The sequence below is a fragment of the Barbus barbus genome (genome assembly GCF_936440315.1).
Source record: "Barbus barbus genome assembly, chromosome: 27".
NCBI lineage: Eukaryota > Metazoa > Chordata > Actinopteri > Cypriniformes > Cyprinidae > Barbus > Barbus barbus.
In genome coordinates this window covers 5,086,435-5,230,000 of record NC_136755.1, presented here as the reverse complement: position 1 = coordinate 5,230,000, position 143,566 = coordinate 5,086,435, and the positions used below count along the sequence as shown (strand labels likewise).

At 37.2% G+C, this 143,566-nt stretch overlaps 3 protein-coding genes across 4 annotated transcripts; all 3 read left to right on the top strand.

Moving 5' to 3' along the window:
- Positions 1-25,832: 25,832 nt before the first annotated feature.
- Positions 25,833-88,980, top strand: LOC306847399 (zinc finger protein ZFPM2-like; the record flags this gene model as incomplete). Its single annotated transcript, XM_079381327.1, has 8 exons — positions 25,833-25,872; positions 43,166-43,315; positions 48,216-48,317; positions 60,763-60,887; positions 66,501-66,597; positions 84,354-84,548; positions 85,248-85,472; positions 86,663-88,980. 8 exons carry the CDS (start codon positions 25,833-25,835, stop codon positions 88,978-88,980), a joined length of 3,252 nt encoding a protein of 1,083 aa, XP_079237453.1.
- Positions 88,981-94,790: 5,810 nt separating this feature from the next.
- On the top strand, positions 94,791-103,226 carry LOC306847700 (serine/arginine-rich splicing factor 4-like). 2 transcript variants are annotated; one of them, XM_079381816.1, is made up of 7 exons: positions 94,798-94,971; positions 96,186-96,328; positions 96,554-96,616; positions 98,188-98,297; positions 101,119-101,327; positions 101,522-101,587; positions 102,094-103,225. In XM_079381816.1, the coding sequence occupies exons 1-7, from the start codon at positions 94,865-94,867 to the stop codon at positions 102,539-102,541; spliced, it is 1,146 nt and encodes a 381-aa protein (XP_079237942.1). In that variant the 5' UTR covers positions 94,798-94,864; the 3' UTR covers positions 102,542-103,225. The 2 variants fall into 2 exon arrangements, with proteins under 2 accessions (XP_079237943.1, XP_079237942.1); XM_079381817.1 differs by lacking the exon at positions 96,554-96,616 and having other exon boundaries at positions 94,791-94,971; positions 102,094-103,226.
- Positions 103,227-103,783: 557 nt separating this feature from the next.
- Positions 103,784-109,897, top strand: LOC306847158 (transmembrane protein 200A-like). Its single transcript, XM_079380961.1, has 2 exons — positions 103,784-104,055; positions 106,415-109,897. Exon 2 carries the CDS (start codon positions 106,451-106,453, stop codon positions 107,654-107,656), a length of 1,206 nt encoding a protein of 401 aa, XP_079237087.1. The 5' UTR covers positions 103,784-104,055; positions 106,415-106,450; the 3' UTR covers positions 107,657-109,897.
- Positions 109,898-143,566: the final 33,669 nt, after the last annotated feature.

The window sequence follows — 143,566 nt, the reverse complement described above, 5'->3', positions numbered from 1 at the left end:
TTGCATTCACACATAAAAGTTTTGCGTTCCCACTAGAAATGTTGCTTTCGCTCGCAAAAGCATATAGTTTAGCCTCTGACCTCATTTTACCCAAACCAATTTTGCTTCTCGCAAAGCCTCTCGTTGGAACGCAAATGTTTCGTAAATGAACACAAAGTCATTGAAATAAATTTTTCCTCCCGCCTCATTTTCTCCCCATCATGTTACTTTAGGGTTTCAGCAAATATAACAGAAGACGATATTTGAACATTTAAGTTGAATGTTGGTTATGCTACCAGACTCTAAAAAATAAGATCAGTATGTTTTAACAAAAAAGAGGGGAAAATAGTAGAAGCAATTATTTATTATTACACACTTTCCATCACTTTCGATAAAACACCTGCCAGAAGTTAAATAAAATGATCCATTATGTCCTGTTTCAGGAACATGTTACTCTTAAATTGGTATAAATATTGAGCGTATATCAAGTTTTTGCCATTCAGTGTCAAAATGTGCCTTCTTTTGTCCAGTCCTCTCTCTAAATTCGAGTCGTGTCTCTTTTGCTCACTAGATGGCAGCATTGTTGTGCTGTCCGTTCCTTCTCCATGGTGTGAAGAGCATCCCTTGACTGTTTGCTAACATCTCTTCATTATTGTCTAACATGTTCTACCAATATCCAACCAGTTTCTTTACTAAGAGCAAAGACACGTCTTATAAAGGCAATCTTAGAGACACCTTGACAGCTTTACAAAGGAGACATGATATTTTCACATATCACTTTCAAATCAACAAGGACCTTTTCAGTGTTACTCGCTAATGTTAGAAATGCTTTTCAAACACATCCAGAGCATTACAGCTGGTTTGTTCCAAAATGCCACCAAGATCTTCTTTGAAAGATATTTTACATATCACGAAATCTGTCAAGAATCAGAACTGGACCTGATCTAATCATCAGTAAACTGGTCTAAAACAGTAATTTCTTAGCCTATTTATATTATATAAATATATATATATATATCTTACAGCTCAATATTTAGGCATTTAATATATATAATATTTAGATAATAATACATATAAATTATTTATATGATTATCTGACATTAATATCAATTCATAAGACGAGAAAGAGAAGATTCACAGAAGGCTCCAGATGAAACCATTTTCAAAAAATAACATTAAATGTTCCCATACAGTTGCATCGTCCTAATCCCTGATTATTTTCTACCCATTTCTTTTTACAAAACGAGCATGTGTCACCCGAAAGTTGGATGTCAGAACTCTACATATCAGTGTCTTCCTGTGTTAAGATCAGTGGTGCTATCAGAGCGGTTCAGCACACTCTCAGAGCTGGTAAACCCTGGAGAGAAAAGCTTAAGACACAGCCCTCGATAAGAGACTGTTGACTCCATAAAATGTCACCCCAGTCATATCTCAGTGCTCAGATGAAGGGTCTTTAGAGGAAGGTTAAAAATAGTAACCCTGCCATACAATAAGAAGGTAAGCAGAAATAGAGAGGGAGGAAGGGAACAAACGACTTAGAAGAACAGAAAGATACATTAAACATCAGCAAGTGACCCTGAAGCTCAAGATACTTGCAGAGAATGATCAGTCTCACAAATTACAAGTCTTGACAGAGTAACACGCTGTTCTTCTCTACACATAAAGCTTGCAATAATACTTCATTTTTCACATTTTCTGAAGAAAATGTCCAGTCAAAATTACTTCCACAATGCTATGTTTTTTTCCCCAGCTAACAGGGAATGTCCTCACAACTTTCATTAAAAGTTGTATAAATATTAGGACAAAATGTAGTTAATGTTTATGGAATGCCTTATCATTTTACTTACATACTTGATATACGTTCTCAGAATGCTGAGAGAAAACGTTCTCAAAGCATCCTTATGATGTTATTTGTACTAGAATAACGTTATAATCAATACAAGAAAACATTTTAACATTCTTAACCCCGGTTTCACAGACAAGGCTTAAGGCTAGTCCTAGACTAAAATGCATGTTTGAGCTAAAAATATCTATGTTCTGTCTCAAGATGCACACATGTAATGTTTTCTTCTAAGGCATTTATATAAAAGCTGCTTATAAATGTCTTAAAGGGATAGTTCACCCAAAAATGAAAATTCGGTCATTAATTACTCACCCTCATGTTGTTTCAAACCCGTGAGACCTTCGTTCATCTTCGGAACACAAAGTAAGATATTTTTTATGAAATCTGAGAGCTCTCTGACCCTCCATAGATAGCAAGGGCCCTTACACGATCAAGGTCCAGAAACGTAGCAAGGAGATCAGTAAAATAATCCATGTGACATCAGGGGTTCAACCGTAATTTTACGAAGCTACGAGAATACTTTTTGTTTGCAAAAGAAAAAAAAAAAACCCTAGCGCCATTTTGGAGAATATCCGCTGGACGGAAACTGTGTACACTCTTCTGTGTTAGCCGCATACCGGATGCGCTTTTTTCGTTCAAATCAAAGTGTAAATATACGTAGAAGACGTATCCGTGCGGTGTGGCTGACACAGAAGAGCGTACGCAAAATGGCGCTATAGGGTGACGCGGAGGAGACGAACTGTTGATGAATAAAGTCGTTATTTTTGTTTTCTTGGCATACAAAAAAAGTGTTCTCGTATAGCTTCGGAAAATTACGATTGAACCCCTGATGTGACATGGATTATTTTACCGATCTCCTTGTTAAGTTTCTGGACCTTGATCGTGTAAGGATCTGAAGATGTTCTGAAGATGAACGGAGGTCTCACGGGTTTGAAATGACATGAGGGTGAGTAATTAATGACATAATTTTCATTTTTGGGTGAACTATCCCTTTAATTTAACTAAGGCCTAGTCCTGGCTTAAGCTAAGCCCCGTCTGTGAAACCGGGCCTTAGAATATTAAAACATAAACATTCAAATGACATTATATTTTGGGTGAAAATAAAGTTAGTAGAATGCTGCAAGAAACATTTGTGAAATAGCGTTATGATCTCGACAAGAAAACTGGACAACGCTTTAAAAATGTATGTTCCCACAATGTTTTTATAATGTAAATTGTTACCTGGGTGCATAGTTGCCAGGGCATTGCTATGTGGTTGTTAAGGTGTAGTGAGTGTTTTAACTTATTTTGCAACACGAAAGTAAGCTATTTTCTTAGAATGTGTGAGATTTCCGATTCATTAGCCGCAAAACACAGTTGTGCAGTAAACGGTAAAACTTTACTAAAATATTGACTAAAATAAAACTACTAAGACAGATTATGATAATAAATTAAACAAACAGGCTATAATAAAAAAATACTAGTTTGAAATATAAATAATCATAACGGATTGTTTTAGTACAGGTAAAACAACTTGAAGCAAATGACACCAGAAGTCTTGCACATTCACGCTACAACTGACCGCACCTGTTCGTACGTAAAAAAAATACTGTGGATGTTATTGGATTTTCCTGCCTGTTTTGTTGCCCAGCATACAAAACCGTATGTTTGACATCTTAGAAAAGCAATAAAACATCTCTTCTCATCAAGCTACTTGATTTGAGGTAGGCTATATGTTCGTAAACAGTGCAAGACCAAATGCTATGCTAAATGTTATGCTAACTGTGAGCAATAGCAGTTGCGATGCTTGCCTCAGCAAACAGTGCTAATTAAATTTGCCTCCATATCCTTAAATTAACTCCATTTGTGCAAAGTAATAGCTCAGTGTCAGCAGCTCGAATGGCCCAGTGTGCTGTGAGCAGTCGGTACACAGCTGCCATGCGTCAGTTTGCTGAAGCGATAAACATCGTCCTCTCTGATGAAAGCTTGTCAACCCGGAGAGCAGCATTACGGCTGATGACTGACAAGTGCAGAATCTCGTACGATGCCATTTGGGATTTGCTTTTCCAGATGTTTTCCAACTTCTCCTTTCTCATTTTCAGCAGGATTGCGGGCAAATAGTGTACAAAGTGAGCGGGGCACCGCATTGTGGTCTCATACTGGAGTGCCAATCTCGACTGACGCGTCTCTTTTGAAGTGTTCATCAATTTTTGACAACCATCTGCACAGATTACTGGTTTCTTTCCACACATGCACAATTAGAAGTTTGCTGTTGTTGCTCAGACTGGATCAGCCCATTGTAGATCGTGCAGAATAACTCCCAGATTTGTTTATAAAGCAAATACCATATGGATTAAAGTGAATGCATATGTGTGGCATATGGACGAACTAATTAACGATTACAAATAAGTTTCTTTAGAAAGTTGAATCATTTACGAGACGCTTCTTAATCTCTTAAAGTTTGTGTGTTTGCATTCACATCCGCTCCAAAGACTGTGCAACTGTATAGACAAATATTAAGAAAAATAAAAGTAGATTTTTTAAAAAAAATAATAAAATAAAAGATAAAAAAATATAAATGTGGCCTTTTAGTATAATTGTACAAACGTCCACCTTCAGCTTGTGGTTCATGCGCCTTTTTGCTGTGAAATCTTTACAGGGGTTTTTTTTTTTTTTTTTCTTTTATGAAATACATTTAAGAACTTTTATATTGTTAATAGTCCAAGATTAACACTTGAAGCAACCTAGGTTTATTTGATTATCCATCTATCATTTTTTAGAAAAATCATTATTAGGCTTTTGAGGAACATTTATTTGTTCATCTCTCAATCATCATTGTATTGCATTGCTTTATATGTTTTGCCCCCATAATAAAAAGCACAGAGCTTTAATATTAGAATTTAGTATTTAAATATCAAGACATATTATTGGGAGATCTAGATTGGCAACTGATAATTATGTGCATTTTATGTAAGTAGTCTGTTATACTGTTATAAACATCTCAATGATTTACATTACAAACTAATTTCATCTTACTTTTTGGCTGTATAAATACCAGCAACTTCACCAAATTCCTCTTTTGCTCAGTTTAAATTGAAGTGTTTTTCCTCCTCAGTTATGAGCACCATATTCTCACCATATCATAAAGGTTCAATAAACTGTTCAGTTTTAAAAAATCGGACTATTATTCCAAATGTCAGACTTTATAGGGTTAAAATTAATTAGGCAATTGTTGAGCTGAGCTACAAAAATAAATGTGGTTTGCACAGGGTTCATATTGATTGACGGCATTTAGACGTTTGATTGCAGAATTTAGCATCTTGGCAAATATAAGCATAGTTTGAAAAATTGTTGAGATCTGTTTCAAAACTTTAGAGGAGACACATATGAGATTACTGCGGTGTTTTTCTCAGAACCTGATTTTGACTTTATCTTATTGCTATTTAGAGGAAACCAATGAGACACAAAAAAGATCTTATGTTATAGTTCTCTATTTGGGAACCTGAAATAGCGAGCATAGTATGGTGCAAATGTGATATTTCAGAATAAATGCACACAAATAGTCTCACAGTGCTGTTCAGATACCCGGCTCACTTCTTTCTTTGTCGTGCCCGTCAATTAAAACATCAAGTGGCATGCACGCATGCTGCGCGATGATAATCTTCCACAAATAATGAGGACAGGCAACGAAACTACCGTACACAAATGGCTGGAAGTATCTAATCAATGTCTCACAGGGATGAGAATTGTGTTTTTTCTTCTTCTTTCCCTATTTTATTTTTCTCTCCCCTCCTCCGGTAAATACAAATTGCTTATGCATCAGAATAGTCATTATCTCAGCTGCCAAGGTGCGTCGAATCTCAGAAATACGTGAGTTTTCCTGCAGTCTCCAGATCACAGGGATAGGCTAAAGTAGCACGGCTATTACAGGCCCGGTGTCATTCTAATTATTCACTATCTGCAGATATGCAAGCACTATAATCTGTTTGGGTGAAATAGCCATTTCTGATCAGCGGTGCCGCGTCGAGCTGTTTAGGAATTCACTGCGTTTTTGATCTAATCACAACATCAAAATATTCATGACACACAATGATATCTCTCCGAGGCAGGCTGACAGCCATTAACGGGGAAACATGGGTAATTTATTAACACTTATCTAGACCTGAAAAGGCCTTTCACTCCACTCACCACAGAGAGAAGAGTAAAATAGTTTTATGTGATACCAAATGATTTATAATGGTCAGTCGTTATTTGCAAAAGGGATTTAATTAAAACGTGCCTCCCCAATTTTGTCCTGGAGGAAGCTTCCTGGAGAGGGAGAAATAGATGTAGGGTTTTGTTTGAATCACTTTTGCTATATTATAAGTATTGTAAATAACATTCCCCACTTTGGTTAAATCGTATGGCAAAAAAGGTGCAATAAGCGACCGAACAGTCATGCTTTGCAACAATGGATGTGCTTCGCTAACTGCAACTGCTACATTTTTCCACCTTCTCTCAGAGGCTAGGCTAAGATGGTCAGGGTTGCCAGGTCTTTGAAACAAAACCAGCCTAATTGCTAATCAAAACTTGCCCAATCATGTTTTTTCAGTAGTTTTCCCCCTCGTCCACGTTTCGGAGAGATCACTTTAACTCACAGACTTCAAAAACAACCTGCGGTAAAATTAGCCCAATTCTGCAGTAAAGCCACAGACTTGGCAACCCTAAGACGGTGGATCTCTTTGTCTTCTCGCAACCGTTCAATTAACCCAATCACCCACCATCAGAGCCAGCTGCGAGCTCTGATTGCAGGCGTGATAAACACAAACGAATCAATACGAGTGTTGTAAAGGTTAAATGATGTTATGTTGTCTGTTGTAACGCAGCTGTGTGCTGGAGCAATGAGCCACTGACTCGCTTTCGCCTCGGCAGACTTTTAATGCACAAATCACTCTGTAGTTGCATTCGACCCACCAGTAATTCATTCAAACCTTGCTTTATTTCATGTTTCTAATCCAAGAGCACACATTACGCTTGCTAATTAGTCTAAATTAGCCGATTCTCTGGCGCACATCTTTCCTCAGAGAAAGGTTGTTTAGTCGATCCCACAAAAACACAACTTTGGTGTTGAAGTGAACGTTTTCTGACTCAAATCCTGTAAAGGGCCCAGCAATCTTTTCTTACAGGCATACAGTCACTTTCAAAACAATTAAGCCAATGACATCACTGTAATTACTGTAACTAATTACCCTCTCTAAATGAACAGCTTAGCCCACAGAAAGCACGCGCACACACAACACAAAGTGCCCTCAGGGAAAAGAGCGTCCACTAAACTTCTCTTCTGCTCACCTCTCAAGACCACACAAAGGAAGCTCTTGTTTTTGGCTCACGTACACGTCGTTCTGAAGGTACATCATAAATATTTGCACTCAGTTCTTATCAGTGAATTTGCATTTGTCTCTTATCAGTCCTCTTGCCGGGCTTAACTTGATAAGGAGGAAGCCTGCCATTAATGAACCTTCGCTTAGTCTGATGTCATTCTTTAGCCAAGACTTCATCAGCATCAAGGAGTTTGCATGTTAAAGAGTTTCCCGTCTTATTGTTGGGGCTTTCTGAAGCAAGCACGACTATATTGGTCAAACTTGGAGTCAGTGATTTGAACAAAACCCTAATGTTAAGTTTTAAACTTTGGTGTCTAATTTGTCCTTAATATTTGTGATATGTACGTGAATGATATCTTGGATAATGTGGCTTGCTGAGAAAAGGAGCAAACGAAGATTTCGCACCAGATTCAAGTGGATCATTCGGATTCACCACGTTGACCAACAGAAAGCTGATTGGTTTGAAAGAATGCTTTTGTGCGTGCTTTGCTTTATACATGACAACAATATTGACAATAGACAATTGACCTTTTGTGCCAGGAAATTTGCTAGTGTGACTGCAACTTTATTGATGATAAAACTGGCAAAAATCCCATTGACTTAAAGTTTCATTTTTGGGTGACCCGTCCTTTTAAATGAAATTAATCATATTTTTAATAAAAGCAAAATAGCAAAGCAAACCCTAACTCTAAAGTTTTACTAGAATATTGTGTCATGGCTTACATGAGAAAAATTAATACCCAGGTAGTTTATTTTATTAATGTAAAGTATTATATAGTGGACTATTACAACACCAAAGCAGTTTATTGAGGCCACTGGGGGACTCCACAGACTGAGGTCTGCAACCTAACCTAGGAATATCCTTGCAACCACATAGAAACATAAAAAAACAAACAAAAAAACCCCACCCAAAATACCCTAGCAACACATATGGCCAGCAATGTAACTACTCCCCATAGATATGTTTGTAGATGCTTTATTAGCGGCTGTTTCTATGGGCTGCTATGTAAGTCGTCTGTGGTATTGGAACGGAAAAAGCCAGTCTGTGAATGCTCAAAAGCAAGCTGATTGATTGTCTGCATCCGTAGTTATACACAAGTGTGAATATCTATATCTGCAATAGACTTGCAACTAGCAACACAACATTAAAAAGTTACCATAGTATAAAAACTGAATTAATACAAAGTTCTGTCATGAAGCTCTACATTCAAATACTTGGCTAGTGCTTGCTGTACGCTTCAGAGACCCTCCGCCTTTCCCAGCTCCACCTGTATAGATTTGCTCTGGGGTATTTCATGTATAGGGTAATTTCATGTAAGTTATATGTGCAGCAGCAGTATTTCTTACATGTTCACAGCTGCATGTCTGTGGATGTATTGGCAGTAGCAAGTCCAAACACATTAACATTGCATATTACCATGCTAAACTCTCTTGAGAGATGTCATGACAGAAATACATATTAAAAACACAAACCAACAAATTCTCACCTGTGAAAGTTTTCCCATTTCTATGTGACTTTAAAGGGAATGAAATGAGACATGTAAGAGATGTTTTAACATGTAAGAGGTCATTGTTCTATAAAAACATTCTGTAAGTTTCAGAACTCAAAACTTTGTTGTTAGTCTAAAAACAGTTTATATTCAAGCCAGTCTGCCAAAATGACATCTTGTGGAATGTGCCACTCTATGATGTAATAGTGTGAACAAGCACCGCCTCCACAGAAGATCAACACCTGCTTCTACTGCCTGTTTAGCCCCGCACACCAATTCTGCATCACTGTCTGTTTAACCCCACCCATCGATTCACGCATGCAGTGTTTAGAGGTGCAGAGGCGAATGCAGATCTACGCAGAAACCAAACGATAAAGATTTCTCTGAAGAGAACATGAAGCTGTGCAGTGTCAAGTTGTGGAAAAAACAGTCTTTGCATTGCCTTCCTTCTGATCCCTATGTTAGGAAAGAGTGGTTGAACATCATTTTTAATGAAGATCCAGACCACGTCAGTAAAACTCGGTCCTTTGTTCACATAATTTTACCAGGGATTCATTTACAAACAAAGCATAATTCGATGCAGGGTTTTCAGAAGGTTTGAAGCTAAATCACGATGCTGTGTCGACTATATTGGATCCGACAGTAATGTCACAACACACAAGTGTGACTAACTGTTTTTATTAAGTGATTACAATTGCTTTATTATTACAGAAAGTTTGATATGAATAATTATGCGTTTTTAGCCTAAATCACAGCAGCGTTCCTCTGTAAAGGATGAAGACTGTCAATCATAGCAGTGTGCGTTTACTTCCGAGTCTAGAATCTACCACACCTATTCAAACAGAGTGTTCTGATGAGGGGGGTCAATACAGGACAGAAAATAGCCTATTACTTCTAAATAAAGATGTTTTTGATGTAAAAACTTGATAAAATTATAAGTGGACCTCAGAGACGGTACAAAAAATTATAAAGAAGGCAGTTCATGACCCGTTTAGTTTCAGCGGTTTTTACAACCAGGGGCTGTGCAGTGTTGTGACGTCTTGAAAAACGAATTGTTTTTTACTGAGTGACGACACGTTGATGTTTCAAGATGGTCGGACACGTCAGTGTGACTGGACTCTGGAGCAGTCAAATGTAGCATCTACATATCTATGACTACTCCCAACACTCAAGCATTATAGGAGCGGGTTTTGCACCGGCAAGAGCCACTCAAATCTGGTTTCTGGTTTTCAGAAGGTCAGTTATTTGGGACAGACTAATATATTTTGCCTATAAATCTATTTTATTTAGATTCTATGCTTTTATAAGGACCAAACAAACCAAAAACTACATTTTCAGTTCAATACCTCTGGTCTCAAAACAGGTTAAGATATGACTGTTGATTACCAATACCAGTTTATTAGAACATTATTTTCTCTTGACTCTCTGTTTGATAAAGCAACTTGACCCTACCAGCAAAAACAGTAACAAAAATTTGCAACAACATTTACAATAATGCACTAAAAATGGATGTCTGTGGAACAAGACATTCCTGAGGGTTGCAATGTTGCAAAGTAGAAAAACCGTGAAGCCAAAAATGTCTTGTTTGTGCTGTAAAGTTGTATAAATTGTCCATTTGAGGTGGGGATACTGTTCTCTCATATTATACAGGTGCATCTCAAAAAATTAGACTATCATGAAAAAGGTTTTAAAGTCCTACTAGAAAAGGAAATCAGCATCTCCATAAAGATTGTCAGCAGATGGAAGAATAAAGTGCTCCAAAATCTCCTGGTAGACGGCTGCATTGACTCTGGACTTGATAAAACACAATGGATCAACACCAGCAGATGTCACAGCACCCCAAATCATCTCTGACTGCGGAAACTTCACACTGGACTTCAAGCAGCTTGGATTCTGTGCCTCTCCACTCTTCCTCCAGACTCTGGGACCTTGATTTCCAAATGAAATGCAAAATTTATTTTTATCTGAAAAGAGGACTTTGGACCACTGAGCAACAGTTCAGTTATTTTTCTCTGTAGCCCAGGTAAGATGCTTCTAATGTTGTTTCTGGTTCAGAAGTGGCTTGGTAGCCCTTTTCCTGAAGACGTCTGAGCTCTTGATGCACTGACTCCAGCTTCAGTCCACTCCTTGTGAAGCTCTCCCAAGTGTTTGAATCAGCTTTGCTTGACAGTATTCTCAAGCTTGCAGTCATCCCGGTTGCTTGTGCACCTTTTCCTACCCAAATTCTTCCTTCCAGTCAACTTTGCATTTAATATGCTTTGATACAGCGCTCTTTGATATAGCCACCCCTTTCAGTAATGACCTTCTGTGACTTACCCTCTTTGTGGAGGGTGTCAATGATTGTCTTCTGGCTCAAAAAAATATTCTCGTAGCTTCGTAAAATTACATTTGAACCACTGATGACACATGGATCATTTTAACGATCTCCTTGCTACGTTTCTGAGCCTTGATCGTATAAGGATCCTTGTTGTCTATGGGAGGGTCAGAGAGCTCACGGAATATAATCAAAAATATCTTAATTTGTGTTCCGAAGATGAACGAAGGTCTTACAGGTTTGGAACGACATAAGGGTAAGTAATTAATGACAGAATTTTCATTTTTTGGTGAACTATCCCTTTAAGTCTTACGGATTTTAATATCTATTCCGATACAGTACCATCAGACTTCCATAGCAAGTGGATTACTGTAAACTGTTGATGTGAAATAGTCTGTGACAGATGCTGTCCACGAGCTGCAGATGGAGAAACTGATGTTCCAGTGGTGTTTGGGTTGTGAGCCACTGCAGATGAAGTGTTCTGCATGTTTTTCTGTGTCTCCTCATGTTTCTCTTTGCTGCTGATTTGAAAGAGCGGCCCCTCTTCACCTCGCACTGTGAGATTCCCCCATCTGCTTCCCCTCCATTTCATCAGCTCTCGGATCGACAGCAGCCCTTCCCTCTATCACAGTCACCTCACCGCATGCCACAGATTTGAAGATTAGCTACTCCCATATATTCCTTTTCAGCGTTTATCTCCTACAAGACACAGCCATACTGAAAAAGGGCAAAACCACAATGAGCCACACACTTTTCCATGCCTCGAGGCCTTTTAATTACAAAACCAATGAGCAAAGTGAGCTGGGGAGGGGTGAGTGTTAAAATTAAGGGGACACATTCAATATATTGTTTGTTCTTTCTTAAAAATGTCATGTCGCATTGCATTGCTGTCAATTTCAAACATTTTTTCAGATATATAACACACACACACACACACACACACACACACACACACACACACACACACAAAAGATTAAGTATTTATATAGTGACCCCAAAAATAAAAATATACAAATTAATAAATTCCATTGCCCTCCCAACTGAGCCTGGTTGCTCCCAAGGTTTTTTTTCCCTCCATTTCTGTCACCGATGGAGTTTAAAATCCTTTCTGCTGTTTCCTTTTGGCTTGCTTGGATGAAGACACTTAATATTTCTTAATATTATCAACGTGATTGCACAGACACTACTGGAAGAAACCTGAACTGAGCTGGATGATGACTTTAACTGAAAAATTGCTCTTTACAGCAGAATTGAAAGTAAAGTAAAGTAAAGTAAAGTCGTGACGTATTGTCAAGTATGGTGACCCATACTCGAAATTGGTGCTCTGCGTTTAACCCATCCAAGTGCACACACACAGCAGTGAGTAGTGAACAAATCCACACACACACACACACACACACCGTGAACACACACCCGGAGCAGTGGGCAGCCATGCTGCAGCGCCCGGGGAGCAATTGGGGGTTCGGTGCCTTGCTCAAGGGCACCTCAGTCGTGGTATTGAGGGTGGAGAGAGCGCTGGACATTCCCTCCCCCCACCTACAATTCCTGCCGGCCGGGGGCTCGAACTCGCAACCTTTCGATTACGAGTCCGACTCTCTAACCATTAGGCCACGACTACCTCACGAAACAAGGAATTTTGTTTACATTATTATTATTATTAAAGCTTAAGCCTAGTCCCAGCCTAAAATGCATATCTGGGCTGATTTAACTGAAAGAAACTTGCACTGACTTATCTTAAATATGTCGGTGCCGTTGTTTTCATGTTTATAAAAGTAATTTTTATAAAAGATACTTAAATATCCTAATTGAACTATGACATAATCCTGGTTTAACCCAAGCCCTGTCTGTGAAACCAGGCCTAGGGGTTTCCATCTTCCTGTGTATTCTACAGTATAAACCCTCATTTTGTACCACATGCAATGAAGACTCCAGTTATATCAGCTGATTTATATTACAATGAGCGGATGCGTCATGGGTGACGACATCACATGACCAGCCTAAATTTCAGTAAGTGCGTTAAACGTTTTGCAATAAATAATTCTTGGCTGACTGTTAATAATGAATTTCTACAATGCCAGAAATAACTTAAAAGCTTTGATAAATGAACTGCATTACATCAAAATATCAAACAAGTGGATCTATTTTAAAGAAAAACAGTACAAGGACACTTCTCAAGCATGCAAATAAGTTTGTTAGGTTTTAAATGATACAAAAACCTGTAAAGCCACATTTAAAATTGCATTAATTTCAATGCATAAGATACAAAATACCAAAGTACATGGCATTGAGACAAATTGCTGGAGCTTTTCTCAGAACTAACTTCATTACTGTTCTCAGCCAATTTAAGATGACTGGTCTCAGGTGTTTATGTCTGTAAAAACTGTAATATAACATTTATAAAACTCAAAGAGAGAGACGCTGTTATGATTGTTTCTCAACACACTTAAGTGCACATTTAAAAAGTGCAGTTTGTAATATACTGTAAAGTACATTTTAAATCATAGTTTTAATGATTTTTTTGTTTAAAGAAGTGCATATATTTTGATTTGTTGACTAACATACTAAAGCACATGTAAAGTACTTCATTATAGTGTTATGCAATATGACATTTATAGTTAAAATATTTGAAATGTAGTAAATTGTACAGCTTCATCATTACAAGTGTCACGAATCTGGTCCATGCTCTCCTGTTTTACCACCACCAGAGGTCACCCGTTCACCACATTGACTCTCACACTACACAGCACACTGGACTCCATTTCCCACTATGCATTGCACAGATCACAGCTGTCACCATTCACTCATCACACGCACCTGATGCTCATTTCACAATCACACACACTATTTAAACCATGGACTTCCTCAGCATCAGGGCCGAGTATTGTTTAGCATTTATCACTCCCCAAGCGATAGCTACTTTACAGAGCCATAGCCATAGTCTTGTCTTGCCTTGCCTTGTTTATCTTGCCGTGTCTGACCCTGCCTTTGTTTCCTGGATTTACCCCTTTGCCTTGCCGTTTGGACTCTGTTCGCTCCCCGTTTGGATTATTGCTCTCGTCTCTGGATTATCTCTCTGCCTTGCCCCTTTGGATACTGTTCGCTGATCGTTGACCCACGCTTGTTCCACGGATTGCTCTGTCTTGCCTCCACCATACCTGTTTGCCGATCTCTGACCCTGCCTGTCTTGACCATGTTGTTTAATAAAGCTTTGCAAATGGATCCGCATGTCTCACGTCTCGTCAGCCCCGTAACAACAAGAGTGTAATTACATATTGGGTTACATGACGTAAAATGTTCAGAAATTACATTAAAGTATGTTTTTGTATACTAAAAAGTTTAATCATATTTTAAAGACAAAATAAGTAATTATGAAATGACATATAAAGATGTACTTGAGTCCTACTTAAGTGCATCAAAAAACACTTTAAAGATCAACTTATTGCATTTAATTTGAATTTAAACTAAAAACATTTTAGTTTAATTGAGCAAAGAACATTACATTCAGTTTACACTTAAGAACATTATTTTAAAGTGTAATAATTACGTAATTAATCTTTTTAAAACAGTGCACTTTTTCACCAAGTGTAGTTCATCACATTAGCTATCAAAGTCAAGTCAATATTATTTGTATAGCGCTTTTAACAATGCAAATTGTGTCAAAGCAGCTTTACATCGGCTTGATATAAAGCTGGTTGGCTTTTGAACAGAATATCAATTTATTTATTTTAAAGTTATTTATGTGAAAAAAATGTGCTTGAACAATCTTTTACATAAATGCCTTTCGAGCTCATATTTTGTTGCAATGACCATTAAACAAGTGCCTAAAAAGCTGCTATTAGAATGAGTCTGATGATCAGAGTTGAAATTTCAGTAAAAACAAATGGGAAATAAAGATATTCATTGTATGATACAGACCATGAAGCAACACAATGATGGATGTTTCATAACTCTATAAGAGATCCTGGTATATGTAGATGACACTCGGAGCACTATTGTCTCCTCGCCGCTAACAGATGTCTTTATCTTTTGTTATGACACGACAATCTCTGACAGAAGCCTAATTACTGTTTAAGTTAATTACCAGCACTACACTGATGCTCTGCCTTTAGTTCAAAGCTCTCAGCAGCTAATTGACACGTCGCCTTCTGCATATTGGAACAGTAATGGTGGCGTGCCATTATCAAACCCCTAATGATCAGGTGCTGGGCGTTATATGAGCAAGCAGGGCATTTCTGCCAAGGTCTCTGGACTCTCCTCGCCCCCCGTGGCGACTCTTCTTGCCCCCATCACTGCTTTGATGCACTGGATGCTACAGCGGTGACAGCGCTAGGAGAGGATGTTCTCAGAGAGAGGAAGTGAGTGTGTGATGGATAGTAATTATGGAGTTGTTGATTTGATAATGCTGTCTGCTGTCCCACAGGGAGCTAATTAAACACTGGGAGCATTCATTAAGCAGCACCTGTCTCACTGGAAACGATAATGGGCCAAAGTTCATCTAAGCTGAAAATGTCAATGACAGAATGGAGGAAGTCAGGAAACAATGTAGGAGCTGTTGTGGTGAACGACTGGAAGCATCAGTGAGCTTTATATTTGATGAACAGCTTTATAGTCTAAACCCGCTGGGAAACCAGTTTTAATAAACATGCAAGTGCTTCATATTGTTTTCAGTTTTGTTAAACATTTCATTTTTAATTTTTTTAACATGAAATTAAAATTGGCAATATTTACTTTCTTAGTTTGGTTTATTATAATGATAACATCTAAATTAACTGTTTTTATTAAAGTTAAAATATTATTTACCATCACTGAATCAAAGTATTTTTATCCACAAAATGATTTTTATTTCTTTAATAAGGTGCAAATTGCTCTTTAAAGTAACCATTGCAGGTTAGCACGTTTTACAATGTACTTGATAATTATTTTCCTAATTTAAAAAGTTTGACACATATCTCATTTTATTAATGTATTATTTATTATAAACAGTGGAGCTGGTTTTTAATAATTTAAGAAGTAGATGTGCATTTCCAAAATCTATCATATTAATTATAACCTACAGGCCATGTGAGCAGAATTATTTAATCTTAAATTCACAATCTTTTGCTTTTATGTCATCCCTATTAAAATATTTTATATTTTAACAGCCTTAAGCTGTATATTTACAGTATTTTCAACCTTTGTACTTTATTGCATGAATATTGTTTATATATATTTAATTTACTTACAATTTACTTGCATTTAGATATAATAGATTTATAATAGATTTAGGCATTTTAATGATCATTCTTTGAACTATATTAGTTTGCCTACATGTAAAACTAATTATGTAAACATTAAAAGCGCTGTTAAAATGTCTAATTATATAGACTCTGAGTTTAAAGATGTGTAACACAATATTCCAGAGGCTGAATTTGCTCTGTGTGACTGTTTAAGATCATTAAGGTGTTGTTCTCTTAATGATTAATTACCTAATGTCAGCGTGCCTGTGCAAGGGCTAGCTGCACACAGAGACTCAGTCAGGTTGTTAGTATGTGTGATGATTAGCAGTCCAGCCCCATAGGGACGCATATTAATGAGGCCACATACAGTGTTAACAATTCATATCAATTCTTAAGGCAGGGCCTAAATTAATTAAGCTCTCATTTACAGGCACATAGAAACCCCTCTGGGTTTGACCTGAAGAGAGAGAGTGTTAATAACGCTTTTTGGAGTAGCATTTACACAATGAATTAATTTTCATTAACAGCTAGTGAAATATGACAGTTATCAAAAGGATGTTAAGGTGATGTCTCAATAATGACGAGACTGACGCTTCACTCCCTCTGTGGTCAGTCAGTAAAATTTCATTTAGTGGGAGTGTTTGAGTCGAAATATGACAGTACGTTGCATCGTGCTGGTTCTTTATACATACACACTCTAAAAATGCTGGGTTAAATACAACCCAGCGCTTGGTAAAATATGGACGAACCCAGTGATTGGGTTGTTTAGACCCAGCAGTTGGGTTACTGCCCAGAACTGTTGGTTGAAAACAACCCAGCATGTGTTCTGTCCAATATTTACCCAGCACTGGGTTGTATTTAACCCAGCATTTTTTAGAGTGCAAGAAATGCATGTATGCTATATACAACATTTGGACAACACAGAATAATGTTAAAGCTCAGAGGTTGAGATTTATTAGAGAAAGCATTTCATCTAATACATGATGTATATTAATGTTCTTCCTTACCTTATAGGAATCAGTTTTGAATTTAATTTAACAAGAATTAATCGAGTTATCTTCTGAAATTCTAAAGGAAATGTGAGATGACTGGAGTCTTTTTTTTTTTGTGGGGGCAGAAATCTGAGAGGCAAGAGACTACCAGAAGTCCTGATTTCAATTTAAACACATTGTCTAGGAGAAACAGATCATAAGGGTTAACGATATTGATCAAATGTGGTTCTTTCATAATTCAAAAGACTTGCTCTCTTTATCTACTTTGTCTGAGATGTTTCTCCTAAAATGAGAGATAAAAACAGTTCAATTGAAATTGAGAGTAAAGACATTTATAATGTTACAAAAGATTTCGATTTAAAATAAATTAACTTTCAATTAAAAGAATCCTGAAAAAAACGTATTTCCGCAAAAATATGATCAGCGGCACAACTGTTTTTAACATTGATAATAATAATAAATGTTTATTGAGCAGCAAATCAGCATATTATTATGATTACTGAAGGATCATGTGACACTGAAGACTGGAGTAATGATGCTGAAAATACAGCTTTGATCACAGGAATAAATTACATTAAAAAGAAAATTACAATAGAAAACGGTTATTTGAATTTGTAATAATATTTCACTTTATTACTGTTTTTACTGTATTTTAAGTTAAATAAATGCACCCTTGGTGGCAATAAGAGACTTCTTTCAAAAGCATTTAAAAAATCTTCTCAACCTCAAACTTTTAGTGCATATGCTATAAAATGCATCATTTGGTCTTGAATGGTCATTAAAAAAGAGAGAGGAATTTTTGAGTTTATATTGAAATCTTTTGATTGCAGACTTTTAGAGACTTTTTGTCAGGTGAAACTGAGATCTTCATCTGATCTCCTTTGAATCTCACTGTTGTCAAGGAGAAACAACTGAAAAAGAGATGTCATTTGTGATTGTTCATACCAAAAATAATATTAGCTTCAAAAATGATTCAGAGCATGCAGTGCATTTAGTATCCAAGATTGCAACAAACGACACTTTTTTTTCCTCATGATTCAGCGATGTGTGATAGGACCACAGTGTGTGAGTGTGTGTGTGTGTGTGTCCGTGTACATGTGTGACAGCCACCGATTTGGGGCCCCAAGGACTTGCTCCTTCCCATCAGCAGGCGTTTTCAGGGGGCATGCAGTAATTTCATGGCTCGTTGAGGGTGCGCAAAACCTGGGCCACTGTCACTGTTAACTTTCCTCTCGCCTGGAGCCTTTAAATGAAGTTATTAATCCAGCAAACACAAGCGGACCGGGCGCTCCTGTGCATGGGGAGGGATGAGATTCGCAGCCCCCGTCGACATGCGTGTCGCTATGAACCGTGTAATGACAATTTCATTTGTTTTTCAAGATAACTTTGACGTCACCTGTCAGGACCGGTCGCGCTTCCTCTTCCTCTCCGCGTCGCGTCCTCCATGTTTGCACTGCATTGGTTTCCCAACCTCCATGTTCTGCCGGCGCATCTGTTTCCTGTTTAATTGAATCAAGCCTTTAGAGTTTCCCTACACCCCCTGCACTGAGTAAATGTGGTAAGACCACAGAAGTAAACATCAGAGGTAGTAGGAAGCAGCTTTTGCCATTCACGGCTTATCACCAAAGACCCATATGTTCACATAATATGCCTTCAATTTGAAGGAAAGGATATTGTCTACCAAATATCCCTCACAGACAATGTTGGAGCAATAGAGACAAATACATCAAACTAAATGTGCTTGCCTTACTGTAAATATAATCTTCTACTTTGTTTTTTAGGGGGAGTTATAGCACACTTGCAGGAGTTGAGTTATTTTTGCCAGATTTGGCCGTTTTAGATGCATTTTTTCTCTTTATGGATTGCACACAGGTGGGCAAAAGGTTGGCGGGGATGATGTTTTGCCAATTTATTTTATCAAATGAACTAAAAATGAACTTCAAATATATCTCACGCCAGAGGCGAAAACATATGCAAAACCATTACGCAGGCTTCACCCTACCCCATTTCACACTATAATTCTATCAGATATCCTTTTAATGGTCTTCAGAAATGTGAAGGTGATGGAAGGTAGGTGCAAGGAGTTGAGGGCTTCAGACAAGCCAGATAAAGTAACTGGATGAATTATGTCTTAATAGTGCCTGCTCAAGTCAATCTTCTCAGAGAGATGGGAAAAAATGCATGGAGATGCATGCGGCAAAACCGTATGACAGAAGTCAGAACTGTACCTGCCTCTGTAGTTCCTCGAGAAAGATCTCAGATTTGTTTGTTGGATAGTTAAGAGCCATTTTAACCATTTAGGATGCGATGTTACATCCAAACCCTCATGAATGATTAACTTTGACCCTTATGTTCTCCTTATGTCTTTTTTTGTGTCAACATATATTGTAAATGCCCCAAACACCTCTATTTCTAGTCTTTTAAAATCTTAAAAATATACCATTTTGAATAAGTAATGCATCAAAGAGTTCAAGTTCAAGCACTTCAACTCTTGTAAACGAAGCTGAAAGGAAGTATAAATTCATACCTGCTTATAAATCCCTGAATATAATGAAGGTTAACAGATTTGGCTTGCTGTTGAAAATAGAGGGCTTCAGCTTGAGACTTAACTCGAGCGTTAAAATCTCCTTGGACTGCTTAATAATGAATTTGTTGTACATTTACATAAATAAAGGTGGCGCTGAACTGTCATGGCACTGAAATATGCTGCAGTTGCATTATATTTGGCAAGATTAGATGAACAAACTCATCCAGAGCCTTCATTTAGAACATAAAGCAAAATGGGAGAAGTGTTTTACTGAAATTTATTGAGAACAAGACATTCCAGAAGGGCCTTCTCTAGTGAAAATGAAGTATACTTAAAAAGAGAACTTATTACAGAAATAATATACTTTACAAATATACACGTAATTGTGAATGAATGTAATGTCTTTGGACACTTAATTGTGTGTTAATTGCAATTAAATGAAACTGATTATATTTTTCATTTTTATATTAAATTTTGAAGTGCTTTTTTGGTCCATGTAATACAAACTTAAACACATCGTTATGATTTATAATTTTATAATTACTTCTGAAATATGGTTAACATCAACTGTTGAATGGCAAGCATTTATGAGAAATTAGAATATTCTTAGTGTAATTTCTATTGAAACTTGTATGTTACGTGTTTAAATACACACTTCTTACAATGAAGTTGCCATTTAGTACATTTCAAATATATTAACGATAAATGTAATATTGAATAACAATTACACTTAAAATTAAAGCACAAAAATATAATTCAAACACAATGTTAATGTGCTTAAATTTAAAAAGTACAGTACATACTAGTAATTTAAAATGTACTTTTAATCTGACAATTTTTATTTTATTTTTTATTTTAGTCGGAATTAACAAAACTGTGATCTGTTCAACAGTCAGTCTTCAAAATAAAAGTTTAAGCATATTTAAGGGTTTTTAATTAAGCCACTGATGAGTGACCCATCCTACGTCATCCAGATCCCGAACGACAGTTCATCGTCGAGGTCGACGCTTCCAACACGGGTGTAGGGGCAGTCTTATCGCAACGTCATGGGCAGCCGGCTAAAATGTATCCATGTGCCTTCTCCCGCAAATTGTCAGATGCCGAACGCAATTAGGATGTGGGCAACCGTGAGCTGCTCGCCATGAAACTGGCCCTCGAGGAATGGCGACACTGGTTAGAGCGATCCACGCACCCCTTCATTGTTCTCACTGACCACAAAAATCTTGAGTATCTCCGTTCAGCCAAACGCCTAAACCCACGTCAGGCCAGGTGGGCGCTGTTCTTTACCAGATTTCAGTTCTCGGTGACTTATCGTCTGGGCTCCAAAAATACTAAAGCAGATGCTTTATCCCGCCAAACCGAGGAATCAACTCACACCACCTGAAAATATTATCCCTGAAAGTCTGCTCGTGGCTCCAGTACAGTGGGACATCATGACGGAGATCGAACAGATGAATGGTCAAGAACCACCTCCAGCCGAATGCCCTGCCAATCTCACTTATGTCCCCGAAACCCTCCGAAAACAACTCATCACCCAGGTACACACAGCACCCAGCTCAGGTCGCCCCAGTATCACAGCCACAACACAATTCCTTCGAAACCGCTTCTGGTGGCCCACTCTGTTAACTGACACCACCACGCACATCCGCAACTGCACCAGCTGCAACACCTCAAAAACGCCGACAGTTACCAGCCGGCCTTCTGACACCACTACCCACACCACAACGACCTTGGTCACACATCGCCCTCGACTTCATCACGGACCTACCCAATTCCCAAGGTAACACCACCATACTCACTATCATCGATCGCTTCTCCAAGGCCTGCCGTCTGATTCCTCTGCCCAAACTACCCACATCCTTTGAAACCAGCAAACTTTTCTGTAACCATGTATTCAGATTCTATGGCCTGCCCGATGATATCGTTTGAGATCGAGGACCATCCCCCCCCCCCCCCCCCCCCCCCCCAGTCTGGACAGCATTCTTCAAACATCTCAACGGCAATGTCAGCCTCACATCCGGTTATCACCCAGAATCCAATGGACAAACAGAACGCCTTAATCAAGAAGTCATACGGTTCCTGCGATCTTATTGTCAACAACGACAAGCTGAGTGGAGCAGATACATATTCTGGGCTGAATACACACAGAACTCCCTCACTAAACCCGCTACAGGTATGACCCCATTCAAGTGTATTCTGGGTTTCCAACCACCATTATTCCCCTGGTCAGGCGAGCCCACCGAGCTACCCTTAGTAACAGAATGGCTACAAAACAACGAAGCTGTCTGGGATCGGGCTCACACCCACCTTCTCCATGCCGTCAGGCGTCAGGAACAACAGGCCAACCGTCATCGTCGCCCCACTCCAGAATATGCCCCTGGTTAATGGGTCTGGCTGTCTACTAGGGATCTACGACTCAGACTTCCCTGCAAGAAACTCAGTCCCAGGTATGTTGGTCCATTCAAAATCATTAGACAAATTTCTCCCGTATCATTTCATTTAGAATTACCCCCTAAGTATCGTGTCTCTCCTACTTTTCATGTTTCACTACTCAAACCCGCTGGTGGTCCGAGTGGAGCGACGGAGGAAGGAACCGCACCCCAGACCCCCCCGCCTATCCTAATTGACGGCGAGGAGGCGTATCATGTTCACGAGTTGCTCGACTCCAGACGCCGGGGGGGGGGGGGGGGGGGTACACTGCAGTACCTGGTCGACTGGGAGGGATTCGTTCCTGGGTCAACGCAGTGGATATCCTTGACCCCACTCTCACTGAGGAGTTTCATCGGACGCATCCGGAGAGGCCGACCCCCCGACCTCGAGGAAGACCCCGGCGTCGTTTGCCTCCTCGCTTCAGGAGCCGCTCGCAGGGGGAGGGCTCTGTTATGGAAGAGGTTCCTGTACCGCCTCCCTCGCACCACCAGAGGGAGCCATCGCCCGAATATTAGCCATCTCATGAACTCCAATTCCCATCATGCCTCATACCTGGGACTGATTGCACTCCACACCTGCACCTCATTAACACACACACATATAAACCATTCACACACAGCACCACACTGCGAAGTCTTGATTTGCCCTGGCTGTCATTTCTGAGCGTTATTACCTGTGTTTGTTTTGTACCTCTCGACCCTTGGACTGTTTAATGTTACTGATTGTTCTCTGCCTGCCCCGACTTGGATTTTTTTACTGGACCCTTGATTATCGCTGCCTGCCTCGACCTTTTGCCTGCTTCTCGACTCTGTCTCTGCCTTGCCTCGATTGTTCAGTTTGCTGGTGTTTGACCCTGCCTGTTTGACCATTCTAAATAAAGCTGCAAATGGATCCAACCCAGTCTGGTCCTTCACAACAGAGCCACTGAAGAAGCTTTAGTTTTAGGAGTTAAGTGGCTGTGATGCACTTTCACCCGTTCTGAATCTTCTGTTTAACTGAGGTCATTCCGTCCTCTGTGTTTTATATAGACTGTCATTCCCCTGCCATAATTTTACAGCACAGTTATTTACATCGGCCTCTCGGTTGAGCAAGATACGGCATAATTGCATGTTAGTTTTTAATTATAAAAAAGTAAGGCGATGGGTTGTAAGGTAGCATCGCATTGTTCCCATCTTATCCGTGCTCTGTGATCGTGTGAGCCTGTCTCCTGTGCTAAGTGATGATAAGCCTGCTTTCTATGCTCGCTCATAATTAATCCATCTCTGGCGCGTCCCTGCCCTTATCGCGCTCGCTCTCGTGTCTCAATGGAACTCAATTCTCTGTTGATATCTCCTTAAAAAGAGAGGTGCAAATCCTTTAGTTTAGCCTTAGATTGAAGACATGTTTCCCATCGTGCTAAATCTCAGCATCTATAGCCTGAAAATGCATCAAATTACAAACAAGACTGGGACTGTTTTGGCCATTTGGTTTTTAAGAAATGTGTCTTCTGGCTATAGAGGAATTCAGTGTACTCGTGTATATATAACACTATACACTCTTAAAAATAAGGGTTCCTTATTGGCATTCCATGGCAGAACTTTTAACATCCATGGAACCTTTACATTACACAAAAGGTTCTTTTATAGTGGAAAAATGTTCCACTTTTTATTGAATGTCATCAGCTATGTACTTACATTTAAATTAATCATTTGATACAATGCACTTATTGTGTACATGTTTTTACATCGGATATTGTAATACCTGCATGTAATTACAACAGTGGTTCATTTCTGTAGTTACAGTACATCTGTTGTCTCTACCTTTACACCTTAACCCACCCTTAAACCTAACCATACCACCAAACCTGTCCCTAACCTTAAAAATATCCCACCTCAATAGCAGTAAAAGTGTTTTACAATAAACAGGAATATAAAAGTACATACACTCTCAGATAAAAAGGTACAAAAGCTTTTTGTACCTGTTGAAAAGGTACTAACACAGTGACAGATTTTGTACCTTTTTTTTCTGAGAAAATCGCAGTTAAAGACACTTAATATTGAAAAAAAAAAAATCCTTTTAAGAACTGTTGGCTGAAAGGTTCTTTGTGGAACCAAAAATGGTTATTCCATGGCACTGCTGTGAAAACTAACTATTGAAGCATTTTGGAGAGTGTAGGGCACAGGATATTTATGGTTAGTGAAAAAAGACTGACATGAAAAGCAGTGTGCATCTCATACAGAATAACAAATAAATTAACATTTTCCCTCCCCACAAGTTTTAGTCTTAAAATAACTGAGCATGTGAACAAACCAGATTCAAATAAAATAGGTTTCTTCATTTATGAATATGAATTCAGTGTCATGGCACATAATGATTTTATTAGCAGCAGCAGAAGCAGAATGGGTTCTCATCATGTTTTGGATCTGAATAAAGGTTAAAGCCAAAGCTGCATGTTGCAACTGAAGTGACACAGTGGTTGGCACATGATTACGACATGCTTACAGGTTTGAGTCCGGCTTCTATCATGTTCCTGTTCCAATTCCCTTTTTCTCCCTCTCTCCCTTTTCCTGCTGTTCTTTACTGTCCTGCCCGGTAAAAAGGCAAAGATGAAAAGTAAAGTAAGTAAGTTTAAAATAATGCTACTCTGCCAAACTGAACTGAAGTCACATTCATTGATATTGCTGAATTTTTTACCCTTTCTGAATCAGTATGCATTAAAATCAGGTCCAAGTAGTGATACATTTAGAATGGAATACTTGCACACTGCTTATTGCATACTAAAATAAACCTATTTTGGTCAAACATGATGTATAGTGGAACATTTCAGATTCAGATTCAGCAAGCCATCAGCTCAGAAATAAAACTGTTCATATTTGATGTAAAATCGTTTTATTTCTTTGTAATCTGATAAACAAAGACATGATCAAAAGTGATGGTTGCTGTTCATTCTCATACTAGAAAGGTACAATTGAGTAGATTTCAGCCTATTGTAGGTTATAGGGTTGCACAAATCCCAGTTTTCCTGTCCTGTACAAAATAGGCTTTGCAGGACCCCACAGAGAAGCCTATGGCAGCAGTCTTTGGTATTAAATCAAGTGTGGACTCAGACAAACCATGCAAATGCTGTATACACTGCAAAAAAAAAAAAAAAAAGTATGCATAGCATGAAGCATGCAATTTTGGCACACAGCCACAGTATTGAGACAGTTTAAATCCGTTTAATTTAAACTTTTACATTGTATTGTTCTGTATTTAATATGTCCAGCTACTATAAATAAACAATAAACACTGGTTGTAATTAAGAGGGCAAGACGCATTCGTTCACAAGCAAACAAACAAAAACAAAACTCCTACTAATCCGGGAAGTTATCTATTTCACCGTAGCTGGACATCCCGAGGGGACAGAGAAAACAGCTCGTGAATACTAGAGTGCAGTGAATGTGTGTGTGGACAGTGTGGAGTGTGTGAGCGCTGCTGCAGCTCTACTGCGCACCGCTGCGCTCAAACCTCCTGCAACAAAAGCTGAAGACGCGCTCATCTGCGCTGTCAGTGTGCGCCCGGATCACAGCACAACTTAACCCTCTACACGACCAGACCAGCAACCCCTGACTGGAATCAGACTGATACCCGAACATACTCGAGTCTTACAGACAGCGCGTTTATCTGGGTTTGGATGAGTCGCGGTATCATTTTTTAATCTCGAGTCAAGCGCGCGGAGCAGGAATGTCCCGGAGGAAACAGAGCAACCCCAAGCAATTCAAACGTGAGTTTGCCAACGCGGATTTTACTCATCCATTGTTTCAGGTGACAGGACAGGTTGTTTATAGTAGTTTCATAGTTTTTATATAGGTTCAGCTGAAGTTGATGTTTCATTTAAAGATTTTATATAGGTTACATCGAATGCTGACCAGTCAGATGTGCATCAGAAAAATCAAAGGCTCGGTTTTATAGTTTGATGCGTTTAACAAAATTGTGATTAATTGTTATTCTTCTTTTATTTTATATATATACAATAGAAATGACAGAATTGTTGAATGTTTGAAATGTTTGAATGACAGCATGCAATTTCTGAAGTAGAAGCATGTGATTTATGGTTTTTGCCACGTTTAATCCAGTGCTTTGAATAAGATAATAAATATAGACTTTTTTAAAGAACTAATTAACTACAATTATTATAATTTTTTTTAATCCAGAACTTTCCGAATTAATGCTAGAATTGTAAAATGCCTTATGACATAAAAATTATATTTAACCCGTAAAAATAGTAAAATTAGTCCACTACACTTTTTTTTTTTGAATAATGCAAACATTTCAAAACATCTGCAAGTATCTGTTCATGCATCTCAGAACTACAGAGAAGTGCTTTGGTCCACACTGTGCGAAATTTCAATTTTTATTGTGGCAGACTTGAAATGTAGCACAAGGACAGCTCTCCAAAACACCTTATTTATTTTCAGTCTTGGCATATTGTGCTGGAGTTTCTGCAAGTGATGAAACTGTTTGCTTAGCAGTCCGGGCATATCAGCTCTCATCATGTCTGTTTTCTGCTTTTCAAGGTCTGCATTATACAGAAGGCAGTTGTAGTGATATCTCAATCTGCAGACGTGTCCCACATATTTCTGGAGTGATTTGAAACACTAGCACACAGCAGAGAGTTCTTGAAATGACTGTAGGCTAGAGCACCTGTAAAGAGCGCAGCTTTACCAGCCACCTGCTTCATAGCAAAGGACAAAGAGGTTGTTATGGGTAGAGATGCTCCTCTCCCTTTTTTTTTTATGGTTACATTTTGTTCCCAATTGAACAGAGTTTGTCCTGTTATCTGAACCCTGGCGATTCACCCTGGATTTTAATATTTTGCCTATTCCATTCTCTGGTGTGCCCTCTGTGAGGCAGATAAAGCGGGAGCACTGAAAGAGCTCCATTAATTTGCCCCGATGACTGTGGAGATAAGGGCAGATAATGGGCTTGATAAGCTGGGGAAGATATACCATCAGAGACCCCATTATTACCATTAGAATTCCAGGCCGGCAGTCTGTTCCAGCCTGATAATCCCTCCCCCATCCTCTACTTCGCATGATAAGACAAGGAATAGTCAGTCCGCACTCTCTTTATTAGCCCGCCTGGATATTCCGATAATATGGTGATAAATTATGTATTTTCTCTTCTCCCACTATTTTAGCCCTATTGAGGGATCTGTCTCTCTCCTTATGGAGAGATAAAAGGGCATTTTGGGTCATCTTTTTTCCCTTCCCATACGTCCCTCCCCCCTCAGTTGGTGTTTAGGGGTTTATTGTAATAAGAGTTTGATGGTAAGGGAGATTGGATGGCCAAGGTGTCTTGGTGGGAGAGTAGACGTCAGTGCTATCAGCTCAGCATCTCCAGCACAGGCTGCTACCAGCTGTTCATCTCAACCTCTTATCACCTGCACAGCCAATCGCGGTGTAAATTTGGCCAAATTGTTGGTCGGTGCAAGGCGGGATTGCCAAGTAAATGACAGCAAGAATGGTGCGAGTTCCTATAGTTGTCTACCAGCTATTTTTGTCATATTTGTTATGTTGAGAACATGTTTACTGTCTATGGATTTTTAAAACAATGAATAATTGCTGCTGGTCGTTGCAAAGGTACTAAAGCTGTCACTGGGGCAAAAGGTACATTTAGGAATGTACCATTTAGGTACTCATAAGCACACTTTAGATACTAATATGAGCATAGTACTAATTTGCAGCCTTTCGGCATAATTAAGGTGCAAAGGTGGAACTTTTGAAAAGGTACTGCCCCGGTGACAGCTTTTGTTACTTTTTTCTGAGGAAAAAAGATACTAAAAGAGGCTGTCGATGTACTGAGGACTTTTTCAACAAACTACTTATTCACAGAATTTGAAATTATGGTGTGTGTGTGAGTGCGCGCAAATTTATGTATACACAATGTTACCCAGAACATATGCATATATTACACAACTCTCTCGAATACTTGATTTTGCATTCTATCTTTGAATGTCTTTGTCGAATGATTGCCAAACTGTAGATTTAATTAACAAAAGTGTCTTGTCTTTAATGTCACTCTGCAAAAAATAAATAAATATATATCATATTTAATATATATATATAATATACCCCCATAAAAACTTAAAAAATATATTATTGCATTGTAAAAAAAAATGCTTTTAAAATTTGTTTTTGAGCATGTTTTTAAGTTCATAAATATATATAGTAGTCAACATTTGAAGTGGATCAAAAAAGTTAAAACACACCTGATAAAGTGACACACCTATGGTTCTTCTGTGAACTAAAGGAGAACTGACTTCATACATCCACTATAAATCACTATAAACCACTACAAAGTCACTGTAAAAATTAAGAAGAGTAAATTTAGTTCACTTTAGCATCATTTGTGTGCAGATATTAATAGTTTGATATCTATTTCAATGATATTGGCATGTTTTTTAGTGCAGCTTAAGTGTTCAAATGCTGTTTATGACCACTGTATTTGCTTCTATATGTTATGCTTCTGTTTCAATATGGTGTAACTGCTAATGAAGTTTTGTCACTAGTTTCAGCTCTTGCAGCAGTGAACTGTCAAAGTATTTCTCTTGTACTCATTGTTCATAATTCTTCAATTATTTATTTGGAGGCTGTCATTCGTGGTTGTCGGCGCTAACTTTGTGCTGTCAGAATATGATAATTTATTTCATTATTATACCCTATCAAGGATGTCAGATTTGTTGCCTCTCCTTTATTCTTTTTTTAATCCGTTTTGATTAACTTCATCTGCCAACTGTCAGCGTGAGGCATCCCTCAGTCGTGAGCTATCTCTCACAGATCAGTGCAATATGAAGAGAGGGCTTATTGCGTGCCAACTTTCTCCCCAGCATCTGTTCAGCACTAATGAGCTATGAAGTGCTGTGGCTCACTCGCTGCAGGAGGAGGAGGGGAGATGGAGAGGACAGGAACGCCACGCGCCTGTCTCACGCTTCTCCAGGAACGCTGGGAGACATCCCAACTGTTTAGGAATGCAGCTAATGTTTGTCTTTGTTTGTTACACACAACAGTTCCACAACTCGGTCATTATAATGCCTGTATTCTAGTCTAAAGCAACAAGCCACGAGAGGCTGCGCATTACAGTAAAGGTAAGAGGTAACTGTGGTAAAATTATTGTAATGCACAATCTTGACTGGTTTATTGCTGTAAAAAATAGTGCAAATGCAGTATGATAAAACACAAATAAATTATCAATAAATATTTACATTTACTACAACAATAGCAAAATATGAACAAAATGATATTAAAACAGAATATGGCAACCTAGTGGATGACAACTTATAATTTGAAAGGTACACACACACACACACACACATATATATATATATATATATATATATATATATATATATATATATATATGGTGAACATTAGAGAATGGTAGCATCATTTTCATATATCTATATAATACAACCCGAATTCCGGAAATGTTGGGACATTTTTTAAAATTTGAATAAAATTAAAACCAAAAGAATTTCAAATCATATGAGCAAATATTTTACTCACAATAGAACATAGATAACAAATGTTTAAACTGAGAAATTTTACAATTTTATGCACAATATGAGCTCATTTTAAAATTGATGCCTGTTTACCATGGTATAGCATCTCCTCTTCTTTTCAAAGCAGTTTGAAGACGTCTGGGCATCGAGGTTATGAGTTTCTGGAGTTTTGGTGTTGGAATTTGGTCCCATTCTTGCCTGATATAGGTTTTCAGCTGCTGAAGAGTTTGTGGTCATCTTTGACGTATTTTTCGTTTAATGATGTTCTCTATAGGTGAAAGATCTGGACTGGAGGCAGGCCAATTCAGCACCCGGACTCTTCTACCACAAAGCCATGCTGTTGTAATAGCTGCAGTATGTGGTTTTGCATTGTCCTGCTGAAATACATAAGGCCTTCCCTGAAATAGACGTCATCTGGAGGGGAGCATATGTTGCTCTAAAACCTTTATATACCTTTCAGCATTCATAGTGCCTTCCAAAACATGCAAGCTGCCCATACCGTATGCACTTATGCACCCCCATACCATCAGAGATGCTGGCTTTTGAACTGAATGCTGATAACATGCTGGAAGGTCTCCTTCCTCTTTAGCCCAGAGTATATGGCGTCTGTGATTTCCAACAAGAATGTCAAATTTGGACTCAACTGACCATAAAACACTTTTCCACTTTGAAACAGTCCATTTTAAATGAGCTTTGGCCCCACAGGACATGACTGCGCTTCTGGACCATGTTCACATATGGCTTCCTTTTTGCATGATAGAGCTTTAGTTGGCATCTGCAGATGGCACGGCGGATTGTTTTTACCGACAGTGGTTTCTGGAAGTATTCCTGGGCCCATTTAGTAATGTCAATGACAGAATTATGCCGATGAGTGATGCAGTGTTGTCTGAGGGTCCGAAGACCACGGGCATCCAACAAAGGTCTTCGGCCTTGTCCCTTACGCACAGAGATTTCTCCAGTTTCTCTGAATCTTTTGATGATGTTATGCACTGTAGATGATGAGATTTGCAAAGCCTTTGCAATTTGACGTTGAGGGACATTGTTTTTAAAGTATTCCACAATCTTTTTACGCACTTTTTCACAAATTGGAGAGCCTCTGCCCATCTTTGCTTCAGAGTGACTCTCTAAGACATCCCTTTTATTGCTAATCATGTTACAGACCTGATGTCAATTAACTTATTTAGTTGCTAGATGTTCTCCCAGCTGAATCTTTTCAAAATATCTTGCTTTTTCAGCCATTTGTTGCCCCCGTGCCAACTTTTTTGAGACCTGTAGCATTCATCAAATTTGAAATGAGAACAATTAAGTGGATAAAAGTGTAACATTTCTTTGTTTAAACATTTGTTATGTTCTCTATGTTCTATTGTAAATCAAATATTGATTCATATTGATAATTGATAATTATATGAAAATTATGCTACCGTTCTCTAATGCTGACCATTTATTTGATCAGAAGTACAGTAAAAACAGTAATATTTTCAAATATTGTTGCAATTTAAAATAACAGTTTTCTATTGTAATATATTTTAAAATGTAATTTATTCCTGTGATCAAAGCTGAATTTTCAGGATCATTACTCCAGTCTTCAGTGTCACATGATCTTTCAGAAATCATTTTAATATGCTGATTTGCTGCTTAAGAAACATTTATTATTATTACCAATATTGCTGATTCATATTTATTTATTCGATGAGTAGAAAGTTCAAAAGAACAGCATTTATTAGAAATAGAATAATTTCTAAAGTCATACATATCTTTACAGTCAGTTTCGATGTTTTTTGATCAATGTAATGCATTGTTGCTGAATAAAAGTATAATTGTGCATATGTATTATATGTATAATTGAACACATATTGCCATCAGCAGTTAGTGAAACATCTGTATCAGTAAACCAACACAAAATACAACCAAACAAAAAAGCACTATAATACAAATGTACAAAAGACTGTCCTTAAAGTGCGTCTGCAGGCCGCCTCTGGGACCAGTAGCTTTAAAAGAGGCCGACAGAATCAATGGCAAAAACAAGATAAGCGAGATGTTTATTTGACGAGCCTTAATCATCGATGCCCCTGCTGTGCTAGATGTCCTATCAGTGAGGTCCAGCGGCTCGAAGGGAACACGCCACTTTTATTCTCCTCACCTTCATTGAGCCTTTGGAGTTCAATGATGTTAAATCGATAACTGTTGTCAGATGCACAAACTGGTGCTTGGTTTTCAATGGGAACAAAAAGACGGCTCAATTAGAGTGTTTGTGCTGAAGATTTGTTAAAGAGCTGTACCCTTTAAGGCATGTCTTTACACTTGGCATCCATCTTGGTAGCTCCCTTGGGTGTCTGTTTTCTATGTCTTCAGTAGGCAAGTACATCTGTTCACTTCAATGGAAAAAGACAGAAGTAGTCAAAACTGTAAATCAAGATTACATTTGAACAATTTCAAATCAGCAATGAAATCAAGGGTATCATATAGTGAATAAAACATTAAAACAATTTAATTTCTTTAGCTTTAGCTTATTTATCTTTATAATACTTATGTTTCTACATAAAGTGTTACTACACTCTAATTTATTGTCGTAAAAGTAGTGGTCGACTGATCTACCGGGCAAAAATATTGACTGATATTTGGGATTTTTAAATTATCAACATCAGCGAAAAAGTGTTTCACTAATCTGTTTCGGAATCTGTGGCTGTATCCGAAATCGCCCCCTATACCCTCAAATAGTGCACTATTTGAGGGGACAGCTATTTTAAGTGGTGTTCGAAACCATATTGGATGTTCTCGAGTGCACTCATTCAATCCCACAATGCACCGCAAAAATGAGTGTACAACCGATGCACACTCAACGGCAAGAGATAACCCAGAATGCACTGTGAGCGTCACACGCAGAATGAATTCCCGCGTCTCGCCAGAAGATGGCGCCTGCAGCTGAATCATCCATCCATTCATTTTAGAAGCACTCATCCACAGCGTAATACAACACATGTAAAAAAATTATTGCAAATTGACTATTAGGGTTTATACATAATTTCCTTGACAGAGTTCAAGATAAATCCTTCAATCTTACTACTGGAGCTGCCCGTATCAAATGATTATTAAACAGCAAGCAAACTATGCAAAAGCGGCAGTCCTTCCGGTGCACTCAGTGTCCGAATTCACTCACTCGTTTTCATTCACTCCTTCAAGTGAACTGTATGAGTGGACTAATGTAAGGAATAGTGAATGAGGGTATAGGGGGCGATTTCGGATACAGCCAATGTTGGAAGCGGACTTTTATTTTGACAGTGTACAGGATTTTTATATTGACATTACTGAGATCTCCCGAGGTCATAAATCTGCTGATATTTGGGATTGTTTTTAATCATTGAAAAATTTTGCAAAAAATTGGCAAAAAAAAAAATAATCAGTTTGGACGATGTATTGGAAGCAGATTTTTGACAGTGCATGCGACTTTTATTGTCACGTCAATGAGACTGATCTCCTGGGCCGTATATCTGCTAATATTTTGGATTTAAAAAAATATATTGACATCGGCAAAAAAAAAATTTAAATTAAATAAAAAATTTGGCCAATGTGTTGGAAGTGGACTTTTATTTTGACATCACTGATAACACCAGAGTATGATAATCAGAATTATCATAAATACGAGTATTCTAGTAAACAATTGGACATATACAGCCTCTCAAGTCTTATTTACAACTGGAAAACTCTGAGATCATTTTAATAAATGAGTTTCCAAGTTGGGCAGGCCTTAAACTTTAAACATGGCGGAGGAGAGAAACAGTAGTTCTGTAATTATTATTTTTTTTCACAAAAATTACATTGCTTTCTCTTGAGCTATATTTACGTATAGAAATAACCATTTGATGCATAATGCATGTATTGAACACATCAAAAATAGGATTTATTTGACAGAAATTTAGCGTTTACTTTTCTATGAATTCATTGCGGTTGTCATCTAAATAACTGTTTATTATACATTAAGTTATACATTTAAAAAATATTAATTAATTTGTTATGCATATGTTTGTTGCTATCTTTAAATTAAATAGTGTGATATCATATATATATTATGATATATATATATGGCCACCCATTGGGGAAGTCGTGGCCTAATGGTTAGAGAGTTGGACTCGTAATCCAAAGGTTGCGGGTTCGAGTCTCCGGCCGGCAGGGATTGTAGGTGGGGGGAGTGAATGTCCAGCGCTCTCTCCACCCTCAATACCACGACTGAGGTGCCCTTGAACCCCCAAATGCTCCCCGGGCGCCGCAGCATAAATGGCTGCCCACTGCTCCAGGTGTGTGTTCACGGTGTGTGTGTGTTCACTGCTGTGTGTGTGCACATTGGATGGGTTAAATGCAGAGCACGAATTCTGAGTATGGGTCACCATACTTGGCCGTATATCACTTCACTCACTTCACTCAATCCTCTCTAAGATATCTCTAGTGCTCCGTCTGCTCATGACTGTTAAGAGTTTATATGTTTCTTGGTTTGGACGTTTGTGGAGTTGTTCCTCACAGGAAGGTTCTGAGATTTTGATGATTTCATGTGCTGAAATATCACTAAAGAGACAGAAATATGTAAACAGAATGCAGTTGTTGGATGCAGTTTTTAATCAGTGTCTAATCTAAACAAAGACGCTAAACATGAGACATTGTCAAATCATCTGTTTTATAAAATGCTTAATAAATGAGTTATTTGAAAAGCCAGATACAGGCTGCTGGTGCCACAGTAAACGGTGTTTGTTGGGATTAGAGAGCTCGGCGGTCTAATTTTAACTTCAGCACCTCCACAGCAAATGTGATGGCACGCTTTTAAATGCGGAGCGGAAAATCGCTAATGGCACAAATCCGGGGCACTAATATGTGATAGCTGAAGTTTGTGTGAGCATCTTTTACGAACTGCGCTTAAAAGTTCATAATTCAAAGTGCTTTTGGGGTTGAGTCTGCAAAGCTGTTGATATCAAATGACAGCCTTTAAGTTCTTTAATTGCACAGCTCGCTCCCAGGATACTGGAATACTGTAAAGCTTAATTATTAGTTGTGCTTTCTGTTTATATCAGGGATTTGTTTGGAAAGGGTTTCTTTGCCAAGATTATGAGGATCACAGAACAGAAAAATAAAACAGGAGATCGCTTTAATATCTCACAGACAGTAATGAGATTAAATGAACTAACAGAGACAACCCCAGTGATCAATGAGGATTTCTGCTCAGATTTGTAAAGTCTGCAGTCAAAAGTCTCAATTTGATCTCAAATATTTCAGTTACTGATCTACATTCATTTTACAGCTCCATACTCTTACTTATTTGGGTATTTTTTATTACTTCTGAACAATTTTAGGATGGTCATCAGTAATGCTTAATTTATGATTTCAGAGATTTTGCATCACTGTAAAAAACAATGTTTCAAAAAGTTGTTTCAACTTAAAATAATTTGTTTTGTTTTTTTCAGACAAGGGTGTTGTAGGTCATTGTGTTCCCTCTTCAGTCACAGTTTCTCCGTCGAGATGTCAGCTCTCTTACGAGCCGTTGTTCCTACACTTATCCTTAAAAAGTTCTGGGATAACAGACTGCATGAGGTCTGAACATTATTCATATTTCCATGCTGTGTAAACATTCATCTAATCTCATTTAAAGATACAGCAGCACAAAGGCTGTTCGTGGGAAACACTGAGCATATGTGTGTGTGAAGATTATGGGAACATGGTGATCGCTGATGGGCTTCTGTATGCTAAACGAAAAAAGTTCCTGCTTTGAGACCTGTATAGAGAATATTACATACTTAGCTTTAGGTGCTAAAGAGTGAAAACATAGTAATTACACCAACACTACCCTTAATAAAACGTACATACGTTAAGATGTACACTTTGGTATATTTTTTAAAATATACACTTAATTGCTTGTTATTTACAACTAAATGAAAATGCATTATAGTTTACATTTATATTAAATGCAATTAGCTGAAATGAAGAGTGCTTTTAAACCCACAGAAGTAGGCTTATCTTTATATGTAATTTCATAAGTACTTTTGTTGTCTGTTGAATAGTTAAAGTGTACTTCTGAATGTACTGGCAAGCATTTATGCTAAATTAAAATATACTTTAATGTCATTTCTTTTTAAATGTGTATGCCATGCATTTAATTCTATTTGTAATTAATTACGCCTTTCTAATGATGAAGTTGCAGTTTAGCACACTTAGAGTATATATATTAACTTTAAATGAAATCTCAAAAACACTTGTTTAAATGATAATCAAGTGCTTTACATTTCCTTTAGTATGTTAGTCAACACATCAAAATAAGTGTACTTTTTTGAAGCACAACAAAATATTATTAAAACATAATGATTTAAAATGTACTTTAAAGAAAAACTTTTAATATAAAGTGCACTTTTTAAAAGTGTGTTAAGAAACGTTGTCATGAAAGTGAACTCTGTACGTGGCCTTTTATTTGATTAATATTAGATTACTTGCAAGTACATTTTCTATACTTTTTGCATTTGAAATACGCTACATTTAGTGTATCAATTGATACACTTATTATATGCAACAGTGCACTCTCAGAAAAAAGGTACGCAAGCTGTCACAGGGGCAGTCTCTTTTCAAAAGGTACACTTTTGTACATTATAGGAACCAATACATACACTCTCATGTACGATTATTGACCTTTAAGATACCAATATGGACACTTTAGATACAAAGTTGTACCATTTGAAAAGATACTGCTCACTGACTGCTTTTGTACCTTTATTTCTGAGAGCGTACAATGTATTGAACATGCTGTGCTTTTATCCCTCTCAGCCTAATGTTAATTACTCATGTCAAATTAAACATGGACTGGAGATGCAGTAGATATTCTCATATAGGCCCTGAGACACTTTAAAAGACATTCTTGGCCCACACCTTTCCTGAACCCTGTCTTTCCTTGTCCCTTTCTCCTGTTTTCTCCGATCTCTCTGGCCCATCTACCCCTGGGAAGAGCCCAGCAGAACGACTGGGATGTTATGCGGACATGTGATACATTGCCTGGCTGCCACAGCTGTTTGTTTGATGTTGTGCCAAGGTTTAGAAAGAAGGAATCCAAATCTGATATGCACAGAGAAACAGGAGGAAAAATGCTTCTGTTTGGGAATGTAGTCAAGCATGCATACTCTATATGATGCATCTTAGTTTTTGTGTTGTGTTGTCCTTATAGTAAAGCAAATTGTTTTTGCAAAATGAAATTAGGAAGGTGAGTGTAGGAGGGTAGATTCTGGATGTTATGCACATGTTTGTGATACACAGTATTTGCAATATGCATACAATGGATGTGTAATATTGACAAAAACAGCATAATTTATTTACACTGCACTTACAATTGCATACACAATTTTATGATATTAATGTTTTAAAAATATTGTGAATATTAAAACATAAAATTACTTTTTGAAATTAAATTAAGCTTTTACATTTGAAACTAAAACCACCAGTAGGTGCAGCACGTCATCTTTTTGAGTCAGTCATTGAATCATTTATTCAACCAATTCAGGAACAAAGCAAATGACTGTCTTTATGAATGGATCGTTGAAACATTGATTCATTCAAAAACACAGATTCATTCAGGAATGAAGCAAGTGACTGCTTTTATGAATGGATTATTGAATCATTGATTCATTCAAAAACACAGATTCATCTAGGAACGAGCATTCAGGAATGAAGCAAGTGACTGTTTTTATGAATGGATAATTTAATCATTGATTCATTGAAAAACACAGATTCATTTGGGAACAAGTCAAGTGACTGTCTTTAATAGATCATTGAATCATTGATTTGTTCAAAAACACAAATTCATTCAGGAATGAAGCAAGTGACTGCTTTTATGAATGGATTATTGAATCATTGATTCATTCAAAAACACAGATTCATTTAGGAATGAGGCAAGTGACTGTCTATGAATAGAAAATTGAATCATTGATTCGCTCAAAAAAAGAAGATTAATTCGGAACAAAGCATATATGGGGGGCATATTTGTTCCATATATTGATTTTTGGGCTTGTTCCAACTCCAATTTATTATACTATTTTCTTTATATAGATCGGTTTTACATTTGGCAATCCATAATAGTCCAAAAAAAAGTCTTCAAATTCACAAAAGTTGATATTATTCTTATTTCATTATTCATCAAACTGGAAATGGAAGGTCAAGTTGAGCACATTGCATTGTGGGATATAATATTCTCTGCCGTATTCTGTATACTACTGCATATTTGGTCAAATGAATTCAGCCATATTCTCTGCACAAAGAACATTTGCATCTTGTGGACTGTATGCATTTCAAATGTATTTGCATTTAAAAAATAATTGGTAGGATGCCCTTCCTGCTCATCAGTCTTTGGTCAGATGTAAAAACTCTACTGTAAAATAGCAGAATAGAAGGAGCAGGCTGGAATGGCAGGGAAAAGAAGGCTGATTTCCATGCGGCTCGGTGCTGTCAGATTGAATTAGCTCAGGTGTAATTAGAGCACTGGAAAGCGTCCTGCTTTGGCTGCGGTGTGCGACAGGGCAGCATGGCTCTACACTGAAGCCAGCTGATACCGAGCCGGGCCGCTATCACCATGCAAACACACGCCTCCAACATCGCAGGCAAGCGGCAAATCCAAGCATGAAATTAGCAGTCACTCAGATCATGCCCGCATACTTGCATATTTCACTTCGTGTGTTTTCTGCTTTGTGTGTGTTTTAGACGAAGTCTGAGTGTTTGAGCTGCTAGCTGGAGTTGAAGTGCAGTGTGTTCTACTGGAAGGAGGTTAGACACTGTTTGCAAACGACGTCTGTGCTTACTTAGTAACCTTTTTGTCAACATGGAAATCTGGAAAGTCAAGTCAACATGAAAATGGATCTTATTTATGGACTTCATATTTCTTCAAAGTCATTTTTTGTACAGTTTATCATGTTATTTAAAAAAAAAAAAAAAACGTAATCTTCCGCCAAATTGCCCTGCTTTTTTTTTTTGCTGACATTATCAAGCCCTACTATTTTTTCAAACCTATTTTAACCATGCAGTTAATTCTTAAAGGATAAAATTAAAAAAAGTTATGCTGAACATGATTATTTGTTGAATATCCTGTTTGAATTATTGAAAGGTAAAAATAATTAGTACGCACAATCTCTCAATTTAGAAATAGATTCTCACTGATTCTACAGAAATCAAACCAAGCGAGTATTTGAAGATCACCAGAACTGTATTATATTATATGTGTTATATCATAATATCTTTAAATTATTTTAATATCTTAATAATATCTTTAATATTAATATATAAATCTCTATACACACACAAAAAAAGTTTAGAAGCAATTTTCACACAGAAATTGATATTAAATTTCACAATTATAGAGAAAAGCAAGTAACATTGAATTAAATGAGAAATTTTGAAGAATGAAAACTGAGATAGTATTTTCTTGTAAAGCATTTCATTAATCTTTTAAAAATTATAGTGTAGATGTTATGAGCTTTGCAGATTTATTTACAATTACAATTATAGTACTTTACTCTTAGTATTGACAGTTAGTTGATGTGATCAATTCATAAAAAGTTACTGTAATTTATAAGCAAGGTCACTGTAACTACCCATGATGCAATGCACATTACAGTAAAGTTACTGGTCATTTTACAGTTCAGTAAGGGTGAACAGTGTATTTAGTATCTAGCGTTTATCCTAGAGCTCTGTTAAAGATTTGCCAAGATACTAAAGTCAGCAATCAAAAGATTTCCATATGAACTCAAACATTTCATTTCTCCAAGTTGTTCCAAGATTAAATAATCTGAGCTGCCATCTAAAATCATTAGGAATGAAATATGTTTATACCAAAGTTTGTACTCAAGTGAGAGCTCCATCAATTCTGCTGAGCTGTGGAGAAGTAACATTGTCTGGACATTTTTGTTTTTGCTACGAGATCAAATGTGGTAAAACTCTGACCTTGCTCACACTGTATCTGTGTCTCCATTCTTTTCATGCACACAGTCACTGCTGCCCTCCTACAAAGGGGCCATTCATAAAGCTAAAGAAAAGAAAGAGTTTACTCACCCAGATCACACCATCACGGCACTAACACACACACACACACACACACGTTACTACAGTGGTGTGACAAAGTGTTGGCCCCCTTCCTGATTTTTTTTTTTTGCATGTTTGTCACACTTTAATGTTTCAGATCATCAAACTAATTTAAATATTAATCAAAGATAACACAAGTAAACACAACATGCAGTTTTTGAATGAAGTTTTTTATTATGAAGAGAAAACTAAATCCAAACCCACAAAGCCCTGTGTGAAAAAGTGCTTGCCCCCTAAACCTAATAACTGGTTGGGCCACCCTTAGCAGCAACAACTGCAATCAAGCGTTTGTGATAACTTGCAATGAGTCTGTTACAGCGCTGTGGAGGAATGGCCCACTCATCTTGGCAGAATTGTTGTAATTCAGACACATTGGAGGGTTTGAGCACGAACCGCCTTTTTAAGGTCATGCCACAGCATCTCAATAGGATTCAGGTCAGGACTTTGACTAGGCCACTCCAAAGTCTTCATTTTGTTTTTCTTCAGCCATTCAGAGGTGGATTTGCTGGTGTGTTTTGGATCATTGTCCTGCTGCAGAACCCAAGTTCGCTTCAGCTTGAGGTCACGAACAGATGGCCGGACATTGTCCTTCAGGATTTTTTGGTAGACAGCTGAATTCATGGTTGCATTTTATCACAGCAAGTCTTCCAGGTCCTGAAGCAGCAAAACAGCCCCAGACCATCACACTACCACCACCATATTTTACTGTTGGTATGATGTTCTTTTTCTGAAATGCTGTTACTTTTACGCCAGATATAATGGGACACACACCTTCCAAAATGTTAAACTTTTCTCTCGTCAGTCCACAGAGTATTTTCCCAGAAGGCTTGGGGATCATCAAGATGTTTTCTCAGCAGCGGTTTTCGTCTTGGAACTCTGCCATGCAGGCCATTTTTGCCCAGTCTCTTTCTTATGGTGGAGTCATGGACACTGACCTTAACTGAGGCAAGTGAGGCCTGCAGTTCTTTAGATGCTGTTGTGGGGTCTTTTGTGACCTCTTGGATGAGTCGTCGCTGTGCTCTTGGGGTAATTTTGGTCGGCCGGCCACTCCTGGGAAGGTTCACCACTGTTCCATGTTTTCTCCATTTGTGGATAATGGCTCTCACTGTGGTTTGCTGGAGTCCCAAAGCTTTAGAAATAGCTTTATAACCTTTTCTAGACTGATAGATCTCAATTACTTTCTCATTTGTTCCTGAATTTCTTTTGGATCTCAACATGATGTGTAGCTTTTGAGGATATTTTGGTCTATTCAGTTTGTCAGGCAGGTCCTATTTAAGTGATTTCTTGATTGCGAACAGGTGTGGCAGTAATCAGGCCTGGGTGTGGCTAGAGAAACTGAACTCAGGTGTGATAAACCACTGATATGTTTTCGCCGGGGGGGGGGGGGGGGGGGGGCAAACACTTTTTCACAAAGGGCCATGTGGGTTTGGATTTTGTTTTCCCTTAATAACAAAAACCCTTAATTTAAAAACTGCATGTTGTGTTTACTTGTGTTATCTTTGATTAATATTTAAATGTGTTTGATGATCTGAAACATTAAAGTGTGACAAACATGCAATAAAATAAAAAATCAGGAAGGGGGCCAACACTTTTTCACACCACTGTATATGTGACCCTGGACCACAAAACCAGTCTTAAGTGTCATTTTTTTTTTTATCTTTACTTAATATCCTAATGATTTTTGGCATAAAAGAAAAATCGATCATTTTGACCCATACAATGTATTTTTGGCTATTGCTACAAATATACCCCAGCGACTTAAGACTGGTGACGTTTGTGGTCCAGAGACACATATTATACCTCACCCAAATGAAAACTTTTAGCTATTTTTAGCATAAGAAAAAATTATTATATCATATCATAAATTTTATTCATTAATTGATTTTCTTACTGAGAACATCTCCTTAGAGTTTTGTCAGATTTAGTTCACTTTTGGAGACAGTTCTGCACATAGACTCTCACTGAATGTGCATCCATCCATACAGATTTCAGCCCTGTAAACATAAAAAGTGGAAGCCAGAATATTTTTAATATCAAAGGTGAGGCACGTCTGTTTAATTTCATTCAGGTGGGTGCTATTACTCCATGCCTCCTGATTGAAGAAAAAACATTAATATGCAAATATCAAAGTACATGTACAGCTGGAAGGGAAAATAACTCTCTTGATAGAATGTAGCCAATGTCTTTTTTTTTGACAGAGGAAAGAAATTAATCAAACAGAGAAAAATTAACTTTGTGAGTGCAAGGGTGTACCACCCAAAGGCATGGCAAGCAAATGAAAAATCAACATTGTACCCACTGATAAGGCAAATTAATAAGAAAGTGTGCTATGTCTACCTTCAATGCTGCTGCTTGCATGAACAAGTTATCTCGGAGCAGACGTAACCTTAGGCTTTGGATCTGTTCCTGTGTTGGCTTGCTCGAACACTTTGCAGTTGCATTCATTTATAGTTATGGAAGGTACAGAAACATTACAAAACAGATATACTATCGTAGTTTGCGCTGTGCATGGTGGTATAGGACTTTTTCGGTGGTGTTTGCATCTTGCAGTGTTTGATGGACAAGATGTTACATGGCTTGTTGAAGAGAATGTGCTTTTACTTTTCTAAACATCAAATTTACTTCTATTTGTGTCAGTAAGCATCCACCCAATACACCCTTGCACGTTTTCTAACATTTACATCTTTCAAAAATGCCTCATGCCTCGTGCACTTGTAGTGTACTTCAAATCTTGTGTGCATATTTTTAAAACTCTACTTGCAGATAATATAATATTAATGCATTAAAAAGCCACTTAAGCGCACTTTCATAATGATTTTAAGACACTTTAATATCAAAGTTTTACTTTAAAGTACATTTGAAATCAATGTTTTTAATGAAGGACACTTATTTTGATGTGTTGACTAACATACTAAAGCACATGTAAAGTACATGATTATGTAATTTTAACTGTAGTGTGTTATTCATTATCACACTTAAAGTTAATATATTTTAAATGTACTTAATTGAAATGTGCAAATGTGTAATTACAAACATATTTAAATACATGAGATAAAAGTTTCAATATAAATAACATTAAAGTATATTTTAGTTACCATAAATGCTTGCCAGTACATTCGTAGTGACTTTAACCACATTTCAAAGACAATAGAATTAATTATGAAATAATTAACATACGTAAAGATGTATTTAAGTCCTACTTAAGTGGGTCAGAAAGCACTCAACTTTTTGCATTAATTAATGCATTTTATGTAATTAAGTGTTCAAAACCAATACATTTAGTACACATTTAAGTATATTATTTCCATACAGTACTATTTTAAAAAGTGTATTAAAGTGTCAAGACAAGAGCGAAGACAAAGGTGAATTCACTTTCGTATCTTCTGAAGTGCTAATGCTGTGCCCTTGTTTCTCCGTTATTTGACAGGGGTGTTTGACAATGGGCTTGAGACAGACTCTGAGGAAACAGAGAAGAAAGAGATCTTGAAAGAAGAAGACGGGTCTGTGGAGGATGACCCACTTTATTACTCTGACGCAGAGAACGTTGTCTCTAAAGATGGAGATCACTCGAGGAACGGTGAGCTCAAAGATAACCTGAGAAACATGTGTCTGGTTGAAAATCAATTTGAAATCATGGTAACTTTAGATTAGGAAACGCATTTTCACTTTACTATTAACTCAGAGCTTTTCCTCAATTAACTCCTAATTTGCTGCTTTTTGTAAGGTAGTTGTTGTAGTAGTTATGTTTAGATATGGTGTCGGGTTAAGAGATCTAGATTAATATGTGCTTTAAAAGTAATACTAAACAGGCGATATGCTAGTAATATGCATGTTAATAAACATCTAGTTAATAGTGAATTGGGTTCCCTAATCTAAAGTGATACCGAAATCACAATACATATAAAATTCATCATTTGTAATCACATGTATGGGCTTGTTTTAGTACACAAACAAACACTTCTGTACTGTAATCCTATAGAGGGATGTATATTTTCTATTGTATTTAAATGTTAGAAGTATCAGACCTTTTCTAGAACTTACAATCTTTCCCCACCTTCCCACCGCAGCCCCTTTAGCTCAAAGCAGTGTTTGGTTTTGTGCTGAAATTGAATTTGAATATGAAAGAAAAGATTGATGAAATATGGCATTTTGAAGGAAGACCTACTGTATATGTTACTAACAGGGTTATTGGTCATAGTAAATAACAACAGAGTTGCTGGTATTTGCTGCAGGCCTCCACCATCAAACTCAGGCTAATAGCATCAGCTCTTTGAACTGGAATTCAATTACAGGCGTTTCTGCCGGCCACACCTCACCGTCACAACGGCATAATTCAGAGCCCCCCAGGCCATTTGAAATTCACTCTGCATCCTAACGTTATGCTTTTCTATTTGTAAATGATGAATCTTCTCTTTGAAATGCCTCGGTTTCCCCAATGTCCAAAAGTTTACGACGGCAAAAGTAAAGTGCATAAACTACCTGCTTTGCCTGCGAGCGTGCAGTCTTCAAAAGAACAATCACTTGCGCTTTTTTGTTCCAAATTGGTGGAACGATGTGTGCCGGTTTGCTTTTGTTCTTCTTGAATAGCAAGAGGGGCAATTCTTTTTCATTTCCTCACATGTTTTGACCTATTACGTTTTGAAGGGCAGTGGCAAAAAACATTTTTGAATATTTGAATATTTATTGTTTTTCTTGATTTTTTTTTCCTCCCTCACTTCATCACATAATTGCTTTTTGAATCTCTGAACCGTATAATGGAAATGTCAAGAATAAAAGTATAGATCATGACACTTATACCTGATGAAAATGAGTTATGATTTACCGTTTATGATTTTTTTCAGCGGGGTCATTTCGAGCCGCTCTCAGTACTGTAGGATTGCTTATTAATCACTCAGCCATGAATAAATAAATATGTAAGAACGTCAGTTTTCCAGCTGAGGTTTATTATATATATATGATAAGTTATATAATAGAATAGTTAATCTGCAAACCGTATAATGAAAATGTCAAAAATAACAGAATAGATAATGGCACCTAGATGAGTTATAATTTCATATTTATAATTACATTAGTAGTGGCAGTAAAGCTGATTAATTACTCTAGAACAAATTGATGGATCTGTAAAAATGTCATGTTTCCAGATAGGGTGCTTTGAGAAAATACCAGTACCTGCTCGCTGACAGCGCTGAGTAGAAATTGATTACATGTAATCTGGATTACATAATCAGTTTCCAAAAATGATGTACTTGTAATTAGATTACATTACATTTTAAAATACTTGTAATCAGACTACAGTTACTTTTTTATTGATTACATGATTTCATATTATCCATACAATATCATTTAATTATTTAATATATTAATTATTAATACAGTAGTGCTCATAAGTTTACACACCCCTTGCAGAATGTGCAAAATGTTAATAATTGAAACGAAATAAGAGGGATCATGAAAATCGCATGTAATTTTTTTATTTAGTACTGTCCCACACAAAGCATTAAGAGCTGGGGGGTGTAAACATTTTCAATTGGATGGTCAGGGTAAATTGTACTTATTTTGTCTTCGGGGAAACGTAAGTATTTACATAGCTTTTCTTCTTATTGGCAGAACAAAGAAGATCGGACCTTTATAAGTGTTCCCAAAAGGACAAATAATAATCGCTGCTGCTATTAAAGCAATATACTCAAAAGCAATATATACAATATATATTCAGGTTGTATTTTATGAAATTAAATTAAGCTTGCTGTGTTATTGGAATCTATGTTATTGTTGTAATCTCTTGATGTCTAATTTTCCTGATCACTATTGTTTAGTTTCACATGCTTGGTGGGATTCTTTAGAATTTAGGATCGTTTAATCTATGCCTTAAGCGCATAAAATAAAATTGATATATGTACTTTGGGTATGCAAAATACTTGGTGTTTGATTTTGAATGAAAGCTAGTTGCGTGTGGATGAAAGTTGACTTTTCTCATCGTAATGTATGATTAAAACACTTATAGGAATCTGCTAGGATATGTTCTTCATTTTATGAAAGAACTCAGCAAAGGATTTACGCACAGTAAACTGAGCCGTGCGGGGCGAGGCGGGGCGGGGCGAGGCCCTTCCGAAACACTTGTGATTGCTTGCTGCTTGCTCGCGCGCTGTTTGAAACTTCGGCTCCTCATCTGATCGCGCTGTTAAGCTCTCTCAGCCATATACCATCTGACAAGGATCCACACATGCCTTCAAAGTTCTGACCAAAGAAACTTTAACACCTGAAGCCAAAAGAACTCTAAACAGACTTCCTAAGAGCGTCATCACGTCACAGAGAAATCAACCAATTGCAAGAGGGCATCCCAGTGACATCACGCAACGACGACTTCAGCAGCCAATCCGCACCCGGGGTTCCCTTAACCAGGAAAGGAACGAAACAACTAAGAGCAAGTAATCAAATAATTCTGCTGGAAACTGGTTTCATTCATCTTTAAGAGTAAAGATAGTAAGGTTCCTTGCTTGTGACTCCTTTAGGTTGAAGTTAGAGCATTCTTGAAAACGAGCATTAGAACCTTAAACTCTCTTCAAATCAAAACAATTCATTGCTTGCAGCGTGTATGTGTGTTTGTGTGTTTGTACGTATTCTGTTTTGTGTTATTTTAGCGTAGTAGTGTTGTAGAGTAGCAAATAAACTTTGATTTATTAAGAAATCTTGTGTCTGGTGCTATGGGATTTTCAAGTCTTAAACTATTTGCCAAAGATCGCGTTACCTATGCTAAAATTACCTATGCTAAAAATGACCTAATCAATTCGGTATTACTGTGGCCACGGGAATAATCTGAATTGTTAAAACATACTGGTTTTAATGCTTGCTGGACAAGTCGTAATGAGGTATCGTTAATAAGATATAAGTTGGACTTTTTGATTAATATCCATTAATCATACCAATGTGAAATCGATACGACTCGATTTCCAGAAACTAAAATTAAATTAATAGTTCTAAAATTACTACATGTATGAGTCCCTCAGTTGTCCTCAGTGTGAAAAGATGGATCTCAAAATCATACAGTCACTTTTGGAAAGGGTTCAAATATGCAGAAAATATTGGAAAACCAAAGAATGTGCCGGAGCTGGAGGATTTTTCTGAAGAGCAGCAGGCAGTTGAACTGCTCAGGACAAACAAGGGACTCATGAACAACTATCACAAAATATAAAAACAGTCGTGTTTCATCCAGGAAATGACACATAGTATTAAGATTAGAGGGCATGTCAGCTTTTGAATGGGGTCATTTTTTTTTATAAATTCTGTTATTGTTTTGTCTTGTGGAGTATATGAAAACATCTGTTATGTGAAATAGCTTACTCAGGACAGTACTAAAATAAATAAATAAAATAACATGCAATTTTCATGATCCCTCCTATTTTGTTTCAATTATTAACATTTTGCACATTCTGCAAGGGGTGTGTAAACTTATGAGCAGGATTTTCTTTCTCTTTGTATTTTTATATCAGTATGGTACAAGATTATACTTTTTAAATCAATGTGATAAACAAGTTAGGTCCAAAGTAATCTAAAAGTAATCCAAAAGTAGTTTGATTATATTACCTAAAATGTGTACTAACTACAATTTTTGTCATGCAATTTGGAATCAGTAATGGATTACAATTTATAATTAGTCCACTCGTCGATTTCTCAAAATTATACAGTAATCCATATTTTTCAATATATTGCTCTTTTCTACTCATATTTTATCTGAATACATGTAACCCTCTGGTTTGAACACGGACCAGCTTTTAAGTGGTATTTTGGCTGTCTTGTCCCTTCAAGAAGGTTTAATGCTTGGCTCTGTCCCTGTTTTTATTCGGCTCGAGTTTTAAGATCATACGGTTTTATCCATTCTAGTCGCTAGAAATAAATTTCCTGTCTGCAGAGGACATGGGTTGATTCCCTGTCTGTCTGTGTGTGTGTGTGTGTGTGTGTGTGTGGGTGTGGGTGTGTGTGTGTGTGTGTGTGTGTGTGTGAAGTTGTGTGAGGATCTGAGGTAAATAGGCCTGTTCTTGGAGTTAACTTCTCTTGCCTGTGACGGTGTTAAATAGTACTTTGTCCATGGTGTCAGAGCCAAAGGCAGAAAATCCTTAATCACAGCTTAATTAAGGAATCATCTTGTAGCTTAATTTCCTTCCCAACACTGTAATTAAACATTTCCAATAAGTTTCGTCACAGGGCTTAACACAGGCAGCGGGTCTGTGATCAAGGTGGGTCCAGGGACTTGCTCTCTGTCTCTTTTCCATTCTCTCCAAAGAAACGAGCATAAAATCCCACAGCAGACACTTGAAAGAATTCAAAATGAGAAACCGCACATTGGAATAACAAGGAATAAGGGTTTAAAATGAAAGAAAATGAACAGATGCTGCCGCTGTAACTGGTGCCGTTCCATTTACTGACTGCTACAGTTTAGCCTTTGTACCGCAAAACCCTTAAGCTTTGATGTCTTTATACAGGTGAAATGGGTGGAAGTTTAAAGGTGGAGCAACAAGACAGTGACGGACAAGAAGAGAGAGTCCAACCAAGCCCATTGACAGCAGAGGAATGGGACGGCCCAAGTAAGACAGCTGTCCAATCATGTCTCAACTGTCTTAGCATATCTTAGATTGGTAACACTTTATTTCGATAGTCCACTTCAGACATTATACTAACTATTAGGGTGTATTCACACTTGTCTTGTTTGGTTCGATTGAACTGAACTCAAGTTCGTTTCCCCCCTTGGTGCGGATCTTTTGGGCAGGTGTGAATACAGCAATCGCACTCGGGTGCTGACCAAACAACCGTACCGAGACCCAGCTGAAGAGGTGGTCTTGGTCCGCTTCCAAATTAACTCTGGCACGGTTGAATGGATGAATGACATTAAGCACACATGTGGTTTTGTTTACAGTTTCTGGTTCACTTGCAAAAAGGGGAGTGTGAAAGCGAACCGCAACAAAAAAAAAGAAAAAAAAAGAAAATCAACATTGTATTTGGAAAATAGCAAGTGAACTAGAGGACTTTCCTGGTGTGAATACACCCTAAGTAACTTTACAACTACATTTCAACTATTTCATGAAATACTTTACAACTACATTTCAGCATCACAATATTGCGTTAGTCCATAAAAAGCAACTAATTGCATTATTTAGTTACTTTTTATGGAAAGCAATGCATTACGTTACTTTTGCGTTACTTTTTGTCACCTGGGCTGGGCTTGCTTATTTGTTTTTTTATTACAAAAGTTATATTTTTGGCAACTGTACGTTTCACTTTTACACTAAAAGAGAAATTAATACTTTTCAGGCTGAAGGAAGTGCCTCTGCATTTATTCCCAATTTCTCACATCATGGGGACAGAAAAGATGTTAGTGAATGAATGGGAAAACAAAGTACTTGCATTACTAAGTCAGATATTTCATTGTACATTTAAAAGTAATATGTTTGTTTACTGGTTACTTAATTAATGCGTTAATAATGTGTTACCCCCAACACAGCTGCCTAATATGCACCTAACACTTTTTTTTATTATTTTGATGCTCCAAAACAACTTTGCAAGTAGCCTACATGTCAACTTATTCTACTAACCCTAACCTAACAGTCTACTAATACTCTAACGATATGTAGTTGATATGTAGTTGCAAAGTTACATATAGTATTATGTCGAAAATGGACTATCTAATAAAGTTGTAATACAATGCAACATAGATAAATCCACAAAAAACACAGCTTTTATAAGCCACAACTGCACAGCGTAAGACAGAGTAAAGTGAGCCTGAAAGGTGCAGCTGGATGATATACTGTAATAAGCCTTGTCCTCTTTAAAAGCATGAAATCTGATAACATAATAATGGCATTTTGGGAGGCGCTTTATCTTGCGTTTCACACTAGATTTACACAATACAGTCACTAGTGCCAAACTGAGCTGACTTGTCTCCTATCTTTATATCTGATCACTGGTCTTTGTAATCAGTTCTTGATGGTGAGATATCACAGCACACTGATATTCACGCTCTTTGTTGCACTCTCTATCTCTGGATTTCTCTTTCTCTCCCTCCAGTCGTCTGAATAAACATGATTAGTTCGGTTACGGACTCATTCGAACAATAATGAGGCACAGTGTTTTGTTATCTGATCAGGAAACAGTGTTTTTGTCTTCTCTGAACGGGTTGAGTCTCAATATGCCAAGCCAATAGACACAGACTATCTGGAATTGGTGTTTTTGTGTGTGCGTCATATCTGGGATCTGACACCTATTTTGTGGATGGTTCATCTCATATGCCTCTAAAACAATCTGTGCATACCAAGGCTGCAAAAAATACAGTAAAAACAGTGAAATATTATTACAGTTTAAAGGGGTCATCGGATGCAAAATTCACTTTGTAAGCTGTTTGAACATAAATGTGTGTTGGAAGTGTGTGTACACATCCATCCTATAATGATAAAAATCCACCCAGTGTTTTTTTTTTTAAATCCCTATTTCAAAATCCCGTTTCTCAAATCATGCGGTTCTGAGATTCCTGTTAGAATGACATAGTTCTGTATAGACCCCTCCCACGATAGTTGATTGACAAGACCGTCTTACCTTGCAAATCGCCTCTCCTAATAATGTGCTAGTTAGCCAGTTTCGCGGCTGAATTTTAGTATGCTCCATAGATAAATATACCTCGATGCCTCATTTCTCACTGTTTCTATGGGCCGTGATACGTAAGCCCTCCGCCATTTTTATAACGGTCTGCGAATCTTTGAGCGCATTGACTACAGCAAGTTACACGCTTGTATATCTTTGAATATTCATTGATTATTATGGTGAATGCGAGATGGCTGACGCGTCAACACATGTGGAGCGGTCGAATAGGGAATCTACACATATCTATGGTCTGCTCGTCACTCCACGGAAGAGAGGGGCGGAGTCAGCAGAGTTCACTAGAATTTAAAGCAACATGAACTAGATCAGCGTGCTGAAAACAGAGCTGATTTTGACAGGTAAAGAAGGTGTTTTTACACTTCCATTGAGAAATTTTAACCAAAGTATGTTATAGATTTTTCATTAAGACCCTAAAGAATCATATCAACTTGTGGAAAATGGGCATCCGATGACTACTTTAAAATACCAGTTTTCTATTGTAATATATTTAAAAATGTAATTTATTCCTGTGATCAAAGCTGTATTTTCAGCATCATTACGCCAGTGTCACGTGATCCTTCAGAAATCATTCTAGTATGCTGATTTGCTGCTCAAGAAATATGATTATTATTATCAATGTTGAAAACAGTTGTGCTGCTTCATATTTAAGTGGAAACTATAATACAGTTGTTTGATGAATAGAAAGTTCAAAAGAACAACATTTATTTGAAATAGAAATCTTTTTTCTACTGATGCATTCTTGAATAAAAGTATTAGTTTCTTTTAAAAAAATCTTACTAACTCAAACATTTGTTGTTTTGTGAGAAATTATGTGTAACCATATTTGTTAATAACAGCGCTATCATCACTGTAAAAATGTAAAACATAAAGTAGCGATGCAGTTTTTGTTTAATCATTGAAAAGAGGTGGCAGATATGCTAGTTATTTGAATGCATTTCACTTTTAAATTCATAGATGAGAGAGTCTTGCTTGCTACAGTAGCACAATAATCTTATTTGCATATTCATTTACCCCAGTGCCTCTTAATAGGAAACCATTACTGTAGTAGTGTGTTTTCAAGGCACATCACACTCAATCTGTACTGCAAGCAAGTGTCGTGACACAACAAAACAAAGGGTGCTTGCACATTAGAGAAAACTGTGTGTAACCCTGGTTAAATAATTGTTCATATTGTTTATAAGTTTAACTAGTAAATAGCACTGTGGTCCTGCGAGACATTTCGTTCCACTATATGTCCACACATGTAGCAGAATGACAATAAAGCTCAATTTAACTTGACTAAGATTGCTTGACTAGAATATTATGCCCATCCATATGTCGTAAAGTCTTAGTAAATAAATAAATATATGTATATCTGAAATTAGTTTAAGAAATGAGTAACAACCATTTTTAGCTCCGTCCCTCTTGCTTACGGATAGCGTCGCGGAGTTAGAAGACAGACGCAGAGCGACAGAGAGACATGGGCTGTATCCGAAATCGCCCCCTATACCCTCATTCACTATTCCCTACATTAGTCCACTCATACAGTTCACTTGAAGGAGTGAATGAAAACGAGTGGGTGAATTCGGACACTGAGTGCACCGGAAGTGCGGGGAAGTCGTGGCCTAATGGTTAGAGAGTTGGACTCGTAATCCAAAGGTTGCGGGTTCGAGTCTCGGGCCGGCAGGAATTGTAGGTGGGGGGAGTGAATGTCCAGCGCTCTCTCCACCCTCAATACCACGACTGAGGTGCCCTTGAGCAAGGCACCGAACCCCCAACTGCTCCCCGGGCGCTGCAGTATAAATGGCTGTCCACTGCTTCCGGGTGTGTGTGTGTGTGTGTGTGTGTGTTCACTGCTGTGTGTGTGCACTTTGGATGGGTTAAATGCAGAGCACGAATTCTGAGTATGGGTCACCATACTTGGCAGTATGTCACTTCACTTTAAAGTACTGCCGCTTTTGCATAGTTTGCTTGCTGTTTAATAATCATTTGATACAGGCAGCTCCAGTAGTAAGATTGAAGGATTTATCTTGAATTCTGTCACGGAAATTATGTATAAACCCTAATAGTCAATTTACAATTAATTTTGTAATTAAAATGCGTAGTATTACGCCGTGGATGAGCGCTTCTAAAATGAATGGATGGATGAGACGCGGGAATTCATTCGGCGTGCGACTCTCACAGTGCATTCTGGGGATTCTTTAGCCATTAAGTGTACATCGGTTGTTTATTTTTGCACTCGTTTTTGCAGTGCATTGTGGGATTGAATGAGTGCACTCGAGAACACCCACTAGGGTTTCGAACACCACTTAAAATGGCTGTCCCCTCAAAATAGTGCCCTATTTCATGGTATAGGGGGCGATTTCAGATACAGCCATGTTCTTGTGTGAGAGTGTTAAAATAAAATATATGACCCATAAACTGTTCAAAATTGAATGAATCAGATTGTCGCTTCAAGATCTTGGATCATCGTGTATTAATCGGGCAATCCAAAATTTATGTGTTGACTCAGTGAGTTTACCACTCATATAACTATGCTTAAAAATGAATGACAAAACATTGGATTATTAGTATATTATTTGTTGTATGTGTAAGAGACAAAATGATGCAATATTGTGATGTTGTATGGGATGGTTTGTTTATTACACGGTGGTTAGGCCGGACCACATGGTGTATTGCATGTTCGCAGTTGCTGACGCTATTTTGTTTGTACGTGCCTGTAAAAAAGGGAAAGAGAGACAAAAGGACTTGGATGGACAGGTAATTGAACATAATATCACTTGTTATGGCAATGATATACATGCATGTGCTTTATTAGTTCCCTGGGTTGTACATCTTTTAGTAAATCATTTATTGTTACATTATATTGAAACTGTCTGTTTAATTGATGGCGAGCCACCCGCCTTGATGCGGAAAGTATAACGGACCTGGAGTAAAGGACACTTCTTCTCACTTTATTATTTCTCTTCAGACAAGTAAGAGAGTTCGTTCACAGGGACTGATTCTTTGACTTTATGGGACTGAAACATTTCAGGAACACAACTAAATGAGTTAAGACTGATCCATTTTCTTATTGAAAAGGATTTTTGAACTTGAAAACTGAATTCAGTGTGGGTAACGTACATCTATTTAATTTTAGAAAGTTCACTTGATTTCAGTGATTGTGATTGTTATTACTACTAAATGAAGGAAGATTTAGAGGGTGATTTTGAAATGTGGGTTGTCTTGTTGATTTTAGTGAGAGTGACGTAGTTTCATCATGTCACACCACACTCTTTTTCTTTTATGTTTCGTGACCCTCATAACCTGCCGGACCCGTCAATGGTCCTTGTTCCTGGATCTCATCATTTACGAATTAAAGCATTGCCTGAAACGACTTCCAACATCTCAAATTGAATTAGCATCTGCAGTTATAAGTTCCCTATGAATATTGCAGCGGAAACTGCAATGATTGTCAAAAAAAAAAAAGAGTGAGAGATGAACACGAGGAGCCCGATTCTGTCCGAGGCCCCTCAGAAGAAGGCAGGATGGAGTGAGGGATTTTAATGAAAGTGTAGTGGATTAGAGAAATCCCTGGAACAATATGAAATCATTACAGCCGCAGTCGACATCAAAGTCCCACTGATTGAGCCCCCTAAAGCCTTTTCACACAGGGAACGGGAACGCAGCGGAGAACATGTAAACCAGAGCCGAGAGCGGCTGACCACTGCGCTTACATCCGACTGAGAGAGAGACGGATTCCAGACTTCTGACATTTAGACAGAGCATCATGGGAAATAAACCGAATCAAACTGAGGGAATTCATTATCTCACTGGTCTCCTTGCTTTCAGATTGGTTCGGCAGAGATTCTCAAGCCTGAGTTCAGTACAAAACAAGTAGCTTTTGGTGTCCCTCAAACAAGCATAAATCACAGTAATGCACTTACAATGAAGACGTTTCACCCGATAAACATTCAAATACACACTGTTTGAAGTACAGCCACAGACGTCAACATTATACATGTTAGCATGAGACTAGACGGATAAAATGACTTACTTACCTTGTCAGTGTAAAGATAGACTCAGTTTTTCAGCTCCTGTCATGAACACTCAATACATTTTTCTGTTTGCTTACCATAGTAATAACTGTGGTGGCTGAGAGAGCTCAACGCGCTGCAACTTCAGAAAACACATGCAAATAGAAAAAGCACCAGCAAATTAAGAAAACAACTTTCGTCAATTTGACAACACACACGCTGCAAATGCTCACAACACAAACAAATACATTTTATTCGCAGTGCGTTTCTTTGTTTGGTTGTGTTGTGAGCATTTGCAGCGTGTGTGTGCAATTAATCGCGATTAATTTTTTGACAGCACTACATTTTTCACAATAAGAAGATTAAAAATTCTGTTTTAACATTGGGCTACTATTAATTTTTTTTTTCTGTGTTCTGTAAAAAAAATATTTTTGGTGTAACTTTAAAAAAGTAAGTTTCATTGAAACTAAAAATTTGAGTTAATACAAAGAAAATGATTGGTTTAATCAGCAGAAACTCAATATATTATGTTACCTTAATCGTCAACATTAATTGTATAAGTTCATTTGACAAAAGAAAAAAAAAGTTGAACAAATCATGCAAATATTTTTTACAGTTTGTGGAACAAAAGCATGGCAAAATAAAGTGTTACCAAATGCTACTTAAACTCAACCTTAAACCCTGCTTCTCTTCTTCGATTGGCTACAAATTTGCATTCAGATCTGCTTCCATCCAATCAACAACCTGTTTAGAACTAAGCCCCGCCCTACAGTTTTATTTTTCATTTATCAGTTTACTCGTTAAAAAAGACCAGTTGCTACTTCTGTCGCATTGTGACTCTATACAAAACAAAATTTGCTTGTTTTTTTTTTTTACTTAAAATTGTTTTCTGAGATAATCTAAAAACAGACAAATGGAAACAACTCACTTGAAAGTTACCTTTCTGTAAACTTCTTCCCTGTTAGACAGCATTCAGTTCAAAAACCGTGAGATCTGTGACTGTGTGACAAAAGTTTGTGCGCTCCTCTTGACCCTCCTCAGACGGACACAATGTGGCTCATTCACTGCCGGAGCGATACGCCAGTCCCTCCTTACGCCTGCAGGTGGGGGGTGGGGAGGGGGCTGTCAGCCGAATTAAAATACCACGTAATAATAATAATAATAATAATATAAATAATGACATTGATAAAAGGGCTAATCTACACTAAACAAAGCAGCGTGTTCCTCCCTGATTGTGTGGGTTGTTGCGGTATTCAATTAGGCCATTTTCACTGGCATATTAATCATCTTTTCAACAAACAAGCCGGCGTTAATTAAAGCGGAGCGCGAGGATAAAGACGTGTTGCTGGATCATCACTCCGTTTATCAGCCGTGCACACACACACCCCGCCGTTTAGCAAATCCCGCGCAGCGCTGCGAGGGGAATTTCAATGCTCTCTGGTTTGGAGCTGGTTTTTGGGAGGGGAGGAGGTGGATTTCACGAGTTTCAAATACGGAGACTGTCAGTGTGAAGCCCTCTGCCCTTCACCGCCGGGAGATGAATTTATTCCTCAGTTTTATTCCATCTGAAAAAAAAGAGCCCGGAGAGTAAATCGCTTTAACCCGAAACACGCGTGAGAGGAAGTCGAAACTCTGTGCTTCTCTTTTAAGGGCCTCGACAGGGAAGAGAGTCAGATAGATTTAATATGGGGTTTAATATGATGAATGAATGGATATTAATGTCTGATATTAATGCACATATTAGCGAGATCTCAAATTCACATGTCGTTCATTACAAAAATTTGCAGAACTTTTACCATAAGTTCCATAGCACCCACATTTACTGATAAATTCACAGTTAGCGACATTTACGTTTATCTATTGGTCAAATAGTACATATTCAGTAGTGCAATCCATAGGAGATTTATACAATATTTTAATCATTTTCCCCAAAATATGTATTTATATATTTTTATTTTTTTATTTTTTATTATGTTCTCGTCTTTCATTCATGAGATGCAAGCAGAACACATTTCTGCGTAAATAATTTGTTAAAATTTTATGTGTATTGTCACAGTTCATTGTGGCAAAATTTTAAATGGGGTTTAATATGATGAATGATGGATGTTTGGCTGAAATCAGACTGATATTAATATATTGGAGATATCTCAAAAGCATATGTTTGTTACAAAAATTTGCAGAACGTTTACTGTAATTTACATAACTACATTCATTATTGAATTTACAGTTACGTTGACATTTATCCATTTACTTTTATCTATTGGTCAAATAATATGGATTATACATTCAGTACACTGTGCAAATTATCATTAACAAATAATCCATATACTATACGTATAATAGACAATAAATTAACACATTTTATACAATATTTTAATCAATACCCCCAAAAATGTGTTATATGTTGCACATATTGTTCCCTAAAAAAATTTGCAGACATTTTTACCATAATATCATAATGTCCATCCTAAATCTTCCACCCCCACCCAAACTTATTGTTACATTTACAGTTACATGTATGCATTTACTTGTATCTATTGGTCAAATAATATGGATTACACAGCAAAGTACAATTTATTGATAGCAAATAATCCATAAACAAAATTACGGAGACTAAATGAACACATTTTATACAATACATGCACACAGATAAGTGTCTTCTGAATCTTATGTTCTTTTATATCTTTATGTTCTAGTCTTATTGGCCACATTCATGAAATGCAAAAAGTACAAATGTCAATGTGTAAATCACTTGTAAAATAAATATGTCTCATTCAGTTCATCTAGACCAAAAACTGACACACAAGTTTGTTCTGCTCACATTTCATGTACGAGACACATTACATGGTAAACAGAGAAGAGCCAAACTCTTGAATAAACCGAGTATCGCACATGTGCGTTGTGTGTCCAGGGCAGTCGGCGCGTTTGAACCCCACTCATCCACGCAGTGCACCTTGCCTCCGACATCTGAGCCCGCGAAGGACTACATCACACAATCACGCCACACTCCCACAATCCCTTTCTTCTCTGGCTGCTCGACTCCAAGCACACTCAAACAGCCTGCTGCACCGCACTGAGATCTTTCTCATTCTCCTGCGCATTCTCTCTCGCCCTTTTCCCGTCTCTCTCTCTCCAGGAACTCACGGCAGAGAGAGAGGAAAGAAGTCAAAAACCCGCGACAATGTGCCAGAGAAATATCAGAGTGTTTTTTTTTTCACTCGTCACCCAAGCCAAAGATGGGCCGTCTCCAAATCCTGCTGCCCTATCAGACAAATTAAAGTAAATCAAGCATGAAATGAAGCAGGAGAGCCTGGAGATAAGGTCCCTTTAAGTCCCTCACAGATTAGACCACTGAGAGAGAGAGAGAGAGAGAGAGAGATGGAAGAGAGGGACAGTGTGGAAGGAGAGAGGTGCAGAAAAGACCGGTTTGCTGGGTTCGCTGTGGCAGACGGTGCTTTTGATTACTTCACTTTGGCTCTGACGTAGAAGAATAGTGGAGCTGTTCCCTCAAAAGTCATTTTTCTGATAAAGACTTTTGTTTATTTTAGTGCTCCTGCGTTTTAAAGTGCTTTGGAGTATGACCTACTCCAAAGTGTCCTAATGTTCATTTGATGCATTGAAGTGGAACACTACAAAAAAAAAAATATTTGGAAAGAAAAATCCTTTCCGCAGCGTGATGTTGTAGTAGTTTTCTCAAACATTGATTGGATTGTAAATTGCAAGTTTGTTCTTAGTTTTAAATCAAAATGAATCCTTTGTATTTTCTTAATACACATTGCTGTTGTCATTGTGAATGATCTGTGCACTTTAATCCAGAGATAAAAAAGGCTTTGTAATCTTTTGTCAGAATGAAATAATTTGCTTCGCCTATAAAACAACTTTTCATTCCCGATGGTTAAAAATTAGTCCCATCCTAATTGTTCATTTTAATAATAAGAATAATAAAGAAAATTCTGTCATAATTTGCACACCCTCATGTTGTCCCAAAATTGTATGACTTCTGTGGAACATAAAAGATTATATTTTGATGTATGTTGGTTGCTAAACAGCTTTGGTTCCCATTGAGTTCAATTGTGTTTTATTCAGTGGAATTCAATGGGAGCCAAATTGTTTGGTTACCAACATTCATCAACATATCTTCTTTCATGTTACACAAAGTAATGAATGTCATATGGGTTTGGAACAGAGTCAGAAAGTAACTTTTCAATTAAGGGGCAATATTTGCCCCTGGGAATGCACAGCACAGCACTGCAAAAAAATAAAAAATTGAATAAATGAACATTTTTGTTCATTTTGGTGGCATTTTTTTCCACAAGCCCCTGTTTATTTCTGAGCCTGGTTTGGAGTGACACGAGGGTGAGTAAATGATGACATGATTTTTAAATGAACGATCTTTTAAAACCTTTAAATTTTCGTTATAAACCTATATGACTTTCTTTCTTTTGTAGAACATAAAAGAAGATATTTTAAAGAATGTTCATGCTGCTCTTTTCCATACACTAAAAGTGAATGAATAAAATGACCATAAAGCAGACAGAAATTTAAGTCGTTATTTACTGACAATCTTCCTTTTCACTGTAGCTCTCAAATTATTTAAACTAATTTTAGTTAATTGTATTTTTATTTAATTTAAAATGTTTTTTTATGCATAAATTCATTTACACACAGTTACAAAGACATATTTACCTGTTTTGACTGAATAATTTCCTTAAGTACAAACATATTGCACCATCTGTAAAGTACAGGTGTGCAAAATTCATGAATATCTAAATATATTTATATATGAAACATTTTTGAACCATGCCCCACATTGGTGCCCTTCTGTGGCTGAAGACATCTGTTAATCCAGAGAGGGGATGGGTGTAAAGGCTTAACCCTGATCTCCTGAAAGCACTGCCTCAAGATTCTATTTATCAATCCATCTGCCAGCATTTCGCATCTACTCCTGAAACTGGATAATTTAACACGCTTCTGCACTGTTCACATCAAAACTTCCAGCAGAAAGAGACTTAATCCACTTTATCTGAAGCCCTGTCAAAGCAGTGAGCGAAAGCCTAATCAAAGAGACAGGCAGGGTGACCCAGGAGAGGGTCCAATGGATGGGTGTATGATTTCTAATTGAGGGAGTCTCTCACACTAGGGCTTAGTCTGCTCATGGAGTGCTGTGGTGTTGAAGATCTCAGCTGGTAACTGTGTAGATGTAGGTTTAAACCCCATGAACTTTCAGCATTGTGCCCATGAGGAATGCACTAAACCCCAGGTGGATTTTCCCTGTAATTGAAATGCACATAGAATATATACAATATAATACACCATATGAAAGAACATACAATACAAAACAGAGTACACACATATATACACTGCTGCTCAAAAGTTTGGGATCAGTAAGATTTTTAATGTTTTTTAAGGGAGTCTGTTCTGATCATCAAGGCTGTATTTATTCAATCAAAAATAAAGAAAAAACAGTAATATTGTGAAATCTTATTGTAATTTCTAATATTGGTTTCCTATTTTAATATACTTTAAAATAGAATTTATTTCTGTGACGCAGCGCTGAATTTTCAGCATCATTACTCCAGTCTTCAGTGTCACATGATCCTTCAGAAATCATTATAATATACTGATTTATTATCAATGTTGAAACTGCTGTGCTGCTTCATATTGTTTTTTGGAACCTGTGATATTTTTTTCTTTGGCTCCTTGATGAATACATAATTAAAAATAACAGCATTTGTTCAAAGTAGAAATGTTTTGAACAAATGCAAAGTCTTTACTATGACGTTTTATTCATTTAACACATCCCTCCTGAATAAAAGTATTAATTTCTTTAAAAAAAGAGAAAGAACGAAAACATTACTGACCCACAAACTTTTGAATAGCATTGCTTATTGTAACACAAAATTTCTTTTTTAAATAAATGCTGTTCTTTTTTACTTTTTATTAATCAAAGCATCCCAAAAAAAATATCACAGGTCACAAAAAAATATGAAGCAGCACAACGGTATGCAACATTGATTATAAATCAGGATATTAGAATGATTTCTGAAGGATCATGTGACGCTGAAGACTGGAGTAATGATGCTGAAAATTCAGCTTTGATCACAGAAATAAATTACATTTTACAATATATTACAATAGAAAACAGGTATTTTAAATTGTAATAATATTTCAAAATATTACAGTTTTTACTTTATTTTTATCACACAAATGCAGCCTTGGAGAGCCTAAGAGACTCTTCTCAAAAACATTAAAAATCTTACCGACTTTAAAAGTTTGAGCTGTATTATACTTGGATGAAATTTTCTTTTAACATAACATCAAAAACAAGTTAGAAACCTGCTGAGCTGTTGTTTGGGTCATAACTTTAAGTTTTTTGTCTTCTAAGGGGAGCTGAAAATGGTTGGTGAAGGAGGAGAGAGAAGGATTTGTTCTTGTCAGGCACTTCTGCTGGGCACCACGTGGGGACCTTTCCCTGGGAAGATTGAGGCGGCCACAGGAGGAAGTGACAAGGTGGGTTCACTTATTTGTTATGAGGGTGAATTCAAAAGGCCAAATGTGGACATTTAAGGAATTCATAATTCTGAGTTATGAAACAGTGTATAGGTGACAAATTGTATTAAATATCTATAAATTAAATAAGCTATATGCTATTTTGATGCTTTTTTTGATGATTTTTTAATGCTTTTTTTAATGCACATTGGTGTGTCATTCGTTCATTTTTTAATACAATCGTTATGACGTAACTCAACATAAATATGTACTATTTTGGTTTAGCCAGGTCAACATAATGTTTTATTTCGTATGCAGTCTTAGTGAATTGTGGGTCATTACAGGAAGGCATAGAGACCGGATGGACCGATTGAGAGGAGAGCAAGGGACAGAAGTGAACTCTTTTGAATGCTTTTTGTGTTTGGAGGCCTTGGAGAAGGCGGTGTTGTGTTTTGGAGTGTACGAGAGGGAGCGCGAGTGTGTGTGTCATGGGTAATCTGTGCCCGTGGCAGGTTTACCCTGTGAAGCAGACTGGTATCGCAGGCCCATTGTTGTTGCTCCTGTCAGAGCGGGGAGAGGCCGATGGAGGCCTGTGCTGGCCTGATAAGAGGAAAGAGGATTCAGCGGAGAGAGAGAGACGGGCAGAAAGAGAAAGAAATGACTCAAGGAGAGTAGAGTGCTGTGTAGACTCTGTCTTTTTCATGAAGTATTCCCACACAGTCAGATCCGCGCAAACCTCTCTCTCTCTCTCTCTGACGCGCTGACGCTCTGACGCTTCTCTCTCTCTGACGCCTCAAAGTTCTCTCTCTAAAGCTTCAAGTTGAGGCTTTAAAAACAGACACCATATGTGCTGTAAGTGAGTATGCAGGTCGCTTTTTTACTGGTGTTTGTTTGTAAGACAAGGCAATTATTACTACTGTTACTGTCGCTCAAACTTAAAGGGACGGATCACCTCAAAATGAACATACTGTCATCATTGTCGTGCCAAATCCATAAGAATTCATTCATCTTCAAAACACAAATGAAGATATTTTTAATCAGATTTGAGAGACTCAACTTGCATTGAAAGAGGAACCCAGGTGAGCAACCAGTATAGCAACCCATTTATTGCAAAAATACCCTAGAAAAACAAAAATGTGAATGATCAGAAAATGTGAAATTGGTTTCCTGGGACAACAATCAATTATACAGTTAAGTGCCACTATATAAAAAATTTATTTGCAAAAAACGATAATTCAGTTTTTTTTTTTTTTTTTTCAAAAATAATGTTTTTATTGTGTTAATTAGCTGTATTTGTTTCGTTATTTTTTTACTAGGGTTGCAAAAAGTTCCAGTAAATTTCAGAAACTTTCTGGGATCTTTTGGAATCTTCCTTGGAAGGTTTTTTCCGAAAATGTTCCACCCCTTTGCAACCCTAATTGTTACATAATCAAAATAACCCAACTGCAGTTTGATTGAGATACACAATGAAAAAAAAGCACGATTTTTGAAAATTGTTCAAAACTGAGTTATCTGTTTTTGCATATGAACTCTTCATATACTGTATATACAAGTATTCCAGCGCGCCGTGTGATAAAAATAACAATAGTATTTTTCTCTAAACCTGTGGACTTAGTTGCATCAGTAGAAAAAAAAAAAGTTATTTGAGAGATGTTTTAAAGAAAGTAAATCATGAAGAATTATTAAAAACTGAAGTTTTTTTGGTAACACTTTACATAAAGCCTTTATGTATAATGCATTCTAATGTATGTTACAATGCATTATATCATTTCATAAATAATTGTAACCAAAGTTAAAATGCATTATAATATTTGATACTTACTTTTTATACTTTCTATAAGTGTAGTATAAATAATATAAATGTGGTTACAATTATTCATGAGATCATATAATGCATTATAATGTACATTACAAGGCACAATTAATGCATTAAAACTGCTTTTAATAAAGGCTTTAAGTAAAGTGTTACCCTTTTTTTCTTTAACTTGATCGATTACTGATTACACTGATCAATTAATCACAATAAGATCAGGAACATTTATGAAGTACGTAATCAAGTCGAATTTCACTTTCACCATTCCTTTTTTTCTGGAAAAATTAATAAATAAATAATGCATCTCCTTTAGAATTTCAGACGAGATTTCAACATTTTTTTAAGCTGTGCTCAGATTTATCAAGACACCAAATTCTGCAATCAAACAAGATTTCAATATGAATATTCCTGGAATACACTACACGACCTTTGCACAGATTTGACTCTAATTTACATTCTGAAGGAGTCGACTATAAGACAGGCCAGTTGGAGTCAATACATTTTACAGTAAATCACATATTGTATGATGGTCATTGGCCACAGATTTTTCGGCTTCAGACTGTGATTCCATACATTCGTCAGAGACCATCATCAACATGTCTGATATTTTAAGGCGATTTCATAACCCATATTGTTTTAATTTGTTTTGTGTCTTTCAGCAACAAGGCACATTCCTCTGTGAGTTTGTTGTGTTCAAAGCAACATGAAAAATCTGGTAGTGTGATCCTCAGTCGGCAAGTGTATAATGCTTTGTATAGTGCATTCAAGCCTCAAGAACACTGTAGAAAATTATTTGGTAACACTTTATTTTGATGGTCCCTTTTGAACATTCTGTTGACTATAAGTAACGTTGCACCTACATGTCAACAAACTCTCATTAGGGTATTACTGTCTGCTAACCCTAACCCTACCATTCTACTAATACACTACTAACACTCTAATGAGAGTTAGTAGACATGTAGGTGCAATGTTACTTATAGTCAACAGAATGTGTTAAAGGGACCATCAAAATGATTTTTGAAGTTGTAAATAAAAAAATGGAGTAATGGAGTATGTTTTACAAGAAAGTACAAATATTTCTTGTTTTTTCACTTCAAAATTTACTAGCAGTTTATGGGAAAATCGTTTTTTTTTCCCAATGAAGATTTATTTTGATTTAGTTTAGGTCTGCATTTATATGCATGGACCGCAAGCATATCCTCATGTCATCAGTTTGTACTAATTTCAGATGAATTCATCACAGCCCTTCGAGGTGAAGTGGATACGATCTCTGCTACCTGTAGGGATCGGGACATGGCCGGCTCTAGAACAGCATCATCCCTTCATATCCCTGTGGGGGAGGAAAGGGAACCCAATGCTTTCCAGACTCTGAGACGGTTATCAGTGCGCTTATCTCTGCTGGAGCTCGCGCTCCCGCTCTCTCCGGCCAAATCTGCATTGTTGCAGAATCGTATCACCTTCCTGCCAACTGGTCAATCCCAGACAGGACTTTGTCTAATGGCCTATTAGAAATAGAGAGAGATAAAGCATATTTAGCACACTTTTAACAAGAATACTTATTAGAGAAATAATGTACTTTAAAAGAATAATTTAATGTAATGTTTAATGCAAGTATTTAAATGAAATGTCTTATAAAGTATTTTAGTTTAAATTTCTGTTAATTGCAATTAGCTGAAATGTAGTCTTTTTAACCCGAGGCCCTGTTTACACTACTGCATGTAATCCTCGTCTACACTGACGTTTTCAGAAACGATCTCCGTTTACACTACACAACCGAAAACGCATGTCACGAGACCATTCATGCAGGTACAACCACAGATATGTATAAGACCACTGGAACCAGTTGAGCCCTTACAATCTGACTTTGCTGCAGCTGGAATTGAACTGCTGTTTCGTTTGGCCAGAGGAGAACTGCCCCCCCCGACTGAGCCTGGTTTCTCCCAAGGTTTTTTTCTCCATTCTGTCATCGATGGAGTTTTGGTTCCTTGCCGCTGTCGCCTCTGGCTTGCTTAGTTGGGGACACTTCATTTCCAGCGATATCGTCGACCTGATTGCAAAGACACTATTTAAACTGAACTGAGCTGGATGATGACATCACTGAATTCAATAATGAAATGCCTTTAACTGAAAATCTTTTAATTTTACATTATTGACACACTGTTTTCCTTTTTTGATATTGTGCAGTTGCTTTGACACAATTTACATGTTAAAAGCGCTATATAAATAAAGGTGACTTGACTTGACATATGTAAAGGTAGATTCCCTATTATTTAGATGGCGGACTCGTCTGTGTGCTTGGAGCGGTCGAATGGGGAATCTACCCATAAATATCTATGGGTACAATAATGCGCATGATGTTATTGTTTATACGGTCATTAAGGATACGCAGTGCGAATGTGGGCAGCCATCATTTTCAAAAGTCTGGCTCGTTTACGCTGAAACGCAACCCTTCAAACTAAAACGGGGCCAGCAGCGTTTTCAAAAGTCTCCGTTTTCGACCTCGAAAACACCAGAGTAGTGTAAACGATAGCCGTAACTGTAGCAAAAGTTATGCGTTTTAAAACGCACTAGTGTAAACGGGGCCTAAAGTACATCTTGATATGTAATTTCATAATTCTATTTTTTTTATATATGGTTTGTATAGCTGCTGTACTGACAAAGATTAATGTAATTTCTATTGAATTTATATTTGATGTATTTATATTTCTAAAAACATTGTGTAATTTTAACATTAAAATATTGTAAAAACGCTACTACTACAATGTTGAATTTTCTGGTTTATATTCCAATTTTCTTGTTTGTAAATGTTTGTGAAATTTACAGTTTGTTCTGTAAATGTGTTTACAGTTTTTCTGTATTATTATTATTATTCTGACAACGACAGCTGCCAAAATTGTTTCTTTAAAGCAATTTTTTTATTATTTGTTTTTACCATGTAATTACATCTTTGTAATGGTGAAGTTGCAATTTAAAAAACAAAAGATTATTAAAACAAGATTTAAAATGTACTTTAAAATAAAAGGCTTTATTACCTTTGGCATTATTACAGAGTGTACTTAAGCGTGTAAGAAACAATCATGAAAGTGAATTCTCTTGAAGTACACTCAAGTTGCCTTTAGTTTATTAATATTATATTATCTACAAGCACGTTTTTTTTATTTTTTATATATATATCACAAGTGCATATTCAATACAATTACGTGCACTTTTTCACAAGGGTATATTTTGCAACATTACAGATATCACACAATTGTGTGAGCATGCCTTTTATTTTTTTTTTACAGAAATATCCATTTAATTCAGTCATTCTGTTTTCAGTTATGAAATCAAATCCTCCACCCATCCTTTTGAAACCTCAAGCTCTTTAAATTCCCCGTGTGTGGGTGTGAGGAAGCTGTGATGCTGTGATAGAGGGCACAATGCGTCTAAAGATCAGTGCTCAGCATCCGCTTCTTCTGTCTCCAAGTCCATGCCACTCCATTCTGGATCCCAGAGCTCCCAAAGGATGAGATCTGATCAGGTGAAACATTCATAGGCTCTCTAACAACGCAGCCATTCAAAGCAAACGGGACGGGGTGTGGCCTGCTCGCCCCTCTCCTCACACACATACTTGGAGATATAGTCTTTGCGAATGACGAATTCATGGTTGAAGTTGATTAAACAAGCTCACTTAGACATTGGATAGCTTGTCCACTGACACTGATGCATTTTGCACACAAAAAATGCCAAGTTTTGGGTTCAAGGCCGAGGTCAGTCGCTGTATGTGGATCAGATGTCTGTTCTGATGTGGAGGAGACTGAGGTGTGTGTTTTGTGTCGCAGGTTTCGCTGGGGCTGTATGGAGGTCCTCGCTGGCTGATGGACATGATGTGGGTCAGTGCAGAGGATGGAAAGAGCAACTGCGCCGTGTACAGCAAAGGTGAGAGTTTATTCTTTGGGCTGACTGTTCTTGGTCTTCTGTCAGGCTTCTGTGCTTGAGAAAGTGTGTCGCTGAACGGGGGGGGGGGGGGGGTATTTTTTATCATTGTTTTATTTTGCTTCCATGCAATCATGATTAATATCCATGATTAATATTTATTTTATATATAAAAAAAATTCTATGATGAAAAAAACTAAAACGGCTCAAAACTAAATTATTTTTCTATTTTACTATAAGTAGTTATACATGAAAGTACACTTTTGTGTGTGTGTGTGTGTGAGAGAGAGAGAATATAAAAGTCTTTACTATTTCAAATAAATGCTATTCTTTTGAACTTTTTATATTCATCAAGTATCCTGAACAAAAATGGCTCAACAATAAAAAATAAAAATAAAAAAAAATATATATATATATATATATATATATATGTATACACACATATTTATATACACATATACACACACACACACTTTACAATATATTCAAATATGAAACAGTGAGCATAAGAGAAAGTATTCTTATAAAATCTCGTAACCCCAAACCTTAGAAAAGTACATATATCTGTGTTTTTATTTTTGGGAGGGTGTTCCTCATGATAATATTTGAGGTTATGTGGCATCTAAAAGTTTAAAACCTCCTCCACTACCATATTCAGATGACCTCAAAGCTATATCACACATGGACTGAAAGCCACAGCTCAACTCTTAACTCAATTTCATGGGATCTTAAACCCCCATGTCTTGACTTCATATGTACAGGGAATCTAAAAAAAAAACGTGCCCTTTTCTGAGATAAAGCCATGCCCCGTTTTTAACCAAAGAAGAAAAAGTGAGCGGTAATAACTTACCATTCCACGAACAAATGCTCAATGTTTAAAGAGCAGAAAGATAACTCTTTGTTGCCGGCGCTCGCTCTCCTTGACTAGAAGTGATATTTCCGCTAAAGTGCTCCAGTTTTTTATTATCTGCAGGAGCTTAATTGATTAATCTACTTACAGTACATGTGTAAATTCAACAGAGAACAATCCCTTCTCCATTCTGAAAAAAGACTTGAGGAAATGAAAGACTTAAAAGGCCTTTATCTCACTTATCTGAGAACACGGAGAAATAGAATAATGGTTGAACATCTCCAGCAATGTCAAAATTCATTATCAGTGTATTCAAACAGCACCGCCCCCCTGGAGGAGTGCACGGCACTGCGATTGCATTTAATTAAAAGACAACGCTGATGAACTGAAGGGCTTTCAACGGAGAAGTTATTAAGGAACTGAAAGGGGGTCGGGATCGATTAGGCCGGGCTGCCGGATATCTGGCTTACTGTACTCAACCAGCTTGCAGAGTTTCCCAGCGCTGGTCACATCAAGAGGATTTATACTGTATGCAGATTATAGGATGTATTCACATATTCTGGATTGGGGGATGAATTATCATAGAATACAATGTTGGTTTTCACACTTTACTTGCTTGCTTGGTTCAAACCCGAGTATCTTACTGGTCTGTTTTTTTTGGCTCTGGGGGCCACTTAAATTCATGGGGCCTGGACAAAATTGTTGTGTTGGTTGGGTTTTGACAGAATTCACAAGTCAATTCAATTCCTATTCATAAGGTTTTTATTAGATTCTGATTTGAGATTGATTTGTATATAGATTCTTTAGGGAGAAAAAATCTCTCAATTAATGCTGTAAACTATACAGAGTACTCTGTCAGTTGGTACAATACTATGATATTAAAGGTTAAACTTAACAACAGAGACCAGAATTTGTTTTAATTTAATTTTGTTGTTGAAATATAAACTTTTAACATTTGGCTGTCATAAAAACTTGATTTCATGATAGGTTTATTCAAACAGGCATATCATTAGTAGGTAATATAGTATAGTGAATATATTTAGCAAAATGCTGAAGTAATTCCTGAGGTAAATGTTTTATGTGATATTATTTGCAAGCTGCTTTATTGACCTTTTTTGTGTGGTTGACAAACGTATTGAGCGATTAAATCATGATACATTTTAGTAAGTTATTCAGTTTTTTTTTCAACATACTTCTGATGTTCATTCATATTTATTTCATGCTGTAACTTGTACAGTGCCTTGCCAAAGTATTCATACCCCTTAATTTTTTCACGTTTTATGTTGCTGCCTTATGTTAAACTGCTCTAAATTACTTTTTTTCCACATCAATCTACACTCCATACACTATAATGGTAAAGCAAAAAAAAATTTTTATTAAAAATAAAAAAACTTAAATGATTCCATTGCATAAGTACTCATACCCTTATCTGGGACAGTTGGAATTTATCTCAGGAGCATTCATATTACTTGTAGGTGTTACTAGACTTTGAGTGAAGGTAACCTGTGACAAATTCAATTGAATGGGTATGATTTTGAAAGGCACACACGTCTTAATAAAAGGTCCAACAGCTGATAATGCATATCAGAGAAAAAACCAAGCCCTGAGGTCAAAAGAACAGTCTGTAGAGCTCAGAAACAGGTTTGCGTCATGCCACACGTCTGGGGAAGAGTTCAGAAAAAAAAAATCTGCTTCATTGAAGGGTCACAGAAGCATGTAGTCTCTGTTACCCTTAATGGAAGAAGTTTGGAACAACCAGGACTCTTCCTAGAGCTGACCTCCTGGCCAAACTGAGCAACTGATGGAGAAGGGCTTTGGTTAGAGTGGTGACCAAGAAGCTGATGGTCACTCTAGTTGAGCTCCATGATCATATGTGAAGATAGGAGAAACCTACAGAAGGACAAACATCACTGCAACACTCCACCGATCTGGGCTTTATGGCGGTGTGGCCAAACTCAATCCTCTCCTCAATGAAGACAAAAGAAAACAGACTTGGAATTTACTAAAACGCACCTAAAGGACCCTCAGACCGTGAGAAACCAGTCCAGAGCATTCAGAACCTCAGACTGGGCAGAAGCTTCTCCTTCCAACAGGACAAGGACCCTAAGCACACAGCAAGAGTGGCTTATAGGCAACTCTGTGAATGTCCTTGAGTGGCCCACACTGTATAAAAAAAAAAAAGTTGAGCCAACTTAAATTTTTAAGGCAACCAGCTTCAGCTTTTTGAGTTCTCTCAACTTATTTTTGTAGGAGATTCTCAACTTTTTTGTTGTATAAACTTAAAACAACAAGTTGAGAGAACTCAAAAATCTGCTGAAGCTGGTTGCCTTAAAAATTTAAGTTGGCTCAACTTTTTCTTTTTCTTTTTTTTTTTTTTACAGTGCAGCCACAGCCTGGACTTGAACCCAATCAAATATTTCTGGAGAAACCTGAAAATGTGCGTCTGCCCCCCATCCAACCTGACAGAGCTTGAGAGGTGAAGAGATGAGGAGACAAATGGCAGATAATTGCCAAATGTTGATAAGCAAAGCTAGTCGCATCAAACAAAAAAAAGACTTGAGGCTGTAAGGGTACTTCAGCTAAATATTTAGTTAAGGGTATGAATACTTATGCAATTAACTTATTTGAGTTTTTTATTTTTTATAAATTTATGACAATTCTGGTTTTGCTTAGTCATTATGGTGTATGGAGTGTAGATTGATGTGGGGGAAAAAGTAATTTAAAGCAGTTTAACATAAGGCAGTAACAACAAAATGTGAAAAAAATGAAGGGGTATGAATACATTCGCAAGGCAAGTTTTTACCCCATACAACACTGAACTCTGACACTATGAGGCTCCCCACACCCCCAGGACCTGCCACCCCCACTAACTGTTACTTGTGCAGCATTGGACTGATCACTACCTCATCCAGCATTGACTGCAAACTACCTCCTCGGATAGTCTCAAAAAAGACTGTTCTCCTGTCAATTTAACAGACTGACAAGCTCTTTTTGCACTACACATATATCTGCACAGTTTTTGTTTTATTTAACTGGTTTGCACTCTATCTATTCTGCCATGTGCCTTATGTCACTTTATCTATCTTTTTTCTTTTTCCACAATGTTCTCAGATTGATAAGCTCTTTTTGCAGTACAAATATATCTGCACAGTTTTGTTTTTATTTGCTTTTTAACTGGTTTGCACTATCTGCCATGCGCCTTATGCCACTTTATCTATTTCTTTATTTTTCTACAATGTCCTCATTTGTATAGCTGTAGTTGTATGTACATATGTTTAAACCGTATTATCTGTATTTGAACGCGTTTAATGTTAACTGTAGGCACCAAGGGTCTGAGAGTAACGCAATTTCAATTCTCTGTATGTATGTGCCGTACATGTGGAAGAATTGACAATAAAGCAGACTTGACTTGAAGGCACTGTATTAAAGTGGAAGATATGATCTTTTCACGTGAGGTATCTACAGCGATCTGTCATGCCACATTAAAGAGCATCAACACATTATTCATTGTTGGAATTTAGTGATACAATTGATAGATTGATTTCAAAAGAAACAAATCACAAAGCTTATTGTGATTATTGGATGGTATTAGTGCTGTCAAACGATTAATCACGATTAATCACATCCAAAAAGTTTTTGTTTACATTATACAGTATATATGTGTGTGTGTGTGTACTGTGTATATTTATTATGTATATATCAATACAAACACACGCATATACAGTGCATAAGAAACATGTTATGTTTATATATTACATATATTTATATATAAAATATAAATATATACATTTATGTACATGTAAATATTTTCTAAATATCTACTGTGTGTGTGTATTTATATATATCTTTCAAGCCACCTGACGGACAAATAAAGCAACCAGTCACAGTTTGTTTTGTTCAGCGTCATGTATGTTTAACATGGGGTAGTTCACCCAAATATTCTGTCATTAATTACTCACCCTCATGTCGTTCCAAACCCGTAAAACCTTTTGTTCATCTCAGAACACAAAGAGCTTTCTGACCCGAGAGCTTTCTGACCCTGCAGACAGCAACGCAACTGACACGTTCAAGGCCCAGAAAGGTAGTAAGGATATTGTTAAAATAGTCCATGTGACATCACTGGTTCAACCGTAATGTTATGAAGCTACGAGAATACTTTTTGTGTGCAAAGACAATAAAACCATCGACTTTATTCAACTATGTCTTCTCTTTTGGGTCAGTCTTCGACACACGTGTACCACGCATGCGTAGAACCCAGATGTGCTGCGCCTGGTTTGCAAGCAGAGGAATGCACACGCATGCATCGTGGTACTCTCATGAATAGTGGCGGACTGACCCGGAAGAGAATACATTTTTGAATTAAGTCGTTAGTTTTGTTTTCTTTGCACATAAAAAGTATTCTCGTAGCTTCATAACATTACGGATGCACCACTGATGTCACATGGACTATTTTAACAATATCCTTACTACCTTTCTGGGCCTTGAACGTGTCAGTTGCGTTGCTGTCTATGCAGGGTCAGAAAGCTCTTGGATTTCATCAAAAATGAAGATGAATGAAGGTCTTATGGGTTTGGAACGACATAAGGGTGAGCAATTAACGACAGAATTTTCATTTTTGGGTGAACTGTCCCTTTAAGTTGATATCCCTACAATTACAGACCAGTGTGCAATTCATTCAAGAACGAGGTGATAATGATATAATGATAAACAATCATTGTCAAAGTTGTAAACACAACGGCTGTCTTCATCCATGAGAAGGTTTGGCATCACAATGGCTTTGTTTCCAGGTGGACTGTTAGGAAACCCATACTGGTTGACCGCATGGGGAACGTGTCCCCTTGAGCGTCTATAGTGGTTCTGGTCTGGTGTTTTCTCTAACAGCATTTGGGTTGTTGAATTGTCTGATATGAAATGTTGCGTCGATTGCATTCGGCACACGGCTCATGAACTGATGAGTTCCCGCGAAGAGGGCAGTAAAATTCTTAAGCGTGTGTTTTATATGTGCTCTCTATCCTGTCAGAGGGCTTTGGGCTTATCTTGAGTGAATGTCGAGGCTGGAAATGTCAGGCACGGGCAGAAAAAATATGAGATTATGAAGCTGCTGGATGTTGTCATGGGGTTGTGATGCGTCATAAATCCTGGTTTGATGGCAGTGGATGTCTGGATCAGGAGGGACACGGCTTAAGGACTGCAGAGACTCTGAGCTCTGCCACTGAACAGGAAAGAGGTTTATTCTGGTCATTAGACGATGTAGACCTCATCTTTTGATTTATCATTCCCCCCACCCTCCGATTTTTGCTCTCCTCACTTCATATTTCATGCTGGCTGTCTCTTTCTCTCTCCTCCTCTGTCTCGTTTCTTGATGGACTGATATCTGACAGGCTTATGGCTGTCTGTGATGGGAAGGAGCAGCTTTGTTAAGGTGAATCTGGGGTCAGCAGAAAGAAAAAAAAAGTCCTGGCACACTGCGGCAAGAGGAAACGATGGTCGTTGGCTTATCACTTGTAGTTTTCTGTGATAGCACTAGTGGATAGCAGCCAGAAAGCCATGCAGAACATTTGTAATGCTGCTTAAATGTATGTCTTGAGAATTTGAAGTTCCTCCACCTAGAAAATCAGTCCGCCTAAAATGATGATTCAGCCAACCTTATAGATCAAATTTTAATCGTTTCATGTTTATTGAATTAGTTATTGAAAAATTAATTAGCTTTGCATTTATGTTTTTAGACTCTTCTTTCTCCATACAATATATTCCAGGACTTCTAGTTGTGTGTAATAGCTTTAGATGAGGAACAGACTGACGTTAAAGTAATTATTTACAGAAAATCGAAGGGAAAGTGGAAAGGACTTGTATTTCAGTCAGTGTTTTTTAATTATTTTATTTAGTCCTTTTATGGAGCATGACAGATGTGGTCATTATGATGTGGAAACGATTCTTAAAATTCTTAATTTTTATATTTTGTGTTGCATAGAAAAATTAAAAGCTTGCTGGTTTAAGTAATATTATAAAATCCCCATCTATTTAATAAAGTTACACAGAAGTCCTAAGAGGACAAAAATGTCAGTGGCAAAAACAGTCATAAAAATATTATATAACAATATTTTTTTTTTCAGTTTTCCCTGACATCAGGATATCAATCCCGATCACAACTGCACATACCAAAATGCATTCATTTTCAGGATTTCAACCCTTTAAAAGCCAGTTTGTTTACATAATGGCACCCCCCCACACACACACCCAATCAGTCACTTTCTATATAATAAATGCTAATGCAGTTTTTGGAGATTATTACAATCTTGGATATGTCAATGATTAGCAACAACCAATTTTTAAATTTTATTTATGAATTCATTTATTTTTGTGGAACACGCACACAAATGTCTCAGTAAAGGCATACAAACCACACTCTGGCATCCATACTAATACACCCATACAATTATAATTAAATCATTTTTTTTTTCAGCAGAAGCAGGAAACAAGTAAAACGAGTATTTCCTAGATAAAAAGAAAAAGACAAACATGTCCCTAAGGACATTTTTGGTGAATTATTTAGTTATGTTATTATTTTTGAGGATCTAAAGCAGCAATAGTGCATCTATCTACCCGGGGTCTCGAGGTTCAGGGTTACAGTGTAATGTCAGAGAAATTTCAGTTTGATTCTCACTGAAGACGATGCCAGAGACAAAAGTTTAATTGAGTTTCCCGAAACCAATCGGGAGTTTTGCTAGAAGGTAGAAAAGCAGAAGCACATAATCCTCTTCCCACTGAGGCGCTCGCTTGAGGGGTATCTCTCCTCCCTTTCTCCCAATCTCTCCCTCCTTCCGTCCCTCCCACCCGCTCTCCTGCTCTATCCCATTACCTGGAAAAAAACAGAGGGTCCCAAGCCACAATACTGAATACCCCAAGATAAAAGCAAACATTTCCATCTGAGATGTGTTTTATAGAAGCTGCAGTTGTTTTTCAGTCACAGATCAAAGTGTCTCACCGGTGTGACTCTCTAGGCTGCTCTATAGGGTCATAAGCGTCAGCTAGAGGACACTCATCTGAGCAGCAGAAATCTTCCCTGTGACATCTGCACTCACACAGAAGGAAATCTCAGAAGGAAATGTTTGCTTTTATCTTGGGGTATTCAGTATTGTGGCTTGGGACCCTCTGCTTTTTCAAATCACCCTGGTAACCGTCTATTCACTCTGCTTCCATCTGGTAAGCGCTTCTGTAGCCTGATGGCAAAAACCTGAGAGACTTAGGAGGAGCTTCTTCCCCCAGGAACATCAGGCTCCTAAACTCTAACTCTGTGTCATAACATCACATGACCCCATGTAAATATCAATATATCTATAAGCTATTCATATTTTTTTCTACCTCACATTGCTGCTATTTAAATACCCTGTACAACTTTTTTGCACGTTCCTGTTATATTACTATTTACGTCACAACATACTGAAATGCACATTTATATTTATATTTTTTTATCTTTTATTTTATTTTATTCTTTTATTTTTTTCTACTTTTCTTTTCTTAATATATATAATTGCACGGTCCTTGGAGCGGACCTGGCTTACATTTCACTGCTGGTTATACTCTGTATAATTGTGTATGTGACGAATACAAATCTTGAATCTACTGGGAGAAATAGCAAAGTGATTTGCATAGTATGTCAGTCATCGTCCATAATCGCTAGCGAGGCCCGGCAGTGTCCTGTTGTGTGTCTAACAATTCCTGAGAAAGAGAAGGTGATGGATGAGTGTAAGAGCACAGCTGCTTATTTAACACATTTACACAGATCTGGGAACGAAAAAAACCCCTAACTTGCAACGTCACCAGACTTTGTTTACCTTTTAGTTTGTTTACATTTAGCCTATTTACCTGTTTTCTTTACATTTACATTTATGAACTATTTTGTCATTTATATTTACTTTCACCAGTTTTGTTAACAATTACTTTAAACTTGCGTTAACCTATTTTGTTCATGTTTACACTTCTGTTTACTTTTTTTTTGTTAACGTTTCCGTTTACATTTGCCTTTAAATTAGTTTACTTATTAATTGTAGTAACATTTACCTTTAGATTTGCCTTTTGTTTACCTATTTTGTTTCATGTTTACACTTGCATTTACTGATTTTGTAAACATTTCCCTTTATTTTTGCCTTTGGTTACTAATTTTGTTAATGGTTACGCTTATGTTTGCTATTCTGTTGATGTTTCTCTTTGCATTTGAATTTGTTTGCCTATTTTGTTAATATTTACATTTATATACCTATTTTAATGTTTTCCTTTTCATATGCCTTTGTGTGGTTTTGTTAATAGTTTTAGATTACTTTTATTAATAATAAACATTTGTTTATTAACGTTTACCTTAATAATTGCCTTTACATTTATATATACTGTTTCATTTAACCACGTAAATGTTCATCTTTGCATATTTGTATATATTTACATAATTATTTTGCTAATGTTCCCTTTTACATGGATTTGTTTACCTATTTTGTTAATGTTTACATTTATGTTTACTTTTCCCTTTAGATTTGCTTTTGCCTTTGTTTCCTTATTTTGGTGATTTTGTTTTTCATTTTTGTTTTGTTAATGTTTATTACACCTTTGTGTTCTTTTATGTTTACCTTTGTTGTTGTTGTTTATTTTGTTATCATTTACATGTTTTTCACCTTTATGTTTGCACATTTATTTAAAAAGCTACATTCATGTTTATCTATTTTAACATCTATTTTGCAAGTTGCGTGCTTACAAGCATGCATATGCTGTATGTGCATCTCAATTCAACGACACATCAGCCAGGCAACATATAGCACTGATGGTGCGGCGCGCAGCTATTAAGGAGCTGTCACAAAGCTTAATTACACATTGGGATATGGAAATGAGTTGCTGCCTGTCAGCGCGTCTGTGATTTGAATGCTTCACATGTAACACAGACAGACTGTCAAGAAAGACTTCAATCAGAAAGGCTAAAATAACCGAGTTGAACGGCTAGCTACACTTTCCTCCGTCTTTATTACGATCACTGCAGTATGAAAAACAGTAAGCGAGGGGGAGGGAGGATGGGAAGCGGGTCTATCTCAGGCAGAATTGATGTGGTTCTATCCATATTCATATTCAGCAGCAGCTGTTATCGCTTAAAAGGCTTTCTAATTACAACAACAAGACAAAAACTGCTTGGATACGGTCCAGACCCGCTAAATGATAAAATAAGCGCTCATTCACTCTCTCTCTCTCTCACTTTCTCTCTCTCTTCCTCTCTTAATCTCCACAAAGCACCTTGGAGTCTACTCACCCAAATACATGCCAATGAACAGGGAAAGTGCATTTCAGAGATGCAGGTGTCACGTTTGATAAGAAACTTCTGGATTAAATATGCTGTGGCTAATGAGCAGCCGGGCGAGCCAGTGAGGGTGCGACCATGGGCACGATTGTTCTCCGGCTGATAACATTCTGCGGAAGAAACAGCCAAATTCCATCATTTAATAAACAGCCCCGGCCTCTATCAGAGAGAGCGCCTGGATCTCGGTGTTAAGTGGGAGACATTGCTTTTCATTATGCCAATCTCAGGGGGCTTCCATAGGGGTGTGGAGGTGCGGCGACAAACAAATTGTCCCATATTTAGACACGTTTGATTGTGTGCATCTGTCTCTGTGTGTGTGTGTGTGAGAGAGAGAGAGAGTGTTTCTCAGAGGTGCAGCTGGAGTTAAAATCTTCATCTTGACAAAGTTATTTCTTTTATTAGTGGAATGCATCACTATTGCTGTTGCTCATTCACTTAATAAATTTAGTGTCGGATCTACTTTGAAAAAATTGAAATTGCTTGTAAATGTCGCAGATAATTACAAAGATATGGTAAGTCACACACTGAATTAAATGTGAAGATTTGAAGTCAAAAACATATTCCAATAATCTGTTTTTTTTTTTTACGGTGTACTTGCTGTTAGGAATTCGAACAAACCCAAGTATAAAACATAAGTGCATGAATCGTATGGTTTGTTCAGAAGAGTTGTGCTATATTTTTCACCTGGTAAACAACTAAATGTCTGCATAAATACCTTGATATACTGATGGTGGGATCTGAACTATATCTAGAGACTAGGGGCCAGTTTTACTAAACAGGGCAAATTAGCGCAAGAGCGCAATTCCAAAACAGCGCCGATGGAAGGGGAAATTTCTGCAGGTGATTTACTAAGAATGTGCAAATTAAAGAACACAGACGCAACATGTCATTTACATATCGACCAACGCAATATACCAAGTGCAGCGCAAATTAGAGAAATAAAGAAGCCACAGTATGTTGAAAAGAAGTTTTTGAAGTTTTTGATATTGTGTGACTCCTAGTTGAGGGTTCAAAGTCGTCTTTTACTTCCTGAAGCAAATTAAAAATAACATGGCTTGGCAAATGAAACGTTAGGATAATGTGTTCATATGGCATTCAAAATAAATTAATACTTGTGGAAAAAATCCTCTCCCTTCTACCAAACGCTCTATGTTCCCTTGCGGTGCCTGTCCTAGCAACAATAATTGCAACGATTTCAAGCGCAAAATAGTTCAAGACATGCTTTTTTTTGGGACGTTAAATAATGGTGCAAATGCCAGTAATTTGACAAGCGCAAATGTTAGTAAAACACGTTGTGTGATTCATTTTAATACTCTCCTCCCATAACTTTTGCGTCTGAAAGGGAAACTCCTAGAAATCCATGTTCGATAAGGTCAGGTGCAAAAATAACGGTGTCCAGTGTGCTAATTCTTCTCTGCATGTCTTTAGTAAACCCTGACAGTACTATTTTAATGCTAAAAGATGGTTTGCGCTGGCGCAAGCGGTTAGTAAAACTGGCCCTAGATCATATACACATACACCAAATGTAGACTTATCTAGTAAAAATACCCTGGCATGTAGTCCAAGATCATATATTCAAAAGGTTGTCTGTATTTCTTAAGGACTTTTCCTCATAAACTGTAAAAAATGTGTTTGTCACTGGGGCAGGTACAACTCTTTATCTTGTCTACCCCTAAAAGCTGCATATTAGTACCTTAATATGTACTCTTAAAGTACTATTATACACCATTAAGTGATAAAGTTGCCCCTTTGAAGGAACTGACAAGATGTTGTACCTCTAAAACTATGATTTGTGCACATTTTATTCTGAGATACAGTTGTGGTCAAACGTTTACACCCACCTTGCAGAATCTGCTAAATGTTAATTATTGTACCAAAATAAGAGGTAAAATAATAAAATGCATGTCATTTTTTTTATTATTATTTCATGGGCAGTTTAACTATTCAGGACAAACAAGGGACTCAAGACCAATTTTTATCATTTTTATAAATGCAGCTATATTTTGTCTTTGGAGCATGTAAAATATCTTTTTCAGGACAGTACTAAATAAACAATAATATGAATTTAGTATGAGCCATCTTATTTTAGTATATTAATAAACATTTGCAGATTCTGCAAGATTCTGTATACTGTATATACAAAGTTCATTTTGGGAGATTGAAACCTTCAATCTACTGATCCATCATCTTTAATGTGGAAATCTTCTCCAGTTCATTTTTTCCCCTGTTCAGTCTGTCGAGGTATGACACAAGAAAAAAAAACTAGCACAATGGAAAGCTGCTTTATAGTAGAAGTGGATGTTGTAATTAAAATTGACACTGACATAGTTTTTCATGTTTAATACTGCAAATCTGGCTGCTTTTAAGCAATCTATAAAGCACTAAACGTGATGTGACTTGACCGGAGTGCCAAATTGCAGATCTTGTGCAAACATATCCATATCTCTATGATCAGATGCTTTATTAACTGCTGTTTTCTCACCACTGCAATTTTTGTTATGTGTTTATTTTGTTATTGAGAGGAAAGAATGTAGAACATATTTACATATTCGGTAGTTAAGGGACCAATTCTCACTATTAATTATTTGCTTATTAGCATGCATATTATAACATATGGACTCTATCTTAGCACTTATAAAGCACATATTAATACCTTATTCTGCATGACTATATGTTAGATCCCTTAATCCTACAACTAAACTTAACTACCTTACTAACTATTAATAAGTAGCAAATTAGGTGTTTATTGACGCAAAAGTCGTACTTAATTGTTAATCATGATAACTGGTCCTTAAAATAAAGTGTAACCACAAATTTCCAACATCTTTTTACCCCTAAACAAAGAGTGAAAAAGGCCGTGAGTGAGAGCCTTAAGTGATAATTGGTGACATCCCATTCATCTAATTTCCTCTATCAGTAAATAACTCTTGAGGTCAAAGATTGACCTCTTCAAGGTCATTTAGATGCCATATTGAATCTGTCGGACTGACATAAAAGAAAAGAAAAAGCAAAGCGAGACAGACGCAGGTCTTGACCTGTCACTCATAAGGAGCTTAGTTCACCCAGCCAGTAAAATCTCACTTTCTGCCAGCATTGGCTTTAGCCGGACCAGTAGGCTAGCCGTCAGGAAGACGATTCATTTCTTAAAGCTCATATTTAGAAATTGGAAAACAGCAGGATAATTTTTTTTGGCAAACCTGTCAAGCTACCACCGCTCCTCAATTTGAACCTGAAAGCCGGGGATGTGGTGTGCTGTGGGAAAATAAACACTGACTGCACCGCCTCATGAATATACAAAAAGAAGCATAACTTCACACCCTGCTTCCCCAGCCAGATGACTGGCTGTGCCTCACAGGAAGCCACATGATGCCCCTCTGGTGTGTGTTTGATGTAGCGCGGGCCAGGAGATCAATGAGGGTGCAGGTGTGCGGGGCAGATGGTGGAGAGGTGATACCCGGGGCGCTGGCCAGGAACACAGGAGCTCCATGAGGGCGGCCCCCGGGGGAACGGAGTCGTATGACAGATGCACTCTGGGATGCAGCGAGGCAGAGATGTGATTTATGGAAGAGAGCAGTGAAAGTGAGCTCCCCGCTGTCTCACACACACTGCTGCTGCGCTTGCAAGATCTCACTCTCTTATGCAGGGCTTTTAAGGACACTTTTTGTCTGCGTTTTCTTAGAACTTCCTCATTAAACACAGTTGCTGGGTGAAATAAAGATGGTGTTGGCCCAAGAGTCAAGTTATGCAGGTAATTTTGCAGGTAAAAACAGATCAACAAATCACCTATAGAAACCGGTTTTCTTTTCTACCATTCAAAGGTTTGGGGTCAGTAAGGTTTTTTTTTTTGGTTTGTTTGTTTTTGGTGCTCAAAAAATATTATCAATGTTGTAAACTGCTGTGCCACTTAATATTTTGTGGAAATCCTGATAATTTTTCCAGGATTATTTGCTGTATAGCAAGTTCAAATGAACAGCATTTATTTGAAATAGAGTACAGAATATGTAATAGAATAGATTGTTTTAATGTCCAATGCCTTTACTGTCACATTTGATCAATTTAATGCATCCTTTCTAAATAAAATTATAAATGAATGAATGAATAAATGAAAAGGATAAAAAAATAAATAAATAAATACATACATCAATATTGACACCAAACCTTTAAATAGTAGTGTGCATTTTTCAAAAATGCCATACAAAACAATCACATTTTGAAAGTGGTATGAAACTATTATTGCTTATTTGTGTGTGTAATAATAAGATTGATGATAATAATTAATCGGATGCTGAATTATTCTGAATTTATTCAGGATATTTCTTCTGGCTGAAATACAGCTAGCATATTTCCTCCTTAACACAAACACACTATGTATATGTATACACATGCATGTATGAGATAATGCATATATGTATATTTAAATAAAAAGTAAAACTAATCCCAGTTAATATGTGCAGCACTGACAGAAACAAACTGTATTTAACAGAGGAGCAATTCAACTACCTTTATGAATGATCCTGTGAGACCTTGCTTTCAGTGGTGAGGACAACACCACCCTGTGGTGAAGGCTTGATAGTTATATTGTGTTCCTCACACAGCTTCCTCTGGAAGCACCATTAAACGAATCCTGACCACAGTCATCTGTCCATAAGGCACTGTACAGCCCATTCTCCAAAAATGTTATTGCTATGCAGTTTCCCTTTAGTTAACTTAAATTTTTTTAGTCATGTTGGACGTTCACAAACACTATAAAGCTTTCTTATTTTCTTTCCAGCTTTGATGAGAAAGAAACTCATTGACAGATCCAAATATTTGCTTGAATTCATGGATAAAAGAGAGAGCTAGGGAGGAAAGACGCACATGCATTTCATTTAAACATCTCATTGTCTTCACTACAGGGTGTCGTGCCAAAATAAACGCTGGTCAGACAGTTTGCTCTGTTTCACTGCCAGAACTGAAATAGCAAAGACACAAGAACAGGCTGAGCAGAGGCTAAACAACACTTTTATTTTGCTTTATCTTTGTTTGAGGATTGTTGCATCCAAAAATTATCAAAAATGTACCTAAAATTATCTACTATTGTTTCAAGTGGCTGTTAAGATTTGAATTAATTTTTATGAATAACTTTGTAGTGGATACTGATGCAAAGCCACAATTGCATTAAAACATCTGTTTTATTGAAAGGACATCTGTTCCTCGTGTCAGACCCACAATACCAAAAGTCCCGTCCAAGCACATGCAATTAGCATTCCTCCGCAGGAGGCATGACAGCACATCACAGGTCACTTTTTCTGCTTCGACATGCTGTCAGAGAGCACTCACGCATGTTTGAAAGGTAGCATTGAGTGTACTTCATCCTCATTGTTCAACTCCCCAATTAGTCCACATCCTAATTCTAGCATTTAGTGCTGGCATATCATGTCTCTTCTTGTTATCTTGCGTTCCAGACTTTTGTAAATAGTCATATTTAAAACTTTAATCCCCTCAATGGAAGATGACGCGCAGACAGAAAGTCTGTCATTTAGACAGATAAATGTTATCTCAGTCACAAAGCACTCCTCTTCTTTTTAACTGGCTAATGAGTTTGTTCTGCGGACTCCAGTGGAATGTTTCATCCGCAGCCCTTCAATTTGATAATGCTGTACTTTTATCCGAGATGTCCATTCTCTTTAGCAGCAGCGTCTTCTGTAATACACTTGTCCCTCACTTGTTTGTTGCTGCTTCAAAGCAATGCATTCGTGTGTACAGCATGCTGTATGTGGGTTCAAAAAGTATTATGTTTCTATTTACCACTATGCTGATTTCTGTGTATTTAGTTAAAAATAGATAAAAGTAGAAGCTTACTACAGCTATTTCTGAAAAACAAGTTTGTGAGGTCTTGCATTGATACCACACTGCCAGAAAAAAATATATATTCACTACAAAAAATTGTTCTCTAAGTGAATTTATGACAGGTAGAAAGCACCAGTTTTTTTATTTTGTACTGTTCTCTGAGGTGCACTTATAATGTCATCAAGATTTTTTACATTAAAAAAACATCATTAGCTAGAAGTAATTGCTATTTTCTGCTGTTTTTAACCCCTCTCATCAGACCGCTCTGTTTGAAAAGGTGTGGCGGATTGTAGACTGAACTAAACGCTCACTGCTATGATTGGCTAATAGTTGTGTATGTTTGACAGTCTACATGCTTCACATATGGACTCTGCTGTGATTTAGGTTAAAACCGCATAATTACTCATATCAAACGATCTGTAAAAACAGACAAAGCAATAGCAATCACGTAATAAAAACTCACACTTGTGTTGCGACATGACTGTCGGTTCCAATATAGCCAGCACAGCATTGTCTTTTATTTTCAATATTTTTTTTGAAAATCCCGCGCCGAATTGTGCCTTGTTTGTAAACACTACATGTGCAAATCTGTGGGCGCGGCTAAAAAGACAGTGATGTCAATCTTCTTCTGTGGAGGCAGTGCTTATCCACACTATTACATCATAGAGTAGCACATTTCACACACAGCTGTGGTTTTGGCAGACTGCCTTCAATATAAGCTGTTTTTACACCATGGTAGACATGGTAGACCGGACGCGAGCGGTGCGGCACGACAAAATACTATCGAACTCATTATAATCAGTGATGCTGTCTACACTGGATGCGGTGCTTACCCGACAGTAAACTGCTGCCGCGTTCTATTTATTGACACAAATTTCAAATGATTTTCAACGGTCGCTTTGTCGCGTCCAGTGTAGACAGACTTTAGCAGTTGCAGTGCGACACGACAACAGTCGTGTCCGGTGTAGACACGGTGCTACACTGTAAAAAAAAAAAAATCTGTAAAATTTACGGTAAAAAACTGGCAGCTGTGGTTGTCGGAATTCTACCGTAAAAAATACGGGATTTTAGTTTTTACGGTTTTAAATTAAATTTACAGTTAAATACCGTAATTAACTGATATGTTAACATATACCAACCTAACGAAGTACTGAAATCAATCTGTTTTGTACCTTTGAAATACACTGATAACCACCAAATGCAGGTGGTGATGAGAAAGTCACATGATGAACCAAAGCCCATCACAAGCAGCTTTTTAATATTAACATACTGTATATAGAACGTGCACAGTGTCATTCACACAAGCACTAAACACCATCATGGTGAGACTCATTAAACTGAAATATGCAATAAACATTCATTTAACAAGATTAGATGTAACATACAACCCTAATAAACATAACTGATAAGAAAAAAACTAAGAAACATAGTTATTTCAAAGAAAAAAACATCAAATTCAAACAAAATATGAAATGCAACGCAGGGAATTCTGGGAACGTCAGTTAACTTAACGTTAACCAATTAACAGGTTTTTACTGTAGCATTTTCACAGTTTTTTACCGTTAAAATCACGGTCATTTGTTTTACAGTGTAGACTAACGACAAAGTTTTGAGTTCTGAAAATTACAGGATGTTTTTATAGTGCAATGACCTCTTATATGTCAAAGGATCAAGGGAATTTTGGTTTCTCAGTTCATGGCCCCTTTAAAATACTCTATTAAAAATAAACTTTGCCTTTTCTCACAGGAGGACATCTGTGGTGTTCCACAACTAAAAACATAATGGAAGGAGACGAACTTGCAGCCTGTGTGGTGGATTTGCACTCGCATCTTCAAACTCCCTACGGTCAAGGGATGTACCTGGCCCGACAGCTGGACGGCATCCAACTCCTGCCTCAGCAAGCAGCCATGGCGTCCATACTGCCCGGTGCTATCATCAACAGTGAGTGCTGTATTATCAGGCCTCTGCCACAGTGGATAGACTGATTAATGTGCTTGGTTAAAAATGGAAATCCATGTCAAAGAGTCATCACAGCTCTGATGTGCATGTTTGCCATGGATAAGAGAATTACCAAGGGTCGAGGCTGACCTTCAGTTTTGCAAAAATTAGATATTTACCCTCTTCCACTCTCTAATCATAGTTAACAAAATTTGATGGAAACAACAGTGCATTTACTTTGATGAGGTCTATAGGGTTGGGTTATGTGGTTCATCCCTTTACTGCATACTCAAATTTACAGATATATTGTAACCTAGTATCCAACTGGGACTGATGTGCTCTTGAGCCTTATATAATTAGAATTTATTTTATAGTTTTTGTTAAATTATTTGAATAATGCTTTCTGTTGTGAATTGCTGAAAAGCATTTAAACCTGGACAAATATGTAGGATTTTGGAACTTTTCAAAAAAGAAAAGTATATTATAAAACAACTAAGAAATATTTAAAATTCTGCACTATTTCAAGGTCACTAATCTGTAAATTTGTATAAAATGACAAAAAAGTAAAATAGAAGCAGTTTTCTAGTGGTCTCAGATTTCTTGACCCCAATGTATTTAACTTCTGCAATTTTAGATGCTGGCTTTTTACAAGCTTTAGATAATACAGTATGGATATGCTTGTGTCCATTTCTGTCTTTGTAGAAGACATCTTCCCCTGCAAGGCTTGTGGCATCTGGTTTCGGAGTGAAAGAAACCTCCAGGCCCACCTTATGTATTACTGCAGTGGGCGACAAAGGGACCCTGAGATGGTGGCAGAGAAAAACGCCAATATCAGCCATCAAATGCTCCACAATTGCACATACCCCCAATGCAATATGAGCTTTGCAGGCTCGCATGCCTTGGAAATGCACTTATCCACACATAACAGTGAGTAGACCAAGAAGACATTCTTTTTCAGATAACCATTTGACCAGTTACAAATAAGAAAGATACACTTGTTTAACTAATCTGGTCAGGTTGGTCTAGTTCGGGGATAGGCAACGTCAATCCTGGAGTGCCGCTGTCCTGCAGTGTTTAGCTTCAACCCTGAAGAAAAACCTCACCTGCATGTAGCTTTAGTAATTCTGAAGACATTGGTTAGCCTGTTCAGGTGTGTTTGATTAGGGTTGGAGCTAAACTCTGCAGGATAGTGGCACTCCAGGACCAACGTTGCCTATCCCTGGTCTAGTTTAAGGTCTGGGAATGCTTTACTTTCCACGTTCCATTCCATCTTGTGCACAGCCGCATACACACAGCTTTCAAAGTATACTCAAATGCAGATGAGAGCACATGGATAAGATCGACACGTGCAGTACCACCTAATAGATTCTCAACATAATATTTGTGGACACTTCTGATGATTAAAATTGCATCACGCAGACAGTGTGTGGAACGTGGCTGGACGAAGTATAATTTGGGCTTTAGGGGTGTCCAAACCTGTTTCTGGAGGGCCATTGTCCTGCAAAGTTTAGCTGCAACCCTAATTAAACACACCAGCTAATAAAGGTCTTCAGACCCACTAAAAACCTTCAGGCAAGTTTGTTGGAGCTGTTTGGAGTTAAACTCTGCAGGACATTGGCTAGGAGCAGGATTGGACACCCCTGGTCTTATTGATGGTTTTAGATGAGTTTGGGGCAAGTGTCACATGGACAGGCTGCGAGACCAGCTAAACAAGCTTAGGCTGATTTGAGGTGTTTTTTTGGTAGTTCAGTAGAGAGAGGACAGGGAATTATGGGTATAGTGCAGGGGTGTCCAAACTTGTTCCTGGAGGGCTGAGGTCTTGCAGAGTTTAGCTTCAACCTTAATTAAACGCACCTAAACTAACTCAACAAGGTCTTCAGACTCACTAGAAACTTCCAGGTAAGTGATTTGGAGCTGGTGGGAAATAAAATCTGCAAGACGTTGGCCCTCCAGGAGCAGGATTGGTACTGACGATCAGGAAATGTTCCAAACTGGATTTCAACTAAAGTTATCTACAAAAGCACCATGACTCAACATATAGTGGCCTTGGTTAGACTCAACTTTGTATTGTTGTGTTGCTCATTAACAACATTTCTGTTTTCTTTTTGTTTATCAAGGTCTCAAGTCAGATGAGATAACTACTGGAAGCAACTTGAAATGCACAATTTGTGACTACTCTGCCGAAACCCTTATGGTACTCCAGCACCACATCCTCTCCCATCTGTCCCAAACCGGCCTGAGATGTGGTCACTGCCATTTCACATTCCAAACCCCCAGAGAACTGGTCAAACACCAGGAGCTACATGGACATAGCTGTACGGTGAACAAACTCAAAGAAGACAAAGCTGATAACTCTCCTAGCAGCATTGCAGGCAGTCCTCAAGTCAGAGCTAATGCAAACATGAAAGACCTTCATGAAAGCACAGTGCAACATGATATAAGTCAAATGTCAGAGCTGGAAAGCACAGAAAGTAGCCAGACATCCACTAAGGGTGAGGGAAACTCAGGAAACAAGGCTAGTGTTTCATACTCCAGAGTAAAGTCAGAACCATCCAGTCCCCGTTTAGCCTCTTCACCCATTCAACACCACCTGCCTCCTGCATTTCCCTTACCCCCCTTCATACCTCACGTCCCATTCTCACAGGATATTACGGTGGGCCCGCAAGCATCTGAGATACTGGCCAAGATGTCGGAGTTGGTCCATCGCCGGTTACGTCACGGGGGAAATTCTTACCCTCCAGTCATGTACAGCACGCTTGTGCCAAAAGGAGCAACGTGCTTTGAATGCAATATCACCTTCAATAACCTTGATAATTATTTGGTGCACAAGAAGCACTACTGCAACAGTCGCTGGGAAAACACACACAAGCCACATGACTTCCCTGGACTTCTGGATAAACCAGCAGACACTGCAAGCCCGAAAATCGGAGCTAGTTTAGCTGTTATGCTAAATGCCGGCCATCCCTCTGAAGTCAAAGGGCATGAGCCTAACCCTTGTAATCCCATCGCAGGTGGAAAAGTGACAGATGAACTGTCGGTGCAAGTTAAAAAAGCGCCAACTCCATCTGGTGCACAGGAGAGACCAAATGGTACACAGCTGGATTTACAAAGCCTGAAAATGCCTCCCACTGAAACTGTCCCCAACCACACAACATGCGACGCCTGCAAGATTACCTTTAGTCGACATGAGACCTTCATGGTGCACAAGCAGTATTACTGTGCAACTCGGCATGATCCTCAGCTGAAACGCGCAAACAATAAAGGAGCAGCCAATCAGAAGGCAGTACGTCCTCGTAAAAGAAGAAAGGCATATGAGATGGCCACTCCTGAACAAGAACAAATGCCTCCTATGTGTATGCCATCATTTCTTGGTATGCCCACTATAGGAGGTCCATACATGTCAAAGGACACACTGGATAGCTTCAGGGACCATCAGAGATACAACATGATCCAGGGGTTAGTACCCAAATATCCAGAGGCTTCATTGACAGCTTCAAAATCAGCTCTTGTGTCAAAATGCAATACAATCTCTAAGGAAGAAGGTGATGCACCTATAGATCTCAGTAAAAAATGCATGCCACAATTTGGCAACACTTCGGTTTCCTCTAAAGGACTTATGGATTATCATGAGTGTGTTGTGTGCAAGATAAGCTTCAACAAGGTTGAGGACTATCTCAAGCACAAACAGAACTTCTGCCCAGGTACTATTTTGGAAAACACTTCCGCTGAGAACAAAAGCATCAAAAAGGAAGGTTTTAGAAATACTAGCACCCTTTTAGAGAGTGCCGTCTTTGAGCTCCCAGCACCGCATGGAAAGATTGAGCATCCAAATGCAACTTCTGACATCCAAGCTTCCAGTGAGGAACAACCAATCCCGATAAAAGATGACATGAGGAGTGTGTTTCATCCCTCTGGTGGTTACCCAAGTCCTGCTAAGAAAATGAGACCCGATGAGCAAATTTGGCCGTACTATGAAATCAAAGCCACTGATTACGCTACAGGGATGCTGGTCTCACAAAGCGAACGGAGGCAGAGTCCAAACGAGGGCAGTGAGGGGGAAAAAGACCAGCCGATGCCTGATGGTTGCCATCTTAGCACAGATGATCCTGAGAATCAGAGCAAGTCTTCATCCTTAAAGGACAATCTTGACCTTGAGGACAAGATGGAAGATGCTGGAAATAAACAACATGGTTCCCCTACACCGGAGAGCCATGCAGACAGTCCCGTCAACTGTAAGGAAAGCACAATGCTGGTGCCATCTTTAAAGAATGAGGAAGTCTCGACGAGCTTCAAAAGAGTGTTGAATGGGTCCATTGCCACCACAAGTAACGTAAAGTACTGCCGTCCATGTGACATCCAGTTCAACAACCTCTCAAACTTTATAACACACAAGAAGTTCTACTGCTCGTCACACACAGCAGAGCATGTGAAATAGTGGACCTGAACGCAGTCTTAAATCTAGTCTACAGTAGTAGAAAAGTTAGAGCTGTTAACCAGCGTCACATCTTGAATTCACATGGCCCGGGACATTATAAAAGGCGGGCCCAAGCCCCTAAACATGTAATAAATGTAAAGACACCAGGACAACTCACCCAGTTGTCCCCCTTGATGATGGCCCTGCTGTTTTGAATCAGACAATGGACACTTTTGTTTTTGATGACTAAAAGTGACCATTTGCCCCCTCTTCTTTAAAGTGGACATATTACATTTTTCACAAGCACCAGTTTCTTCTTGTGGTCAACAACGTAAGACATTTTTACAATTCCATGCTGGTGTACTCAGCAGCAGGAGGACAATCACATCAGGAGATTTATTCTACAGTCATTTATTAGAAACTTTTAAAATATTTCTTGGGAATACTGTGTGTTGATAGTTTTTTGTGTTTTTTATGTAATAATAGTTGCAGCTCTAAAGAGAAAATGCAGATCTGAGATGAAACACAGGTTTGTTGAAAGTTCTCTTTAATGTTTCTTTTACAATTACAGAAAGAAGCCACATGAATGGTAGAAATTGATTAAAAAGAAAAATCTACAGATAGTGGAGTAACCTCTGGCTGACTAATGTGTCAACATATCCTTAAATATGGCAATCAAGTTTTCTGAATTAATAATTGTCAATACATGTGGAGTCTAGTTTGTCCTTGATGTTTCTTTATGCTTCCATATGTTTTTCTTATCAATGCAGAACTCTTCTTAAAAAGTGACCTGTATGTGTGTTTGTTGATTCATTATCTCTTTTTTAAATATTTGGCTTCTAATGCAATACTTTTTAAAATATGAAACATTATTTAAAGCAGTATTATGAAAAGGTAACTTTTTTACTTGGACCCCCAGAAATCGTCTGTGTGATGTGTTTACTACAGTCTTGCCGGAGAAGGGTTTACACTTGGTATGGATGACTCGTTGTAATCTTTCGTACAGAAAAAAAAAAAATAAAATAAATAAATAAATAAATAATCTGCTCAAAAAAAAAAAAGAAAAAGAAGAAAAAAAGTTGTAAAAAAATGTGTTGCTATGCATGTACCAGTATGGAATGAAATTCCAGAAATGTGGGAAATGTTATTTTATGTGACATATAAATTAAAATTCTAATCTCAGGACAGCAGTGTCAATGAATTTGCTATATATCATCTCTTTTTATCATTACTGCACATATTTAGTTCAGGACAATATCTATAGGCAGTAGGAGTGTGTATGGCTTAATGTACAAGCACTAGCACCACCTAATGCTAAATACCTTCCCTTTAAAAAGAATAATAAGCAGTAAACAGTCTTTAAATGGTTGAATAGAAATTGGCATTTTCAATACCCTACTGCAATCAAATCTTCCTGTTTAAAAGTCACCTGTTTTCTATATAGAAAGTCTTGTATGCTTTGAATGAGGTTGCCAGGTCTGCGTCACAAAATCAGCCAAATTGGTAACTAATCCAGTCGCATTCTGGGGAAGAATGGCTATCAAGACTGATTCAAAAGCACTCTAAAATCACCTTCCGGGGAGTCGAAGCCTTCTTCCAGGCAGTCTAAAAATGAATGTGGTTGGGAATCACTCAACAAGGGAGTTACACAACAAGGTAGGCCTGCTTACTACAATTAAGGTACTTATGGACAATGACATTTATATATATTTCACGTGATGAACAATCATATTTAGAGGTGCAACATTAATCTTTCACAGATATTCTCACTAAAACATATGTAGAATGCATAATACCACTCACTTATCATCTGTGAATTTAGTTCTTCACCTGTGTTATTCATTAGTTACTCTCTGGTTAATTGATTAGTTCCAGCTGTTTCTTGTTTTCTCCCTCACTTAGTCGGGGTATTTATGTTGCCCTGTTTGGTTCAGCTCTTGGTCTCTATAGTGTGTGTGTGTGTGTGTGCGCGCGCATTTTTGTGACAAATGAGGACATAAATGTGTATAATGACACAGGTATGACATAGGTATTACAAGGTGAAGGTGACTTATGAGGACATTGCCCCATGTCCCAATTTTTCAAAACGCTTATAAATCATACAGAGTGAGTTTTCTTTGGGGGAAAGTAGAAATGCACAGTCTCCTGTGAGGGCTAAGTTTAGGTGTAGGGCAATAGCACATACAGCTTGTACAGCATACAAACCATTACGCCTATGGGATGTCCCCACTTTTCACAAAAACAAATGTGTGTGTATGTGTGTGTTTAAATACACAAATATATTCATATTTTTCAAAAATATTTCACAAAAATATTTCATTTATAAAACCCATTTGTTAAAAATACTTTCTACGTGTTCCACAAAGATTTCATAACTGTGCATTTAAGGAAATAGTGAATTAAGGGTAACTTTTTTGGACCTCAAAGTCAGTTGAATTAGTTGAATTATTTAGATCAGTAGGAGTGTTTTTGGCTCTAGCACCACCTAGTGTTTAGTAATGGTTCAAGACAAGAAATCATTACATTTTAAATAGAAAGAGTCTGCAGCTCCTGCAAGAAAAGTGGATAAATATTTTGGTGAGTTACCATTTTACTCAATGCTTGACGCTTGTGCTGCATTTTTAAATCCTAAAATAACATACATAATGCCATTCAGATGTGTGATTTTTTTTATTCTCTCAAATCCACAGCAGATTCAAAAGCAGATTTCATTAGTTATGATAATCGCTTACACCAGCATTTCTCAACCCTGTCCTGGAGCCTCAACACTGCATGTTTTAAATGTTTCCTTAATCAAACACACCTGATTCAGATCACCAGCTCATTAAGAGAGACAAAACCATTAATGTGTCAAACAAAAGAGACATTAGGCTCATTTGAGATGAGTATCACTGAAACACAACAGTGAATTCCCTCAGAGAAAACCTGAGCTGGTGTAAATTTCTACTTATGATTCATTTTCACATTTTAACATATAGTGACCAATGATGCTGTAAAAACTTTGACCTTCTCGACACAAGGCAGCTATCATGAGAACAGGAGAACAACGTAAGAAATAATTAAAACTCTACGGTAGCCGAGAGAGCTCAACGCGCTGCAACTTCAGAAAACACATGCAAATAGAAAAAGCACCAGCAAATCAAGAACACATCTTCATCGGTTTGACAGCACATGTGCTGCAAATGCTCACAACACAAATAAATAAAGAAACACACTGCAAATGCTCAAAATACAACCAAATAAATTTTATTCGCAGCACTTTGTTGGGTTGTGTTGGGAGCATTTGCAGCGTGTGCGTTGTAAAATTGAGGAAGTTGTTTTCTTGATTTGCAGGTATTTTTTCTATTTGCAGCGCGTTGAGCTCTCTCGGCCACCGTAAAACTCTCCTTCTACACAAATCTCTTGATTCATGATGATCAAATGAACTGATTACAAAACAAGCATGTATTTATTCTGTGGAAGCCGGGCTAAATGAGCAAACACTGTTATTTTATTCCTGACCCTCAATCACTTACCTACAGACATTGCCTGTAACATAAATACTAGAATGGAAAATGATTCCCTGTTTGTTATATAATAAAAGAAACGGGATGGCAGAAATTGAAACATCTTGGCCCTTAGAAGCCAGAATATTCTAGCGATGTTAAATTGACTGATGTAGGCATTTATGTAGATTGCCATCTGCGCTGAAACTGTAGGATTCTTTATAAAGTTGCCATTGTTTAGCATTTTAAATATATACAGTAGATACTGTTTTTATAAGGAGAGTCAATGTGACGTGCTACTGATGCTTATTGATAGTTTTCATACTGTGGCAAAGACAAAAAAGCAGGACAGACCCTTTTGGGGGCCGCCTAAACAGATTTCTAAATGGGCCCCCACTGTATACACAACATACTCGTCCTTCACTGACACAGACTACACAAAACAACCGTAATAGGGCTAATATGTCAAATAAATGAATTTTTTTAACTTACTGATATGTGTTTAGACACAATACACTAATTCCATTATTCATAAATGATTAAACAACCATCATAACTTGGTAATGACAAACACAAAGTGTGTAGGTGAAATGAATAAATAGTCATGCATTACATCATCACAGGACAGCTGGCTGCCAACATCATGACTGATGCTAATTATGCCACTCAGACGTTTTTGTGCCATTGAGGATCTGAGGTAAGTTTTATTAGCTAGAGCTTTGATGCCACTGTCACTGGCAGAGTACATGGAATGTGAATAGCTACCTAAAGGTTTGCATATAACTCACATATGCCTTTATAATGCAAGCAGTTCCAGTGCTGTCATTTGTCTCTAGGGAGAGTTGGGAGGCTTTCTTCTCATTCAAGCCAGCAGCTCTGTAGCTCATCTGAGAAGTTTTTGTCTGATGGAGATCGTATTGATCTCCAGGAGTTTGAGTTCTTGCCCAACTAGTTAAAGGACAATTTGGAGTTGAGATAACCTCCGAAACCAAAGGCATTTACCTTTTTAAAAGCTCATTATTGTCAAATGTTTCTAAAATGTTTACGGTCTGAGGTAGATTGCCTCAACAGCCATTTTAGGATAGTTTATGGCTTGGTCTTAGGGGCTGTTTACACCTGGTCACTTCATGCGTTGTGTGACTTAGGAGTCCTCTTCACTATTCCTAACGTTTCACAGATTTAGGAGCTAGTTTTAGTGCTAAAACGCTTTGTGAAATACTCTTGGAGCAAAAATGTAGGAGTGCTAAATTTAGGACTGACACGCCCCACTATTTTTTACATTTTCTCCAAAATTGACGAGTTATGAGCTACTTTTAGACTTAAGATGTTTTGTGAATACGGGCCCTGAAATCTGGAGGATCCTATTTCTTCATTGAGTGACTGGGCTTCAGTCCTGTTCAATCTTTAGTTTTCTCCCTCACCTGTAGATGTGATATCAGCGTGATCTTTGAGAATGGCTCACCAATGGGTTTTTCAGCTGCAAAAAGAGTGAACAAATTCTGTACAACTTCAAACAAGTCACTAATCGAGGAGACATGACTCCTGCGGTCTACGCCGGTCCTGCCTTTCCATGGGCCTGATTTAACCTTTCATTTGCAATTTACATTTATGCATTTGCCAGGCAGGATCATCATACTGTGGCTTAAGACAAAGACAGCTTCTCTTAAGAACAATCTGAGTACTTAAAAGATGTGTTTTGTGTCACGCTTGACTTATATTGTCATGGCTGTTAGGTTGTGTATTGTACAAATATTCACTTAGCTAACTTTAGTTACTTTAGATGGTTGCAGTGTATGTGATAATGGCTAATCTTTGCAAAACAATTCACACTGGAATCGATACAAAATGTATTTCATTACACATTTCCATTCAGATATTTCATTAAGGATGACATTGGATTGTAAACATGCATGCAATTTGTGCAATAAAAACATTCAAATAAAACACATAAATTATTATGGGGTCCAAGAAGTTTATTTTAAGATGCTTATAATTTATATAATTGAACATGATTTTTTTTTTTAATTCATGATATAAGATTTATTATATAAACCATAAATAGATATTTTTTTCAAAATGTATAACAGCAGCTTTTCTGCTTGTGGAGTGTTTTGACAGCTTCAAAAAACTACATCAGGAAGCTTATGGTTCAATTTATTAAAAAAGCTTTTTTTTCATGAAGAGTGTTGGATTTGGGTCTTTAGTGCGAGTTATTTTCTAGACTGCTGTAATTTGTAATTAATAAAATTAAAAAAAAAATAGTTTTAAGGATTAAAGTTAGTTTAAAGCAACAACTAAGCAGCTGTTTGGTATTTTCACAATCACAAGACTTTTATTTTGGAAAACACCGACTGGACTCTTATTTTGAATCTCGCATATGTTGTTGCTGATTCTCCACGCCGAGCTGCTACACCGGGAAAATGTCTCGAGTTTACGTGGGAAAATTGAGCTATCGCGCCAGAGAGAAAGATGTGGAAAGGTTTTTTAAAGGCTATGGGAAGATACTGGAAGTAGACCTGAAAAACGGGTATGTGATATTCTCTTTAACGATACTCGAGTAAACTGAATGTGCAGCATTGAGTCATTAAGAAGGATATACTGCGGTTTCTTTTGCTCCACACGAATCAAAATAGAGCTCCAGAAGGGATTAAATAGCCCTGAACATGAATTGCGCATAAAAATGTGTTTGGAAATATAAAATCCGAATTGAATCAGTCTTTTTAAGGCAGATTTTGTGTTAGCGGTTTTAGCCCAGCATGCTAAACTCCATTGTTTCCAGGCTGGCCTCGAGTGAGTGCTTCATTCTGCCTTTCAGAGTCACAGTCACTAAAAATGAAATCTAGTTATTTAATTTATTTTTAATATACAGTAGGGTCCAAAAGTCTAAAGCCCTAGTGAAAATGGTTATATATATATTTTTTTATATAAATCATATGATCAGCAATTTGAGGATGTTAATGAAATCCGCTTTCTAGTTGCATGATCGTCAAGTTTTATGTATATGAAAGCTCAACGATGTAAATAATGGCTGTGCTAAAGAAAAAAGGGTACAAACCTTATGATAACTCGTGCCTAAACTTGCTGTTTCATTAGGAAATGTGACCCTGCACCACAAAACCAAGATAAATCGCTTTTTGTATTCCAAAATTGGATAAAAGCGTCTGCCAAATGACTAAATGTAAATGTAAAAACCAGTCATAAGGGTCGATTTTTCGAAATTGAGATTTATACATAATCTGAAGCTGAATAAATAAGCTCTCCATTGATGTATGGTTTGTGAGGACAATATTTGGCTGAGATGCAACTATTTGAAAATCTGGAATCTGAGGGTGCAAAAAAAATCTAAATATTGAGAAAATAACCTTTAAAGTTGTCCAAATGAAGTTCTTAGCAAAGCATATTACTAATCAAAAATAAGTTTTGATATATTTATGATAATAAATTGACAATATCTTCATGGAACATGATCTTTACTTAATATGCCAAAGATTTTTGGCATAAAAGAAAAATCTATAATTTTGACCCACACAATGTATTTTTGGCTACTGCTACAAATACACCCCAGCGACTTAAGACTGGTTTTGTGGTCCAGGCTAACAAATGTATCAGTACAACAGAAAATTGTACTTGCCTAGCCATTTAATGATGTCTTTAAAAATGTAATTAAATAACAGCTGATTTGAAGAGTAGAGGCCGCTGGATTTTGTGTTTGTTATATCGTAAATCTCTCCATCTCTTCAGATATGGCTTTGTGGAGTTTGATGACCCCCGTGATGCAGATGACGCTGTGTGCGATCTGAACGGCAAAGACCTTTGTGGGAAGCGAGTGATTGTGGAGCACACCATAGGACAGCGGCGTGATGGTGGCAGCAGATCTGGAAGAAGTAAGATATGAATTTACTCGCTCTTCCACAATACCATACACCAAATACTATTTCTGTTTCATAGGAACATCTTTTTATTTGGTTGATGTTTAATTGTACATACACGGCATATTTTCAGGCTTCTCAAATGGAGAGTTTGGTGCTCAACATGCCTATTATAATCTTTGATCCTTATACCAGAAATGGATGTTTCCAGATTTAATGTTTGTAGTTCTGTCACCGCAGGTCCTCGGGTGAAGGAGATCAGCTCTGACATGGTTTTCACAGATCTGTCCAGAAGTCTGTTGAGTAAGACGCTGGTGGTTTTAAAAACAGTGAATCACTTGTTCTTGGGATTTGGGTTTTTTCATCAGCTTGACCTTAACTCGATCTAAAAACAGAATAGAACAGCAAGTTTAAAGGGATAGTTCACTGAAAAATAAAAATGTGCCGTTTAATTTTCGCCATCTGACATGTAGCTGTCTTTTTTATTTTTTTTTGTCAGTAGAACAGTAAAGATTTTTAGCTGAAGTCGTGGTCCTTGTTTCATTAAATGGAAGTCAGTGGCTGCCCGTATTTGACATTAAAAAGCATATCAAGGAACACAAAAGTAATACCTGTGGCTCCTGACGATATTGAGGTCTTATGAAGTGAAATGATCAGTCTGTGCAAGTAATTGAACACTATTTACAGCATTATTAAATGTATTATCCACAGCCTCAGGCAACAGGGAAATCTGATTCTTTTCCACAAACTGGTTCTTTTCACTATTTTGTTTACATAAACATGCAATCCAATATTAAAGCACCCAATAATAATGTGAAACGTGGTTGTTTTCCATGCCTTAAGCATATAAAGTGAATAAACTAGTCGTCATCAGTGCATCTTTCTGCATAACTGCACATATGATCAGCTCATTGGCCTACAGATTTTCATTTTTGGGTGAACTGTCCCTTTAAGAGTGTCCAGTCTCTTTATGAGAAGCCTGAAAATTGTATGTTAAATTCCAAACCTTACTACATATACAGTTTCTAACTCTTTTAGGGAGTGAAATTGTATGAGTGGTAATTTTTTTTAGAGTATTACTGATCGGTGATTCTTCAGTTGGGAGTATCTTATTGTCCATACAAGAATATCTCAAATTTAAAAAAGGATTTATAAAGTATCCCTAAATGAAGAATCACCTTAATAATCTATTAATTCTGCCTCACTATATGCAGATTATAACTGTTGCAATACAATGATTAAGTTATTTATTATAAATGGAATAACTTATGTCAAAGCTAGAAATTTAACACTCAATGTTTTATTAAAAGAGTCTGACCGCCTGCCCCTTTTGCTGGCCATGGTGTCCCCCTTCCCATGCGTGTGGCTCTTTGACCAAACTGGGCCCCTGGGCAGACCATAAAAGCGAGCCAATGTGAAAGAGGACCGCTTTTCCCATTAAGCCAGGTGGTGAGGATCTCAAGGGGTTTAGGAGATGTGGTTTGAGCTCTTTTAGGTGTTTTGGTTTTGTATATTTTGACACATTTTCCCTTTCCCCAAATAATTAATCTCTTAAGTACAGCGTAAGTATGTTATTTGGTGGAATATTTTCAGTTCTTGAAGAAGATAGTTCGCCTAAAAATGATTCTGTCATTTACTTGCACTCATGTTATTCTAAAACGTAATATTCAGTTTGTAATTTATTGCACTCTAGTTGAAGCTCAGTTTCTTAAACTTACTTTTTCTATCATTTTATAACTTTTTGTAGATTATTGCTGTCTCAATATAAAGTGTTACTGTGTGTGTGAAATCCACAGAGTCTTAAAGGCCAGTGTGGAGACTCTTGTGTTTTTCCTGTCCTGAACTGTGTGCATCTTCCTCTCGTCACTCTGAAGGTAGTCGGTATGGTCGTGGAGGAGGGGAAAGGTACGGCCCACCCACTCGCACCGATTACAGGCTGATTGTGGAAAATCTCTCCAGTCGCTGCAGCTGGCAGGACCTGAAGGTACAGAGGAGAATGACACTCTTTCAACAAACTGTTTCCCCGTCTGAATACTGTAAAGCTGATATAAAGCCACCCAGCTTTATATCAAGCCGATGTAAAGCTGCTTTGACATAGTTTGCATTGTTAAAAGCACTATACAAATAATAGTGACTTGACAAAGATACTTTTTAGTTTCATGTCAATGCCAATAGCCAAGTCACTTCTTTTCTCCCTCTGTATTAACCCCTGTGCGTCAGTTTAAGTTACTTAAGAGGATAAAAATGTGTTAAAAAGGTCATTAGTGAGGACGTAACGGTATTATCAATATCGTGATATCGCGATAGCAAATAATCGATATTATTGTGGCCACATGACGAAATGAAACGATAGGTCTTACAGGCAAAAAGTGTAGTTTTTAAAATATATTTAAACTTCTGTGTTTTGGGCCATTATGCTTTGGCACGGTTTCTGTTAAACGAACTAAAAGCGAAAGCACAATATGGCTTAATCCCTTCAGGAAGTCTGTTTTTGCTGCGTGTGTCAAAACGAAGCGCGCACATTGAGCCGATCAGCTTGTGACCCGGTGTTTTCCGTGCCTTTACATTTTTTATATTTTTAATTATAATTTTTATTATTTAACAATTTAATATAACATCTTTAATATTTTGATGCATTATTTTTTATTTTTTTGGTGAAGAAAAACAACTACCATTCACACACATTTCTCAATACACACATACAGTGCCCTCCATAAGTATAGGGACAGTAATGACAAAATTGCTCTGTTTGCTGTGTAGTCACAACATCTACAAATATTAAAAGATTATGAGAATATGAGACAAAACTACAGAATGTCACATTTTATTATTAGCCGTTTCAACACATATTTTACAAAGTAAAAAGAACAGCACTTTTAGAGTTCATCCCACTGTCTGATGTGTATTGCAAGCAACAGTTGAATTTAAGGCACGTATTTAGAACCAAATCCCTTGCGTGCAATCACAGTGAGTCTGCGACCACATCACCAGACTCTTGGACTTATCCTTTGAAAAGCTTTTCCCAGCCTTTAATGCAGCCAATTTCAGCTGTTGCTTGTTTTGGGGAGTTTCTGCCTTTACTCTCCTCTCCAGCTGGTGAAATTAATGTTCAATCGGATTTAAATCTGGAGATTGACTTGGGCAATCTAAGACTTTCCATTTCTTTGCCCTTATAAATTCCTTGACTGAACTGGCAGGGTGTTTTGGGTCATTGTCCTGATGCAGTATGAAGCACTTTCTGATGAGGCCAGTGGCATTTTTTTTAAATATTGGTAGGCAAGCTGGTTTTCTACACTTCTGCATTCATTCTGCTGCCGCCATCATACATTAAGTCATCAGTAAAGTTGAGAGGGCCTGTTCCAGAGACAGCCATGCATGCCCATGCCATGACACCACCTCCACCATGCTTTACAGATGAGGCTGTATGCTTGGGATCATTGCAGTTCCCTCTTTTCTACACACTTTTGCTTTCCCATCACTTAGACAGAGGTTAATCTTTGTCTCATCTGTCCATAAAACTCAGTTCTAAAACTCTACTGGCTCACCTTTTTTGCAAACTCTAATCTTGTCTTTCTATTTTTGGTGCTGGTCAGAGGTTTGCATCTTGCTGTGTAGCATCTGTAATTCTGTGTCAAAGTCTCCTGAGGACAGTAGATTGTCAGAGCATCACCCCAGCTTTCTGGAAGTTGTTGGCGAGTTTACAGACAGGTATTTTAGGGTTAATTTTCACAGCTTTTGTGATTTGTCTGTCATCAACTACTGTTGTTTTCTCAGCCGATCAGGTCGTTATTGGTTGCTGGTGTCGCTGGTGGTTTCCAAACTCTTGATTTCTCCATGCCCTTTGTTTTTGCTAGAGCTCTAACTGACTTTTCTTTTAGCATCCAAATCACTTGCTTTTCTCTCAAAGTCAGCTCCCTCATCTTCATCCTGGTTTGTGTGTGTCATCATCGAATGCAAGATTCAGAATGCATAAGTAATGGATATAACTGATACGACACATTCCCTGCTTTTAATATCTGAAGAATTAATGCAACAGGACACAGCTGATCACTTAGAAAGACCTGTGAGGCAACTGTTCCAATACTGCTCCTGTCCTAATTCTGTCCTAATTCTGCTCACATCAGATAGAGGGATGAAACTCTAAAAGTGCTGAACTTCTTAGCTGGTAAAATATCTATGTGTTGAATCACCCAATAATAAAATGTGACATTCTGTAGTTTTGTCTCATATTCATCTTTTAATCATATTTACAGATTTCTTGACTCCACAGCAAACAGAGCATTTTTGTCTTTACTGTCCTAATACTTATGGAGGGCACTGTGCAGTCTACACTCTGAAATCCATACCAATACACCCACAAAATAACTTTAATTACATTTTCAATTCAACTGGCCCATTTTTCTAGCAGAAGACAGAAAAAAAAAAAAAACATTTTGCTTCGTAGGTGGAAAACAAGAAAAAAAAAGTGTAATTTTCAAGCCTTGCCAACAAAATTAAAGCATATCAAAGATGGCATGATTTTATGCTTAAATGGCATCAAGATTAAATATTGCTGTTTTAATGGGTTTCAGGGGGTATGTTTTTTTTGTCCTTATGGTCCTGAATATAATTTAATTTTTTTGTGTGTATTGTAAAATAGATTTATGAAAGGAAATAATAGTGAAATATAAAAATTCCAATAGAACACATTTTGGCCAAATGTATGCTTTTTGCATTAACACAGCCACAAAAAAAGGATGCACAAGGGTCAGTCCTGTAAACATGATCAGCGATTTGTTCTTGAGTCATGTTGTTATTGTTCACAGGACTACATGCGGCAGGCTGGTGAGGTGACTTACGCAGACACTAACAAGGGCCGCAAGAACGAGGGGGTCATTGAGTTCAGGCAGTACTCAGACATGAAAAGAGCCCTGGAGAAACTGGACGGCACCGAGGTTAATGGAAGGAAGATTCGGCTCATCGAGGACCGGCCTGGTGCCAGACGTCGCCGCTCCTACTCTCGCAGCGCCTCCAGGTACCAACAAATCAAGTTTAGAATTGTTACATTGCAAATGTGGGAGACATTTAACTGTTAATTAACTGAGATTTGGCATGTCGCAACTTGATGTCATGATATTAGTAATAGGCTAAATTAAGTTTGCTTGTAGTCAAAGCTGCTTTAGAGTTTCATAGAGAACGTGTGTAAAGTTTCTTGCTCGCATCCCTTAGGTCTCGCTCCAGGAGCAGGAGGTCTCGCAGGAGCCGAAGCCACAGCCGAACCAGCAGTCGCTCAAGGTAGGCAGCTCAAGTGAATTAAGATTTCAGTTTTCCACTGTGAACTTGAGAAATAAAATAGGACTTTCTGTTTTAGAAAACATTTAAAGATCTGGTTGGTTGTGTGCAATAAAATACTTTCATAGGATATTATACAGAAGTCCTTTTTTAGCATGTTAATGCACTCAGTGCTCATCTAAGTAACACCTTTTGCAAATTGTGTGAAGCAGTGCTCTATTGATTAGTGCTCAAATTCTGAGCACTGCTGTAATGGAACTAAACTCTGCAGAACTGAGTTTGACACACCTGGTCTAATTAATGACATTGACTAATTTAAATGAAAGCAAAAACTTCCTTTCCTGCATCTGATATGCTGTGCATTGCAAATTCTCACATTCAAGTTTCTATATTCTCTTATGACAGTAGTGCAAGCACAGTTTAGATGAACGAATCCACTAGAGGGCAGTAACTGCTGTAATTTCTGTGTGGCTTCAAAGGTGCTAATATGTTGATTTTTCTCTTTCCAGAGCATCAGGCTCACGATCACGCAGCAGGTCAACCAGCAAGAAGGCAAAGGGCGAGAGCAGTAATGGAGCTCGCAGGGGAGGTGAAAGCGCTAGGGATAATAGCACGAGCTGCAGCCCCCCGAGCAAAAAGAGCAAACGGGAGAACAAGAGGGCTCGCTCCTATTCCCGATCCAGGTCCCGATCCAGATCTCGATCCAAATCGGAGAACGACAGGGATCTCTCCAGAGAGTCTGGATCCAAATCTCAGGAGGCAAAGGTCGGTCTCGATGAAGGTCGGGCGACTGAAAGGGCGCACCGCTCTAGAGCTCATTCTCGATCCAGATCACAAACGCCACCAAATGCTGATCTGCGGAGGGAATCTAGATCCAAATCTAGATCCAAATCTCGCTCGCATTCACGCTCGCGATCTTACTCCCGATCTCGATCCCGCTCAAGGTCACGTTCTTAGGTAAAAAAATAAAAATTCAAATTGGCTTTTTTTTTTTTCTCTTGTTTTCCAGTCTAACTAAACATCTTTAAAACAAGAATATATCTTGATTTTCTTTATTTTTTAATTTTTTACCCCACTGACAATTTTTGTCACTAAATGGTTAGATTTATGCTATAAAAAAGAGACAATTTGTGGTTGAGGTAAGAAAATAATCCGAATTCAAGATAAATGATCTGAAAACAAGTCTGAATGTTACTTTTTTGTGAAAAGCAAAACGGTGCATCTTGTTTTTAAATATTTTTCTTGATAATGACACACAACCTGAAATTTGTCTAAATGTGTCTAAATGTTGTTCTGCCCTACGTTTCTCTTCTTTGAAGCAAACTACTTTTTTTTTTTTTTTTTTTTTTCTTTTTTGTCGAATAGTTTGTAGTATTAGGGAAATTGCTTGCGTATCCACATTTCAGTATTTACTGGTATTGTTATCCTTATGCATTTTTAGTAGTGTTTTTGTTTTAAAATAGCTTGCAGTATATTTTATTCATAAACACTGAGTAAAATGAAACCAACAGTAGATGTCATTGCCTTTGCATTGTATATTTAGAAATGTACCATAGTTGTTGTTTAAGCTGGGGCAGAGTTTATGGTCTTTTTACAACAAAGTTCTCCATACAAAATTAATAAAAAAAACAACTGCCTCACAATACTGTCTAATCAGTTCATTTACAAAGGTGTTTTGTGGTGGGTTTACCAATATTGCAGAGTCAAATGTATAAAAACAGGTATGAATATGGAACACACAAGATGTTTTTCAGACTGTGTGCTGCTATCTATCATTCAATGAAACTGAAAGGATGTTCAAACACTGGAAATGAAAGTCTAATCTAATTTTTGCTTGAGAAATCTTACCATTACCTTGACATTATTGACCGCGTCTTAATGTAAACGAAATTCCACAAGATGTCGCCAACATTCAGAGAAGAGAAAAAAGCTGTCCGGTATCTGGTATGTCAAATATACTTGTGTGCCAGCTTTTCCATATCATTTTCCTCTTCTGTTCCCTTAATATTACATTACAAACCTATATATATTCATATCCACCAACAAGTTTTGAGAGGCTTTACTGTTCAAAACCCCAAAGAGAGTAATCTAGCCTGTTGAATGTTTGTGTAACGCGCTCTGCCTGACTGTATGGAAAGCGAGCTGAAGTCTGGTCACTCCGTTGAGTCTCGACGAAGGCGGCGCTCTCCTCAACACTTTACTGAGGGGAGAACACGAAATGTGGACACTGGTGAACGGACAGACGGTGACTATAGATGATGGAGCGACATTTCCCTCGTCTGCCTTTAGAAAGTCAGTTCTTTTAAGCCTTCAGTGTCCTCTTCTGGAGAGGAAGAGCTGCCATGGGAGACGCGCGGCACTTCGCACGCGTCTGGATTGATGGAGAACCGCGAAACTTCGCAGCGGGTGAAGAACATGCGTGTCCAGCGCCGTAGAACGATGGAACGCTCACGCGATACATTGTAACAAAGGCAAGTAAACGCATTCTTTATTGAGGTGCCTTTGATACAATTATAACTAGTAGCGCCAATATCAATACAGCAACTGACTTGACCTTATTAGAGGTCGATAGATTTGTAATGTTACTGATGGAGTCAAATCTCAAGTTTGGACGCAAATCGAGAAATGCTGCCTTCAACATGTAGAGCTGTTTAATTCCATTTCATCTACAGAGAGTGGCATAGATTTATTAGAATGATTGAACCCACTGTTAAAAAGAGATATTTTGATATTTAGCACAAGCTGGTCAATCTTTGAGAAGCGCCCAGAAATGTGTCTGAATTTAATTGCAAAATAATGGATCACATTTGGTGCATTCTTTTACATTTTTTTAATATATATATATATATATATATATATATATATATATATATATATATATATATATATATATATGGTGCATTATATAGAGCCTACTGCATGCACAAATGAATTGAAGATTCAGCCTTTATTGAAGTTTTTTTTTTTTTTGTGTGTGTGTGAAATTACAGCTACAAAATGTTTTGTGAGGCTTACTGCAATGTCAAAAGTGATTATGAATATACTTTTTCTCTTTTTTACATGCAACATGGAAATCAGTCTGTCACAATCAATTTAGACTTCATGCATTTATGCCAGTGATGGCAGAGGTATTTGAGTATTCAGACATGAATGTATGCAACAGTCAAGTTCAGCTCAACATGAGTCCTGTCTACAAAGAGATGAATAATAATCTGTACAAATAATCAAGCAATAATTTTAAACATTCAGCACAATTCGGATTGGTGATCGATCTACATCTGCTGTTTGTTTTATACTGTTGTATAATTAATTTCACCCATTTGGAAACCAGAGTGAACAGCCATTAAAAGTAAAGCTGAACTTGGTAATGGAAAAAAGAGGTCTGGAATTCATCAGTCCAGCCTTTTGATGAATCAGTCCAAACATATGCTCTGAGATGCATGTACTATAGATTGTTTTTATATGTGCATCTCATTTTACTTATGGAGTTTGACATTTGCACAGTTGTAAAGGAAAAAGTTTATGATGCAGTATTAATTTCAAAAGGCAACCAATGGCAAAATTACTTATTATTATTATTATTATTATTGTATACAGATTTATCCACAACATCCGTGTTTACATTTGGTCATACACTTTGTATTTGTAGAATACTGACATGTTGCTTACAAGTTCTATGTGATTTAAGTATTCTAGCAGAACGTTCAAAGCATTTCCCATGAGTTTAAACAAACCAAGTGAGTTGGCGGAATTGTAAATGACATTTTCAGAGTTGTTGAGAGACCTCTGCCAATGGAGCGTTTGTTATTCCAGAGTGAATTAGCCACATATAATTTCTCATTTATGGACTGTTGTTTTTCCCCCACATTCTTCCTCGGCCAAAAGTGGCATGGACTTTGGAGATTCTTAGTGGTTCAATTTATTTTTGCCTCGGTCAATGCAATGAGCGCAAGGCTTCCCCTGCACACCTGTTTCTTCTTCAAGTTAAAATCAACAACATAAAACGACCTAAAATCAACTAAGCTTGTTTAATATCTGGAGCTCCCTTTGGGAATCCACCTAGGTTGTTTATCTTTCAGTGTATTAAAGAAATATGCCATGCCTTAAAACTAATGCAACAGTTTACAAATTGTTTGAGGGACTGGGAGTTCTCTCGCTGCAATAAAACACCACATCAGCCACTTTGCTTCTAAGTATGTTTAGAGCCTATACGATTTATTTAAATATAGTTTATGACTTGTTTGTAGTACACCATCAGAATGGTGTTAATATATGTATACATCTCTGAAAATCCCATGCTGCAAATTTGAACTAAATCCTTGATTCTTTGTGCCATTTATCTTTGATTTTCCCATCAAAGTGCAAGATGCACTGGTTCATACATTGCCAACCTTTTTTCTTTTTTATTTCACTTTAAACTCATCCAACAGTTTGTAAAAACAGTTATGTAAATACAATTAAAGTCCTTGGGCTAATCGTACATTTCATTAATTTATTTATGCAGTACAATGAGTCAAGAGCTTGACTTGTATTTAACCTGAAACATTCCTTTAATTTATTACTATGTATTAAGTGCTTTTTGCAGGCTGTAAAGTAGAAATCACTGTGCTTGTTTTCTTAAATTATTTAAAACAAGACAAGCCTCTATGGATTAAATATTAATAGAAGCCATTATAACAAACAAGTCTGAGTAGGACTAAGTTATGGTAGTCGTAGCACATATTTCATATTTGTTTAGGAATCTGAAGCAAACATTGATGAAAAACTTGAATGCATTGCTGAACGCTCAATTTTAACCTTAATCTCGCCTTTCCCTCTTCACCTTTTCAGACTCCCATTAGGGACCATTACAGACCACCCTGTGCCATGAGGACTAAGACGTCCCGCGGCCGGACGTCAGCCACACCTTCCCGCCAGCGCTTGCCACGTTTCAGTCTTCACTCCAGGAGAAAGAAAGAAGGTGTAATCCAGGGAAAGCTGCGTATCCGTTCCATGCCAGGTGCCTTTCTGGTGCTTGGAGTAGTGGTTGTTGTTGTTGGCACCGCGCTTGCCGTGGCAGGCTACTGGCCATACAGGGCCCATCGATCATCAGTGGACAAGACAGAGGAAGGATCCTCTGGAAGCGCATCAGGATGGGGATTAGGGTCCAAAGGACTGTTTTCCGCAGCAAGTCTGGTTCATAGCGAAAGGATGAAACTACTAGGACCTGTCATTATGGGAGTGGGACTCTTCATACTTATTTGTGCCAATACGGTACTCTATGAGAATCGGGATAGGGAAACTCAAATGCTTCTGGCACAGATGCGGAGCGTCATTTGCTCTGTTTCTGCAGCCATGCCCTCAGCAGACCTCTTGCAGGTGAACTCTCTTGCCAGCCACTACCAATGGGTCAGCAGTTTACCTGCAGCCCACCTGAACATCCTCTGCCTGCAGGAAATGTCCAGTTCGGAGCCTCTACTCCAAGTGAAGAGCATGGATGAGGAGGACAGCGTTCAACAGGAAGACACTGTGCACACTGAGGTCCTTCATCATCAGGACTCTTCCTCCACGCCCTCGATTCACTCCTCCAACTCTTGCAACAACAGCAAGGAGGTTTTTTGCACCGAGGAACGGGGGATCAACTCTGCACTGGATCTACGGCAAGAGAGTCGCTTTGGACTGAGCAACTATATGACTGCATCCTCAATGTCCACACTGGGTGGGGAGGACTTGGAGATCTTCTCCATCCCACCCAGACGCTCCTACAGCATGTGCCACAGAACTAAACCTCAAATACTGCCCAGGGATCTGGTGCATCCAGAGGACAAGTCCGTGTCTTTGACGGGTCACCATAGACTGCTTCCAAGACAGTCCAGCTCAGAGGTGTGCTTGAACATGGTTGGCGTTACAAACCTTGACCTTATACCTGTGGAAGAGCAGAGGCACCGCAGCTGGCCTCGGCTGGACCTCGGAAGTGCCAGGAAGTATCTCAAACTGGAGAACAAGGAGGACTCTGTGGACAAGTTACTGGACCAGCTTGAGCAGCAGTGCTTGCAGTTGAACAAAAGCTACGGCTCAGGTCCCTTCCAGTGAGCTGAGGTTTAATCATTACATCAAAGTTAATGGCTTGGCAGATCAGAAGGAGCCTTATATAGTGGTATACACTTGGAATAACCCAGCCAACAAATGGGTGCAAGTTTCCAGTGGATATTCTTTGCACAGTTTCTGGAATCCCTTGAGGCCAACTAATTTGCTCATTTCCAAGACCTAGCTATTTATCTCACTTGACTAGTTTTGGTAAGTAGCTTGTTCGGAGATTTGCGGAGTATGGAATTGTATCACCTGCTGCCCTTGACGGTATGGAGATATAAACCCACGCCCTGAAGGAAGCTAGGGATGGAGGTATTTCACAGTCATGGGAATGTGCTAAACAGCTTGTGATGTCATATAGATGATTGGATGGATCCCAATTGGAGGGATCTGTTTGTTATTGTTGCCCTACTTGTTGCTAAGACACAGCAAGCAGCATTACTTAACCTACGAGGTACAATAAACGAAGACTTCGGCAGTGACTAGATTCAAAGTAAACACATTTCTGACTTCTGAATTCAGGTCAGCCAAAAGTATGGCTCTAGTTTTGATAGTTATGAGGGCCAAAAAAAAGAGTGCTGGTTATTTGACCAAAAAATGGATTCATCCAAACTGCGTGTCTACTATTGGATTGCACCATTAGAGTTAATTTATATGCTTGAGATAAAGTAACCTCAGTTGGAGTGTCTGAAAATATTTCGTCTATGAGTATCTGTTCTTCTTGTATTTCACCTTTCTTCCATCTCTGCCTGCCGGCAATGAAACGGAAGCATCGACGATGAGGGCACATTGCCCTCTTGGCTTCATTAACTAAGGTGATCAGTGTTTTTGCATGCACTAATGCGGGTACATAATTGCTTTCCCTTTAAAGGGTGGAGCTGGACCGAGCCCCTCCTCTTTGCAGTGAGAATTGGTAACTTCACTCTGTTTACAAAAACAATGCAGTCACCCTGTCTCTATTTCGTCCGTGTAGCCTGTTTTTGGTGCGCTGTGCTATTTGCTGTGCGTTCCCAATGTATACTGAGCAATATCCACAGTCTGACTGATCAATCAGCTCCTTTACACCACCATTGAACTGAATCCCATGCCTGTGTTGCAAATAAAAGGCAAAACAAAACCACTTTAAATGTGAGCGTTTGTTTGCAGTCCATGATTTTACATTGATGCAAGGTAGCATCAGGGGGGTCAAGGTGTGGCTTTTTATCTGCGGCATTTTTACCCCTGCTGGTAGATGCTATAGCCAAAAGCTTCTTTCTCCATCGATGGACATTCATATGCAACATATAAATCACATTTTTAGTAGTGACAATTTTCTAGATCTTATATACAGTGAACCATCATATGACATTTTCAGCTCAGAGGATTGTCTCATAAAAAAATAAATAAAAGATTCTGAAATAGAGTATATGAAGAAAATATCTTTTAGAATCACATTCGATATTGAACAAACAACGTTGTAATATTTGCATACTGACTGATTGTTCTTTTTTCTTGTATCTTTTAACCATCCATAGTCGCTAGAGGAGTTGAGTTGTGTGTTGTTTTCTGCAGACAACAGAAAACGAGGCATATATTTCATTTACTCGATGCAGCATTTCATTGGCCAAAGCCTAAAAATGAATTGTTCAAAAACTATTAACTTTAACTGGTAAAACTAATTTAACTAATAATTCATAATTAAAGGAAAGACCTGGTTTTGGACAGGAATCCCTGTTGTTTAAAGGTGCAGAGAGACGCAAGATCAGCGTAATGGAGCAGAACTCTGCCATGCGCTTTGGTAGATGTGTATGTGCAAGATTATGGATGTTTGTAACCACTCGGCCATTCGGCCTTAAAAGCAAGGTCTGATTCAGTGATGATGGATGAAAGCAGTGTGAAAGAGGTTTGAATATATTTCCAATATATTTCTACTGCAAAAAAGTGTTCTCCCTCTGTGTTTTTGTCTTGTTTTCCAGTTTAAATGTCTAGTTTCTTAAATCATGATACATTTACTTGCTTTCTGTGAACAATCAATTTGATTCAAAGGGAAAAGAGGTTTTCATACTCCATCCTGTCTTGATTTAAGGATGATATTTGTTTTGAAAAGTAAAACAATAATACTGAGGAAGACTGTTTTGTGTGCATGCAATATTGAATGCCAAACATTATGAATTTAAGACTTTCCCTTCGGATTCAAGTCCTTTAATTGTAGAAAGGTGAACGAAGACTTTCTGAGACCAGCATTAAACCCTGTTTATTTAACCCAGCTGATTGTGATTGGTTTATTAGTAGAGTCTCTGACCAGTGTCGTCCTGGGGTCCTACAGAACCACGACTCCACGCAACCTCAGAGCTGTCTTAAATTTTGAGTCCAGTTACCCTGCCAGCAACAATCATTACTTTAGCTCGACTGGTAGAGCATGGCATTGGCCACGGTCATGGGTTTCTTTCTAAAAGAAATTCACACGAAGTGACATGACATGCTATGCTTCTTCTCAAACCATTGTAAATGTGTAAACTGTTTTATTTTTATTTATTATTATTATTATTTTGCTTCATCGACTGTTGCTCAGACAAGTTTCACAGAACATCTCATTGGAATGAACTGAAGATTTCAGTGAAGAGCATAATTTTCAGTATGTTCATTGTACAAAATTGATATTTTATACAGGCTTTAATGACGTGTGACTTGCAAAGCATTTTTTTTATCTTTTCCTTTCTTGAAGCAATTTCTAAATTAAGAAGTAACATGAAACTGGAAATAAAAGCTCAATTCAGAATCAGGGTAATCACTTTTCACAGATAATGCTTATAACATTAATTATAACCCAGTGGGCAATTGATAATGATAATTTGGCAGATCACAGTAACTTGAGTTATGCATGCAGCTTTTATTAGAATATTACAGAATATAGAATGTTACGGAATATTCCAGAATGGAAGCTGATGAAACAAAATATTGATGCTACATGAAAATAAACAGTATAATAATTTGCACCACAGAATTACAGAAGAACCATTACAGAAAGTAATGAAAGCTTCTGTACTGGAAGAGGATGGAGGAGGGGAAGAGAAATTCCCCTACTGTAATTATCCTCAGCAGTATTTTTGTCAGGGGCCAACTTTCCCCCCCTTTATTAGGTTTTATGGCTCCTTCCGGGCAGGTATGCAGTCTCTTGTGATCTCTTCTCATTTAATTGGTCATTTACAATATGGCTTCTGCGATTCTAACAGCTTGTAAAGCTAGCAGGCAAGACCCAGGCCTTTGTTGCCGAAAATTCAGAGAGTTGTAGGTGGAGAGGAGGCAGAGCAGAGGACTAAAGCGCAGAACTGTCATTTGTCTCTGTGTGAATTTGATGTTTCAAACAATGGCAATGCTACCCATTTTGGTGTTATATACAGCTACAGTGTGGATCGGATGACATTTTGCTGTACTGCTATGTCATGGTAGATATATTTGCATATATCAGAGGGCAGGATTGCTTTATCTTACATGTGAGAGCAACACAGAAACATGGCGCCGTGTCAAAGTACAGAGCAGGTCCCAAACAAGATGATGATGAACAGTGTGACTTTGACAAAAAGTGAAGTTTGTTTTTTGTTTATTATTGCTGAGCATCTTTGCAATTTGCTATCTGGTATATGCAATCTGACTCATCGAGTCCAAATTTAGAGTGACAAACTATTATAAAATTAGTATTAATTAGTTTTATTAATTTTATATGCCCTGATGCCAAAAGTATTATTCATGAATACTGTTTTGGTTTGCGTCCATCAGGTCCTATACATAAAAAATAATCATAAAACTTTTATTTGTAATTATTTAATTTTATAAAATTTATATTTACAGTTGGCACGGGCTTGGCATTTCTTTTTGGAACTAATCGGTTGTAAGCCATGCAGGATAAGTCGTTGATCTAAGCTTATGCACCTCATTTTTTGAGTGAAAAAAGCATTATTTATGGTTAATTTTGACAATATTCACTGAAAAACTGAGGTGCATAAACTAAGATCAGGCATACAATCATTCAGTTCCAAAAAGAAAATGGTTTGAAAGAAAACAAGTTGATTGAAAAAGATCAAATCTAATATTTGGTAATAATATTGCATAATGAGAAATTTATAAGCAATTTTTTGCAGGCTGGTAGGTTGACAGAGAACATCACAAGTGTAACAAGGTGGTAAAAAATCCCCAAAAAGTAAAAAAAAAAAAAGTTTTGTATATTATTAATATTATTATTATTACAAGACATTCATTCATTCAGGAAGTTTTTATACCTTGTTATACAGTCAGTAGGTTTCATTAACATTTTTGGAAATTGCAATAACTTGACCGGAATACAGCATCAGGGTTAAATAATTTGATTATTTGAAGAAAAAAAAAAAAAGATTCCCACATAGTTATTAAAATATAAACCCCTTTTTCACAATTTCCGGGAACTATATATATATATATATATATATATATATATACTGTATATACTAGCCTACCTGCAAAGCTACAGTGCTGTTAAAAGTTTTAGGCACTTGTGTAAAAATGCTGTAAAATGAGGATGCTGTCAAACATAATGTCATAAATAGATTTTCTTTATCAATTAACTTCTATTAACTAAATTACATCAACATTTGGTGTGAGCATCCTTTGTGTTTAAAGCAGCTTTTGCCCTCGGTGCACTTGAGCAGAGCTTTGCAAGTAGTTTTCTTGAAGCATCTTGGAGACGTTGGCACAGTTTTTCTGGTTTTAGTCTGTCTCAGTTTGTTCTGTTTCTTCATGTCATTCCAGACATAATCAGATCAGATCTCTGTGTGGAGCAAACAAAAATCTCACTGGATTATTACAATTAATGGCAAAGTGAACGTTTGGAAATATACACTGATATTTCCTACTGACACACTACAGCAAAACATAGAAATAACTGACTTAAAACCATTTTTTTAGCTGCTGAAAATACTAGTGTTCTAATCATTTTGGCCCCCACTGTATATATATGTATATAATGTACCATTATGTTTGGCAGAGTTGTTGAGATTTATGTCAATCTTGGACCATGCTCTTCATCTCAGATAAACTGGCACGGCACGGCATTGCAGCTTGTGCTTTACCAGACACATTCTCCTCTGGCACAGGGTTATTAGCCACCCTCAGCATCTGCAGTGCATTAACAAAGTTTAGTAAAAGCTTGCACAGTTTCAAAGGTCCTCTCGGCACCTTAAACATGTCGCAGAAGTGTGTTAAAAACAATACCTCTCTGCGCTAAATGCAGCCATATGCCGAGTTTGGGAAGCACAGCCTGCTGTGTCCCTTAAGCAGAGAAATGCAGGTCACAGTATTTTTTAAAGTGGATTATAGTTTTGAACACTATGTCATGTAACTGAGCACTTTGGGTCAGAGCGTGCTGTTTGAGTTTGTTTATATGTTCAGGATGTTAGCAGGAGGGTTGTATAAACGGTCTGGGTGTAATTGTTTTTTACTGCTGCAGGTCCCAGTGGCACAGTCTCGTTGGCTTGTGTGCGGCCAGTCAATGGGATCCAGGTGTGACAACACACTCGAATAGTGATTCAGAGCTATTTCATGTTTTGGCGAGTTAGTAGCTAATTCATATGAATTCACATGAATTGTACATTTAAGTACAACCTGCTTGCACCACACTGAGTATTAGGCTTAGGGGTGGACCTTTGTGCTTTTTTATAAAAAACTAAGTTTGGTAACACTTTATTTCAATAGAGACCACTTTAGACATTCTACTAACCAGTGTTGGGGAAAGTTACTTTTAAAAGAAATGCATTACAATACTGCGTTACTCCCTAAAAAAGTAACGAATTACGTTACATACTTACTTTTTATGGAAAGTAATGCATTACGTTACTTTCGCGTTACTATGAGCAGGGCTTGATTGTTTGTTTTTAATAAGCTCTATTTATAGCAAATGTAAAAGCCCTTTCACATCAAAAAGTGTAATGAATAAACCTCAGGCTGAAGGATAAGTAAATTCTCATCTGTACAGTAGAACGCAGGAGAAAAAGGTACGACACTCTTGCACAATTGTTAGTTTATCTAGTCATTTTTTACAATGCAGCTAAAATAAGACAAATAAGAGACAACAACACAATATAACAATACAATTGACATGGCTAGATAAAAGCTATTGACAGAAGATGTTTTTAAGCCGGCATTTAAATACAGGCAAAGAGGGCGCAGCTCTAATAGAAGCTGGTAATTTGTTCCACAGACTAGGTCCGGCAAGAGCGAAGGCTCGATCAGATCTGCAATGGAACCTTGATCTAGGACCTATTTGGTTTACAAGTAGAGATTGCCTCAGAGAGAGCTTGATTTTGCAGAGATTTTAAAAAAAAGTTAAGATTTTAAAAATTATTCTAAATTTGACTGGTAACCAGTTTAGTGAAATAAGAATGGGCGAGACGTGGTCGAACCTTCGTCTGCCTGTCATCAATCTTGTTTTGGACGCATTATAGAAGACTGACTTATACAATAGTATAATGAATTACAGTAGTCTAAACAAGATAAAACAAACAAGTGAATAAGAGAGTAAAGATTTGCTTTTTGATAAACACAGAAACATGATTTGACCACTGCACTAATTTGTTTCTCAAAACCCAGGTTGCAATCAAAAAGAACACCAAGATTTTTAGCACAGGGTGTAAAGTAGGACGAGAGATGACCAAAATGAAGGGCGCAGGCTTCATATGACTTTAAACCAAATAAAATGATTTCCGTTTTGTTCTCGTTTAACACTAAACGCCTCTGTACTTCCGATTTCTCCCAATATGGGGACAGGAGACTTGTCAGCCAATAAATGGGAAAACAAAGTAACTGGCGTTACTTTTTTGAAAATTTTACTAGTTACTTGAAAAAAGTAATCTGATTATGTTACTTGTAATGCGTTACCCCCAACACTGCTACTAACTATAGGGTAGAGTGGGGGAAAATAACTGCAAGATAAAGCCAAGATCATTTTTTATTGTAACTATGGACTACATTGACAAGAGTGATGTAGAAGTTTTCACAAGGAAGCTTACACTGGTGATATTCAGGAGAGAAACCAGATTTCACAGTAAATGAGTCTAATTTTCAGCAGTACGTGTTTTAAAGCTTGTTGTTTTGTAGAACATCACAGATATATATGATATAAGAACAGTTGGGCCTGTAGATCGAGAGTATGTGTTATTTAATAAAAATATAACTATATTTTCAGGATGACATCATTTTTTTCTCAAACAGTGTGTGGGGTAAAACGCCCCCATGGGGCAATGGGCAATTACTAGTTATTCTGTCCTGATCATCAAATCCTTAGTTTTTCCATTAAATTAATTCTAACTGGTTAGTTGAATAACCAAAAATATTTGGACTTTTTATTAAAAAAATACCTCAAATTAGCATCAGGTAGTTAGTTAGCTAGCCAGTTATCATCAGCTATTTTTTTTTCAAATAGACTATTATAATTTTGTAATTCATAATTATTGATTATATTCTTTTTTTAATTTTAAGTTAAAACTGCCAGTACTCTGATTTTGCTGTAAATGTTTAAAGCAAATTGCTTTGTCAGACTGGAGGGCATTTTACCCCATAGGTGGGGTAAAACACCCCCTTGGCACAAATGTATTTTTTGTAAAAAATCTAATAACATGAAAACTCTGGACATTTTTCATACTTGGTTTATAATTTATGCCACTGTCACTAAAACAATGACACCTTTTCTGAACACATTTAACTTTTAACTTTTGTTTCAACAAAAATGGTTCTTCTACAACCCCCTTTTGGAAGCTTTATTTTTAAGAGGGCACACCATGCAACATCCTGAACAAAGAGGCTACTGTTTCAATAGAAAAAGATACACAGGCATATTTGTATATATATATATATATCTCAGTATTTTAAAATATATTGCGATTTATACTATAACTAAAAGGTTTCATAATAAGCTTGTCTGACATGATGCAAAAATCTGTACAAAACTAGTAATTACTGCAAAATGCATGCTGGTTAGAAATCTGAGTGTTGTCTGATTTTATCTGATGTAAAGCTATGTCCAAAATCTCTGGTATTGCGCAGTTTGTCTCCCTAAAGGTATGAAGGAAGCGACTTGATGATAACACAGCATAATGTTTATTGGATTAAACAGCTGGGATGAATTGTTCTGTTCTAAAATGCTTGATAATGTAACTCTGATATCATACTTTAACGGTACAATCTATGTCATGCTTCTAAAAAATCTAAAATACATGCCTGTATTTGAGTAAAATTGAATGGAAAATGTTTTTCAGTTGAAATTAAATAAGTACTTTTGAGTGTATTTCTTGTGCTGTCAAACATGCCTTTCTTTTCTAATGGAGGTCAAACCCCAATGACTTGTGACTTTCACTGAAGCATATCATCTCTTTAAATCTCAGAAGTTAAAAGTCTCCTCTGTTGTCTGTATTAAAAGGCTTATGTCTCTATAGAGGAAATGACTTTTACTTCTGGAAGCCTAATGTGCCACTCTATACCCATGAGGTTACTTCTAGAAAATAGTTCTAAACACATCGTCTGCAAATATGACTCAGACAGGAGAGAAAGGGAAAAAAAATCAAGGAGAAAGTATTTGATGGAACTTCAGGTGAGGGTTTTATATTCCTTATAGAGAGTCCCACGGGTCTGTTGACACTCCTCGACGAATCACCGTTCAAACGATGAGTGTATTTGGACTTTGAGTGAGAAGGATGAACAACAATATTCTAACAAGGCTGAATGTTTACCTGAATATTATCAGGGAAATGAGGGGAACGGTTTTCATTTGAATCTGTGAGTGTAACATTGAACGCATTAGATGTTTTGCATAAGATGTGACATTATTTTCATGACAATAAAGAAAATTTTTCACTCAATTTCTCATCCTCAGCCTGTTATAAAACACCCTGCATTGCAGTAAAGTGAGTCTGCTGAGAATCATCAATACATGTTGTGGGGCAAAGTGTGCTTAATTTTCATTCATATAATGTAATAATAATAATGTTAATTAATAAAAAAAATGATTAAATTATTATTTTTTTTTTGCATATTATTATTATTATTATTTATTTTCTTTTGATTTTGGTGTGAAATATAACCCTGGCAGGTTTTCATTATATTCTGCCACCTTCATTATCCCTAATGGCTGACTTTTTTAATTCATTAGTAGCTGCACAGTTGTATTATTTACTGAGCTTAAAGGTTATGCTCACACACAAACTACGGCTGAGGTGAAGCGGCAAATGTCATGAACTTTCTGTCCAGGATTGAGGATTCTAGAGGGGGTTTTATAAACCTTATGAAAAAGACACCAACGTGTATTGAATGTGTACTAGTTGAAAATTTAGAAATACATTTATTTAAAGGCATACTTTCAGGTAATATAATTTAAATGAATTACTGTGCATTAAAGGGTGCAAAGTTTTAATACCCAAATGAATATTATAGTATGTTATTTTCTAATATACTAAAAAACATTTTTAAAATTAAATTATAATGTCATATATCTCATTTAATGCATTTTTTAAAAATATGTATACATGCACTCATCTTGTGTAGAACGCAAAAGAACAAAAAAAAAAACTTAAGGATTTACATATATGCATTAAACATTTCAATTTGTATCTTCACAGTAATACTAAAATCGAATTTTAACTTACAATAAAGTTGCAACTCAAAGTGTGTACTATGGACTTTCAAAGTATGTTATTTTCATTCTAAGTCCTTATTTTAAAAATGCTTTTACAAGCTGTATATATTTCCATAAGGGCTGGGCTGCAGCAGTAGCTGTGAATCTGTGTACATCACTGAAGGTTAGACCTTTTTATCTGCATAATGTACTGTTGTGCATCATTACATGCTGAGCCTCAAGCTTCAGGATGCTATTAAATAAACATAAAAAGACCTTTGAACATCCTTTTTGCTTTATCCCGAGGGAAACGTTGACATAACCAGTGAAGTGCAGCTTTATTTTAATTTCAGCATTAATTCTGATCTTTCAACATAATTATACATTTCAGAACAAATTACTTCTGAACTCAATTACTTTCAAGAATAATATGCAATTATATCGTATTAAAATTCAATTTAAATCCATATAAAATCCAATCATTTGTTTCATTTTAAACTTTAGTTTTTTTTAACTTGATTAAAGCTGAATTGATGGGACTGCATAGATAATTTGACAAGCTTTTGAATGAATCTACATTTCACTTCATGCAGCTGAACTGACTGATAAGGTCTACATGTCCTCCAAAATTCAGATAGCAGAATTCAATCCTCACATACAAGATGCCTTATGTAATTTTAGTACATTTGTTTGTTCAGGTCTCATACTTATGTGAGGATCCTGTTTGTGGACTTCAGTTTGGCCTTTAACACTACCTTTCCAAACCTCCTCCTGCCTGCCAGTGGATCAACAGCTTCCTGACAGACAGGCAGCAGCTAGTAAAGCTGGGAAAATTCACATCCAGCACTCGTCCCATCAGCACTGGAGCTCCTCAGGGCTGCGTACTCTCCCCACTGCTCTTCTCCCTCTACAACAACGACTGCACATCTAAAGACCCCTCTGTCAAGCTCTTGAAGTTTGCAGACGACACCACACTGATCAGCCTCATCCAGGACGGTGACGAGTCTGCTTACAGACAGGAGGTTAAGGAGCTGGCTTTATGGTGCAGTCTTAACAACCTGGAGCTTAACACGCTCAAAACTGTGGAGATGATCGTGGACTTCAGGAGAAACCCCCCTGCTCTCCCCCCACTCACCATCATGAACAGCACTGTGACTGCAGTGGAGTCATTCAGATTCCTGGGCACCACCATCTCTCAGGACCTGAAGTGGGATATTCACATAGACTCCATTGTCAGGAAGGCCCAGCAGAGGTTGTGCTTTCTTCACCAGCTGAGGAAGTTCAACCTGCCACAGGACTTACTGAAACAGTTCTACTCTGCCATCATTGAATCCATCCTCTGCACCTCAATAACTGTCTGGTTCAGCTCAGCTACCAAATCTGACCTCAGAAGACTACAGAGGGTAGTCCGGACTGCTGAGCGAATCATTGGTACAACCCTCCCCACTCTCCAAGAACTGTACTTATCCAGAGTGAGCAAAAGGGCTGGCAAAATCACTCTGGACCCCTCACATCCAGCACACTTCCTCTTTGAACTGTTACCGTCTGGTCGACGTTACAGAGCTCTGAGCACCAGAACGACCAGACACAGGAACAGTTTCTTCCCTCAGGCAATCCATCTCATGAACATTTGACAATCATTATGGTACACACACTATTTATACACTTATTTATCTAACACACATACTTAGTCTACATTTCAATTGCACATAATATACCTGTACATACAAAACTGCCTACTGTTATATACCCGGACATACAATTGTCAATTTGTATATTGTTATTCCTTATTTACTTGTTCTTTTTAATTCTTCTTTTTATTATCTGTGTTTTTTGTTCTGTCACTGTCATTCTGTTGCACTGCAGTAGCTTCTGTCATGAAAACAAATTCCTCGTATGTGTAAACATACCTGGCAATAAAGCTCATTCTGATTCTGATTCTGATACAGTCTTTACATTCCTATTCAGATAGCAATCCAACTGCACAAGACACAATAACACTGTATATAGGCGTACTGTAGTACATTAATGCTTATAGATTGTAAAATCATGGGTCAGTAACAAATAAGAATGATAGAATGGAAAAATAATTTTTTTAAAGCAATAATAATAAAATTACAATTCCAAGCATATTTTATATTTTGAATTGAATTACATTTAACTCTGAAACACTGAACATGATTAAGTGCACTCACTGTCTATGTGAAATGCATTTATAATTATTTTTTAAGAACTTAATGTTCAGATCCAGACCAAAAAATTATTGTTATGCTACTTCAGAACTGAGCCCGAATATATTTCACTCCTCCTTTTTCTCATAGTAGGCATCTCAGATTTTCACTTTCACTAGATTGCCGTTGTTATTTTATAAGATATAGTCTGAAGTCTCCATCGATCACATAGAGAGCTGTTTGGCAACGCACACCTGTTTAAATATTTTAAGCTTCATGGCTCATGATGAGAGCACAGAATCACACTCGAGCCGTTCAAGACAGCAGAGGTGAAGAAAGACTTTGTGCATCTGAGCTGAGGATCTGATTACAGATATCAGAATCCGTCAAACCCGATTGGGACGCCTGTAATCTCATGTGACCCGTATGAACCCACCTCTCGCTGGATTTACAACAAGCTGTTGTGCACAAACACACATGCTGATGACTGTCCACTCACTGGCCAGCAGTGAGTTTGTTTTGTTTTCAGTTAAACTTGTCCTTCATACCACATTTTTATTTATTTATTTTAACATTTTCAAGATCATTGTTGGTTAATTAATCTGTTTTCCTCATCTTGGGCTTTTGACTGGTCCATGTGATGTAGGAGATTTCAGGTTTTACTATCCTTGTGGGGATATTTGATTCACATAATCTGGACAACCCCCCCCCCCCCCCACCCCACACACACACACACAAACTCATTTCCGTAGGTCTTTCTGCTAAAAGCCTCAAATGGAGACATGGAAACTTTCATTCGTCCCAGATAACATGATTTCCACACTCATTTGTGAACCTCACTCATTTGAGACTTTGTCCTGTGTTGTCTTTATTGCATGTGTGTACAAATTGTGTAAGTGTGTAAAGTAAATGGATTACGGATTATAAATGTTTCATTTATAGTTCAGTGATCAATCAATCAATCAGGCACTAATTCTTGAGTGTGTCAAAACTAAATTGAGAGCTGAAGCAGAGAACATTTTCAGCAATTATTATATAACTCTCAATCTAAATGAAATTTTTTAGTTGTAATGACAATAGAAATAAATGCTTGACCTGTAAAATGAATGTAGATAGCAGCTCAGATCATTTAGTCTTGAAACAACGTGATGATAAATGTTTAATATATTTCAGAAATTCATTTGATTTATGACTTAATAGAGACTTTTTGACTGCAGGCTTCAGTATCTTCACTACAATAATAAGATTTAGTTTTTGCACACATACATTTTAAGTAAACTGTAAGTATAGAATTAAGTAAAATCTACTTAACTATGTGAAATTAGCAAAGGAAATAAGTAAATTTAACATGGCCAGTAAGAGTTTGATGAATAATTTTACTTAATTATTTTAAGTTAAATCTGCAATACTTAAGTGCATTTCACTCGGTTATGTCTTCTAAGATTTACTCAAACAATGTAGCACTGGGAAACAATCATGCTATTAAAGCATGTGATTCAGCTTGTTATCCTTTTAAGATAATATGTCCACTCATAGAGACCTCAATACACCATACACAATGACAATCAGTGAATAGTGTTTGAATGGGTCATTTTGAGTAGAAAATCAACTCCAGATATCACAAAACAGTAAGTTACTAAACCTAACAACAACAAAAAAGCAGCCATAAAATAGTGTAAATACATCTCGAAAACAAAAAATGTATTATTATTATTAATTATTCATGCATAAGTGTATGATGGGAACAACGGGATCGTGACTTTGATATTTACTTAAAGAATCCTTGTAAACATAACAAACAAATCCAAGTAAAATATATTTATAAATTCTAATTTTAATTTCAACAAGCTCAAATTGAGTACCTATATAGAATTTACTTTAATTTGTTCAATTCTTGCCAGCACTAAATTAATGTAGAAATTATATTTGTTTTTATGTAGTATTTACTTCATCAGAAAAATCTTTTTTTTCAGTGTTGGCAAAGCTGAGCGCAGTGTGAGATAAAAATCTGAGAACAGCTCACGGTGTCTTCATGTGCTCTTCATTTCTTCTCAGTGCTGTCTGTATTTGAAATACTCAAGAGCCAGTTTCTATCTGAGGTCATGTGTTAATTTTGCATGAAGTCCTGAAATCTCACGTTCTGAGTTTCGCTTAGAATGATTTTGAAATTGCGACGGCTGTAGAAATCTGCTGTGTTGGGATTATAAGGATTTGTCCGATGCTTATGTAACATGGCATGCTGAAGTGTTTAGTGAGTGTGTTTCAGCTGGCACAGGGTTTCTTGTGTCATAAACTCAAATGTCACACTAATAGTGTATGAGATCAGATTAGGAATATGTACATACAGTGGATTGATGGGTTTTGATGTGAGAGAAGTAATCAAGAGTATGTTTATGTGCTGCAGTCAGTGTCCATGTGCGTCCTCACTGTGTTTGTCTGTGGGTTTATTTGACTGTTCTTTGTCCCAAAATTGTCTCCAAGTTTGCTACATGGCTCCGGGGACGTCCTGAAATGTAGAAATGATTTATAAATGAAGTAAATAATGTTTAAAAATGCAAAACGTTTGCTTGTATGGCTAAGATTACATCATGGTTATAATTAGTTTTATGTAATAACAATAGAAGTTTATAATATGTCCTCATTTATATAAGCTAAAGCTGAAGTGCCATGTTTTTTTTATTTAAAGACTGTTATTTTTCTCTAGATTACGCAATATATGTACACACAGTTACACTACTATACAAAAGTTTGAGGTCAGTTTATTTTTTTTATAAATTATTTGAATTCAGCAAAGATGGATTAAATTGAAAAAAGTAACTATAAATTACATTTTACAGTATAGTACATTTCAAAACAGTTATTTCAAATTGTAAAAATATTTCACTTTTTTTTTTTTTACTAATCAGAAATACTGCCAATGATGTGAGTTTGGGGCGGGGCTCTTTGTTTGACTCACCAATGGAGGACAGAGGTCAGAGAGTTTCATTCATTATTTGTGATTTCATATGGTGACACCAATGTTGCAGAAATGACACACATCAGCTTACATTTAAGTGTGTTTGAGTGATTAAAAAAGTGTGTGTGTGATATTCTGTTCACATGTGTTTCCTCACTGGCTCTTTGACCCTTTGAGTTTATGTGTGTTTTGAATTAGTATGATAGTTTAGTGTGGGTCACATTTAGTGTGTGTGTGTGTGTGTGAGGATGGTGTAACATTGCTGTAGAGAGAAGTTACTCTGTTATTCAAACAGAATAATCAAACCCTCTGCAGCTCATTTTATTTCCTTACAAAGTCACTTTATGCCTCTGTATGTCTGTCCTTGTTGTTTCTTCTCTCTCCTTACACATCAAACTCTGCAGTCTCCTTTCCACATGCTCTTATATAAGATTTTCCATTTGCTGTTCTTCATTTCCTCTTACTTGTGCTGCTGACTGGACTCCAATCACGAGGCTCATTTCTTAATAAACGCCCTTGTGAAAAGAAGTGCACTTATGTTATTTAATGTGAACCTGTAGTGTACTACAAATCTTAGAAGTATATTAAAAAACTACTTTCAGATAATATAATATTAATGAAATAAATTATATGTATATATATATTATTGTTGTTGTTATTATAATTATTATATACTGTATATATATATATATATATATATATATATATATATATATATATATATATATATATATATATATATATATTCTATCATCTCTAACCAGTCTGCCCATTCTCCTCTGACCTCTGACATCAACAAGGCATTTTCGTCCACACAACTGCAGCTCACTGGATATTTTCTCTTTTTCGGACCATTCTCTGTAAACCCTAGATATGGTTGTGCGTGAAAATCCCAGTAGATCAGCAGTTTTTGAAATACTCAGACCAGCCCGTCTGACACCAACAACCATTCCACGTTCAAAGTCACTTAAATCCCCTTTCTTCCCCATTCTGATGCTCGGTTTGAACTTCAAGTCGTCTCCACCACATCTAGATGCCTAAATGCGTTCAGTTGCTGCCATGTGATTGGCTGATTAGCAATTTGTGTTACCAAGCAATTGAACAGGTGTACCTAATAAAGTGGACGGTGAGTATGTGTATATATGTATATATATATATATATATATATATATATATATTATTCTACCATAAATGCTTGTCAGTACATTCAGCAGTAAACTTTAACCATATTTCAGTACAATATAAATAATTATGAAATTATCAAAAAAGGGTCCTTATGTCAAAAATGCACTCTGAAGTGCACTATTGAATTATAATACATTTAAACTATAATACATTTTAATTTTATTGGTAATGACATGCAATTAAATGTCTGAAAAATGACATTCAATTTGCACTTAAGTGTAAAACAATAATTTCCATAAGTACTCTTATTAAAAATATGTGTCACAAGGGAGAAATTTCTGTGTGTATGTGTGTGTTTGTCTCAAATATGTGATATGAATACATCAACTTGTCAGGATGAACTATTTCCTGCTTGTTAAATATTACAGTTTTCTCTTTGAGATTGTCTAATATGCTTGAGGGCAGATGATGGCAGCAGACAATGACTTGATGTTTCTTTTAGTAAAATAACATTAACTGAAATAACATAAAATATTAAACACTTATTTTAAGCAGATTTCCAAGGCAACACTTCTTAAGTTAGTACTAAAATAACTTAAACTAAACAAAATTAAAACTGATGCTTAAAAAAAACTATAACGACATGAAAAAGATAATAAAAATGACAAAAACAAGCAACAAAATTACTACGCCTAAAATTAAAGCGACAATATAAAGTATAATTCAAAAATATGAATTATTAAAAGTATTAAAAGTAATCTGAAAAAAGAAAAGATTCATTGACTAAAATGTACAAAAAAAATGGTTGCAATCAATTTATTTGAGCTACATTTAAATAAACTAATTTAGTTGACTAAAAAAAAATTAGCTAAAATAAATTGTTTGCAACCACTTAGCATCATTTTTTTTTTCCAGTGTGTAAACAATTATAATAAAATACCACTGATTTTGCCACTGAATCATTAATGATTTATGGTATTTGGTACAAATGTATTTCAGATGTTTCACAATGTGCTCCCTTAGAAGTTACCTGCCTATGTAGACAGTTCCCTATAGAACACAGCCCAAAACACATACACATCCTCTGATTTTTGTTCAGGCTTCCTTTCGCCTTCTGATATCTTCCCTCTCAACTTCAACCGTCTCTCTCTCTCGCTTCTTCCCAACATCCCGCTCTCATGATTCTCTCTATGTAAGGGCTTTCATCTGCAATCCCTGTGATCTGTCCATTCACATTGAGTTTCAACGGGATGCAAGCCTTTGTGCTCCTCACTCTGATGAGGCAAGTAAGAGCGAGTTAGCCCACATCATTACATCCAGTGGTTTACCCCACTTAACTTCCCACCGGCGCGACATTTCGACCCAACCAAAAGAGGCCACCCCCGCCCCAACCATTCCAGAAACCATTACACAACTATAACAGATCCCAAAAAAGTACTTCACGCACCATCTGAGATTTACCATCAAACATATCTCAACGGGTAAATGACAGAATGTGGAAATCTAGATGAAGGCCAAGCTATTTTGCTAGCGCTGTTTCTTGTCCAACCACAGCAATTCAGAATGAGCTTACATTATCAAATTGAGGATAGTTGGAGCAAAATGACTGTTACTGGGTTTCAAAACAATCACACTTAAGCACTGTGGTTGTTTGTGAGTGGCTGATTGGCTAAAAAGAGTCTTTGGTGCATGTTATCTGGGCTACTCTGAAATGGGAGCATGAAACGCTGTCATATCAGAGAGCCGTAGGCAAGGAAGAAATGCTTTCTGACAGCATGTCAAGTCAAGTCATTTGTTTGAATGGCTCATCCCCTCCTGAGCCGAAAGAGTGAATCATTGAACTGCTAATGCTATTCTAAAACACCTCTTAATATTAATTAAAAAACAATAAGTATATGTGTAGTCTTACAACAACATTAATGAGCCAAAACGGGCTCACTGGAAAAACGTGCCTCTGCCTACATTTTGCACAACTCGAAACACGTAGACAAATGATGATTGGAGAGGCAGATTATGGAGTCATAAAGACCTATTTGGGGGCAGTTCCTTGCACAGTACTATGTTATGACTTCATAACATGAATACATTTTGATGTTTGCATAGCACAACCGACTCCATATACAGTGCCGTGAAAAGGTTTTTGCCCCCTTCCTGTTTTTTTAATTTTTTTTTCTTCATTTTTTGCATATTTTTCACACTTGAATGATTCAGATCATCAAATTAATTTTAATATTACACAAAGATAAACCGAGGAAATATAAAATGCCGTTTTGAAATAATAATTTCATTCATTAAGGGAAAAAAGCTGTCCAAACCTGCCTGGCCCTACGTGAAAAAGTAATTGCCCCTTAAATCTAATAACTGGTTTTGCCACCCTTTTCAGCAACAACTGCAATCAACTGACTGGCAATGAGTCTGTCACATCGCTGAGGAGGAATTTTGGCCCACTCTTCTTTGCAGAATTGTTTTAATTCAGCCACATTTGAAGGTTTTTGAGCACGAATGGACTGATTAAGGTCATGCCACAGCATTTCAATTGGACTTAAGTCCGGACTTTGACTTGGGCACTCCAAAACCTTAATTCAGTTTTTTCTTGAGCCATTCAGAGGTGGACTTGCTGGTATGTTTGGGATCATTGTCCTGCTGCATAAGTGCGCTTGAGCTTGAGGTCATAAACTGATGGCCGGACATTCTGCTTCAGGAGTTTCTGATGGAGTGCAGAATTCATGCTTCCATCAATTATGGCAAGTCGTCCAGGTCCTGAAGCTGCAAAGCAGCCCCAGATCAACACACTACCACCATGACTGTTGGCATGTTCTTTTTATGAAATGCTGTGTTGGTTTTACGCCAGATGTAACGGGACACACACCTTCCAAAAAGTTCAACTTTTGTCGCATCAGTCCACAGGATATTTGCCCAAATGTCTTTGGGATAATCAAGATATTTTTTGGCAAATGTGAGACAAGCCTTTGTGTTCTTTCTGGTCATCAGTGGCATCAAAAAGCCTTAGAAATGGCTTCATAACCCTTTCCAGACTGATCTGTTCTTGAATTTCTTTAGATAGTGGCATGATGTGTTGCTCTTTAAGTATGCTTCACTTTGTCTGACGGATTCTATTTAAGTGATTTCTTGATTCAACAGGTCTGGCAGTAATCAGGCCTGGGTGTGTCTAGTGAAATTTAACTCAGCTTTCTAAAATATTGTGGTTAATCACAGTTCTTTGATGATTTAACAGGAGGGGGCAATTCATTTTTCACGTAGGGCCAGGCAGGTTTGGACAGCTTTTTTCCCTTAATAAATGGAATCATCATTTAAAAACTGCATTTTGTATTTACTTTCATTATCTTTGTGTAATATTAAAATTAGTTTGATGATCTGAATCTTATAAGTGTGACAAATTTGCAACCCCCCCCCCCCCCCCCCCCCAAAAAAAAAACAAAAACAGGAAGGGGGCAAAAACCTTTTCACGGCCATCTATATGGCTATAATAGTAAACTTGCTCGGTAGAGCACCTGGTACAGCACTGCATTTGCAATGTGGAGCTCTGCTGTGAAGCACAACTTAAGGTCAGTTTGCGCTGACAGACAGCAACAGACATTTGTTGTTGTTTTTTTGCATCAGTGTGTTAACTGTCGGAGTTCATTTTCACAAATTGAACATGCTGAATTGACAGAGTCGTAGAGAGTCTAAGGAGTGACGTACTGTAATATGCTGATTGTCTGCATTGGTCAGCATCTGTCAGTGCAGTATGTATTGGGCTTTACAAAAAAAAAAGAGCTCAAAGACTTGAAGAAGCAAACTAAAGTTGCATGGTTGCTTTAGCACATGTGTTTTTATCTCATATTTGGTTTTGAGTAGGTTTAGTGTGGGTTTAGTGTAGGTTAAAATTACAGCAGTTTTACATTAATCTGCTTAGGATAAAACCAAGCATGCTTTTAGCGTCACTTACTGGACATAATAACATAATACAATGTAATATTATTTTCCAATCAGCCCAGGATGAATACTGAGGATAAAATTAAGCCTAGATGATGCAAAGACTGAATCAAAGGATATTTGATCTGTTGATCTGTTGATCTGGCAGTAACAACATTGTTTGTGCACAAAAAAAAATGTATGAACACCTAAACCTCATAAATGAAATAATAGGACAATTAGCCTTTTTGAAAGAATTGTTTGAGTGAAAGATTCAATTACTTATTATACATAGTTATTATACATAGACAGTCACTTGTTGGCACTGACTTCTGTAATGATGTAAGCTGCAGAAAGAGTCATTGACAAATTCTGGAAAAATTGTTACAAACAGAAAACTATAAACATTGAACTGTATATCATGACATTGGAACACTGGAACTAACGGTTGGATAACATAAATATATACCATAATGAGTACAATCAGCATTCCTGGGTAATATTACATCTTCTAGATGACTCAGATTTTGGCAGGATCTTCCATCCTCTCTGAAACTAAAGCCACTGGGAGTGTCCATAACTTGATCCAATGCAGGTGTGCCCAGCCATTGAGTTTAGCTCCATCCAGATAAATCAGCAAAATTCTAAGCAGTTTTGATACGACAAATTGTATTAATGGCACCTCGAGTTTATGACATTTCCACATTTATTGTCTCACTGTGCCGATACAGCACTATTTATATATTTAGGAGCAAAAATCTGATGATGTGAAAATCAATATGAGTATGCATTTGTGCAAGCACAGATTTTTTTTTTTTTAGAAAAGACTTATAATATAATGAGCTTTAAGTGATTAGCCTTTAAAAAGACTTTTAATCCTGGGAACAAGTCCAGACATTGAAAAAACAAGCATTGGGGCTTAATATGGTTACTGTTTAATCCACAGAAATCAAAGAATGCCCATGTGAGTTGTCAGTCAAGGAAATCTATATCACATGTAATCCTGCTTCACATTGGGGTCCTTATCAGCCTGTCCGGGTTTATTTTGTGACCAGCTGACCTGGACAAACTATATCCTTAGTGATGCTAATATTTCTACATATTTATTTTCTCCTGTATTTCCTTCCTATTTTCTTTCTTCTCACGTAACAAAATAATTGTCAAATTAATATTTCATGCCCATTTATTTATCTTGTAAGTAGCCGTGGAATAAGTGGGACAATGTACAGTCAAGCCGAGGCTTGAAAATGCAAACTTTTGAAAACGGTTATCAAAGTGCAAGTTTTTGAAAATGATACTGTCATCGTCTCAAAAACATGTTCAGTCTATAGGGATTTGTGCAGGCATGTAGTGTTTCTTTACATCGCCAACTTCTGGCCTGGCATGAATAATATAATGTTTTTAATTGTTTTGTGGATTTGTGCGAATGGGGATCGTTTGATAATATTGTCGTCTGTATTTTGTGCAATCGTTGTTGTATAAACGTACCATATAATGCTATTTGATTAAAAGTCAATGAGCTAAAATTATGTTACATTTAAAAATAATAAATGTAAATATTTTGTAGTAAATAAATGTAGTTATTCTGAGGCTACTGCATATGTCAACAATAAGAGTTCAACCAGAAATAAACCTGACCCTGAATTGAATACATTTTCAGATTTTCATAGTCCCACAGGTCAGCATCAGTAAAAAGACACATGTGAAGTTTGTAGAAAGCACAGGAATCAGTCCAATCACATCCTGTAGTTCATGCGTGCCTCCAACACAACATAAATCATCTTATTTAGGCCACACTGCCCAATGTGGTCTGAAAAAATGTTAACAGTTCCAGCACTGGTAAGAAAGCAAGTATCAGGCTCTAATAGAAGAGAGATGTTAATTCATGCTCCTCCAACATTTGCTCCTACTCAAGTGTGACTTCAGTGTAACGCTCATGAACTTCATTGCTGCAGAATACACACTGAGCTGCACAGAATGTTCTAACAGATTCCTGAGAGCACTTTACATGTTCTTTGTTTGTTTTCTATATAAATGAGCTTGATAAGATCACAAGTTGCTTCGTATCATTTTTCACTAGAATTTAAATTGGATGTGAATGTGCTTTTAGAAACATTGTTGTTTTCCTTTTAGGGAGGCCACAAGTGCCTGCCTTTGGCAAAACATAAATAAATAAAAAGCTGTGGTCATTCAGAAGGTCGGAAGTCAGTCATTTGTGATCTGCATGTGTTTTTGGGTGGTCTGCAGGCAGACAGAGCGGAGGAAGCACTGTGCCATTTACCGTCCCCTGACACCTCATTCCACCGAGATAAGAGCATTACTTGAATATTTTTAGTTTACAACCCCCCAAAATAAAGCTTGTGCTACTTCTGAGAGAAACTCATGAAAGCAGTCTGGAAATAGGAACTGAATTATTTACAATATCCTAAAAGTGTTTAAGCTTATTAAAGTGTTTCAAGCAGTAATGGTGTGGAGCAGCAAATGATGATCTAAAATGGTCTCACTATACATTACTCTTAAAGTACACTAAGTAATTATTTAAATCTTGCCAGATGATGTGACAATGCTCTTAGACTTAATACTACTGTAACATCTGTTAAATTACCTCATGTTGTCCTCTGAGAAGTCCCATCTGGACAGGGATTTACGCGATTGCAGTATTTATCCGCAGTTATTTTGACCTTCAACAAACATGTAACAAGCTAAATTTCTTGTTGTGATGCCTGGTGCGCCTTCACTATCGATTTTGACTTTTTTTGTGCCAACCTTCTGGCTAATTAACAGTTGGTGGTTCAAGTATTCCTGGTATCACATCTGAAATACATAGAAAATTAAATCAATGAAGAGTGTCCGATCAGGGACTGCTCTGAAAGGCCACCGAATTAATACATAATTTTATGATTACACAATTAATCGCACACATTCATAATGCCCTCATCCAGACAACAGAGACTCCCATCTTACTTAAAACTCCAGAGATGTAATTTCCACCAAAATCAATAAAAGAAATGATGATAATTGCAAAACAAATGTTTTTTGGATTAGCTACTAATCCTATTTGAGCACTCTCAGAAAAAAAAAAAAAAAAAAAAAACGTAACAAATGCTGTCACTTCTGAGGCGATACCTTTTCAAAAAGTACTGATATGTCCCAATATGCCTTTTTAAGAGTCAAATAAGGTACAAAGGTGCATCTTTTGAAAGGGTACTGCCCCATTGACAACTTTCTTTTACAGAGAGTGAATACTTAGGAAGTGAGTAATAATTACTGAGAAAAAGTGAGTTGTATTTAACTGATCATGTGACCTCAACATGGAATCCCCATGAGGAATTGACTCGCCTTTTGTTGAAGAAAGCAGATATTTCTATTTCACTGAATGAATAAATGAATGAATGAATGGTTGGCCACCCCATGCACAGCAGCTGCTTCTGTCTCTTTTTTTTCTTGTTTATTTAGACGCAGAATGTCTTTACGACCACATCAAACAGAAGACTTCTCAGACGTGCACTCCAATTTCACCGCAGCGCCAGTCAAACGAACGTGGAACAGGTGACGAGGAGCTTCAGTAGAACAACAGTGAACTGAGATCAGATGAGATGTTGTCAGGCCATATGTCAGTAAATGGACTAAATGGACAGGACAGGAAATTTTCCTGTCCTGTCAGCCATTATACTGTGCTCGTAGCGCGTGCTCTTCAATTACATGCACAATTGCGGCGGCGCACACTGTAGCCTGAATCATTTCATATTAAAACACAAAGAAACTATGAGCATGCGATGTTGGATCTGCAATTTGTTATACAGTGCCCTCCATAAATATTGGAACAGAAAGACAAAATTGCTCTGTTGGCCGTGGAGTCAAGACATTTGCAAATATGATTAAAAGATGAATATGAGACAAAACTACAGAATGTCACATTTTAATATTAGCCGTTTAAACACATACATGTTTTACCAAATATAAAGAACAGCACTTTTAGAGTTCATCCACTCATTGATGTGAGCATAAGTATTGGGACAGTTGAACATAAGGCAGATATAAAAGATTAAAAGCTATTATTTAGTTGCAGATCCCTTGCTCACAATCACAGCAGTGAGTCTGTGACCCATAGACATCATTAGACTCTTGGTCTCATCCTTTGAAATACTTTTCCCAGCCTTTAATGCAGCCAATCCCAATTGTTGCTTGTTTTGGGGAGTTTCTGCCTTTACTCTCCTCTTCAGCTGCTGAAATTCATGTTCAATCAGATTTAAATCTGGAGATTGACTTGGGCAATCTAAGACTTTACATTTCTTTGCTCTTATAAATTCCTTGACTGAACTGGCAGGGTGTTTTGGGTCATTGTCCTGATGCAATATGAAGCACTTCCCAATTAATCTGGTGGCATTTTCTTGAATATTGGTAGGCAAGATGGTTTTATACCCTTCCAAATTCATTCTGCTACTGTCATCATACATTAAGTCATCAGTAAAGTTGAGAGGGCCTGTTCCAGAGACAGCCATGCATGCCCATGCCATGACACCACCTCCACCATGCTTTACAGATGATGCTGTATGCTTGGGATCATTTGCAGTTCCCTTTTTTCCTCCACATTTTTTATTTCCCATCACTTAGATAAAGGTTCATCTTTGTCTCATCGGTCCATAAACACAGTTCCAAAATTCTTTCTGGCTCATCTTTGTGCTTTTTTGCAAACTCTAATCTTGCCTTTCTATGTTTGGTGCTGGTCAGAGGTTTGCATCTTGCTGTGTAGCATCTGTAATTCTGTGTCAAAGTCTCCTGAGGACAGTAGATTGTCAGAGCATCACCCCAGCTTTCTGGAAGTTGTTGGTGATTTTACAGACATGTCTTTTAGGATTCATTTTCACAGCTTTTATGATTTGTCTGTCATCAACTACTGTTGTTTTCTCAGCTGATCAGGTAGTTGTTGGTTGCTGGTGGTTTCCAAACTCTTGATTTCTCCATGCCCTTTGTTTTTGCTGTAGCTCTAATTGACTTCCTCTTTTCTTTTAGCATCCAAATTGCTTGCTTTTCTCTCAAAGTCAGCTCCCTCGTCTTCATCCTGGTTTGTGTGTGTCATCATCAAATGCAAGATTCAGAATACAGAAGTAATGGATATAACTGATACGACACATTCCCTGCTTTTAATATCTGAAGAATTAATGCAACAGGACTAGGGATGGGTACCGAAACTCGGTATTAAATCGGTCTCGGGGCTAAATTATGAAAGACCGGAGTATCGATAAGCTCTGACGTTATCGGTACTTCTGTCGGTATTGGAGAAATTAAGAAAACACACATACATTTATTGTTGCTCTCTCTCTCTCTCTCTCTCTCTCTCTCTCTCTCTCTATATATATATATATATATATATATAATGTCGCCAGCTGTTTTTATGTGCAATAATATTCAAACATTTGTCTATGATGCATTTTTGCTATGCGCAATTCAGAAGCCAGATCGCGTTCACGCGGAGGAGCTTCAGCACACGCAACATGAAAGTCCTGTTTAATTATGATAGAAGAGAGAACCAACTATTCAAACATCTGCTCACACTTTAGGCCTGTGGCTGTTATATTAAGCTAAGTATTTTTTTTTTTTCGATTTTGGCTTCCAAGGATTATAGCCGCATTTCTTCTAGCACAACTCCCTCCCTTCATAGCGGCGCGGATTCGTTCCTCCGAACGAAAACTTAACATCTGAATCAGCTCAATCAGTGATTGTTATAAAATGCCGTCTTTACTGTTGCTACATTGCAGGACATATTTGATAGTAAAACTTTGAAAGTACAATCTACACAAGTGATCTGTTCCCCAGGCTGAAATGTGTGTGCGCGCGTGTGACTGCGCGGCGGCGTGCTCCAAAACGGATAAGCAAAGTACACTTTGAGCTTCGGGCGCGTCGAAATAACACACAAAAATATGCCAAAAAATACACACACAATGTGTCAAAATGGCCGGTTATGAGAGTCTTCACTTTTGTGTTTTAAGTGGACGAGAACAGTTGGGAGAAAATCCGATGCGTGTCAGTATATTGTCTTAAAGTGTCAGACTGGAGCTTGAGCCATCAATATTAATCAAAGAACAAAATGCAAAGAGAAAATCACCCACAGCTCTTAATCTGAACAACGTTATAGCTTTAATAAACATAAATCTATCAGTACATACAGTGAAAACTAGGCAGTGCTCATTTACATTTGATTACTTTTGTAACTATTACTTACCTGAACATTAATATTAGTAGACCTTCATGGAAAAATTAAAGCACTGTTTATTTCATTTGTGTGTTTGTTTTATTGTATTTGTCAGTTTGTTTTACTTTGTTTCTTTGTTCATGTTGTTACTGTATTTTATCTTATGTATATAAAACACTAAAAATACCTGCACACTGGTGCATTTACAAATTGATGAAGTGCAGGCATTTTTAGTGTTTTATATACATAAGATAAGATACTGTAAGAATATGAACAAAGAAACAAAGTAAAACAAAAAGTACCGATAAGAATACCGTTAAAGTACCGGATCGATAAGCAGTATCGGTAAGAGTAGTAATACCGTTAAAACCTTAACGATACCCATCCCTAAACAGGACACAGCTGATCACTTAGAAAGTCCTGTGAGGCAACTGTTCCAATACTTATGATCACATCAGATAGAGGGATGAACTCTAAAAGTGCTGAACTTCTTAGCTGATAAAACATCTATGTGTTGAATCACCCAATAATAAAATGAGACATTCTGTAGTTTTGTCTCATATTCATCTTTTAATCATATTTGTAAATGTCTTGACTCCACAGCCAACAGAGCAATTTTGTCTTTACTGTTCCAATACTTATGGAGGGCACTGTATATGAGTCACATTTAAGAACATGTCTCTGAAATGCAGTGGTTTACTGTCCTGGAGCAGACCAGTATTGGTCTAATCTAACACACCCAATGTTATCTAACTCATCTAACACACCCAATTCAACTCATCAGCTCATTAGTAAAGACTTTTCAGACCTGAAGTGGGTCAGAAAAGGTAAGGAGAGTTGAGAGAAAATACAATGCGTGTCAGATCCGTGTCACATTCAGCAGCAGAAGCTCTTAAAGTAACACCAGCCAATAATCTAATAACCCAGCTGCTGTGATATCTGTTAATCAAAGAGCAAAAAAAAAAAAAAAAAAGAGGGAATCAATAACTTTTGTAGCTTTAAGGATTCATCTATATTTAATTTAGAATTTAGTGTTTGATAACTTTATTCAGTTTCTGTATATTTACTACTTGCTGAAGGGCACAGGCAGCTAAATATTACATTTATTATAATGGGTTTATGTGAAGATTGTTTTAAGTTAAATTAAAAGTTTTTATTTTTTAGTCTAGTAAATGTTCAAATTGATAGCTCTCAATTATACTGTAATGTTGAATAGCTATAGTCAATGGTTAAATACAAAGAAAATTAAAACAATTTCATAGAGACATCAGTAGTATTGGTATCAGTGATCAGGGGTGCCACTATGGTTTCTGGGCCCCCTGACAATGTAAAATATTTAATTTCTAATTTCTAAATTTTTAATTAGAACTTTTTATTTTATTTTGTTTTAGTATCCTTTATTTTATTTTACAGTGTATGTGTGACATTTTTATCCCATTTAGGGGAACAGTGTAAAACCAAAAAAATTCCTGGATATGCTACTTAAATACTTGTGTCTAAAACGTTGTATTATGGACATTTATTGTGTGTTGTTGTTTTTTTGCCACTTTTTGATGAATTGTCGTATTTGTTGGTTGCTTTTTGTATTCCTCATTTGTAATTCGCTTTGGATAAAAGTGGCTACTAAATTATTAAATGTAAACTTGAATTTTTAAAGCTTATGATGCCCTGTTTTGACTCTCATCAAGCAGAGCACAGTCAAGCTTGACAGATATGATTACATCTAAAATTTGTGATCTAAATCCAGAATTCTCCCTGAGGTCATTGCTCTTTAACACTCCGAGTTGATCACGGCCTTTCATCCTGGATATCTTCATCTGCTCAGGCTGCAGATGGATAGAAATAGTTGGGACGTCTGTTATTGTTCCCAGTACACAACGCTCTCTTGGAGTCTGATTCACCACAGGCCATTGAGTATTAGTGTTTGTACTGGCTGCTGAGTCGCTCTGCTGAAGCCAACAGTATGTAGCACTAAAAATACATGGAGATAAAAACACTGAACAGGACAAAAGCAGAAAGAAAGACTGAGAGTGCACTTGCAAGCAGTGATATCAGGCTTATGTCATTGTGTACGCTGGAGTGATACTGCGGAGTTTTTTTCAAACCACACCATCATTTGTCACACTTGAATTTTTAGTGCTCAGAATGAGGAACTCACTTACCTCAGCTCCTTAAAAGGCCGCCAGGATTACGTTCCTCTGCTTACATCAACACTTTACATGATCTGAGAGGCTGAGATACGTTTTTTAGGGTTTGTAATTTAGTCAGAATCGCTCATGTTGCTTAAAGCTGAGGTGTGTAATTTGTTTGATGCTCTCGTGTGTCCATGCACAGACAATATAAGCCATTCACAGATTGACTTATGAAGAGTGTAAGGACTCTGGTGTTATCGAAACACACTCTGTTCGTTTAAGTCAGTCCAACATGTCAATCTGTGACTCCACCAGTGTCTGTTTGTCAAAGCAATGGAAGCCAGAGGGAGTGTTTGGGAGACATGTGTGGAAACATAAATCATCTGACTGCAATACTAGTGTAAAACAGTATGTAAACACGCTACGCAATAAAATACGATTCAAGCAGTGTGCTGCTGTACATTGCTGTCACATTTTTATGTCAAAGAATAAGTTAAGAAAAAGGTGTTACAGATATTACTTCTACTTCATTAATCACACTGGAAAGTTGAGTGCACTGCATTGTGGGATACTGTACCCAGTACACTGTATATTGCACATCTTGGGCCGTGCATACGCACAGATTTGATCTTATAGTGTGCATATGCTTAAATCCACACCAACGCTCATATTTGTAAAAAATGTCTTTGTCGTGGAAAAGTGCTTAGCGTCATGTCCGGGTCTGAGCAGACGTATTCTTGTCAGAGTACTGCAGGTTTTTGAAAATGTAAGCTGTTCTTGCAGCTCACTGTTCTATATTATGAAGATTGTGATCTTTTATATGTTAATGACATTAATTAGGAGTAGTTTACAAGGCAGAGAGCTGAAACCATTCAGTTGAGCGCGAGTTCAAGGTCATTTGCGATTCATAGATTTCATATCTAAAAGAGACGCGAGTACATGCGTTTTCTGTTCGTACGTTCATTCTATGAATCACACGTACGCATATTCGAGAGATTATCGTAAAATCAAATTTAGGATGGTTTCTGCACGACATAAATGAGGCCCCTGGAGTTTCGATGAAATATAGAATTTTTGCATACTGTATTTTTGCGTACTGCACTATACAGAAATAGAAAGAATAATTTAGCAGCATTTTTGCAGTTATGTCTGTTTCCACTAAAATTGCAGAAATCGCACATAGTCAATTTTATTTCAGTATTATTTATTTACTATAGGATTAATTTATATTTTATAAGCTTTTTTATTTATTTATTTTACATTTTGTTATGTGTGGTTGTCATTTTTATTAGCTTTTTAAAACACTGTTACAAAAACCTCCTTTTAAATAAGAATCCTTTTGCTAGTCAGTGTCTGTTACAGTATACGGCATAAACAAAGGGGTGCTGATACAGTAAAATTCAGCAATAAACTTTAAGAAAAGTTTACTTTCATTACACGACTGTAAAGATATCGTACAGCAGATGAAAAGCACTAGAAGAGAAAAGTTCAAAGACCAAAGAACTGAATATACAGTAAACACACATTGGAATACACTAATAAATGTAAATAAATAAATAAAATAATTCATTCATTCATTCATTCATTCAGCATCCTCAGCCAAATTGCATTACAGTATTGGTAGTATCATTATTTGTTATAGCAGTCTCTTAGTCTTCTGAAAAAAATATAAAAAATACTTCTCTGCCTCCCCTGGACAGTCATCTCTCAGTTCTGCAAAAATAGAGTACATGTAAGGATTACTTGGCTACAAATCAATTCAACAGTAATGAGTTTGAGGGTGTACAACATGTGCTACAGTTTTACTGTACACAGAATAATGAACGTTCTCTCATCTGAAGCACTGCTGCTATGTACTGTAATTATATTGTATGTGTAAGTAGTACTGAAACCTTGTAGATGAGCCTGTAGGCCAACTTCCCTCATGGTCAGTCCATGCAGAAGAACATGGTCAACTATAGTGCTGTAACGTAAAAACGTAATATGTTATTTAAAGCAAATAGTTTAATTTAGTTCAAAAGGAATCATTTATGATTTTATAGGGAATTTGAACAGACTCAATGTTTACGGCTGATGCACAGTAACAAGATCGGCAGATTAAGACATTAACTTGTAAGCACAAAACACAAGATACTTCTCTTTTCAATATAAATAAGATTTTATTTATATAAACCTAAGACATAAACTAATCTAACACATGAACACAAGCATTCACACATTCATACGTTACAAGGAAAGGATGAGTTTAAGAGAATGAAAATGTGAAATCCCAAGTTTACAGCAATATGTTCAGTTGCATAGACCTTAACAACCATCAATCACTTATTTAACCCTCGCTTTGAGTTTCTCAATGAGGCTAAAATTTATATTAACAGCACCAATTCAGTTAGAATTTGGAGGTTACTTGCTTGTTGCTAAGGGAATCCCTTTTGTGTTGTCATTGCGTGAAAGGGGTTTGTTATAATGTACGTACTTGTTATAATGTTTTCTGAATTATTGTTGTGTTTTCTGAATTGATATTTTGTTTTTTAGATTTGCATTTGCGTTTGTAATTTGTTATTTTGTTTTCAGAATCGTGATTTGTTTTGCACTTCTCGGCCACCGTAGACTTCCAGCGTGGAACCCGTGATGGCCATCTCTTTGACCATCAGTCTTGATTACTTGCCCCCCAAATTTGACGGTCTCCTTCCTGAATTGGAATGATCAATAAGTGTTCTTTTGTCTCAATGTTGCAAGCTGTTTTGTGAAAGAGTTGGTTAGTTTGCTTGCTTCAGACTAGTTGGAGCTAGGAATCTGATTTATGACATTGTCCTGTTTTCTTGGGCCTCTGTGGAATTTCAACTTCTCATGTTTCGATGTTCTGATTGAATCTTAACTTTGTCTGATTCGGTCTCTGATATCCTACAGTGCTTTATATTTCATCAGGAACAAATGACCCTTGACCTCATCCCCTTCATTTTTCTTTTCTCCTATTCCTCTTTGTATCCCATTACCAGGATTCATTTTCCAAAACACATAATCACCTGTGCTCCTGTTCATATCATCCTGAGATTCTGACCTGTGTGTCATCAGTTTTACGTGCCATACCTGTGTCATCTTCACACATGGATAAATGTGTGCTATTTGTGTTCATTTTGTGATTCTTGAGGTAGTTATATTGTGCGTTTGTGTTTTCTGAATGGGAACATGGTTAAACCTGTGCAAAATGATGCCGATCTTGTGTAGAGTTTTGCAGAAAACACTGAGCAAATTGGAACATGTGTGAAAACAGGTGAAATGTGTTAAAAGTTTTAAGAAACTTGTCTTTGTTTCGAGAACTGTTTGAATGGTTTGGAAAATTGGGTCAAATTAATCAGTTATAGTATGTTAGCAATCGAGAAAAACTGTAAACTGGTTTCTCTACTTTGAAAGTATACATATGATAACAGACTGAATGTTTTTTTTTGCCAGAGCAGTAAATGTATAGAAGCCGGCTTCTGCAACTCAATAAAAAATCCAAGAACATTTTTTTTTTTTCACAATTGTGAGTCACCTCTTGGTGACTGACAATGTAGAATTGTGTGATATATGTAAACTTGCAATTCTGACTCTTTTTTTCTCAGACTTGCAAAGTTTTGTTCAAGATTTTATCAAATTCCCTCAGAATTGGACCTATAACTCACAATTTCAAGTTTGTATCTCACAATTGTGAGAAAAGAAAAAATTGCGAGTAAAACAGTCAGAACTGTGAGAAAAAAAGCCTGAATTGCGAGAAAAAAGTCAGAATTGTGAGAAAAAAAGCCAGAATTGTGAGGAAAAAGCCAGAATTGTGAGGAAAAAAAGCCAGAATTGCGAGAAAAAAGTCAGAATTGTGAGAAAAGAAGCCAGAATTGTGAGGAAAAAGTCCGAATTTTGAGAAAAAAAGCCAGAATTGTGAGGAAAAAAAGCCAGAACTGTGATAAAAAAGCCAGAATTGTGAGAAAAAAAGCCAGAATTGTGAGGAAAAAAGCCAGAATTGTGAGGAAAAAGTCAGAATTTTGAGAAAAAAAGCCAGAATTGTGAGGAAAAAAAGCCAGAACTGTGATAAAAAAAGCCAGAATTGTGAGAAAAAAAGCCAGAATTGTGAGGAAAAAAAGCCAGAATTGCGAGAAAAAAGTCAGAATTGTGAGAAAAGAAGCCAGAATTGTGAGGAAAAAGTCAGAATTTTGAGAAAAAAAGCCAGAATTGTGAGGAAAAAAAGCCAGAACTGTGATAAAAAAGTCAGAATTGTGAGAAAAAAAGCCAGAATTGTGAGGAAAAAAAGCCAGAACTGTGATAAAAAAGCCAGAATTGTGAGAAAAAAAGCCAGAATTGTGAGGAAAAAAAGCCAGAATTGCGAGAAAAAAGTCAGAATTGTGAGAAAAAAAGCCAGAATTGTGAGGAAAAAGTCAGAATTTTGAGAAAAAAAGCCAGAATTGTGAGGAAAAAAAGCCAGAATTGTGAGAAAAAAAGCCAGAATTGTGAGGAAAAAAAGCCAGAATTGTGAGAAAAAATAAGAATTGCTAGAAAAAAGCCAGAACTGTGATAAAAAAGCCAGAATTGCGAGAAAAAAAGTCTGAATTGTGAGAAAACAAATAACTGCGAGAGAAAAAAAAGTCAGAATTGTGAGGGGAAAAAAAGCCAGACTTGCAATTGTAAGGGGAAAAAAGTCAGAATTGCAAATTTATATGACACGGTTCTGGATTTATAACACAATTGTGAGTTTATATCATGCAATTCTAAGAAAAAAATTTTGAGACAAAAAGTCGCAACTACCTTGTTTTACTTTTTATTCTGTGATGCAAACAGGCTTCCATAGTATATGCCATTGATCACTTCATATTACTTCCAGGGGATCATGGTTTAACAGGTTAGGTTTAGCAGTTAGTTGGCTCTGGTAGATGCTGTAACTACATCGTTATGCAGGCAAATGGCATTCATGAATAAAAAGTAAAATATGGCAGTTGCTATATTGCAGCTTAGGGTGAATCAACATTAGTGAAACATCAATATATTGACACTAAAAATATATTATCAAAATAAAGCTAAAAGTTTGGTGTTCGTAAGACATTAATACTTTTATTGAGCAAGTGACAGTGACAGTGAGAGTCAAAAGTCAAAAGTGACAGTAAAGGCATTTATAATGTTACAAAATATTTCAAATAAATGCTGTTCTTCTATTCATCAAATAATCCTGCAAAAAAGATAATATTTCACCATTGATAATAATAAGAAACGTTTCTTAAGCAGCAAATCAGCATATTAGAATTATTTCTGAAGGATCGTGTGACACTGAAGACTGGATTAATGAACGGTATATGTATCATTTTAATAATAGTGTCATTAAGGCATCTGCCGCTGGGGACTAACTGATAAAGCTAACCAGCCAGACCCTGACCCCTGACACAAACATCCTGAGGAGTCAGCGGGTGCCATGCTAATGGTCATTAGAAGTGAATCACCATTAACAATCCTGCAGTCCATGCAGCGATTGATAATGAAATTAAACAGACACCAAGGGAATCTGTGTTTCTGGCCTTATTTTTAGCACAGGGAAAAGCAAGATTGCCCATTCGTGACAACAACAGAATCATAGGATCCCTTTCTGTTCTCTCACCTCCTGTCAAACATAATCTGTTTCTTTTTCTCTGTCCCGGGAATCATTGACTATGACATGGCTTTATCACAAGCTAAGCCACCTACATTTCAGAGAGGAGGAGGACAGGATGAGCGCATTTTTCCTCCTTCACTCTCCTCTCACTGGATCCAACGAGGCAGCTAAATTCAGCAGACTGTTTTAGGCCCAAAACATGCTCACATATGTGAATGCTTATTCTTCTAGCTGTGCAAGGTTGGTTTAGTTCATTGTTCCATTCCAAAATGTGCCAGATTGCAATTTATATGATAAAACAGATAGTTCTTCTTATGTTTGTGGGTTGGCCAGCATTCCAGCCATGCAATAATCTACAAAAACTGACATGAAAGCCTCTTCAACAAATCACATCAGTAGTCCCTTAGCTAATGTTGGATAGAAAAGTTTACCCAGCGATATATTTTAAAGATATATATAGTGCATCCAACTTTACCATATTGTAGTCAAGTCAAGTCAATATTATTTGTATAGCGCGTTTAACAATGCAAATTGTGTCAAAGCAGCTTTACATCGGCTTGATATAAAGCTTGGTGGCTTTATATCAGCTTTACAGTATTTAGACGGGGAAATAGTTTGTCGAAATAGTGTCATTCTCCTCTGGCCAGACAAAATCAGCATTTTAAATCTAGGCTTAAGCAGAATCAGATTGTGTAAAGGACTCATCTGGTTCCTGTGGTCTTGTCCCGATGGCCGTCTTGGAGACAGGGTCTTCACTGGGGATCAGTCTCTGGGGCTCATCTAGGTGTCCTGGCTGTAGAGGTCATCTCTAGGTGCTGATCCACCTTCTGATCTGGATACAGTCTGGATCTGGGTGGCTACGGTGACCTCGGAATAAGAAAGAAACAGACTAATATTAGCGTAGATGCCATTCTTCTAACAATGTAACAAGTACATCAGGTGTTTTGGGAAGTGTTCCCGGTTCCGGCTGACCTAATTAATGCAGCCTAACAATCCTTTAACGGATTTGAATTATAGAAATGCGATAGTGTATTATGTGTAAGCCAGGTTAAAGAGATGGGTCTTTAATCTAGATTTAAACTGACAGAGTGTGTCTGCTTCCCGAACAGTGTTAGGTAGATTGTTCCAGAGTTTGGGCGCTAAATAGGAAAACAATCTCCTGCCCGCTGCTGATTTTGATATTCTAGGTATTATCAAATGGCCAGAGTTTTGAGATCGCAGTGGACGTGAAGGACGATAATGAGATAAGAGCTCACTCAAATACTGAGGTGCAAAACATTCAGGGCTTTATAGGTGATTAGCAAGATCTTAAAATGTATACGATGTTTAATAGGGAGTCAGTGCAGTGTTGACAGAACCGAGCTAATGTGGTCATACTTCCTGGTTCTAGTAAGAACTCTAGCTGCTGCATTTTGAACCAGCTGGAGTTTGTTTATTAAACGTGCAGAGCAACCACCCAATAAAGCATCTAGCCTCGAGGTCATGAATGCATGAATTAATGTTTCTGCATTTGACACTGAGAGCATAGGTCGTAATTTAGATATATATTTAAGATGTAAAAATGCAGTTTTACAAATGCTAGAAACATGTTTTTCGAAGGAAAGATTGCTATCAAAAAGTACGCCTAGGTTCCTAACTGATGACGAAGAATTTACAGAGCAGCCATCAAGTATTAGACAGTGTTCTAGGTTATTACATGCAAAAGGTCCAATAATTAACACCTCTGTTCTTTCTGAATTTAGCAGTAAGAAATTGCTAGTCATCCAGTTTTTGATATCAACTATACATTCAAGTTGTTAAGTATATTGTAGACTCACCTAAAGTGATACACTGTATAGAAAATCTCTGCTGTTTGATTGTTTGTATCATTGCAAAATGTAACTATATTATCAGCCATCTCTAATCGGTTAAATATTACTATAAGGCATGACGATATTAAGATCTTAGAACATTAACATCCTGTAAAGCTGTGGAGCATGTTGGGCATTATTTGTCACACACATATTTGTGTAAATTGTTTTCTAAGGATGTTTACCTTGACATGTGGTGAAAAGTGTGTGTGCTGTGGTTATTCTCATCTAACAATGCCTCTGAAAATATAAATATTAAACGCACATGAATTATAAGGAGCCCATTTTTTTGGTAGTTTTATGTACCACTAAATTGTTGTGCTGAATAAGAAGATAGAGGAAACATAAAT

Coding starts and splice junctions, on each gene's coding strand:
- LOC306847700 (XM_079381816.1), top strand. CDS start 94,865: ATGTCTCGAGTTTACGTGGGAAAATTGAGCTATCGCGCCAGAGAGAAA. Junction 96,617..98,187: donor TCTGTCCAGAAGTCTGTTGA/GTAAGACGCTGG, acceptor GTCACTCTGAAG/GTAGTCGGTATGGTCGTGGA. Junction 101,588..102,093: donor CGAACCAGCAGTCGCTCAAG/GTAGGCAGCTCA, acceptor TTCTCTTTCCAG/AGCATCAGGCTCACGATCAC.
- LOC306847158 (XM_079380961.1), top strand. CDS start 106,451: ATGAGGACTAAGACGTCCCGCGGCCGGACGTCAGCCACACCTTCCCGC.